General features: G+C 35.2%; 3 protein-coding genes and 2 long non-coding RNA genes across 5 annotated transcripts; 4 read left to right on the forward strand and 1 right to left on the reverse strand.

Annotated features, from left to right (window-relative positions):
* Positions 1-8,555: 8,555 nt before the first annotated feature.
* LOC144552516 (uncharacterized) lies at positions 8,556-9,410 on the forward strand. Its single transcript, XM_078300483.1, has one exon. The coding sequence runs from the start codon at positions 8,556-8,558 to the stop codon at positions 9,408-9,410; it is 855 nt and encodes a 284-aa protein (XP_078156609.1).
* A 623-nt stretch (positions 9,411-10,033) lies between these two features.
* On the forward strand, positions 10,034-40,523 carry LOC144552517 (uncharacterized). The gene is made up of 4 exons (XM_078300484.1): positions 10,034-10,636; positions 10,778-12,236; positions 40,240-40,329; positions 40,417-40,523. The coding sequence occupies exons 1-4, from the start codon at positions 10,034-10,036 to the stop codon at positions 40,521-40,523; spliced, it is 2,259 nt and encodes a 752-aa protein (XP_078156610.1).
* A 4,204-nt stretch (positions 40,524-44,727) lies between these two features.
* Positions 44,728-114,063, forward strand: LOC144552756 (uncharacterized). Its single transcript, XR_013511216.1, has 2 exons — positions 44,728-45,082; positions 113,822-114,063. It is a non-coding gene; the product is annotated as an uncharacterized LOC144552756 (long non-coding RNA).
* On the forward strand, positions 93,494-97,041 carry LOC144553086 (uncharacterized). The gene is made up of 3 exons (XM_078301163.1): positions 93,494-94,362; positions 95,773-96,632; positions 96,718-97,041. The coding sequence occupies exon 2, from the start codon at positions 95,777-95,779 to the stop codon at positions 96,506-96,508; it is 732 nt and encodes a 243-aa protein (XP_078157289.1). The 5' UTR covers positions 93,494-94,362; positions 95,773-95,776; the 3' UTR covers positions 96,509-96,632; positions 96,718-97,041.
* LOC144552394 (uncharacterized) lies at positions 110,894-113,203 on the reverse strand. The gene is made up of 3 exons (XR_013511116.1): positions 113,062-113,203; positions 112,016-112,091; positions 110,894-111,090 (listed from the first exon to the last, which is right to left on the reverse strand). It is a non-coding gene; the product is annotated as an uncharacterized LOC144552394 (long non-coding RNA).
* Positions 114,064-128,485: the final 14,422 nt, after the last annotated feature.

Genomic DNA, 128,485 nt, shown 5'->3' on the forward strand with positions numbered 1-128,485 from the left:
AATAGAGAAGCAAGTAATGGTCCCTGATCAGTATTTAGAGGAAATAGTTCAGTATTGGAGAAATTCATTTTGATCCCAGACAGGGCCTCAAAAGTCATCATGGTAATCTACTGGTACCATGAGGAAACCCTTCTAGAAGTTAGGGTAAGCTTCTTAGACTTGGGAGTGACCTTTCTAGGTTGTGGTGAAGAGGTATCCAGTGGGGAGTGCCATACACTCTTGATTTTCTTCCTGGCTGTCTATTTATGTTTAGTACCAGGGGGTTTAGGGCTCCTAAAGAACATGTTTGGTTCTGTAAGAGTGAGGGGGCACTAAAGTGGATTCAGTCTACTTAGTCTGATGGCTTTTTGGAATATAGTTTCATTATCGGTGGAGAATGCAGGGATATCTTCCATAATAGTATCAGATTGTGGGGTTGGGGGGGATCTTGAGTGGGAATTGTGGTGTCAGTGGAGACAAGAGCAACTCCTCTAGTAACTCCTCCACAATATTGATTGAAATGAGCTAATAACCCTACATCATCAGAGGTGTTAGAGTCTTCCTACTCAGGGTATGGCTCATCAGAATTGCAACCTTGTGCTCCTTTTCCTTTACCTTCTACTGGTGTTTTGTCCTTTGTATTGGGTGGAGTGTCTCCCTCTTTGATGTTAACCCTAGTCTGTTTGATATGTCCTTCTGTCATCATAGGTGTAGAATCTGATTGTGCAGGCTTATCTCCAATTGGGGGTTTGGGTCCAGGTTTAAGGCCATGAGAACCAGGTTTCAGATTAGGATGGTTGCCTTTACCAGTATTGCCTTTGCCAGGCTGAGGACCTTTTGGTTTACCAGTGGGAGGTGGTTTTTCGGTTTCAATTTCAAAATACACATCAAAACTTGAGACATATCCTGAGGCATCTCTATGCATCATCCAATGCATGGGGGTAAGAGTTCTCGATCACAGATCCCAATATGAGCTCTTAGAAACTTGTGATTACACCTTTTACTTGGACCAGGATCCATTTTGAGTAAGACCGCCCCCAAAGGATTGAGCATTTTTTCAACCTCCACCCATTGCCACAATAAGTATAATCCCGGATCTTAATCCACAAAGAAGTTAATTTCTTACCTTCACTAAACCGCAGTTCTCAAGGGATGATCAGAAACTTGACTCCATCCAAATGCAAAACTCCCCGACTGGCTAGTGACTGAGCCCAATCCAAGGTCGGGGCTTGGATGAGGTATTTGAGGTCATCAAATATCATCACCATCCAGGGGAGATTGTCGAAGGTGCGAATGAGAGTAGCCTCGACTCGATCCGAACCCCAGTTCGATGTGTCAGAGAGAATGAAACTCCTGTGAAACTCAGCCAAATGAGCTTCCGATACAGGGGTAGCATTGAACATCAGGATCGGGTTCCTGACGCTTGCCATTGGAAGCAAGGTCAATTTGATCGAGGTGGAAGTGAGCGATCGGGGAACAGTGGGAGTTACAGTGTTTGGGAAGGAAGAGGAAACGTTGCCTCAGTTCATATATTGGCGCGATGGCCATGCTTATTACACAGTAGGCATTTCTATGCATTGCAACAAATCGAGGAAAAATGGCCCGGAGATTCGCATTTGTAATAGATTGACTTGTTTACAGTGGATCTCCTGTGCATCTCTTCGAATCGCTGCCTGATCAACACTAATCGGGAGAGACGATTGGTGGATCGAGAAATCACATCTTCCGACTTCTTGAGAGGAGGCCACAATTGATCCAAATGAGGAAGCTGCACGATCTGTTTGAACGAAACGGCATGTCGAACTGGTGCCATTGATTAATCCAATATGATCTTTGGGCCATCAGAGTCTCGGAGCCCGCTGTCTAATTGGTAAAATCGCTTGCTAATAAGGCCCATGTTGCGCAAATAAGGTTGTGGCATGGATCAAATCTCTAAGGGGCTGTTCGGCAACACCCCTTAATCCTAGTTAGGATTAAGTCCTAAGGAAGCTTAAGGAACCGGTGTTCGGTAAGCTAAAGGAAGGGGCAACGGATTAAGGAAGCTAAAGGAGGGGGGAAGGTGCCTTAAGGAATGGGCAGCGGATTAAGATCCGGGCAAAATGAGGCTAAAGGAGGTAAGCTTAATCCGTGCTAAGGAACCGGTGTTCGGTAGGATTAAGCGGCTAAGGAAGCTAAAAGAGACTCCTTTAGCCTTAAGGAGGCTTAATCCTGTCCAGCCGAACAGCCCCTAAAAGTTTTTTTGTTTTTGTTTTTGATTTGTTTTTTTTTTTGATTTGTTTGTTATTCACCACTGATCGCTTGGGAATCACCTAGAGAGAGTGAAGCCTAGAGAGCGAGTCATTCATTCACTTATTCTTTTATAAAGAGCCACAAATAAAAGAGTGTGGTATCAATACTACTTCAAAGAACAGGCGGATCTACTGTAGCATAGGGGGGGCAGCTGCCCCCCTTAGATTCGAGTTTTAGTGGTGATTTATTGGTACCGATCGACTTTGGCCCTCTTTGAAAAAAATTTTGCCCCCCTCTGAATATTTGATTTGTAAGTCGGGTTAAATTTAGTGTTAAAATTAAAATAAATTTCTTGAATTATGATTGATAATATTAATTATAAGTTATAGGATCAGAAATTATAAGTCAGGGTATTGAAAAATATAAGTCAAAACATTATTTTTTTTATCGAGTATCCACTTAGTTAATGAGTTTAAATCTGATAAGCTATTTAAATTAAACCCGATAAGCTATTTAAATTAAACCCGATTCAATATTTTTTTGCCCCTGACAAAAATCCTGGGAGAAGAGGATTAGGGGAAAATAAAAGTGATAAACAAATTCAAGTTATCATTGAGCTCGGTTATAGTGAATACCTGAGAGGAAAAAATGCCAAAATTTCCAGGATAAACATTTACTGGCGGGGTTTGACTGCTTAATTCTCAGTTATCAAGTCTGTGTACTCAACCCTACAAGTTACATTTAAGTCCAATAGTTATATTGCAAAATTATTTATAATTTCACTAATCGTTGAGGAATATTTAAAGTTCCACTATCAAATCAAAGTTCATCTTCTTTTAGTGGGAAGTAAAAGTTTTTTGCTTTTGTGGAATTACCTTGATGCTACTGATCACTGAAGACCAGATTATAAACTTAATTACGGTATATGTTCATCTCATATTCTCATGCCCCACCACTGGATAGTGTCTACTACTGAAAATATCATCTCAAATTACTGTGGTCATATCATCGTTGATATAAAATTTTGTTTCTGAAAGAAAAGATGCATATATATATGCTTGGATATATTGATGAGTTTCATCAGAAACTGAAGCTGCAGATATAATTAAGCGTCAAATTAGCTTAGATATTTGGAAAATTGGCTAAGCCATAGTTCATCTTGTATCAGATTTGAGAAATTAAGATAAAGATACAATAATATATAGAACCATAAGCTTAATGCATGTAGTGGCATGAGCTTCTGTATCTTCTTGGAGAGAAACAGCTTAATTAAATTCTTAAAAATAACATCTAAGACGTTGAAATGCACCGGGTCCTTCAATAATAAAAAAGGAAAAAGATTAATGCTTCTTAGGACGAAATGAGGAATCCATAAAATAGAACAATATTCTGATATTGACAATCCGTTATTGCACATCCATTCGTTTTATCCAAGTGGATTAATTATTACTGGCCCAATTTTTAAAGGCCAGCACGCCAAAAGATAAAATCCGTATCTAAATGACTAGCTTCTCCACAAAATTATAAAATTACAAAAGTTAGAATTCCGTCTAATGTACGCATAATTGTCTTGATGGCCGTTTAATTTAAGTACAAAATTTTAGAAAATCGCTCTACTACATGAAGTTTTTAACTTAAGGGGATGGTTAATATTAATGTAATTGAGTGGTTATATTGCATAATTGAAGTTTTGCAAAATTAAATGATTAAAACAAAAATATTTGCGTTACTCTAGTTAATACTCTCTTAGTAAAAATTAACAACCAATCTTATTGAACCAGTTTGTATAAAAACCAGAGACATCTTTTAAAAACAATAATAAAAGTAAGAAAAAACATTACCTATTTATTTTTATTTGATTGAATAGCCAAAATTAATCACTAAAATTTTATTTTATAGGGTAAAAAACATTGCTCAAAATTTTACTATTTTATAAACTGCTAATTAAGTAATTGTCTGTGTTCTGTAACGCTAAATAATAACAAGACAGCACACTATAAGCTAGTGATAATTAAGACTCGTGACTTTCTCCTATAAATAGCAAGCATATCATTGTTTTTTCCCAATACAGTCCAACATATCTCAACTCTTTCAACCTCAGATAGCTTATAATACCAACTAGAGTTTACCATGGATGATCACCGAGGAAACAATATGATGACCAGAACGAACTTTATACTGCGCCATTAAATTAATGGAAGGCATTTTAAAACATGGATGGCCATTAAATAGTGCAGCAGGAACCATGAGCATGTCAAAAAACCAGGATTTGAGATGAATGATAGGTTGATTGGTTATGCTCAGAAATGATGGGGTTAAACATAGAAGGAAATATCGGTATCTGTATCGGGATCGGTGTATCGGCCGGTATTGGCCGATTCGGATCGGAAAATCGGACTTTTTGGCCAGAAGCTTGTTTTACACAAAAAATAGGAAAAAAGGGTTAAAAAATAATTTATGTTTAGATAAATGATTACAATCAAATAATCTACTAATACAATAAAATACAAGCATTAAAACTATAAACACACTCTTTCATTGCCATAAATTATGTCGTGCTGGCTGGATCACTTCATCGTCGTCTGATTAATCACGGGTTCTCCTCTATTTAATCACGGGTACACAATGGATGTGCATAGTTCATTATGTTTCGGCCGAATAATGACCAGTATTAGACCAAAATAGCAGAAATTGGACGAAAAACGCAGAATCCGCAGTATCAGACCAGTATCAGATCGGTCACGGCCGATACCGATATGGATCGGTATCGGCCGATATTTCCTACTATGGTTTTAAAGTCAGAAATTAATTACCAAGGTAGCTGGTACGGTGGGGTCATGATAGATGTTTTATATTATATATATGCAAGTAAACATATGTATGTTTAGTTTCCGTGGTGTTGTATGTTAGTGTCGCTTCTATGTGATCTGGTCTGTAAAAAGCTTTGTGTATGTTAGCAAGAAGATTGGCTTCTACACAGATGTGAAGTGATACGTAATTATGTTGTTGACATGCTTTTTGTAACGGTTACTCAACAAATTAATATATATAACAAGTAGCGTGCATTAATTAAGTAGTTATCAAAATACGCTTGCCTTATTGTATTCGGTTTTTGTACTTCAAAATTTACTATTTCTTTTCTGCAAATATGAGTTGGTAATCATATATATTTTGCAAGTAGTTATGATATGCTCATCAAGCTACTGGACTGAGGTTTCCAATAAAAGTTTCCGTCTCGATCTTCGAAAGCTAGAAAAGCCAGACAGATGAGCTGCTGAATTATATATGGAATCTAATACTATTTCAAAGTTCTGATCTACTAATAATCTCGCTGAAGTGAGGCTGAAGCAGGTGCTGATCAGTCAAAAATGTGATAGGGTACTTTCTGATAATTTTCAAAGTGAGACTTCATTTTATAATTATCTAAATAATAAATACTTTCTTATAATTTTTTAAATAATGAAATCAAGCAGTGTTTTAAAATTGTTAATGCTCTTCTTAGATAAAATAACAAGACGAAAAGTAACCGTAGAAGGAAACTTTGTTTAAATATGCTTTTGGAAAAAGTATATCAACTCATATATATTATTTTACTAAATATGAGAAATGCACTACCAACATGATCAATCCAAGGAATATTTTCCAGCTGGTAGAAGAAAGATATGATTTTTAGAGTAAGATTTGGCATGCAAGAATATAATACTAGGGTCCAGGTAATATTTGAGATCGACTAACTATCTTCCACTCAATAACTACTTGTGGAGACCGATCGATAACTAACTAAACTTCATTAATTACTTGGGGACTACCTAATATTTGATAGATTTTATAACTAATGCGTGCAAATATGGATACCTATGCGTGCAAGTATTAATATATAATATATTAAGTATTCATATCTAAGATACCAAGTATTTCGAAAAAAAAAAACTGGACACATCACACACACATCTTTTATACGTTTTTAAAGTTGGGTTTTTTTTTCTCCGTTCAATCTCTTCAATATTTTCTAACGATCTGTAAGGAAATTTGCAAATCTAATTAAAATCATAGACGTCTTCTACGTAATTTTTTTTTCAATGAGATCCATGATGACATACTTTCGAGTTGTCCATCGTGCAAGTATTCATATCTCGTACAAGTATTCATACATTGTCATGAATACCTTGTCGTATAAGTATTCATATCTTGTCGAGCAAGTATTCATACCTCTTCGCTCAAGTATTCATACCTCGTAATGCATATGTATATAATTCATGTTTGAAGTGTTTGTATCTAACATATTTTATGAATTTGTTTCCATATGATACATGATGATGTTTGAAAATATTAATATTAATTAGTGCAAATATTTATATATCGTTAAGCAAGTGTGAATAGTTCATATGTCAAGTATTAGTAACTAATATAATTTATGAAATTTTTATTTTTATTTCCATATGGCACGGGATGATGTATAAAAGTATTAATTTCAAATATTGCAAGTATTCATACCTTGTCATGCAAATGTTAATAGTTTATGTATCAAGCGTTTTATCTAAAATATTTTATCAACAGTTTTTTTTTTCTTTTAACATCATATGACATTTGAAAGTACTAATATAAAATATGCAAGTATTCATACTTCATCATGTAAGTGTAAATAGTTCATATATCAAGTATATGTATCTAACAAATTATATATATATATATATATATATATATATTTTCATATGGCACTGGATGGTATCTTAAAGTATTAATATAAAATATTGCAAGTATTCATACATCATCGTGTAAGTGTAAATAGTTAATGTATCAAGTGTTTGTATTTAACAAATTCTATTAATTTTTTTCACATGACACTGGATGATGTCTGAAAGTATTAATATCAAGTATTGCAAAGTTTGTATTGCACTAAAACATAAAAAAGTTGGTAAAATAATTTTCAAATAGTTATATTATTTGACATAATTTAATCCTTTTATCCTTGGCTATTAAAAAATTATTTGACGTAATTTAATACTTGTGCTTGAATCAATCCTGTTAAGTTGTTATTTTGTCCTCAACTAACCATTTAAAAGGAAAACTTAATAAATACGGAGGCCCAATAAATTCAGCCCACTAACTTTATTCTTCTTAATAGGGTCCCACCTGTCATAATATCCTTTTTCTCCGTTCTTTTTAGTTCTTACGCGAGCACAACTATTACTCAACTTCTCAAACCACAAATCACATATTGCACTAAACCCTCATTCGCTTTGAAGCAAGCAAACATTTCAACGAAAAGTTGACATCTTTCTTGGCTCGTTGGGTGATTTACCAATTAAAGCTACCTTTCAATGGAAGAGAAAGAGAGAGAAATGGTGGGGCCCACCAGCCTTAGCGCTCTGGCATTTTTTTTTCCCTTTTAGAGTGCAGATAGGGAGTCGCCAATTTCAATTCTTTTACTTTCGATCAGACTGAGAAAGAGAGTAGAGTTGTTAGCGACTCTCACTTCGATGGTTAGAGTTTGAAAGTAGACAGTTAATTGAGATGGGGTACGATTGGAGACTTGGACCGTTAGAGTAGACGTTGGCTAGAAAGATGGGGGAATATTTTCCCTTGAATAAATACAAACTCATACATAAATAGGAAATATTTATAGGAATATCTCTGTCATCTATCAGTCTTCTAAACTGATTAGCTTCACATAATTTCAGAACATAATAATAAAAGAAATGATTTTCATGGTTATTGAACTAGTAAATATGTGTATTAGAAATTTCGGTTTCTTTTTCAGAACATACATAAAAGAATTATGGTACTACAATTCAGATAAAAGTTTTCTCAACTTCCTAGAAGAAAGAAAAAGTGCAGAAAGAAGTGCAAGGCAGGGGAATGGTTTCTGTGATTGGTCAAAATGATGCAGAACTATTTGCAAATCAAATAACACTCTAGTAATATCAGTTGATGACACTGAATTAACCAAAACTACTAATTCAGATATATTCAATAGTACTTTATGGGTACCAGGTTGATTACTTTAAATTGGATGCCAACAAGTGGCTCATTATTGTTGCCAATTTGCCCCACTCCATAAAAGCTCCTACCGTAAATCCAAAAGGTTCCTTAAAGATTTTGATTTCCCTAATCACCACATTGTTCCTTCAAGAGGTCGGTCGGGGGGGTTGTGGCTCATTTGGGATGAGGGCACGGGATTGACTGTAAAAAATTCATCCCGTTATCTCATTCATGCAGAAGTTCGGTTACAAGGGGCTATGCCATGGTCTCTGGTTTGTGTTTATGGTGATCCGTCACATAGCACAAATAACAACATTTGACACGAAATAAAAGTAATTGTCGGCGGGGGTCAACCAGTGTGCGTTATGGGTGACTTCAATGCCATAGCTGATGGGTGTGAGAAGTGGGGTGGAAACCCGAACTTGAATGTGAATAGTAGGGGTTTCCGACAATTTATTTTTGAAGCCGGTTTGATGGACCTTGGCTACAATGGACCGGCTTATACATGGAGTAACAAGCAAAGCGCTTCAGATGCGATCTATGAAAGACTAGATCGGGTTTTGGCAACAGTTTCGTGGGTTCATAAGTTTTCTCAAGCATCTGTGCACAACTTGCCTCACATACATAGTGATCATTCATCTGTCTTATTGAGATTACGCAGACAAACTGAAAAGGTCAGAAGCTTCAAAGTGGAAAATTGGTGGTTATCAACACCAGGTTTTCATGAGATGTGTGGTGAGGCATGGTCAAGTACAGCGGGGCAAGAGTGGAGGGTACGAGTACAGGTGCTGAGTTCACAAATTAAGCATTGGGCAGATGAACAGCAGACACCTAAGAGGAGATTGAACACCATAAGGCAACAAATACTATCACACCAAATCCAGCATCCTTTGAATCAGGAGCCGGGGGTTGAGGAACGCTTGCTGGCTGATTATAGGAAAGCTGAGGAGGATTTGGCCATTTATTGGCGACAAAGGTCAAGAGTGCAGTGGCAATGCGAAGGGGACATGAATACGTCTTTTTTTCACATGATGGCAACACAAAGGAGGCGTGGTAATTCAATTACACAAATCCAACAAGAGAATGGTTTTCTGGTCACTGATGCTAAAGAAATTCGAAGGGTTTTTGTGAGATATTTTAAAAGGTTGTACTGTTCATCACAAAGTTTGGGGATTGAAAATGACCCTGCTGAGTTCTTTGAGAGGTTTGATGCTTCATAGTACCAAAAAATATCGGCCGAGGCACATCACTTCCTAGCCGCCGCCCCAAATCAAGATGAAATTAGAAGCGCTCTGTTTCAAATGGGCCCGGATAAGGCACCAGGCCCAGACGGAATAACGGCGCGACTGTTTCAAACCAATTGGGAAATGTTCAAGGAGGAGCTCACGGAGACCATGAATACAATCTTCCTAACTGGCCGGGTACCTTCTGAGTGGATGAAGAGTCATATTGTTCTCTTGCCGAAAACAGCTGAACCAAAGGAACCAAAGGATTTTAGACCTCTGACTATTGGTAATACGGTTTATAGGCTTCTGATGAAGGTGGTGGCTACAAGGTTGCAACCGTTTATGGAGAAGGTTATCTCGCCGAATCAAACTGCGTTCCTAAAAGGTAGGAATATTGCCGACAACACAATTTTAGTAAGAGAAATTATGCATTCTTTTGGTAGTTCGGACTACAAGGATCAATCTTTCTTGCTAAAAGCGGATGTGAATAAGGCTTTCGATACGGTGCAATGGTCGTTTGTGGTGGCTGCCATGAGAGCAGTGAATATCCCTCACAAGTTAATACATCTGATTCAAGGCTGTTGTCATCGAGTCAGGTAACTATTCTGATCAACGGCATGGGAGATGGTTTTCTGAGGCCATGTCGGGGGTTGAGGCAGGGATGTCCACTCTCACCTTATCTGTTCATTTTGGCCATGGAATTCTTGACCAAATCCATTGATCAGGCCTTACAGTCCCATGCAATCAAAGGTATCAAATTAGCCACTACAGCACCAATCCTGACTCACGTCATGTATGCGGATGATCTTTTGCTCATGGGTAAGGCTTCAGTGGGAGAGGTAAATCAATTCATGGAAATCATGCAAGTCTTTGAGAGGTACTCGGGTTTAGCAATAAATCCAAGTAAATCTGTTATTTGGTTCAGCAAGGCATGTGAAGAGGAGTGCACACAACTAATATTACTTAATTTGCAAGCCAAACCGGCTGAGCAGAATGAGAAGTATCTAGGAGTGTTCATTTCTACTCGGATGGCATCACAAACGGATTTGACTCATGAGTTGTTACTGGAGAGGATACACAAAAGGTTGGCTGGGTGGAAGATAAATTTACTGTCCTTAGCAGGAAGGGTTGTTTTGATCAAGGCAGTACTCATGTCTCTCCTTGTCTACTTTATGTCTATCGCGGTACTTCCAACAAAGACGGTGATTCAAATTGAGAAGGTAATGAGGCAATTTCTGTGAAAGATTGGTAAGAACAGGTACATGTCCATGATAGCTTGGAAAAAAATTTGTGCGTCACTGGATGAAGGGGGTTTGGGTTTGAGGGAAATACAAGACTTTAATCAAGCTCTTATTTTGAAGGTGGTGTGGCAACTGCTGAGTAACAAGGACAAATTGTGGGTTCACATAATGCGGGCAAAATACTACCCGCGTGCGGGTATCTGGGCAGTGCAAAGAAGAACGGGTGTCAGTCGGCTGTGGCGGGCGGTACAAGAGGCGAAGGAGTTTTTCAGAGAAAGCATTAAGTGGCATGTAGGGGATGGAACTGGTATCCTAGCCACAAATCAGCCATGGTACACTGGATGGCACATACAACGGATTAACAACAATTTGCAAAGGGATTACACAGTGGCACAGCTATATAATACCTTTCATGATGATTGGGACGAGAATCGGATCTCGATGTTGTTAGGGGATGAGGCGGTTCATCTGATAAGGGAGTCGGCCAGGAGGCCGAAACAGGAACACCTGATATCAGATAGGCTTATATGGTGTGCTAGTAAAAGGGGGTCGTATATGGTTAAGGAAGGATATGACCAATTGAGAAAGGCAAGGAATCCACCAGTGGCCTATACGGCACAAACACTGATGGCTTGGAAGAAACTATGGAAATGGAAAGGCATAATCCCTCGTGTTAAAACATTTATATGGAGGGCGTTGCATGATGGACTCACAGTGGCAGTGGCGATGCATAGAAGGATAAGTGCCATTAGTCCGATATGTCAGAGGTGTGGAGAGCATGAGGAGACTATTGTACATATGGCCTTCAAGTGCGCTCAATCACGGGCTGCATGGTTTGTTTCTCATCTTAATCTCAGAACTGATCACCTCCCTTCTGAATTTTCAGAAGCCTTGTTACATATTGTATCGGGGCTGCAGGAACAACAGATTGCTATGGTTGTGAATCTATTATGGAGTATATGGAAGGCAAGGAATGAACTTATTTTCTCAAGCCATTCAGCTACACCACTTGAGATTGTTAAGAAGGCAAAAGCAATGGAGTTCCAATCACATAGGGTCTCAATCACACCTTTGCAAAGAAGATGCGAGCGCATATCCTTACCGACTGATGCAAATGTTGTGATTCTCATAGATGCATCATGGGACCAATCAAAGAAGGGGGGGACAGGGCTGATGATGTACGATGGTCGAGGCCAGTTGGTGCACACGGAGTACAGGCAAATCATGGCATCAGATCCGCTACATGCGGAGGCTGTGGGGTTAAGTGATGCTATCCAGTATCTACAAAGCAACCAATGTGCTGGTAAGAGGTTTATTTTTTCGGACTGTCGGGTTCTCATTGATGCAGTGACTCAACAACAGTTGGGAAATTTGCCATCATGGGATGCAAATGAAATGGTGGCATTATGTATGAATAAACTTCAGTCAGTGGGGGGTGGAGTGGAACTGAGATATGCAAATAGGGAGAAGTTAGGAGATCCGTATAAAGTGGCAAATTGGGCAAGAATTACGGCACAGAGTTTCAAGGGGTGCATGTCAGATAGCTTCATGAATGAGATGGAGATTCAGATGAATTTGAGTACTGACCACTTCCAGCTTTGTTACGTTATGAAATTTTTACAATTTAATTAGAATGATTTAAAACAAAGAATCGATAAATCATGTTAATAAAATAGAAGTTTAAACCTTAATTAAGGTTCCCCTAAATAAGTAAGTTAAGTGTGAATCGAAACCGCGTCGAAATTTCGAGATTTCGGAACTTTATAGGCTCAGTGCGGGTGGGGTTCATCCGCACTAGGCTCGGATTTTCTTGATTTTGGTCTGAAAACTTTCTAAGTCCCGAGTGCGGGTCAAGCCACCCGCAGTGCGGATGGGGGCATCCGCACTCAGGGTGATTTTTGCCCTAAAACTCAAATCCAACCTTCTCTCTCTCTCTCACTTCACCATTTCCCCATTATTTCGTGATTTTCGGCCAAAGAGAAGGAAAAGAGTGCGAGAACTTTCCGTTTCTTTCAGACTCCCGATTGTTGCGAGAAATCGAGTTTGGAACCGAGAAAGCAGCCGAGGATCTCTCCGAACCCTCCTATTTGGTATTTCTTTCTCTCCTTCTTTCTTTCGAAAACTCGAATTTTCTCGATTTCTCAGATTCTCGTTTTAAACCCGAGATTTGTGTTCGAATTGCTCGAGGACTAGTTCCTCTACACTCCTTACTAGTTTGTTTGCCAATCTTTTTCCCGATTTCTTCCGATTTATGAAATCTGATTTCTAGGGTTTCGTGCCAAAATTGAAAGTTGGCATAATCATGATTTGATTTGCTTAACCCGACCAATTAGACTTGTAATCGGTAGGGTTGCCTCCTGATCGTGAATTTTTAGAACATTTAACGACTGATTTGAGATTTTGACCAAATTAGGGTTAACCAAACGGTGGATTGAATTGATCCGAGAATCAAAGTAGTAAAACGGTGATTGATTGTTACCAAAGTGAAATGGTATATGGCTAGAGGGTCTAGATGCATTTGTGCACCGTTATATGGGATTTTTAATAAGAAAGAATGAACCGAAAAGAATTGATTTGGGACTGTACCAACCCTAAGTAAACGTATAGACCACTGAACCCGAATTAAACCAAGTATACGTATAATATAGGTGTAGGCTCGGTCGAGCAAGAACTTGTGAGACAATACGAGACGTCCGATCCTTAAATTAAGCGGTACGCTCGTCATACTAAGGTGCGGGATTCTTGGACTTGTTTGATACTTTATTTTCAGGAATTAAACTGTTTATTCGTTTGTCATGTTGAATGATTAATGGTTGCATATTTTGGAATTCATGTTGTAGATTGATTCTTGCATAACTGAGAATGATTTGAATTGTTTGGTTAAGATTACTTGGCATGTTGGTATGGTTATTACTTGATTAGTTCTATTAATTGTTCTTGATGTGAATGAATCCGCCAGGCCGACCTGTTTAGGTGGCTGGATAAGGTAACGGTGACCTATCCGTTGACCTGTGTTTATGAATTTGCCAGGCCGACCTGTTTAGGTGGCTGGATAGGGTGACGCTGCTGACTTATGCGTTTGACCTGTTAGAATTTGCCAGACCGACCTGTTTAGGTGGCTGGATAGGGTGACGTTGCTGACTTATGCGTTTGACCTGTTAGAATTTGCCAGACCGACCTATTTAGGTGGCTGGATAGGGTGACGCTGCTGACTTATGCGTTTGACCTGTTATGATTTTGCGAGACTGACCTATATGTGTGGCTTTGATATATATTTGCTTGAGATTTAGCAAAGTTGACCTGTATAGGTAACTTTGATTCCGTGTGTTTGCATTTGTGTCAAGTTGACCTGTATTGGTGACTTGTAAACCGGACCTTAGGAAATGGTTAAGCCAAACAGCAATTGCAGATGGGTGTCTGATAAAGGGTCCAGCGGTTGGCCATCTGTAGGCGTCTGTAACCCTACAGATGTGGGTTTGATAACGGTTCAGCTCGAGAGAACATCTGTAATTGCTACAAGCCCAATTGAACTGAGTTAGGAATCGAGTTAAGCCAAAATATATGTTGTGTGTTGAAAACCATCTTGGAAATTCCGTAAACTGTGTTTCAGGTTGATTAACTGTTGTCGAGTAGTGGCATTTTGTTATTTATGTTTCTTATATAACTGTTTGCATTGTTATTGTTTGAGTTTCATTGTTGAATATAGAGTTTGATTGCAAGTCCAATAATTCATATGTGACAAATTCGCACTGAGGATTTATTCTCACCCCCACCCTCCCGATTATTTTCAGGTTATTTTATGCGGACGCAGCGAGTGAGGATATTGGTAATGCATATAAAAGATCCACTGCCTTGCGTGTATATGTGACGCCTGATTTATACACGCGGCAGGCTGTCAGACCCGGTGGATTTGGGGTGTGACAAGCTTCATGCTTTACAAGGGGTAGGTTGAGAACTAGAAGGACAAAACAAATCACGGCTTACATGAGTATTTGAGCAAGTAACCAAGCCTGATTGGAATTTGGATTGATTAGAATGTCTTAATGTTAGTTTTAATTTTACTGTTATGTTTTAGGATTGTAGTTTATTTCAGTTTATGCAGTTGGACTTACTAGTCTTGTTTTTAGTGAATGTAATATGCTCTTTTTAAGATTCAATAAAATACCTACGGGTTTTCAATCAAAAAAAAAAAATTTGCCCCACTCCAAAACTAAAAATCATTTTGTTATCACTAATTGATAATGTTAGTAACAATCATAGTCGTTGGTTTATTTTAAAATTCATTAAAATACTAGGTGTATATTGCAATGTAGTTAGTGGTGTTTGATATTTTTCTTGGAACAGAGACAGATCGGCTCCGGAATATTCTCGGTCAAATGATATTTTTCTTTCTTTTTTGTGAAAATACTATATGCTGGATAGGAACTCACTGTGGATAATTTGCTTCCACAACTTTAGTTGTATTGGATATTGGCACTCTTGTTGTTCTGTCGGGAACTGCTTCAACAAAATTGGATAAATCAGGATCAGAATGTAAAGCCAGTGACGTGCTATTTTCAGATAGATTAAAGCAACTGATTGAAATCATGTTAAGCAAGAAATTCTTATTTACCAGTTTAAAAATGAGGATGAAAACAAATAGGAAAAAGAGCTGCCTTATTTCAACTGTCTAGTTGGAGAGGAGCTTTAATTAAGCTATTTTTTCAAGGGATAAATAATATTATGTCATCGCTGATGTAGGTAGCTGTTGTGATCGCCAACTTTGTATGTGCTGAGCTGCTACAACTAAAAGTGCTCTATTTCCTGGAATTGAGCTGCACCAGCAGTGGCGGAGCTACATTGAACCCAGGCAGGCAACTACCTACCTCTGGATTTTGAAAATCGGGTGTAGGTCTATATGTATAATTGGACTGTTGCCGTCTCTTAGTTTTTTTTTTTTTTGCCTACCCCTGGACAACCCATAGTCTGAATTGCTTAATTCATAGTAGTCCGCAACCTGCTAATTGTATAGCATTACACGGGTGAGGCATGGGCGCTTTTAGGTGAGCCAACTGCAACACTTGTTGAAATAGGTACCCCTACTGGACCAAGTTGTGCTATCTTGTATTGCTAATCTTTCATGTTTCACTAGTTGTCTTTCATCTATTACATTGTATATTTCATCTTGTACTAGTTGTCTTTCATGTTTTATTGCTTATATTTCATGTTCTACTAATTGCCTATCATCTTCATCTAGTTAACTTTTATCTTGTATTGGTTATTTTTCATGTTATATTAGTTGTTTTTCATCTACAATTGGTTGTATTTCATCATCATCTTCTAGTTGTCTTTCATCATATATTGGTTGTCTTTCATGTTCTACTGGTTGTTTTTCATTTTGTCTTTCATTGTCTTTAATCTTGTATTGATTATCTTCCATGTTCTACTAGTTACTTTCCACCTACTACAGGTTGTATTTCATCTTCATCTAGTAGTCTTTTCTCTTGTACTAGTTGTTTTCCAAGTTATTTTTGTTGCATTTCATCTTCGACTAGGTTTTTTTCTTCTTCTTCTAATTGTTTTTCATGTTTTACTGGTTATCATCTTCTTATAGTTGTTTTTCATCTTGTATTGATTATCCTATGTTGTACTAATTGTATTTCATCTTTTAATAGTTGTCTTTTATCTTGTAATGGTCATTTCTTATGTTCTACTAATTGACTTTGATCTACTACAGTAAGTATTTCATATTCTACTAGTTTTCTTTCATCTTGTACTGGTTGTCATTCATGTTCTTATTGTTGTCTTCCATCTTCAACTAGTTATTTTTCATCTTCTTGTAGTTGTCTTTCTTTTTGTAGTACTCTAGTAGTGTCTTTATATGGCAAGAGAAGAGAGTAGTTGCAACACTAATACAACACTCTAATTGAAGGTCTTGTAGCACTCTAGTAGTGTCTCCAAATAGCAAGAGAAGAGGGTGGTTGCAACCCTAATACAACACTCCAATTGAAGGTCTTTCCAGTACACAAGTGGTGTCTGCAGATAGCATGAGAAGAGGGTGGTTGCAACCTTAATACAACGCTCCAATTGAATGTGTTTACAACACTCTAGTAGTGTCTCTAGATGACAAGAGAAGATAGTAGTTGTAGACTTAATAAAAGACTCCAATTGAAGGAGTTTGTAGCAAACTAGTAGTGTCACCAGATAGTAAGAGGAGATGTTAGTTGCAACCCAAATACAACACTCCAATTGAAGGACTTTGCAGCACACTAGTAATGTGTCTCCAGAGGGCAAGAGTGGTAGTTTCAACCTTATTACAACACTCCAATTGAAGGCCTTTGTAACACACTATTAGTGTCTCTAGGTGACAAGAGAAGATGATAGTTGTAAACCTAATACAATACTCCAATTGATACAAATACTGACACGGATAGGGTTATGGATATGGATCGGATGGTGGTAAAACTCTTTTAGTGTCTCTATATAGCAAGAGAAGAGAACAATTGCAACCTGAATACAATACTTCAATTGAAGGTGTTTGTAGCACTTTAGTAGTGTCTTCATATAACAATAGAAGATGGTAGTTCCAACCCAAATCTAGCACTCCAATTGAATGTCTTTAGAGCACTCTAGTAGTATTTCCAGATAGCAACAAAAAAGGGTAGTTGAAACCCTAATAAACACTATAATTGAAAGTCATTGTAGCACACTAGTACAGTGTTTCCAGATGGCAAACAAAATGGGTACTTTCAACCTTAATACAACATTCAAATTAAAGGTCATTGCAGCACACTAGTAATGTCTTCATATGGCAAGAGCAGAGGGCAATTGCAATCCTAATACAACAGTATTTACCACCCTAATACAATAGCTTCAATTGAAGGTGTTTGGAGCACCCTAGCAGTGTCCTTCTATGGCAAGATAATAAGACATTTAAAACCCTAATACAACACTCTAATTGAAGGTGTTTGGAGCACTCTAGTAGTGTCTCCAGATGGCAAGATAATATGACATTTACAACCCTAATACAACACTCCAATTGATGGTGTTTGGAGAACTCAAGTAGTGTCTCCATATGACAAGATAATAGGGCATTTGCAAACCTAATACAACACTTCAATTCAAGGTATTTGGAGCATTATAGTAGTGTTTCCATATGGCAAGATAGTAGTGCATTTACAACTCTAATACAACACTCCAATTAAAGGTGTTTGGAGCACTCTAGTAGCGTCTCTATATAGCAAGATAATAGGTTATTTACAACCCTAATACAACACGCCAATTCAAGATGTTTGGACCACTCTATTAGTGTCTCCAGATGGTAAGATAATAGGGCATTTACAATCGTAATACAACACTCCAATTGAAAGTGTTTTTAGCACTCTCATAGTGTCTCTATATGACAAGATAATAGGAAATTTACAACCCTAATAAATCACTCCAATATAAGGTGTTTGGAGCACCCTAGTAGTGTCCCTCTATGGCAAGACAATACGGTATTTACAGCCCTAAGAGAACACTCCATTTCAAGGTGTTTGGAGACCTCTAATAGTGTCTCTATATGGTAAGATAATAGGGAATTTGCAACTCTAATACAACACTCCAATTGAAGGTGTTTGGAGCACCCTAGGAGTGTCTCTAGATTGCAAGATAATATGTCATCTACAACCATAATACAACACTCCAATTGAAGGTGTTTGGTGCACTCTAGTAGTGTCTCTGTATCACAACATAATAGGATATTTACAACCCTAATAAAACACTCCAATTGAAGGTGTTTGGATCACCATTGTAGTGTCCATTTATGGTAAGATAATAGGGTATTTAGAACTCTAACACAACACTCCTATTAAAGGTGTTAGGAGAACTCTACTATTGTCTCCAGATTGCAATATAATAGGGCTTTTACAACCCTAATACAACACTCCATTTGAAGTGTTTGGAGTACTTTAGGTGTATCTAGAGGTGCTATCGGGTCAGATCGGGTCCGGATACTATTATATTTGGACCCGTACCCTAAAAGTATCTGGGTCCAAATTTCGATCCATACACTTATATGTTTCAATTCGGGTCGGGTCCGGATCCGGGTACCTATCTACCAGTAGATATTTCGGGTCCAGTCTTTCAGTTCCGGGTAGATATATACCCATAACTTGTTTGTAGATTATCGGGTCCGGTTCGGATACGTGGCAGTTTCGGATCCGGGTATATGTCACAAAAAATCAAGAGGATGGAGAGAAAATAACTTTTGAAAAAAAAAATTGAAGAAGAGATATAATTTTTAAAAAGTAAAATATTAGAGATGACGATTTCATTTTCTATGGTTCAAAAAATCTATGAATGGAATACTAATAATTTGTAGAAATGACATATCAATGAGAGCAATAAATTTTCATTATTATGCAGAGTATATCAAGGCAAATATTGAAGGATCTATCCATAGTAATAAATTTTATTTAAAAAATTAATGCGGCTATTATAGAAGAAATAAATTTGGCATCCATCTATGTATATAAACATAGCGAATATGTCACTGTAATACTGCATTATATTTTCTCATATTAAAAAAAGTACTGGGCTCACCATGGCTTATGCAAAAATTAATATGTAAAGTTGTATTTTTATATATTAATAGTTATTAATATATATTTTATCGGGTATTTATACGGGTATCGGGTCGGGTTCGGTTATGGGCTGGATAATTAAATGAAACCCATATCCTACCCATTACAGTATCGGTTCTGGTTCGGATCCGGGTCAGATATTAAATTATTAATTTTGTAACCATACCTATAATTTAACTGGTTATATTTTTTAAACCATACCCTATCCAAATTAATCGGATCCGGGTCGGTTCCGGATTGGGTCCGGTTTGGTTCCAGATCGGATCCAGGTAATCGGGTAAGAGTAGCACCTCTAGGTGTGTCTCTAGATTACAAGATAATGAGGCATTTGCAACCCTAATACAACACTCCAATTGAGGGCTGTGGAGCACTTTAGTAGTGTCTCTATATGGTAAGATAATAAGATATTTACAACCCTAATACAACAATCTAATTGAAGGTGTTTGGAGAACTTTAATAGTGTCTCCAGATGGCATGATATTATGGCATTTATAACCCAAATACAACACTCAATTTTAAGGTGTTTGGACCACTATAGGAAGATAATAGGGCATTTATCACCCTAATACAACACTCAAATTGAAGGTGTTTGGAGCACTCTAATAGTGTCTTTGTATGACAATATAATATGAGAATTACAATCCTAAGACAACACTCCAATTGAAAGTGTTTCGAGCAACCTAGTAGCTGCCCTCTATGAATTTACAATCCTAAAACAACACTCCAATTGAAGGTGTTAGGAGCACTCTAGTAATGTCTCTAGACGGCAAGATAGTAGGGTATTTACAACCCTAATACAACACTCCAATGGAAGGTGTTTGGAGCACCCTAGTAATGTCTCTCTATAGGGCAAGATAAAAGGGCATTAACAACCTTAATACAACACTCTAATTGAAGGTGTTTGGAATACTCTAGTAGTGTCTCCAGATGGAAAGATAATAGGGCATTTATAACCCAAATACAACACTCCAATTGAAGGTGTTTGTAGGACCCTAGTAGTGTCTCTCTATGGCAAGATAATAAGGCATTTTTCTAATACACCACTCTAATATAAGGTGTTTGGAGCACCCTAATAGTGCCCCTCTATGGCGAGATTAGTGTATTTACAACCCTAATACGACACTCCAGTTCAAGGTTTTTGGTAAACTCTCATAGTGACTCCATATGGGAAGATAATAGGGCATTTACAACCCTAATACAAGACTCCAATTCAAGGTGTTTGGAGCAATCTAGTAGTGTCTCTAGATTGCAAGATAATAAGACATTTACAATCGTAATACAACACTCTAATTGGAGGTGTTTGGAGAACCTTAGTAGTGTCCCTCTATGGCAACATAATAGGGTATCTACAACCCTAATAGTCCCAATTGAAGGTGTTAGGAGAACTCTAATAGTGTCTCTATATGGCAACATAATAGGGCATTCACAACTCTAATACAACACTCCAATTGAAGATGGTTGGAGAACTCTACTATTGTCTCCAGATTGCAATATAATAGGGCTTTCAGAACCCTTATACAACACTCCATTTGAAGGCGTTTGGAGTACTCTAGGTGTGTCTTTAGATAGCAAGATAATAGGGCATTTGCAATCCTAATACAAGACTCCAATTGAACAAGTGTTGAGCATTCTAGTAGTGTATATGGTAAGATAATAGGATATTTATAACCCCAATAGAACACTCCGATTACAGGTGTTTGGAGAACTCTAATAGTGTCTCCAGTTGGCAAGATATTAGGGCATTTACAACCCGAATACAACACTCAAATTTAAGGTGTTTGGAGCACCCTAATAATAGGGCATTTACAATTCTAATACAACACTCCAATTGAAGGTGTTTGGAGAACTCTAAAAGTGTCTTTATTTGGCAAGATAATATCGTATTTACAACCCTAATACAACACTGCAATTGAACGTGTTTGGAGCACCTTAAGAATGTCCCTATAGGATAAGATAAAAGCGCATTTACAGCCTTAATACAACACTCCAATTGAAGACGTTTGCAGTACTTTAGTAATGTCTCTATAGGGCAAGATAAAAGCGCATTGACAACCTTAATTCAACACTCCAATTGAAGGTGTTTGGAGCACCCTAGTAGTGTCTCTCTATCGCAAGTAAATAGGGCATATACAACCTTAATAAAACACTCTAAATGAAGGTGTTTGGAGCACTCTAGTTGTGTCTCCAGACGGCAAGATAATAGAGCATTTACAACCCAAATACAACACTCCAATTGAAGGTGCTTGGAGCACCCTAGTAGTGTCTCTCCATGCCAAGATAATAGGGCATTTACAAATACACCACTATAATATAAGGTGTTTGGAGCACCCTAATAGTGCACCTCTATGGCGAGATAATAGGGTATTTACAACCCTAATACAATACTCCAGTTCAAGGTGTTTAGTAAACTCTCATAGTTACTCTATATGACAACATAATAGGGAATTTACAACCCTAATACAACGCTCCAATTCAAGTTGTTTGGAGCAATCTAGTAGTGTCTCTAGATTGTAAGATAATAAGGCGTTTACAATCCTAGTACAACCCTCCAATTGGAGGTTTTTGGGGCACTCTAGGAATGTCTCTAGATAGCAAGATAATAGGGCATTTACATCCCTAATACAACACACCAATTGAAGGTGTTTCGAGCACCCTAGTAGTGTCCCTCTGTGACAAGATAATATGATATTTACAACCCTAATAGAACAATCCAATTGAAGGTGTTAGGAGAACTCTAATAGTGTCTCTATATAGCAACATAATAGGACATTTACAACTGTAATACAACACTCCAATGGAAGGTGCTTGGAGAAATTTACTATTGTCTCCATACTGCAATATAATAGGGCTTTTACAACCCTAATACAACACTCCATTTGAAGGTGTTTGCAGTACTCTAGGTGTGTCTGTAGATTGCAAGATTATAGGACATTTGTAACCCTAATACAACATTCCAATTGAAGATGTTTGGAGCACTCTAGTAGTGTCTCCAGATGGAAAGATAATAGGACATTTACAACCCAAATACAACACTCCAATTAAAGGTGTTTGGAGCACCCTAGTAATGTCTCTCCATGGCTAGATAATAGGGCATTTACAACCATAATACACCGCTCCAATATAAGGTGTTTGGAGCACCCTAATAGTGCCTCTATGGCGAAATAAATGGACATTTACAACCTTAATACAACACCCGAATGGAAGGTGTTTGGAGCAACCTAGTAATGTCTCTCTATGGCTAGATAATAGGGCATTTACAACCCTAATACACCACACCAATATAAGGTGTTTCCAGCAACCTAATAGTGCCCCTCTATGGCGAGATAAATAGACATTTACAACCTTAATACAACACTCCAATTGAAGTTGTTTGGAGCACCCTATTAGTGTCTCCATACTGGAAGATAATAGGGCATTTACGACCATAATACAGCACTCAAATTGAAGGTGTTTGGAGCTCCCTAGTAATGTCTCTATTGGGCAAGATAAAAGGGCATTTACAACCCTAATACAACACTCCAATTAAAGGTGTTTGGAGCACCCTATTAATGTATCTATAGGGTAAGATAAAAGGGCATTTACAGCCTGAATACAACACTCCAATTGAAGACGTTTGCAGTACTCTAGTAATGTCTCTATAGGGCAAGATAAAAGGGCATTGACAACCTTAATTCAACACTCCAATTGAAGGTGTTTGGTACACTCTAGTAGTGTCCCCATATGGCGAGATAATTGGGCACTTACAACCCAAATATAACACTCCAATGGAAGGTGTCTGGAGCACCCTAGTAGTGTCTCTCTATGGCAAGAAAATATCGCATTTACAACCCTAATACAACAGTCTAATTGAAGGTGTTTGGAGCACTCTAGTAGTGTCTCCAGATGGCAAGATAATATCGCATTTACAACCCAAATACAACACTCGAATTGAAGGTGTTTGGAGCACCCTAGTAATGTCTCTCCAAGGCTAGACAATAGGGCATTTACGACCCTAATACAGCACTCCAATATAAGGTGTTTCGGGCACCCTACTAGTGCCCCTCTATGGCGAGATAAATGGGCATTTACAACTTTAATAAAACATCCTAATTGAATGTGTTTTGAGCACTCCAGTAGTGTCTCCAAATGGAAAGATAATAGAGCATTTACAACCCAAATACAACACTCGAATTGACGGTGTTTGGAGCACCCTAGTAATGTCTCTCCATGGCTAGATAATAGGGCATTTACAAATACACCACTCTAATAGAAGGTGTTTGGAGCACCCTAATAGTCCCCCTCTATGGCGAGATAAATGGGCATTTACAACCTTAATACAACACTTCAATTGAATTTGTTTGGAGCACTCTAGTAGTGTCTCCAGATGACAAGATAATTGTGCATTTACAACCCAAATACAACACCCCAATGGAAGGTGTTTGGAGCAACCTAGTAATGTCTCTTGATGGCTAGATAATAGGGCATTTACAACCCTAATACACCACTCCAGTATAAGGTATTTCGAGCACCCTAATAGTGCCCCTCTATGGCGAGATAAAAGGGCATTGACAACCTTAATACCACACTCCAATTGAAGATGTTTGGAGCACCCTATTAGTGTCTCCAAACTGGAGGATAATAGGGCATTTACGACCTTAATACAACACTTCAATTAAAGGTGTTTGGAGCACCCTAGTAATGTCTCTATTGGGCAAGATAAAAGGGCATTTACAACCCTAATACAACACTCCAATTAAAGGTGTTTGGAGGACCCTATTAATGTCTCTATAGGGTAAGATAAAAGGACATTTACAACCTTAATACAACACTCCAATTGATGACGTTTGCAGTAATCTAGTAATATCTCTATAGGGCAAGATAAAAGGGCATTGACAACCTTAATTCAACACTCCAATTGAAGGTGTTTGGTGCAATCTAGTAGTGTCCCTACATGGCAAGATATTAGGGCATTTACAACCCAAATACAACACTCCAATGGAAGGTGTCTGGAGCACCCTAGTAGTGTCTCTCTATGGCAAGAAAATAAGGCATTTACAACACTAATACAACAGTCTAATTGAAGGTGTTTGGAGCACTCTAGTAGTGTCTCTAGATAGCAAGATAATAGGGCATTTACAACCCAAATACAACACTCGAATTGAAGATGTTTGGAGCACCCTAGTAATGTCTCTCCATGGCTAGACAATAGGGTATTTACAACCGTAATACACCACTCCAATATAAGGTGTTTCGAGCACCCTAATAGTGCCCCTCTATGGCAAGACAAATGGGTATTTACAACCTCAATACAACACTCCAATTGAAAGTGTTTGGAGCACTCCAGTAGTGTGTCCAGATGGCAAGATAATAGGGCATTTACAACCCAAATACAACACTCCAATTTAAGGTGTTTGGAGCACCCTAGTAATGTCTCTATTCGGCAAGATAAAAGGGAACTGACAACCCTAATACAAGACTCTAATTAAAGGTGTATGGAGCACTTTACTATTCTCTCCGGATTGCAATATAATAGGGCTTTTATACCCGAATACAACACTCCATTTGAAGGCGTTTGCAGTACTCTAAGTGTGTCTCTAGATTGCAAGATTATAGGGCAATTGAAGCCCTAATACAACACTCCAAAGGAAGGCGTATGGAGCACTCTGGTAGTGTCTCTATATGGTATGATAATGGTATATTTACAACCCTAATACAACACCACAATTGAAGGACTTTGGAGAACTGTAATAGTGTATCCAGTTGGCAAGATATTAGGGCATTTACAACCCTAATACAATACTCCAATTGAAGGTGTTTGGAGCACCCTCGTAATGTCTCTCCATGGCTAGATAATAGGGCATTTACAACCCTAATACAACACTCCAATTGAAGGAGTTTGGAGCACCCCACTAATGTCTCCCCATGGCGAGATAAATGGGCATTTACCACCAAAATACTACACTCCAATTGAAGGTGTTTTCAGCACCCTAGTAATGTCTCTCCATGGCTAAACAATAGGGCATTTACAACCCTAATACACCACTCCATTTGAACGTGTTTGGAGCACCCTAATAATGTCTCTATTGCGCAAGATAAAAGGGCATTTACAACCCTAATACAGCACTCCAATTGAAGGTGTTTGGAGCACCCTAATAGTGCCCCCCTCTATGGCGAGCTAATAGGGTATTTACAAGCCTAATACAACACTCCAATTGTAGGTGTTTGGAGTACTCTAGTAGTGCCTCTAGATTGGAAAATAATAGGACCTTTACAATTGTAATACAACACTCCAATTGAAGGTGTTTGGAGCACTCTAGTAGTGTCTCTATATGCAAAGATAATAGGGTATTACAACCCTAATACAAACACTCCAATTGAAGGTGTTTGGATCACCCTTGTAGCGTTGCTTTATAGCAAGATAATAGGATATTTATAACTCTAATACAACACTCCAATTGAAGGTGTTTCGAGAACTTTACTATTGTTTACCGATTGCAATATAATAGGGCTTTTACTGCCCGAATACAACACTGCATTTGAAGGCGTTTGCAGTACTCTAAGTGTGTCTCTAGATTGCAAGATTATAGGGAATTTGTAGCCCTAATACAACACTCCAATGCAAGGCGTATGAAGTACTCTAGTAGTGTCTCTATGTGGTATGATAATAGGATATTTACAACCCTAATACAACAATCCAATAGTGTATCTAGTTGGCAAGATATTAGGACATTTACAACTCTAATACATACTCCAATTGAAGGTGTTTGGAGCACCCTCGTAATGTCTCTCCATGGCTAGATAATAGGGCATTTACAACCCAAATACAACACTCCATTTGAAGGTGTTTGGAGCACCCTAGTAATGTCTCCCCATGGCGAGATAAATGGGCATTTACAACCTTAATACAATACTCCAATTGAATGTGTTTGGAGCACCCACGTAGTGTCTCCAGATGGCAAGATAACAGGGCATTTACAATCCAAATACAAACATTCCAATTGATGGTGTTTTGCGCACCCTTGTAATGTCTCCCCATGGCTAGACAATAGGGCATTTACAACCCTAATACACCACTCCAATATAAGGTGTTTCGAGCACCCTAATACTATGGCGAGATAAATGGGCATTTACAACCTTAATACAACACTCCAATTGAATGTGTATGGAGCACTCTAGTAGTGTCTCCAGATGGCTAGATAAAAAGGCATTTACAACCCTAATACACCACTCCAATATAAGGCGTTTCGAGCACCCTAATAGTGCCCCTCTATGGCGAGATAATAGGGCATTTACAACCCTAATACAACACTACAATTGTAGGTGTTTGGAGCACTCTAGTAGTGTCTCTAGATTGGACAATAATAAGGCATTTACAACGGTAATACAGCACTCCAATTGAAGGTGTTTGGAGCACCCTTGTAATAACTCTTCATGGCTAGATAATAGGGCATTTATAACCCTAATACAACACTCCAATTGAAGGTGTTTCGAGCACCCTAATAGTGACCTTCTATGGCGTGATAAATGGGCATTTACAATCATAACACAACACTCCAATTGAAAGTGTTTGGAGCACTCTAGTAGTGTCTCTAGATGTCAAGATAACAGGGCATTTACAATCCAATTACAACACTCCAATTGAAGGTGTTTGGAGCACTCCAGTAATATCTCTCTTTGGCTAGATAATAAGGCAATTACAACCCAAATACACCACTCTAATATAAGGTGTTTCGAGCACCCTAAGAGTGCCCCTCTATGGCGAGATAAATGAGCATTTACAACCTTAATACAACACTCCAATTGAAGTTGTTTGGAGCACCCTATTAGTATCTCCAAACTGGAAGATAATAGGGCATTTACGACCCTAATACAACACTCCAATTGAAGGTGTTTGGAGCACCCTAGTAATGTCTCTATTAGGCACGATAAAAGGGCATTTACAACCCTAATACAACACTCAAATTAAAGGTGTTTGGAGCACCCTAATATTGTCAATATAGGGTAAGATAAAAGGGCATTTACAACATTAATACAACACTCCAATTGAAGATGTTTGCATTACTCTAGTAATGTCTCTATAGGACAAGATAAAAGGACATTGACAACCTTAATTCAACACTCCAATTGAAGGTGTTTAGTGCACTCTAGTAGTGTCCCTATATGGCAAGATATTAGGGCATTTACAACTCAAATACAACACTCCAATGGAAGGTGTCCGGAGCAACCTAGTAGTGTCTCTCTATGGCAAGAAAATAAGGCATTTCCAACCCCTAATACAACAGTCTAATTGAAGGTATTTGGAGCACTCTAGTAGTGTCTCTAGATAGCAAGATAAAAGGGTATTTACAACCCAAATACCACACTCCAATTGAATGTGTTTGGAGCACCCTAGTAATGTCTCTTTATGGCTGGACAATAGGGAATTTACAACCGTAATACACCACTCCAATATAAGGTGTTTCGAGCACCCTAATAGTGCCCCTCTATGGCGAGATAAGTGGGTATTTACAACGTTAATACAACACTCCAAATGAAAGTGATTGGAGCACTCGAGTAGTGTGTGCATATGGCAAGATAGTAGGGCATTTGCAACCCAAATATAACACTCCAATTGAAGGTGTTTGGAGCACCATATTATTGTCTCTATTGGGCAAGATAAAAGGGCACTTACAACCCTAATACAACACTCCAATTAAAGGTGTTTGGAGCACCCTATTAATGTCTCTATTGGGCAAGATAAAGGGGTATTTACAACCTCAATACAACACTCCAATTGAAAGTGTTTGGAGCACTCCAGTAGTGTGTCCAGATGGCAAGATAATAGGGCATTTACAACCCAAATACAGCACTCAAATTGAAGGTGTTTGGAGCTCCGTAGTAATGTCTCTATTGGGCAAGATAAAAGGGCATTTACAACCCTAATACAACACTCCAATTAAAGGTGTTTGGAGCACCCTATTAATGTATCTATAGGGTAAGATCAAAGGGCATTTACAGCCTGAATACAACACTCCAATTGAAGACGTTTGCAGCACTCTAGTAATGTCTCTATAGGGCAAGATAAAAGGGCATTGACAACCTTAATTCAACACTCCAATTGAAGGTGTTTGGTACACTCTAGTAGTGTCCCCATATGGCGAGATAATTGGGCACTTACAACCCAAATATAACACTCCAATGGAAGGTGTCTGGAGCACCCTAGTAGTGTCTCTCTATGGCAAGAAAATATGGCATTTACAACCCTAATACAACAGTCTAATTGAAGGTGTTTGGAGCACTCTAGTAGTGTCTCCAGATGGCAAGATAATATCGGATTTACAACCCAAATACAACACTCGAATTGAAGGTGTTTGGAACACCCTAGTAATGTCTCTCCAAGGCTAGACAATAGGGCATTTACGACCCTAATATAGCACTCCAATATAAGGTGTTTCGGGCACCCTAATAGTGCCCCTCTATGGCGAGATAAATGGGCATTTACAACTTTAATAAAACATCCTAATTGAATGTGTTTTGAGCACTCCAGTAGTGTCTCCAAATGGAAAGATAATAGAGCATTTACAACCCAAATACAACACTCGAATTGACGGTGTTTGGAGCACCCTAGTAATGTCTCTCCATGGCTAGATAATAGGGCATTTACAAATACACCACTCTAATAGAAGGTGTTTGGAGCACCCTAATAGTCCCCCTCTATGGCGAGATAAATGGGCATTTACAACCTTAATACAACACTTCAATTGAATTTGTTTGGAGCACTCTAGTAGTGTCTCCAGATGACAAGATAATTGTGCATTTACAACCCAAATACAACACCCCAATGGAAGTTGTTTGGAGCAACCTAGTAATGTCTCTTGATGGCTAGATAATAGGGCATTTACAACCCTAATACACCACTCCATTATAAGGTGTTTCGAGCACCCTAATAGTGCCCCTCTATGGCGAGATAAATGGACATTTACAACCTTAATACCACACTCCAATTAAAGATGTTTGGAGCACCCTATTAGTGTCTCCAAACTGGAGGATAATAGGGCATTTACGACCCTAATACAACACTTCAATTAAAGGTGTTTGGAGCACCCTAGTAATGTCTCTATTGGGTAAGATAAAAGGGCATTTACAACCTTAATACAACACTCCAATTGATGACGTTTGCAGTAATCTAGTAATATCTCTATAGGGCAAGATAAAAGGGCATTGACAACCTTAATTCAACACTCCAATTGAAGGTGTTTGGTGCAATCTAGTAGTGTCCCTACATGGCAAGATATTAGGGCATTTACAACCCAAATACAACACTCCAATGGAAGGTGTCTGGAGCACCCTAGTAGTGTCTCTCTATGGCAAGAAAATAAGGCATTTACAACACTAATACAACAGTCTAATTGAAGGTGTTTGGAGCACTCTAGTAGTGTCTCTAGATAGCAAGATAATAGGGCATTTACAACCCAAATACAACACTCGAATTGAAGATGTTTTGAGCACCCTAGTAATGTCTCTCCATGGCTAGACAATAGGGCATTTATAAGCCTAATAAAACACTCCAATTGAAGGTGTTTTGAGCACCCTAATAGTGACCTTCTATGGCGAGATAAATGGGCATTTACAACCACAATACAACACCCCAATTGAATGTGTTTGGAGGACTCCAGTAGTGTGTCCAGATGGAAAGGTAAAGGGCATTTACAATCCAAATACAATACTCCAATTGAAGGTGTTTGGAGCACCCCCAGTAATGTCTCTCTACGGCTAGATAATAGGGCATTTACAACCCTAATACAACACTGCAATTGAAGGAGTTTCGAGCACCCCACTAATGTCTCCCCATGGCGAGATAAATGGGCATTTACAACCAAAATACAACACTCCAATTGAAGGTGTTTTCAGCACCCAAGTAATGTCTCTCCATGGCTAGATAATAGGGCATTTACAACCCTAATACACCACTCCAATTGAAGGTCTTTGGAGCACCCCCAGCAATGTCTCTCCATGGCTAGATAATAAGGCAGTTACAACCCTAATACAACACTCCAATATAAGGTGTTTCGAGCACCCTATGAGTGCCCCTCTATGGCGAGATAAATGGGCATTTACAAACTTAATACAACACTCCAATTGAAGTTGTTTGGAGCACCCTATTAGTGTCTCCAGACTGGAAGATAATATGGCATTTACGACCCTAATACAATACTCCAATTGAAGGTGTTTCGAGCACCCTAGTAATGTCTCTATTGGGCAAGAAAAAAAGGGCATTTACAGCCCTAATACAACACTCAAAATAAAGGTGTTTGGAGCAACCTATTATTGTCTCTATAGGGTAAGATAAAAGGATATTTACAACCTTAATACAACACTCCAATTGAAGACGTTTGCAGTACTCTAGTGATGTCTCTGTAGGGCAGGATAAAAGGGCATTGACAACCTTAATTCAACACTCCGATTGAAGGTGTTTGGTGCACTCTAGTAGTGTCCCCATATGGCAAGATATTAGGGCATATACAACCCAAATACAACACTCCAATGGAAGGTGTCTGGAGCACCCTAATACAACAATCTAATTGAAGGTGTTTGGAGCAATCTAATATTGTCTCCAGATAGCAAGATAATAGGGCATTTACAACCCAAAAAGAACATTCCAATTGAATGTGTTTGGAGCACCCTAGTAATGTCTCTCTCTGGCGAGACAATAGGGCATTTACAACCGTAATACACCATTCCAATATAAGGTGTTTCGAGCACCCTAATAGTGCCCGTCTATGGTGAGATAAATGGGTATTTACAACCTTAATACAACACTCCAATTGAATGTGTCTGGAGCACCCTAGTAATGTCTCTCCATGGCTAGAGAATAAGGCATTTACAACCCTAATAGACCACTCCAATATAAGGTGTTTTGAGCACCCTAATAGTGCCGGTCTATGGCGAGATAATAGGGCGTTTACAACCCTAATAAAAGACTCGAAATGTAGGTTTTTGGAGCACTCTAGTAGTGTCTCTATACGGCAAGATAATAGGGTATTACAACCCTAATAAAAACACTCCAATTTAGGGTGTTTGGAGCACTCTAGTAGTGTCTCTAGATTGGAAGATAATAGGGCATTTACAACTGTAATACAACACTCTAATTGAAGTTATTTGGATCACCCTTGTAGCGTCCCTCTATAGCAAGATAATAGGGTATTTATAACTCTAATACAACACTCCAATTGAAGGTGTTTCGAGAACTCTACTATTGTCTCCCGATTGCAATATAATAGGACTTTTACAACCCTAATACAACACTCCATTTGAAGGCGTTTGCAGTAATCTAAGTGTGTCTCTAGATTGCAAGATTGGGGCATTTGTAGCCCTAATACAACACTCCAATGGAAGGCGTGTGGAGCACAATTGTAGTGTCTCTATATGGTATGATAATAGGATATTTACAACCATAATACAACACTCCAATTGAAGGTCTTTGGAGAACTCTAATAGTGTCTCCAGTTCGCAAGATATTAGGAGATTTACAACCCTGATACAACGCTCCAATTGTACGTGTTTCGAGCACTCTAGTAGTGTCTTTAGATTGGAAGATAATAGGGCATTTACAACTGTAATACAACACTCCAATTGAAGTTGTTTGGATCACCCTTGTAGCGTCCCTCTATAGCAAGATAATAGGTTATTTATAACTCTAATACAACACTCCAATTGAAGGTGTTTTGAGAACTCTACTATTGTCTCCCGATTGCAATATAATAGGGCTTTTACAACCCTAATACAACACTCCATTTGAAGGCGTTTGCAGTAATCTAAGTGTGTCTCTAGATTGTAAGATTATAGGGCATTTATAGCCCTAATACAACAGTCCAATGGATGGTGTGTGGAGCACTCTAGTAGTGTCTCGAGATTGGAAGATAATAGGGCTTTTACAACTGTAGACACACTACTAGAGTGCTCCAAACACCTACATTTCGTGTCTTGTATTAGCGTTGTAAACGCCCTATTATCTTGCCATAGACGGGTACTATTAGAGTGCTCGAAACACCTCGTATTGGAGTGGTGTATTAGGGTTGTAAATGACTTATTCTCTAGCCATGGAGAGACATTACTAGGGTGCTCCAAACACCTTCAATTGGAGTGTTGTATTTGGATTGTAAATGCCCTATTATCTTTCCATCTGGAGACACTACTAGAGTGCTCCAAACACATTAAATTGGAGTGTTGTATTAAGTTTGTAAATACCCATTTATCTCGCCATACAGGGGCACTATTAGGGTGCTCGACACACCTTATATTCGAATGGTGTATTACGGTTGTAAATGCCCTATTGTCTAGCCAGAGAGAGACATTACTAGGGTGCTCCAAACACATTCAATTGGATTGTTGTATTTGGGTTGTAAATGCCCCATTATCTTGCTATCTGGAGACAATACTATAGTACCCCAACCACCTTCAATTAGACAGTTGTATTAGGGTTGTAAATGCCTTATTTTCTTGCTATAGAGAGACACTACTAGAGTACACCAAATACCTTCATTTGGAGTGTTGAATTAAGGTTGTCAATGCCATTTTATCTTGCCCTACAGAGACATTACTAGAGTACTGCAAACGTCTTCAATTGGAGTGTTTGTATTAGGGTCGTAAATGCCCTATTATCATCCAGTCTGGAGACACTAATAGGGTGCTCCAAACAACTTCAATTGGAGTGTTTTATTAAGGTCGTAAATGCCCATTTATCTCGCCATAGAGGGGCACTCATAGGGTGCTCGAAACACCTTATATTGGAGTGGTGTATTAGGGTTGTAACTGCCTTATTATCTAGCCATGGAGAGACATTGCTGGGGGTTCTCCAAAGACCTTCAATTGGAGTGTTGTATTTGGATTGTAAATGCCCTATTACCTTGCCATCTGGAGACACTACTAGAGTGCTCCAAACACATTCAATTGGAGTGTTGTATTATGGTTGTAAATGCCCATTTGTCTCGCCATAGAAGGTCACTATTAGGGTGCTCAAAACACCTTCAATTGGAGTGTTGTATTAGGGTTATAAATGCCCTATTATCTAGCCAGGGAGAGACATTTCGAGGGTGCTCCAAACACCTTATATTGGTGTGGTATATTAGGGTTGTAAATGCCCTATTATCTAGCCATGGTGAGACATTACTAGGGTGCTCCAAACACCTTTAATTGGAGTGTTGTATTAGGGTTGTAAATGCCCTTTGATATTGCCCAATAGAGACATTAATAGGGTGCTCCAAACACCTTTAATTGGAGTGTTGTATTAGGGTTGTAAATGCCCTTTTATCATGCCCAATAAAGACATTACAAGGGTGCTCGAAACACCTTCAATTGAAGTGTTATATTTGGGTTGCAAATGCCCTATTATCTTTCCACCTGGACACACTACTAGAGTGCTCCAAACACTTTCAATTGGAGTGTTGTATTAAGGTTGAAAATACCCATTTATCTCGCCATAGAGGCACTATTATGGTGCTCGAAACACCTTATATTAGAGCGGTGTATTACGGTTGTAAATGCCCTATTGTCCAGCCATAGAGAGACATTACAAGGGTGCTCCAAACACATTCAATTGGATTGTTGTATTTGGGTTGCTATTATCTTGCTATCTGGAGACAATACTATAGTGCTCCAACCACCTTCAATTAGACTGTTGTATTGGGGTTGTAAATGCCTTATTTTCTTGCCATAGAGACACTACTAGGGTGCTCTAGACATATGGGGACACTACTAGAGTGTACCAAACACCTTCAATTGGAGTGTTGAATTAAGGTGGTCAATGCCATTTTATCTTGCCCTACAGAGACATTACTAGAGTACTGCAAACGTCTTCAATTGGAGTGTTGTATTCAGGTTGTAAATGCCCTTTTATCATACGCTATAGAGACATTACTAGGGTGCTCCAAACACCTTCAATTGGAGTGTTGCTTTAGGGTCGTAAATGCCCTATTATCTTCCAGTCAGGAGACACTAATTGGGTGTTCCAAACAACTTCAATTGGAGTGTTGTATTAAGGTTGTAAATGCCCATTTATCTCGCCATAGAGGGGCACTCTTAGGGTGCTCGAAACACCTTATATTAGAGTGGTGTATTAGGGTTGTAATTGCCTTATTATCTAGCCAAGGAGAGATATTACTGGGGTGCTCCAAACACCTTCAATTGAAGTGTTGTATTTGGATTGTAAATGCCCTATTATCTAGCCATCTGGAGACACTACTAGAGTGCTCCAAACACATTCAATTGGAGTGTTGTATTATGGTTGTAAATGCCCATTTATCTCGCCATAGAAGGTCACTGTTAGGGTGCTCGAAACACCTTCAATTGGAGTGTTGTATTAGGGTTATAAATGCCCTATTATCTAGCCATGAAGAGACATTACGAGGGTGCTCGAAACACCTTCAATTGGAGTGCTGTATTACAGTTGTAAATGCCTTATTATCTTCCAATCTAGAGACACTACTAGAGTGCTCCAAACACCTACAATTGTAGTGTTGTATTAGGGTTGTAAATGCCTTATTTTCTTGCCATCTGGGGACACTACTAGAGTGATCCAAACAAATTCAATTGGAGTATTGTATTAGGGTTGTAAATGCCCTATTATCTCGCCATAGAGGGGCACTCCTGGGGTGCTCATAACACCTTCAATTGGAGTGTTGTATTTGGGTTGTAAATGCCATATTATCTTGCAATCTGGAGACACTACTAGAGTGCTCCAAACACATTCAATTGGAGTGTTGTATTAAGGTTGTAAATGCCCATTTATCTCGCCATGGAGAGACATTACTAAGATGCTCCAAACACCTTCAATTGGAGTGCTATATTACAGTTATAAATGCCCTATTATCTTCCATTCTCGAGACACTACTAGAGTGCTCCGAACACCTACAATTGGAGTGTTGTATTAGGGTTGTAAATGCCCTAATATTTTGCCAACTGGAGACACTATTAGAGTTCTCCCAAGATCTTCAATTGGAGTGTTGTATTAGGGTTGTAAATATCCTATCATCATACCATATAGAGACACTACTAGAGTGCTCCACACGCCTTCCATTGGAGTGTTGTATTAGGGCTACAAATGCCCTATTATCTTGCAATCTAGAGAAACACTTAGATTACTGCAAACGCCTTCAAATGGAGTGTTGTATTAGGAATGTAAAAGCCCTATTATATTGCAATCGGGAGACAATAGTAGAGTTCTCGAAACACCTTCAATTGGAGTGTTGTATTAGAGTTATAAATAGCCTATTATCTTGCTATAGAGGGACGCTACAAGGGTGATCCAAACAACTTCAATTGGAGTGTTGTATTACAGTTGTAAATGCCTTGTTATCTTCAAATATAGATACACTACTAGAGTGCTCCAAACACGAACAATTGGAGTGTTGTATTAGGGTTGTAAATGCCCTTTTATCTCGCAATCTAGAGACACTACTAGAGTGCTTGAAACACCAACAATTGGAGTGTTGTATTAGGGTTGCAAATAACCTATTAGCTCGCCATAGAGGGGCACTATTAGGGTGCTCCAATCACCTTATATTGGAATGGTGTATTAGTGTTGTAAATGCCCTATTATCTAGCCCTGGAGAGACATTACTGGGGCGTTCCAAACACCTTTAATTAGAGTGCTGTATTAGGGTTGTAATTGCGCTTTTATCTTGCCCAATAGGGACATTAATAGGGTGCTCCGAACACCTTTAATTGGAGTGTTGTATTTGGGTTGTAAATGCCCTTTTATCTTGCCCAATAGAGACATTGCTAGGGTGCTCTAAGCACCTTCAATTGGAGTGGTGTATTTGGGTTGTAAATGTCCTATTATCTTGCCATCTGGAGACACTATTGGAGTGCTCCAAACACATTCAATTGGAGTGTTGTATTAAGGTTGTAAATGCCCATTTATCTTGCTACGGCGAGACATTACTAGGGTGATCCAAACACCTTCAATTGGAGTGTTGTATTAGAGTGGTAAATGCCCTAATATCTTGCCAACTGGATACACTATTAGAGTTCTCCAGAGACCTTCAATTGGTGTGTTGTATTAGGGTTGTAAATATCCTATTATCATACCACTTAGAGACACTACTAGAGTGCTCCATACGCCTTCCATTGGAGTGTTGCATTAGGGCTACAAATGCCCTATAATCTTGCAATCTAGAGACACACTAAGAGTACTGCAAATGCCTTCAAATGCAGTGTTGTACTCGGGTAGTAAAAGCCCTATTATATAGCAATCGGTAAACAATAGTAAAGTTCTAGAAACACCTTCAATTGGAGTGTTGTATTAGAGTTATAAATACCCTATTATCTTGCTATAGAGGGACGCTACAAGGGTGATCCAAACACCTTCAATTGGTGTGTTGTATTAGGGTTGTAAATGCCCTAATATCTTGCAATCTAGAGACACTACTAGAGTGCTCCAAACACCTTAAATTGGAGTGTTGTATTACGGTTGTAATACCCTATTATCTTTCCATATAGAGACACTAATAGAGTGCTCCAAACACCTTCAATTGGAGTGTTGTATTACAGTTGTAAAGGCCCTATTATCTTTCAATCTAGAGACACTACTAGAGTGCTCCAAAGACCTAGAATTGGAGTGTTGTAAATGCCCTTTTATCTCGCAATCTAGAGACACTACTAGAGTGCTCGAAACACCAACAATTGGAGTGTTGTATTAGGGTTGTAAATACCCTATTAGCTCGCTTAGGGTTCTCCAAACACCTTCAATTGGAGTGCTGTATTTGGGTTGTAAATGCCCTATTATCTAGCCCAATAGAGACATTAATAGGGTGATCCAAACACCTTTAATTGGAGTGTTGTATTAGGGTTGAAAATGCCCTTTTATCTTGCGCAATAGAGACATTACTAGGGTGCTCCAAACACCTTCAATTGGAGTGGTGTATTTGGGTTGTAAATGCCCATTTATCAAGCCATAGAGGGGCACTATTAGGGTGCTCGAAACACCTTATATTGGAGTGGTGTATTAGGGTTGTAAATGCCCTATTGTCTAGCCATGGAGAGACATTACTAGAGTGCTCCAAACATATTCAATTGGAGTGTTCTATTAAGGTTGTAAATGCTCATTTATCTCGCCATGGGGAGACATTAGTGGGGTGCTCCAAACACCTTCAATTCGAGTGTTGTATTAAGGTTGTAAATGCCCTATTATCTAGCCATGGAGAGATATTACGAGGGTGCTCCAAATACCTTCAATTTGAGTGTTGTATTAGGGTTGTAAATGCCGTAATATCTTGCCAACTTGATACACTATTAGAGTTCTCTAAAGACCTTCAATTGTGGTGTTGTATTAGAGTTGTAAATATCCTATTATCATACCATATAGAAACACTACCAGAGTGCTCCATTCGCCTTCCATTGGAGTGTTGTATTTGGGATGTAAATGCCATATTATCTTGCCATCTGGAGACACTACTAGAGTGCTCCAATTACATTCAATTGGAGTGTTGTATTAAGGTTGTAAATGCCCATTTATCTCACCATAGAGGGGCACTATTAGGGTGCTCAAAACACCTTATATTGGAGTGGTGTATTAGGGTTGTAAATGCCCTATTATCTAGCCATGGAGAGACATTACTAGGTTGCTCCAAACACCTTCCATTGGGGTGTTGTATTTGGGATATAAATGCCCTATTATCTTGCCATCTGGAGACACTACTAGAGTGCTCCAAACAAATTCAATTGGAGTGTTGTATTAAGGTTGTAAATAACCATTTATCTCGCCATAGAGGGGGGACTATTAGGGTTGTAAATGTCCTATTATCTAGCCATGGAGAGACATTACTAGGGTGCTCCAAACATCTTCAATTGGACTGTTGTATTAGGGTTGTAAATACTCTAATATATTGCAATCTAGAGATACTACTAGAGTGCTCCAAAGTCCTTCAATTGGAGTGTTGAATTAAGGTTGTCAATGCCCTTTTATCTTGCACTATAGAGACATTACTAGAGTATTGCAAACGTCTTCAATTGGAGTGTTGTATTAAAGTTGTAAATGCCCATTTATCTCACCATAGAGGGGCACTATTAGGGTGCTCGAAACACCTTATATTGGAGTGGTGTATTAGGGTTGTAAATGCCCTATTATCTAGCCATGGAGAGACATTACTAGGTTGCTCCAAACACCTTCCATTGGGGTGTTGTATTTGGGATATAAATGCCCTATTATCTTGCCATCTAGAGACACTACTAGAGTGCTCCAAACAAATTCAATTGGAGTGTTGTATTAAGGTTGTAAATCCCCATTTATCTCGCCATAGAGGGGGACTATTAGGGTGCTCCAAACACCTTATATTGGAGTGGTCTATTAGGCTTGTAAATGTCCTATTATCTAGCCATGGAGAGACATTACTAGGGTGCTCCAAACACCTTCAATTGGACTGTTGTATTAGGGTTGTAAATGCTCTAATATCTTACAATCTAGAGATACTACTAGAGTGCTCCAAAGTCCTTCAATTGGAGTGTTGAATTAAGGTTGTCAATGCCCTTTTATCTTGCACTATAGAGACATTACTAGGGTATTGCAAACGTCTTCAATTGGAGTGTTGTATTAAGGTTTTAAATGCCCTTTTATCTTACCCTATAGAGACATTAATAGGGTGCTCCAATCACCTTTAATTGGAGTGTTGTATTAGGGTTGTAAATGCCCTTTTATCTTGCCCAATAGAGACATTACTAGGGTGCTCCAAATGCCTTCAATTGGAGTGTTGTATTAGGGTCGTAAATAACCTATTATCTTCCAGTTTGGAGACTAATAGGGTGCTCCAAACAACTTCAATTGGAGTGTTGTATTAAGGTTGTAAATGTCCATTTATCTCGCCATAGAGGGGCGCTATTAGGGTGCTCGAAACACCTTATATTGGAGTGGTGTATTAGGGTTGTATATGCCCTATTATCTAGCCATGGAGAGACATTATTAGGTTGCTCCAAACACTTTCCATTGGGGTGTTGTATTTGGGTTGTAAATGTCCTATTATCTTGCCATCTGGAGACACTACTAGAGTGCTCAAAACAAATTGAATTGGAGTGTTGTATTAAGGTTGTAAATGCCCATTTATCTCGCCATAGAGGGGCACTATTAGAGACATTACTAGGGTGCTCCAAACACCTTCAATTGGAGTGTTGTATTTGGGTTGTAAATGCCCTATTATCTTGCTATCTGGAGACACTACTGGAGTGCTCCAATTACATTCAATTGGAGTGTTGTATTAAGGTTGTAAATGCGCATTTATCTCGCCATAGAGGGGCACTATTAGGGTGCTCGAAACACCTTATATTTGAGTGGTGTATTTGGGTTGTAAATGCCCTATTATCTAGCCATGGAGATACATTACAAGGGTGCTCCAAACACCTTCAATTAGAGTGTTTGTATTAGGGTTGTAAATACCCATTTATTTCACCATAGAGGGGCACTATTAGGGTGCTCGAAACGCCTTATATTGGAATGGTTTATTACGGTTGTAAATGCCCTATTGTCTCGCTAGAGAGAGACATTACTAGGGTGCTCGAAACACCTTATATTGGAATAGTGTATTACGGTTGTAAATGCCCTATTATCTTGCTATCTAGAGATATTCCTAGAGTGCTCCAAACACCTCCAATTAGAGGGTTGTACTAGGATTGTAAATGCTTTATTATCTTACAATCTAGAGACACTACTAGAGTGCTCCAAACAACTTGAATTGGAGCGTTGGCTTCATGTGATACCAAAATAAGTATCATCATGGAGTAATGTGAGTCACCAACCTAGTTAGTAGATGTCTGGTAAGTATAATGTACTTGGTACAGATCCAATTTTGTCATGACTGATATGAAATTGAGGTTCTGGTATTACATGAAAGGTAGGAAATTTTTTACATGTATAATGAAATTATATTTTCCAAAAAAAAATGTTTATTGTGAATTATAGGATATCATCCCGTGGTAGAAATTATGACCCTATTAATTTTGAAGATTTTAATGATAATGACAATTGGGTTTTAGAGGATGATCCACTATTTTTGACGGTCGATGAAATTGAGAAATTTCGTAAACAAATGACTGGACTTAAGATACAAACTAATGAAGACAATGGTGAGTTTTTTATAACCATTTTGAATTATTAACTTAAATATAAGATATTTTAGAATTCTAATTACACTATTACTTATCATTTTGTAGATGAAGTTTTGAATTTGGATAAATTTGATTCTGATGATGAGATTGAAGATCCATGCACAGATAACACAGGAGTCCAAATGCAAGGAAATCAAAGTGTTGAGGCTTGAGAAACCATATATAGAAGAGGAACCAGGATATGCAACTCCTAACAATGATATGTATCATGATATTTCAGTTACTGCGTGGCATTTTAGCTAGTCAGCTTTAAAATTATAATTCTTATTCATTTATCGTTAATTTTCTTAAGCTTTCATATTAAACAATTATTTTGTTGTATTAGATTATTTAAAATGTATGACGGTGAGGTTACTTTATAACATGCATGGAATGTGTCAACAATTCAAGTCAGTGCTATCAAAATATTAAACTTCTATTATGTTATATATATATATATATATTTTTTTTTTTTTCTGATTTTATGATTTTTATCTATTTTTTAGAGATGTTATTCTTTTTTAGAGTTATATATATGTTTTATTTAATCAAATATGTACATAGAGATAAAAATAAATAGCTATTTTAGCTCTCGGATAATAAGTTATATATGTTTAAAAAAACCAGCGGTTGAACCGATTGACCCACTGGTCTGACCAGTGAACCATTGATCCGAAGCTTTACTGGTTCGATGTTCGGTCCGGTTCTGATAACATTGAGTAAAAGTGCTTTATTAAAGGTTTGTTATTCCAGCAATTAGTACGTAGTTAGATTAGATATGACATCTTGTTCTCTCTCAAAACACTCCTTTTATTAAAACCCTTAACTGCCTTTGCATGCATGAGTTCAATATTTAGTTATCACAGTAAGTTGATATGATTATTGATTTAATTATTTCAGTAGTAGCTAGTGGTGGGGCATGAAAATTTGAGACGATCATACAAGATGTGTTACATAAACTGAAGCTACATATAAACTAATTAACCCATTTTTAGAAATATAGATGTGTTACATAAAAAATTATCTTTCATGCTAGGTTTGGAGGGCTCTAGCTAGGTGTCATTTGTCCAATAAAAGACCTTGATTATCATTATAAATAGTTATTAAGAGCAAAAAGAGTTAAAATAAAGCTGTGGGGCTTCTTTGGCAAAAAGAAGGTACCTGAAAAGAAAATTGCTTTAAGTGTAGTATTTAGTTGAAAGAATGTTGGATCCCATATTCGTTTGCTAAAGATAACAAATCCACTCAATATGGCGTTTTATCATTTTTTTAAGGTTTAGTATTTGATGCAATTTTTGAAAGTTCCAAACAAACGTGAACTCAATTTTGCCTGCATCAAACAATAACTAGATAGTTGGAAACTTGGATAAGCCATATTTCATCCTGTATCAAATTTGAGAAGTTAAGATAAGATGGAACAATCTGCTCAGAAGGAATAATCCATGTATAGAGCACTAGTACTGACACGTGGAATTATATCTTGGGTTGGATATCTGTTGCCTCACATGCACATCCATTCCTTCTCTCCAAGTGGATTACTGCCCCAATTTTTAAAGTCCAGCACGCCAAAGGATAAAATCCGTATCTACATGATTAGTGAGAAAAAGTTAGAGGAAATGAAATTGGTGAAAAAATTTTAATGTATTGCATTACAATCTTTTCTGTACATATACTGGTACAACTTAGTCAAACATAGACATAAATCTTATCATATATTCTATACACAGAAATAAGGAAAGTACAGCAAACAGTTGCTCTCACAATCTAATAATATCTAGCTGAGATATTTTTGCCTGATTACACAAATAGCAGAATCTTCTTCACAACAAAAAATATTCAAAATGTCAGAATTCCGTCTTTGAAATGTTTAATTTAAGTATAAAATTTTAGAACATCGCTCTACTGCAATAAGCATTTATCCTTTGGATGAGAAAATGTTCCATCCACGGACATTTGTCCACGATTTGTCCATAACGTTATCCACTCCCCGTTCAACTGTCTTTAACTACCTCCGGTCCCCACCTATTTAAACATGTCATCGTGCGACAGACGAAACCTTTCTTTTTTGAATTTCATTTCCATTAATTTCCGATCAGATTTGCTCCGCATCTAAGGCGATTTCCTTCCTTCTTTCGTCGCGACGGAATCCTAGAGGTGTGGATTTCATTCAAACGTAGTCGCGATTTCTTTCTTCTTTTGGATTTCTCTTCCCTAGTTCGTCGCGAGTTCATTCAAATTGTTTAAACATGATCGCGACCGAACCTTCAGGAGTGGATTTCGATCGGATAGAAGTTGTTAGGTTGAAGAACATGGCGAAATTTAAATCGAGTGATTTATTTCTTTATTTCTATTGAATTTGTTGTTTGATTTGATGCAGTAACGGATCTAGCATTGTTTTGAACTTTTATTTGAATTTGTTTGTTTGATTTGATGCAGTAAGGGATCTCGTAATTATTTCTTTATTTCTGTTGAATTTTGATATGGAGGAGATATGAGGAGATGATCTGAGAGAGGCGACATGGATGAGAGATGATAGAGATGCGATATGAAGTATTGATCTATTAATTTTACAATATTTTTCCTGTTAATTTTACAATATTTATCTTGTGGAAATCTGGAGGAAAAAGATGATAGAGAAACAAAATGAAGTATTGATCTGTTAATTTTACAATATTTCCCCCATTAATTTTACAGTATTCATCTTGTAATTTTATAGTATTTATCTTGTGAAAATCTAGAGGAAAGAGATGATAGAGAGGCGATATGGAGTATTGATCTTGTCATTTTACAATATTCACCCTGTTAATTTTACAGTATTTATCTTGTAATTTTACAGTATTCATCTTGTGAAAATCTAGAGGAAAGAGATGATAGAGAGGCGATATGGAGTATTGATCTTGTCATTTTACAATATTCACCCTGTTAATTTTACAGTATTTATCTTGTAATTTTACAGTATTCATCTTGTGAAAATCTAGAGGAAAGAGATGATAGAGAGACAATATGGAATATTGATCTTGTCATTTTACAATATTCACCCATTAATAGTTACTAATGTTTAACAATGTGGTTGTGAATATTTGATGTATTGATGATTTATAGTTTGCATCTGTTAGTTTTAATGTTTAGATGTTTTATATTTATAGTATTGAATTTTGTAGTGTATTTATCTCAGTTTTATAGTGTTTTAGGTTTCAGATTTACAGTTTTATAGTTTGCATCTGTTAGTTTTATATTTTGCATTTGGAAATTTATACTATTGAAGTTCTATAGTTTGAATTTTTTTGTTTTACAGTATGTGTAATTTTAATTTGTAGGATATAGATGCATATATAAATATTAATAATTGAAGAAAAAATTAAAATTAATTTTAATTTTGAAAAGAAAATTTGATTCAAAAAAATTAATTTTATTGCCAAAAAAATAATTTTTTATAGTATTTGGGATTATTTTGAAAAAACTGTAAGTTTGATAAGTGGTTCAATTTTAAAATGTTATAGAAGGTTTTAAAACTGTCATTAACTGTAAGTTAGAGAAGTACATCAAGTGGTCCCGCATGAAGTACAGTTAGTTTGGCAAGTTGTGCAAGTTGCAAGTACACAAAGTGGTCCCACTGAATGTTAGAAACTTAAAATGTGTTTTTTGTAAGATTTATTATATATACAAGTTACAGCATTGAATTAGTAATTTTACAGGATTGACACAATTCAAATGACAGTTTTTCTGTAGACAAACTATGGACAAAAAACTGTGGACAATTAGACTCTTCCAGTATTTAAGGGGATGGTTCATGTAAATATATATTTAATTGAGTGGTTATATTACATAAATAAAGTTCTGCAAAATTAAATGACTAAATATAAAAATATTTCTGTCACTAGTTAATATTTTTGTACTAAAAATTCACTAATAAGTGTTTCGATGAATCAATGAAATAGCGACTAAACCCAATTTTGGAACAACCGCTAACTCAATAGCTCGACCCAAGCTAACCCAATAGTTCGGAACAACTACTTTTTCACCCAAAAACGGAGTAGCAATCTACCTTTTGCTATTCCGGAGCTGCCATCCAAACCCTTTGCTCAAAATTTTACTATTTAAGTTAATTGTTTTTTTGAAATTATGAGTTGGGTCAAGCACCCAACACACTTTCATATTTAAGTTAATTGTTGTCTGTGTTTGCCACCTCAATTAATAAATAACAAGACAGTGATAAGACTTAAAGTAACTAAGCAGCTGTACATTATACATTGCTCAAAATTTTACTACCACAAATATACATTATCCAACTACCTCCACCTAGCTGGTCACTCTCCTATAAATAGCAAACATATCGTAACTCTTTTAAGCTCAGCTATCTGATAATACTGACTAAGTTTACCATGGTATTATTGCCAACTGACCCAGGACACTACCCTCATACATCAGCTGGAAATATCAATTCCACCAGGAACCAAGGAAACAATATTTTCAAGAAGATGACGAGAGAGCAATTCGAGAAGTGGCTCGACTCTGTCGATTCAGACAATGATGGCTACATAAGCTGAAATGAGCTCTATGCCGCACTGGATACACTAGGATTGCATTTCAAAACATGGAAAATATGGAGAGCCATGAAAAGGTGCGACATGAATCATAACCATGTCATAGAAACAGGATTGGAGAGGAAGAAGCTGATTGATTATGCTCAGAAACGCTGGGGTATTATAGTCACAAATTAATAATTAGCAAGGCAGCTGGTGGTGTTGTCATATATGTGTACAAGTAATTAAATCTATGCATCTTAGTTTAGGTGGTTTTATGTTAGCGTCGCTTCTATGAGAGCTGGTCTGTAATAGGTTTATATATGGTCAAGTAGCAAGAAGCAAATATTAAGCTTCTTGTTCTCATATGTGGTGTAATATATTATTATGTTGCATGACATGCTTTTTGTAACGGTCACTCAACAAATTAATATATATAACAAGTAGCAAGCATTAATAAATAGTTAATAAAATATTCTTATGTTATTGTACTCGTTTTTTTTAGTTTTTACTTGAAAATTTATTATTTATTTTCTACAAATATGAGTTACTAATATATCATGTAAATTTTTTAGTTCTGCTATGCTTATCCAGCTACTGGACTGAGGTTTCTAATAAAAGTTTCCTTCTCAATCTTCTAAAGCTAGAAAATCCAGACAGATGCTGCTCAATTATATATGGAATCTGGTACTATTTCAAAGTTACTATTTCCTTTTTTTTACTTGACGCAGGAGGTGAGTCCAAAATGTGACAGGGTCAGTAATATTTTCAAAACGATATTTAATTTTATAATTATTTAAATATCAAGTAATTTCTTATATTTTTTTCAAATAATTCTAAAATGAAGCAGTGTTTTATAAATGTGGATGCTCTTCTTAGCTAAAAGGAACAAGAAGAAATGTATTCTAAAAGCTAAAATTGTTTAAAATGATCAGTCCAAGGAATATTTTCCTGGCATGGAATGGTTTCTGAGATTGCTCAAAATGTTGCAAAATTATTTACAAATCAAATGATTACTTCACGGGTACCAGGTTGATTGCTTCAAATACGATAGATTCAATAGTACTTTATGGGTACTAGGTTGATTACTTCTATTCATTGCTAACAAGTTGGTCATTACTTTTGCCAATTTGTCCGACACAAGAATAAGAAAATATTTTGTTATTGTTAATTAGTAAATGTGAGTAACAGCCATTGTCAGTGGTTTATTTGAAAATATATTAAAATTCTATGTGTATATTGCAAAGTAGTTATAGTTTAGTGAGATCTTTCTTGAAACGGAGACAAATCGGCTCAGGTTTAATAATGTGTCCTCACTTATATTTCTATATCTGAATATGTTTTACAGCTCCCCAGGGATATTCTTGGCAACATGAACTTTTTCTTTCTTTTTTGTGAAAATACTACATGGTGGATAGAAACTGTGGATGATTTGCTTCCACAAATATCGGCACTCTTGTTATTCTGTCAGCACCTGCTTGATCTAAATTGGATAATTCAGGATCAGAATGTGTTATTTTCCGATGACTTAGATCAGAACAACTGATTGGAATCTTGTTGAGAAAGAGATTCTTGTTTACCAGTTTGAAAATGGGGATGAAAACAGATAGCAAAAGTGCTGCCTGAGCTCAACTGTGTAGTTGAAGAGGATCTTTGAGCTATTTGATCAAGGGACAAATAATATTATGTCATACGATGACACTAAGTAGGAGAAAAATTCTGACCACGGCTTAAGTGAGTTCTACCTATTGAATACTCATCATGATTCCAACTTTCCAAGCCATAGTTGGGTATGAATTTTTAAAAACTAATTCATAGATCTGATACCAATTTAGAGTTTGACAAAGAGGAAGCATTAGTTTTGTTTTAAGAGTTTTCTGAGTAGAATAGATGAGATATTTTGATATTTTGTATATTGGAGGCTAGTCAATGTATTTGGTCGTAGTTAAAGGTGAATAGACAAAATCATATTTTACAAACATACAACATAGCATTACATTTTTTGGTAACGGTCACAAATTCATTAAGGTGGTACACTGGTACTAGTGTTACAATACATGGTAGAAAACATACTCCCCAGATAATCAGATTTTACTATCCACACTGAATTTACAATTTCAATTCTTTCTTCAAGACCACTTTTGACAGCTTGATATTTCTCAGTTAAGCAATCATATTACTTATCTCCGGGTCAGCAGTGATCTCAAAACTTCTCTTAATCCAGCTCAAAACCTGTTTGGTGACATCATTCCTGAGGTAATGGTATTTGTCTCCATAAAGTTTCATTGGCGGTCATCTAAAAAAAAAAAAAAGTTTCATTAGTACAGGAACAGATTGCTCTGTTTTGGCACAGAGTAAAACAGAGTAGAGAAAATGAATCAACTCCAACAGGTTGGCCAGTATTAAACAAATTAGTGTTGAACAGACTTGTATTATATTGCAATTATTATTCTAAGAAATCCTACTGATTAATTGGAAAAAAAATCACAAAAGCTGACAAAAATTATGTGAATGTTTTTCGACTCTCAACATTTGGATGCGAAAGATGCGATCCTATTATTTTCATGGCACGGTATCAACAGTTGCTAGTAAATGTTCAGAGCCCTCCTAATTTGCAACTGTTTTTATATATCCCCATTTTGGAGCCTCTACGGTCATTCATGAAGTGTGTGATGTCAAAAATCATTGAAGCATAGCTGAATTAAGCACTTGCATTTTTTACACCATGTGTAGTTACCTCCCATATATCAGTGATTCGATAGAGGAAAATGCCTCAGGGATGCTGAAATCGTTCCAGGAAACTATATAGGAACAACCGATCCATTGGGGAGAAGCAACCAATGGCGATAAGCAAAACAAAAAAAGAAAAGAAAAAGAAAGAAGAGAAACAGTAAAAAAAAAGGCTGAGTGCGATGACACTTGATAAAGCCCGCCAGACGGACCTTGCTTGAGCTCAATTTCAGTCTCTCATGGCGCTGGGCTCCAATTTACAAGGCCCATCTTACAAAGCCTCCTTGCTCACAAAAACAATTTGGCAGCTTGTGACAACGCAAGTGCGACCGAGAGAGACGAGATCAATGCTGATTCGAACGCGTGTAGAGGCAATCTTGTGTAGATCAACTCCACATCATCCAATTAGTTTGAAGTGCGGAGATAAGGGACACAAAGCATTTGAATGTCATAATGCTCTTATTTGTTTTATCTGTAACAAAACGGGGCACAAAAGCTTCAGGTGTCCTTCCATCACGCCGATCAAATCCCCCCCTTCATCTTCTTCCCTTCCCAGTGTATATCTCAATTCTGAAATAACCATGGCGCCGTACCCTAATCGGTGAGGTTTTACCAGATCACGACCTTATCATAACTTAGGGAATCACAACCCGAGACCATATCCACCACCAGCTTTCTCAGTTCAAGCACCACCAGACAGGCCTTTCCCCCTGCAACAACCTCCGATGGTTCCCCCTGAGATTACTGTGCAAACTACAATGAGACAAACCCCACCTGATCAGCCGGTACAACAACGATCCAGAGATACTCAACCTCCACGGCCTGCTCCGACCGTAACTATTGAACAACCGGTGATTTCGGTGCCTCCAAGAGAGGTTCAACCACCGGTGCTGATGTTCAATTCTACGCCTGACTCAGAATCGATCAATCGCGAGCTGCAACTCAGTTTCCTGCTGGATGACATTGCTGCATGGGGGCCTGAAAAAGTTGAATGGGTGCTTCGGTACTCATACCCCCCGTTTCTATGGCGTGTCGCAGTTTATGATGAATATGTGTATATCATTGAAGCGCCGTCTGAGGACTGGCTACTCTCAGCTTCCCGTAAACACTGGCTAAGAATGGAGGAAGTTCAATTTCCTATACTCTACTAGGATCCTGCTTTCAATGTAGGTAACCGATTACACTCAGTCTGGGTCAGATTACATGGGTTTCCGATGGATTTATTCTATTGGGAAGAATTTAACCGAATACTTAGCCCTTTTGGCACAATTGTGCTAGAATTGGACCCCGGGTCTCGCAATAGATACGATTATCGTTTTGCCCGGATTAGAATTGGGATTGGGGATATTTCTACCTTGCCTAAACAACACTCTATGACCCATCGTAATCCCACTGGATTTGTCTCTTCTCATGACCTGGATTTCGAAATTGAGATTGAGCTTACTGGACCAGTAAATGCCTGGCGAGGCTGATTGAATGGCCATCCTTTCCCCAATGGTACTCCTTTTAGAGTGCCGCCTCAACCATCTACTACAACAATACCAGTAGTGCACCCTGCAGAAAATCCAGTACCAAGACCTGTCAATCCATATCATGTTATATCAGTAGTCCCTCAGCCTATGGATGAAGATACACAGCTAGGGATGCCACCTCCTTATAATAATATTAGAACCAATCTCAGAACAAACTCGTTTCCTCGTACCACTCCTCTCAGGCCCCCCTCCACCTCCTATACCCTATCTCTCAACTCCCCTATACCACCCCAAAGAGTAGTAGTGATCACAGAATCCCCTTCACAACATAGACCTACCCTTGGGGCATCACCACCTAAAGGCAAAGGAAAATTACCTCTTCCTACCTGTGCTCAAGAAAACCAACCTGACTATGGTTATGATACTGAGGATGAGTCAGATGAAGACTCGTTTCAACAAGCACTCAATGCCATTCATAACATAGAAAAGGGCACTAGATCCACATCAGGCACTACACCTCCTCCCCTCGGATACACCCAGTCAGATGCTCCTAATTGTTGGAAATTTAGAAAGGATACAATGAAACAAAGAGAAGAAATTTGCTGCTGAAATTAACTTTTATTGCTTAATTAAATTCGATTACAACATGCTGAATTTATAGCACAACAAAAAAACTAAATCTGGAACATCTAAATTTAGTACCCCACTACCTATCCTCCTATTACAAGTAGTCACCATAAATATAATTATACTACACCTATCCTGCTATTGCAAACTGAATCTACTTGACTAATTATAGAACCCACTAACCATCTATACGCTCCATGACTAATTATAACACTCCAAATATAAAGAGCTAAATTTAGACCAACTCTCAACAGAATTCTAAATGTGGAAAGCTAATTTTGGATCAACTTTCAACACTCCCCCTTGATTCAATTTTGGTTTACTCCAAGCTTCAACATCATCTTCTTCCTCAGCAGTCTTGATATTTACATCCTTATTGGTTTTCAAATTTGAATCAGACGAACTGGGCATCATTTTTGGCCCTACATAGGTGACTGTGCTAACAGGCACGGTTGTCACTTTCTCCTGTTGTGAGGGATGGCATCCTTCACTCCTGTCAATAACAGCTTGCTCTTGGTTTCTTTCACCAACCTCGAAAGTTACCTTCTCTTGCTTGATAACAGTATCTTCTGTGATCACCTTTTTCAAAATATCTCCCGTAATACTTTTCATCTCCAGGAAACCTCTTCCATTTCCAAAGGAACCAGACACTTGACTTGGCATATCACCTCCTCTTTCCATGATTACCTCTGCTTGGGTTAACAAGTCTGGAGTCAATCCACTGCCATCCGGTGTTGGAATTCTTACTTCTCTCTTCTTATCAATATTCCTTCCTTTTGCAAATTCTTCTTTTTCTTCGACTACATGATCTTCCTCCTCTGTGATTGTAGGCTCTTGCTCAGGATTGACTTCTACAATATGTAGTCTCATCATGGAAAGTCTTTTTTCTTCTTTCTCTGCCTCCATCTGTATAGGCTGGTCGAAACATGATTCTGCCATCCTCAGCACTTGTGTATCAGTAATGGTAACTAGATCCCCATCATAATCCTTGTAGTTGATCAGCACAGATTTTAATGAAGGAAACATCTTTGTCACAATATCTCTCAACACCTTGAAACTACATTTTTCTAGCATCTGAGCCAGCCGTATATCTTGGTTGTACACCAGCTTCAACGGCCTCTGACGAATGAGCCCTACATTCTCCACCTTGGGGGCTTTTTCATCAAACAAAATATTTCTACTCACCATGATTTTGCTACTTTCTGGACTGTTGCCACCATTATCTCTTGTGTGCACTGCTACTGTGCCCTTGTTGCTTGCATCAATCTTGCTCTTGGTGTATGCCATGAAGAGTGCCAGTTGCTCATTTTCTTTTATAAGTATAGCTTGCTTGATTCTCTTCCCTTTGCTTCTTGTAGCACTCGGATTGGTAGTGCCCAAACTTATTGCAGTAGTAGCATTAGATGTTCTTCTTGGCTTCATGGACTCAGATTGATAGTGCCCAAATTTGTTGCAATAATAGCACTGGATGTCCTTCTTGGATTCATCATATGATTGACTATTTTCGACAGTGTTGCTTCTACCTCTTCCTCTTCCTCTGCTGAAATTGCCTCTGCCTTTGTTTCTTGACATCTCCCCCTGCATGTAGAACGCCTTGTCATCGTCTTTATCTTCTGCCTTTGACATCCTTGCTTCATGAGTCTGCAGTGATCCCATGAATTTATCGAAGGTGTAGGTTGCTAGATCTTTGGACTCTTCGATTGCTGCAACTACATGATCAAAATTGGGTGTTAGGCTCCTTAACACTTTCGCCACCACCGTCTTCTCCTCCATGGTGTCTCTAAATACTCTGATTTGATTGACCACCTGTTGTACTCTTGAAAGGAAAATCTGCACAGATTCTTCCTTGTTCATCTGTAATGTTTCAAAGTCCCTGCGTAGGCCTTGAAGTTTGATTGCCATGACTCGAGTACTCCCTTGAAATGCTGTTTTCAAGGTTGTCCACGCCTCCTTTGCGTTGGTGGCTGCTGCAATTTTTGAGAAGATGGTGTCATGCACTGCTTGTTGGATGAAGAATAACGCCTTCGCATCTCGCTTCGCTGTTTCTGTTGGTGTGGGATCTGTGCCCGGTGCTCCCGTTTCCACCAATTCCTATAGACCTTGTGACTTGAGAAAAGTTCGTATCTTGATGCTCCAGAACTCGTAGTTGTCTCCCTTGAACAGTGGAATCGACAGATTTGAAACGCTCATGTTCTCTGCCATGGTCGGATCTGCCCTGATCTCTAACCTTCGGCTCTGATACCAATTTGTTGCAAATTTCGGAAGGATACAATGAAACAAAGAGAAGAAATTTGCTGCTGAAATTAACTTCTATTGCTTAATTAAATTTGATTACAACATGCTGAATTTATAGCACAACAAAAAAACTAAATCTGGAACATCTAAATTTAGTACCTCACTACCTATCCTCCTATTACAAGCAGTCCCCATAAATAGAATTATACTACACCTATCCTGCTATTGCAAACTGAACCTACTTGACTAATTATAGAACCCACTAACCACCTACACGCTCCATGACTAATTATAGCACTCCAAATATAAAGAGCTAAATTTAGACCAACTCTCAACAGAATTCTAAATGTGGAAAGCTAATTTTGGATCAACTTTCAACACTAATCATCCACTGGATGCTGATACTGTTCAACAATATGAAATTATTCTGCCAGCTACTCCTTTCCCTCCCACTGAAACAGAACAGGATTGCCTAGATAGTGATGATAGTGTGCCTATTGGAGATCTCAGTGACAACTTGATCGATGAGGAACCCTTGCTACAGAGAGCTCGAAAAATACATTCCAAGAAAAAGAAAAACAGAAAAACCCAAGGCTCTCAAGCAACCAGTCACCCAAGCAAATATAAAACTGTGAAATTTCACAAAAACCCACCTAAACCTGCACATAGAAACCCAAGTCCAATTTCTCGTAGAAAACACATCCAACACCCCCTGCCTCCTCTACACATCTATCTAGAGATACAACAAAGAAAAAATGTGCATCTTCCCAACCTTCCACAACACCTCAAAAAACAGAAATCATAGAGTCGAGCACTTCCACTGAGTATTGCCCTGAGGTAACCCCTCTAGATTGGCAGTACAACAAAGCAGTTCCTTGGAGGAGTGTACGAATCACTACCCAACATACTCAGACTCCCATTTTACAAAGAGCTCAGAAGAGAAAGGAAACTGGTACAGTTAAATCAACAGGTACTAATTTATTGAAAAGCTTTCCATATAGTAGGTTAACTGTAGATCAAATTGACCAATTGTTTTGGGTGTATCAAATTACTCTAGGACATAATGAGAATGAAAAGTTAGTCATCATTTCAGTTATACAGCAACTAGAAAGAGCTCAATTTGAGCAGGTCCTCAATACCTTGACAAATCAACCTAAGGATAAATGCAACAACACTTGCTTACAGATTGATCATATTAGGCATGTAGAGATAAAACAAGCAGAAACTAATCATGTTAGAGATTGAATAGTTGACTTATGAATATACTCAACTGGAATATCCAAGGAATGAACTCATTTAGGAAACGACAAGCATTGAGTCATTATATTACTAAACATCAAATAGATATGATAGCGATCCAAGAAACCAAAAAAGAACAATTTTCTAATAGAACCCTTAGAGGATTATCAACTAAGTTTGATGTTTGGATTTACCTCCCATCAATAGGACGATCAGGAGGCATATTATTTGGAGGAGATAGTAATAAAGTAGAAATTATTTCGCATAGTTCTCATAAATTATGTTTAGATATCCATTTACTTAACAAAATTGATAAAACACAGTGGCAATTTACTATTGTATATGGTCCTACATTAAGACATTTAAAGACAGACCTTTGGCAGGAACTAGACATGCTTCAAACTGACCCTTCCATTGCTTGGATCATTAGTGGTGATTTCAATGTTATAAGAACCCCACTTGAAAAATCAGGTCCACGTTTTGATATAAAAATCAGTTCTATATTCAATTGGTGTAGAACATAAACTCCAAACTAGAAAATTTACATGGTGTAACGGAACAAATTTTGCTCTTCTAGATCAAATTTTTACTACTCTTGCATGGGACCAACAATACCCAGGTAGCTCTATAGTAGACCTCAATAAAAATGGTTCCGATCTGTTGTACCCTAAAAAAATTACCAATTAAATAAATGGAAATTGGTAACTATTTTTTTTTTCTAAAAAATGCTTGAACAATGCTAAATGTGCATAAAATCTTCCCAAGATGAAAGGGAATGTCATATTAGAATTCATGACAATATTCTATATGCAAAACCATGAATTTTGATATTTTATACAGATTCTAACTCAAAATGGTTAGAGAGTTATGAATTTTTAAAGAAATTGCTGACATGGCATGCCCTGATTGGTGCCACATGGCACAGGGTACCCCTAGCAATAGACATGGCTTCTATGGGTGCAAATTGGGAGTGATCAAACCTTAACCCGACTCCTCGGCCCATTGTCAGCCTCACATGACTGTTTTCGCTGAAATTTGGATATGGATGAACTCAGTGCATGAAGAATGAACTCTATGCGCCGGGTTGACAGTGCAATGGTGTATGATACACCCAGACCAGCCAAGTCAGGTAGGGAAGCGCTGAGTTTAAACTCAGCGCCTTTGATCCCTTCAGCTTGCATGCGCCCGGAGCGCCATACACCATGTCACTGCCCGCTACATGGTCCATAACACGCCAAGCGCAAGCAGAATAAAGAACAGAGTAAAGAGAGAGGAGAGAGCGCGTCAGGGCCACTGACGAGTGGGCCCCTTGCCCTGACAACTCCTTCTTCTTCCTCCGTTGCCTCCGGAGCTTCAATTGAAGCTTAAAATTCATGGAAAACTGAAAAGGAATTGAGCAGATGCTCACCTAAACTTGAAAGAGAAGCACTTCCTCTACTCCTTGCTGTATTCTCTCAAGCCTAAGCGGTTATTACCCTCTCTAAACGAGGCCGAGAAGGAAGGAAGGTGAGAAAATAGGATAGTCGATTGGAGTCATCTCAAGCTTTGAGATTTGGCAGGGTAATGCCGAGTGCCAACACGATGAACAGGTGTCAATTTGGTCTAACCAAGTCCAATTTTATAAGAATTATGAATCGGTACTGTAAGGAATCCGAGTAATGGCTAAGGCACCAACCCAACTGTCTAAACGATAAATTGGGCTTTAACACATGATAAACAAGTGAAGGCGATGCCATGTGTCCATGCTTTGCATCCTGAAGCACAATAATCAAGGCAAGCACAAGTTAAGCTTAAAATTAGCTCGGTACAGCACACCATATGCACTAACGGCTAATGGACAGCTCATAGGTCCCCTGGACACGTGTCAAATGGGCCTGAGGTCATGCCAAAATAGGAGAATATTCTCCTGGAGGCTAGGAGCATGCATTTCCTCATGCCTCTTCTATATGTCAGGAACCGTATGCACTAACGGCTACTGATGCCCAGAACCATTTTCAATGCAATCCAGAGGCCGAGATACATCCAACACACGATTGATGATGTGTTTAAATACAATTGGGTGATCCCCTGCACAAATACACATGGAATGAAGCCAAACAACCACAGACATTCGATCAAACACCTATGGTCAAGATGAGACCACCCAGCCCTACCAAACCCTAAGCTGAGCTCTTTGCCTATAAAAGGGCACCTCAAATGAAAGAAGACAGAGACAACAAGCTGAAAACACACAGCCACACAGAGAAGGAGATACATACACACATACACAAGTCACACACACATCTACACACATACATCGGTGAATACACACACCGTAAGCTTCCTCTGTGATAAACAGGTCTAATTGATAGGTAATTAGAACTTGGATTCGATGTAAGGCCCCTAAGGGGCCTTGTCATGTATTTATTCTCATTAATAAAGTTTCTTTTCTTGTCATTTGATCTTCTTTTGTTCATTTTTTGTCTCTTTACTGTTTTGATCTGATGCTTTCTTCTAAAAACATTTAAAGAATGTATATAAACATTAAAAATACAAAAATCCACTGTTTTGATACAAATCTTTCATAAAAATTACATTTTTAGTGTATTTTCTCTATTTTTCTTTCACTCTTTTATTTTCTGTCTCCTTTGATCATTTTTGCAAATTGATTAAGGGCTAGGATGAGTGTAGTGAGCCAGCCGGCATCCTTGCTCATCTAACCCCTTAATTTCTTTGATTAAAAGTGATTAAAAAAAGGAATAAAGTGACTTAAACAAAAGATAAACACACAAGGGCTGTTTAAAGTGAGCCAGTTAAGCATCATTTGCAGTTCTCAACCCTAATTCCACTTGAGAAAGCCTAGTTGCAGCTAGATCCAAAGAAATGATGAGATTATGCCCTTTAATGGTTAATTTCACTATTTTGGAGGACCTAATTGCAAATAGTGAGAAACTGAGGACTAAGATGTAAATATGTAGCAGTTATGCTGCCATATGCCATTTACATTCTTTGTCTAATGAAGTTTTGATGATATTGCTCTCTAAAATCAAGTGGATGTGCTCAAAACATGATTTTCAGAAAGATCAGGGACCTCCCTGCATATTTCCAAGTTCTGATATGTTAAAAATGTGTCAAAATAATGATTTGATAAACTTTGAAAGCTTTGATCTCTTTCTTCTAGTTTATGGTATATGAGACAGTGGCTAAATGCCCTTTGAAAACTTGTTCTGAACCAAACCAGACCTTTGCTCTTGTACAAAGTGACCTGTACTAGTCCCTGGTACTGTACCAAGCATGGACTCAGCACTTAATTGCATAAAAAGCTCAACTGGTACAATGGAATTCATTGAAATGAGTATAAATGACCTTTTCTGGTAAATATGACAATCCAGATCAGTAGAAGGACCAAATTGAAAAATGGACTTCACAGTCAGATAGAGCACATCAAAACACATAAAATTGATATAAAGTTTGCATCATTTGGACTTTCCTACAAAAAGTTATGGATCTTCAAAGTTCAACTTTTAAAAAATGAAAATTCTGTAATTTAAATTGGCAAAATTACCTTCAATACCCCTGAACATTATGTTAGATATGTGTTCTAAAAGTTATCTTATGTTGATCACTTTTATATGTTATGTTTATGAATTGGATGCTACATGCATTTTGTTCCATGAAATTTATGTTTATCTTTAGAAGTGTTCAAGAAGATGCTCTTGGTCTTGAACCATAGAACTCTATATGATGACAAACATAAATCTCTAAAATGTTTACAAACTTGGTTATTAGCATGGAACACTAATATACCATGATAAGTTTGTCATGTTGATTAAAGTACATTGTAGTTCTATAAATGTTGATAAAGGCTTATCGTTTAATAACATGAGTATATGAAAGGTTTCATATATTGAACAGACCTAACGAATGAAAATATTATATGGATTATGTTAGTATCATTAATATTTTCATTGTGTCTCAGAATTCTAAGATATGAGATGTATTTCTTTTTCACATGAGAAATATATAATGTAATTAGTATTAAAAGTTGCTTATCATAAGTGGTGATAAAAATATTAGTTCCTTGTATATAACTTGTGCGGGAGAAAGTTATATGTCAATAGTATCATTGCCCCTCATTTATAATGAGTGATGATATTTTATGGGCCCCTTGGTAAAGTAGAATTATAATGCATGCAATATAACTGAAGTGCAGTTATATATTTATAATTTACTTAAGAGACCAAGAAACGAATATAATACAAAGATGACACGGTCCGACTTTGTATATTATTCATAATATCATGTGGCAAGGAATGGACACAAGTAATGTTATTTGTAACGTTACTTTAAAGGATCATGTATTGTAAAAAGGATACTTTACATCTATGTTATTTGGGTAACTATAATGTATAGCTAGAATACCGCTTATAGTTTATGGTAATAAAATGTTTTATGCCATTGCCAACATAACACAGATCCTCCATATAGGTCACACCAACTGAACGAGAAACAAGAAGGATATTTTATTTATATGATGTATATTGTTTCATATGACATGAAATAATATATATGTGATAAATAAATATCATGACTGCTTAGAACGAAAATAAATTTATGAGAAGTGTGCATGTATATTATTTGGTATAATATGGTACGTATTATATAGTATAATATACATGACACATAATAAATAATGTGCAAAACATTATTATAACATAAGTTTATTAAAACCCAAAATGAATATGAGTTGAGGCAGTTACTGTAGCGCACACTGTAGCGCGCACTGTAGCAGCGGCTAGGGTTGTCTCTTTTAATAAAGAGAATTATACTAGGAAGGTTACACAATGGAAACCCTAGTATATTTGTATATAAGGAGAGGTAGAGAAGGTATTCAAGTAAGCAAGCAAGAAATTTTCTGAAAATTTATTTCCTTCTCTTCCTCTCCCTCCTAGCCGCCATCCCTCTTTCTCTCATATTATTGATTTCTCTAATGAAGAATTAGTAGAAGAACAAGAAGGGTTATTAACTAGGTTCTAAGCTTAGATTAGATTAAGACCTCTAGCAAGGTCTTTCTAATCCTTGTTTAGTTCAAGGTGAACACTAGGAGGCTGTTTTGACAAACGAAGGTATCCAAGAGATCTAGAAGAGAATTCGACTTCTCTCTATTTGCCAAATTGACATTTGGTAGAGGTATATCCAAATCACCTTTAGTAGATAGATTTGTGATGAATGAATGAGTAAATATCCATTTGCATACATTTGAATTGCTTTAATAGAATTAGCATAATAAAGTAGATCCGTAGATGCTTGTAAGAGGGTTAAAATTTTGAATTTATCGCCTTGCCGCATCATGAAATCCTTCACATTAATCAAGCCATTTGACTGAGCAAATGAGCTCGAAAAAAATCCCAAATTTGGAACAAAAATCCTTGATATACATATCTTTGAATCTGTAAAATAAAAATCATACATCTTGTACAAAATTCAAGAGAAAAGGATAAAAAAATATTGAAAAATACATGTTCTTCATGCCAACTTGACCCAAAATCCGATCCAATGTCAATTAAAGTTGCCAGGCTCCTTTAAAACCTTTCAAATGGCACAAATAACTTTTTTTGAATGCCCAATTTAGCTTGGAACCCTCTGAATTGAGCTCTGGTACCAATTTGGTATTGAAACCGAAACCATAAAACTCAAATCATGCTTAAAACTCCTTTAAATGTAAAATCGTTGCTTCCAATGTCTTCTATAGCCTTACGTGATCTCAAATGACCAATTAATTGAAAGAAATCACAAAGGAATCAATCAGAATCGATCTGAGACTCAATCGGTACCGATAGGTACTGTAGATGCCTATTCCGCCACCTCCGATGGTCGCCGGCGACCGACAACTGCACCAATTGACTCCTGACATCGAGGCAATCACAACCATGCCCTTGGCCGGCGCCGCCGTGACCGGAACTAACTAGACCCTTTTCGTCAGAGATGAACCCTAGCTCGACAACCCTCAGCACAGTTATTAAAGCAGGGAGCACATACCTTAAAGCAATCCTTTTGATCAGATGATCCAAATTCAAACTTAAATCCAACGGTTCACTGATTGGCTCGGACCCACTTGTTAGTGATTCAAAAAGATTAAAAAGAATGTCACCAAATCTCAAAGCCCAAATGAATGATAATTGATGACCCAGCACGTTCATTAAGGCCCAAAAGCCCAAATCTCAAAGCCCTTTGATCAAATCATCTCTGCACCAATCTCAAAGCCTAATGATCTCAATCCAATGGCTTGTGCACATCTCAAAGGCCCAAAAACTCAAATCTCAAAGCCCCTGCACTAATCCTAAAGTCCACATGTGACCAGAAGATCCTTTTTTGCACATAAACCCCTCTGTTTATTTAAAATATGCAGAGAAATCCCTATAAATTTACAAAAAGACCCCTGTCAGCATAAAACCTTCTCAAATAAACCCTTGAAAGCCCATTTTACAATCCATACCCTATCAAAAGCCCAAATCACAGCCCCATGTCCTCTAGAAATTACAAAAAAGTCCCTGGAAACATAAAATCTTTACAAATAAGTCCTTTCAAGTCCTCTTTGACCATAACTTTTTCATACTAAGTCAAAATTAACTCAAATCAGTCCCAAATGAACCCAAATTCAATCATTTATAATTCTAAACAATATTTGAACATGTCCATGCCTCAACCATAATCTGAAATGACCAAAATGCCCCTCTCTGACATATTTTCATAAATAAAAATATAAAAAAATGATATTTAAATGCCCTTTCCAAATTAAAAACATATAAATGACATTTCTCACGAATATTCTCATATTTTAAATATGAAATCCATATTTTCATGCACACATCATGGTAACTGACCAAAGAGAAATTCAAAGTCAAATGAGAACCAACCACATGACCAAAATAAATCATACATGAGCCCCCTTTAGCCCCATTATTCAGTTCAACCCAAATAGGCACACATCCCGAAATGCATGAGGTCTTCAGATAGACTCGAAAGGTCTTTCTGATGTAATTAATAGCGGGGGCTTGCGCCCGTCGGGAGTAAAACTTCCTCACAATAGAAAATAATAAAACCTCCGACAACTGATCATGAACGTAGGTTGTCACAAGGAGTGAACCAGAAGGAATGCAGAAAGAAATCCCCGGTGGATGTCTTCCCCTGAGCTCGGTGACCTGCTCACGTTCACCTCAAAGAACCAGAGCACTGAACCCACGCGGGAGCATCTTCACTCACACCCATAGTGAGAAATCCACACCGTTAGCTAACCTGACGCTGTGCAACTTTCTGCGCCCTACACGATCATTGTCCATTGCTATTCCAAGTAGATACAACACAAACAACTCATGCACCTCAATTTAGGTTTGATCCCATATGGCTCGAACAAGAGGAATTTGTAAGGCTCATACATAAATGGTGGCTAGAACATCCTATGACAGGGGATGATATAGCACAAGCATGGGTAAATAAATTAGGCATTTTTAGACGAAAAATCAAAGGTTGGGCCAAAAACTACTATGGTTCCAAGAAAAAGGAAAAATATATCCTCCTTAATAGACTTAATAGTTTAGATATTATTCAGGAACATAGACCCCTTACTACTTCAGAACTCGAAGAATGGCACAACATCAAAAACAGATTAGAAATTATCTACCTAGAAGAAGAGATATATTGGAAAAATAGATCTAAACAACAATGGTTAGAAGAGGGAGACCAAAACACTCAATACTTTCATGCTATTGCGAATCATAGGAAAAAGAAAAATAAAATAATTTCCTTGAATATTAACGATCAGCCTACTCAATCTATACCTGAAATTAAGGCACATATCTTAGATTACTATAGGAATTTTCTAGGACAGGCAGGAATACAATATGCCTCTTTAGCTAAGGACTTTTGGAAGGAATCAGAAAAACTTCTCCCGAACGAAAATGCCCTTCTAACTCTTCCTTTTTCTCTAGAGGAAGTCAAGAAAGCTCTCTTTGACAGTGAACCAAATGGGGCTCCTGGCCCCGACGGTTTTCCTTTTAAATTTTATCAATTCTTTTGGGATTTAGTGCAAGATGATATCATGCTCCTTTGTTCTCACTTTTATGATCATTCTCTTAATCTTGATAGAATAAATAAATCTATTATTTGCTTGATACCTAAAGAGAAAGATGCTAATACAATTGCTAAATTTTGACCTATTAGTTTAGTAAATTGTAGTTTCAAATTGATTTCCAAGATACTTACTCATCGCCTTAGTGTTGTAATGAATAGATTAATTGATGAAAGCCAATCAGCCTTCTTGAAAAATAGATATATTTTGGATAATGTGGTATTAAGCCATGAGATTATCCACTATAGTACACAACACCAACAAAAAGTAGTTATTAAAATCGATTTTGCCAAGGCATATGATACCATACATTGGTCCTATCTCTTAGAAGTGATGATTAGTAGAGGATTTGATCGAAAATGGATAAATTGGATACATAGTTGGTTAATTAGTTCCCAATCTTGTATAAACATCAATGGTGACCTAACTCCGTACTTTTATTGTAAACGAGGAGTTAGGCAAGGAGATCCCCTTTCACCATTTTTGTTTATATTATCGGCTGATGTTCTTAGTCGAATCTTTTATAAGGGCAAACAAGCACATGTCCTTACAGGATTAGGACCAAATTGTTTTAACAATAGGAATACCACAAATTGTCACTACACAGACGACATTATTTTATTCTTGGAAGCTACACATGAAATTGTCGAATCTGCATGGTGGGCCATGCAAGCCTTTGAGGCTACATCATGGATCAAACTGAATTTAGATAAAACTGAAATGTTTTTCATCGGTGCTGATCCGGATAAGACTTTAGCACATACTTTTAGATGTAAAAAAGCTAAGTTCCCCATTAAATATCTAGGAATCCCATTACATGATAGGAAACTAACAGTTAAGGACTGGAGATTTTTAGTGGAAAAAATAGATAAAAAACTTCAAAACTGGAAAGGTCAAATTTTATCGATTGGAGGAAGGCACACTCTTATCAATTTTGTACTATCAGCAGTCCCCCTCTATGCAATGTCATTATATCGAGTTCCTGATACAATTATCCAAGATATCGATAAAAGTAGAAGAAGGTTTTTATGGCAAAGTTCTAGTACAAAAAGAAATATTCCTTATTAAAATGGCTTGCCGTTTGTATGGCAAAAGAATTTGGCGGTTTAGGTATATTAGATCTCAGAGATATGAATATCTCATTATTAGTTAAATGGTGGATAAAATAAAAGAATCCAGCATATAGCAGCCCTTGGAAAACTCTAATCAAATTCCTTTATAGCAATCATATATACCCTGCTCACATTTCTCCTTTTTGGACAGCTATCATAGAAACTTGAAAATTTGGGCAACAGTAGTATTCAATATATACTTGAAAATTTTGGGAAGATATATGGTTAGATAATTGCCCTTTATCTTCACGATACTCTCAACTATATGACACATTTGTATATCCAAAAATATCTTAATTTCTGATGTTATCAACTCTCAGGGGAGACATGTATATTTTAGCAGGATACTGACTGGTATCTGTCGGCAAGAATGGAATCACTTGTTACAAACACTTAGTCAGATTTCCTTTACCCATGCTACTGATAGACTCGCTTGGAGATGGGAATCGACAGGAATATTCACTGTTCAATCAATGTATAAAATGTTGAATTTTGGAGGGGTAGTAGCTGACAATCCTCTTTTATTCTGGTCCCTTCTTGTACCACCCAAAATCAGAGTCTTTATTTGGCTTTTGTGTAAAAATAGGATTCTAACTAAGAAAAATCTTAGTAAAAGAGGATCGATGGAGAGGATCTCAAACTTGTGTTTTTTGTTCCCATACTGAAACAGTAAATCATTTGTTCTTAAAATGCCAATTTGTCACACAAATATGGTTTTGGATGGGGCACTGCCAATCACATTTCTTAGACTGGCATAATATGAATGATATTAGAAAATTTGCCTTGTCCTTACCAACATATCAAAGGATAGCTTTTCTGATGGTCTTTTGTACTATATGTTGGACCATATGGAAACATAGAAATGAAATTAGTTTTCAAAACATGCAACCTAAATCTGCTAGGAATGTAATATTACTAATTGTGTCTCTTGTTTTGTACTGGACAGATCATCAGAAGAAAATGCCCAAGAAATCCAAGAAGAAATTGCAAGAGGGTGTGGAAGCCTAGAGATGACCATATAGCAACATACCCACATGATGAACAGTGTCAGTGACTGAAGTTTGATAGAAGAGTCATGGATTCACCCCTTCACAATAAGGAGATAAATGAATTTTCGTGCAGCAATTTATCTCTCTTGAAATTTTTTGAGTAGTGTCTTGTGCCCTCTATGGGACTTTTTGAGATAGTCTTGAGTGTCTCATGTTATTTTGTTCTTTAGGCAAAATGTTATTTTTAGTACTATAGAGGAAGAGAAGGAGAATGTTCCTTCTAAGCAAATATTATGCTGTTGCGGGTTTGTAAGACTATTTATTGGTTTTAGTAATATGAAACTGGGCCTAGGCCTTTTCAACCAAAAAAAAAAAAAAAACTATATAGGAACCTTATATCACTGTCTTATAAATAGTACATTTCACTAGTCACTCGCTTATAAATAGAGGGATGATTCTTTCAATAATCCACAAACCAAGTACCTTAATATATCCATTTATACTAGGTAGTTAGTAATACTACTGCTCTTAATATTACCACATGACCATAGATACTAGTGATCCAGGCCACAATCGTTTTAAGAGGATGACGCCTGAAGAGTTTGATAAATGGCTTGATGATGTAGATTTAAACAAAGATGGCATGATAAGCCGAAAGGAGCTCTACGCTGCTTTAAAAGTGTTGGGTCTGCACATGAAAACATGGAAATCATGGATATCCATTAAAGCAGTTGATCGTAACCATAATAAAGTAATCGATGGAAGTGTTGAGAGGAAATTGCTTGTTGATTACGCTGCAAAGCACTGGGGTATCATAAGTCCGTGATAATTTCTAAGAATATCTGCAAACTTACATGTATGTTTCTTGTCGTTGTGTTTTCCTTTGGTTTACCTCTATGTTGTGTGATGGTATGTGTTTCTCTATTGTCTAGTTAGTATTGTTAGCTTTGATGCATGGAGAAGGCTTAAGAGTAGTTGAGTCCAAGTTGACCTTCTTTTATTTTAGTGAACTAAGTTCAAGAAAGATGTATCATTGTAAAATAATATGTATAATTAGTTATAATAAGGCATATATCTTTGTTTTTATTTTATTTATTTATTTTTTATTATGCTTAGCCCTAGCCCTAGCCCAAATTGCAGCTCTGCTACACATAGATACCAACTATCAAATTTGGGCACCGCTATTTACAGCAATCCTTTGAACCATAGTAGGAATTATCGGTATCGGGATCAGTCCCGGCTGATACCGATCAGGGATCAGGGTATCGGCCGGTATTGGCCGATTCAGATCGGAAAATCGGACTTTTTGGCCAGAAACTTGTTTTACACTAAAAAATAGGAAAAAATTGATAAAAAATTAATTTGTCAATAATTTATGTTTAGATAAATAATTATAATCAAATAGTCCACTAATACAATATAATACAAGCATTAAAACTATAAACACACTATTTCACTGCCAAAAACTATGTCGTGCTGGCTGGATCAGTTCATCGTCATTTGTATTATGATAAAAATGAGGATATTGTTGTCTAGAACAAAAAAAGAAGAAGAATCCATTGTAGAACCAAATGAAAGATTATTAACATCTTTAATCACGGGTTCATATTTTTCTATTTCAGCATAGTTGACTTGATACTCTATTTAATTAATGAATGTGACGAGTTTTCAGCATATGCATAGTTTATACTCTATTTAATCAATCACGGGCTCAAGTTTTCAGACGAATAATGACCAAAATCGGACCAAAATAGCAGAAATTTGACGAAAAACAGAAAATCTGTGAGTATTAGCGTATCGGCTCAGTATCGGATCGGTGTCGGCCGATACCGATACGTATCGGCCGATCTGGATCGGTATTGGCCGATAATTCCTACTATGCTTTGAACTCCCATAGTGAATAGGTGAGAGAAGCTCTTTATAATTACTATCTCCCCAACTTAATTTCAAGGAATCGCAAAAATTACAAAAAGCCCTTACTAACCATTCTACTTGAAGCCTTGAATCAACTGCTGTGCTTAACCGAAGTCCTTTACTCCCTCCCTGTGCGGATATGATTCTACCGGCATATGAGATGCTTATTACCAAGGCTTTTGACAGAACATGTCATGTCACAAAATGAATAGATGCTTTGGAAATAATCAAGTAGCAATCATTTCACTGAACATGATCATCATGCACATACTTTTTACTGTCCTATTTGCCCCAACTCTGACAGAAAAAACAAAGTCATTAGATATTATATATCTTCCAAGCATGATTGTAGCTATCTTCCACTACATATTTTAAAAAAGTAGGATTTTATTATTTCAATTTAAACACCTAAATTGCCTCTCTCTTAATTTCTCGGAAATAAATCTGCTCTTATGGTACGTGTACAGAGATTACATCAAACACAGAGCTAGTGGTGGTCGAAGTCCCTTCTATCATTATTTCAAATCAGTGAATTTATTCTAAAACTTATTAGATGTACTAATTATCTCAATCAATTATTTGTTAATCTCTCAAAATTATGTTTTGAAGTTACAAATTCTCATACAGGATGATTAAAATTAAATTGTCATATATTATTTTTTTAAACATCACAACATGTGCTTGTGCCTTCTATTTTACTGCTTGAAACATGCATAATTGAATAATCAATGAAAAATAAAAGAGAGAGAAGAGCGTAGGGTGCTGAACTGCCATAAGACAATAATTGAACAACTGGTTAAGCTGCTGCTTTTGTATATATATACCATATCTATTGTCTTTCAAATTAAAAGTGTGACCATTGCTTCAACAAGATTCATCCAAATACAAAATTAATATCCTTATTAATAGACAACACTGTTCCATCTAAATTATTTGATATACTTCCTAATAGACTAATAATTGCAATGCAAAAAAAAAAAAAAAATGTATATATAAATTTAGCAAGGTCCAAAATCCCAATTTATTTATGTATCAGCAACAATGTGCTATTACTAATCTACTGTAAGATAATCTATTAGCAATTAGCAAAGATGGCCATTATTGTCATACTCTGATTGAGATTGTATCAGTACCAACATGTTGGTTTGTGGTAGGCTGGTTCGCATGAATATAATTCTCGACACATAGAAGGAGCTGGGTGAATCTGAAAGGATCATGTTGGATAAAATCAATCCATATTTATCAACCGAAAGCAATAAAGAGGCAAACACTCATCAACCGAAAGCAACTGGTGTTTTCTGTACTTCATGCCTGGATAAAATCAATCCATATTTATCACCATTCTATCTCATATTCATGTCTTAATAAATCGACCATACAATAATAGACAAACCAAGGAGGAATCATGGTTCCAGAAATCGGAATCGGAATCGGAATTGGATTTTTGACCACCGAGTCAGAATCGGATGAATCGGCCGGAATCGGAAGAATCAGATCGGTAACTCGGATATTTTTGGCAAAAGTTTTGTTTTGTAACAAAAATATAGAAAAAAATTGATAAAAATAATTTATAAAAAAACTATGTGAATTAAGACAATATTACACTCACATAATCCACTAATTATATAATGTATTACAAACATTACAAATAGAACACACTTTTATTGTCATAAGCTATGCCAAATAGAACACACTTCTAAAAATAATAATAAATAAATAGATCCATTGATTCTTAGCTAGCTAAATTTGAAGTGCTACATGACAATTTAGAATTTAGGAAGTATATTAACCAATCAAATACCAGCCGTACAAATCTCAAAGTCTTGGAGAAGAAATGAAATTAACCAAATTTAATTGAAGGTATCGGGTCCACACTTAAATATATTGATTTCTTTCAAAATCCTTTCTTATTCCGTCGGATCACAGGTAGCACGGATCTCAAAGCATAATAGCGACGCAAATAAAACTTAGGCTGAGGTACTGAACGAACGGACTGAATTTGCACAGAATTAGATCTCAACTCCATTTTTCATAGAAAAAAGGTGTTTCAAGAGAGAATAATTGTCATGTTTAATTATACAAAGCTGCAGCGTCAAATTACCTTTGATAAATATCATTTACATAATTATTTTATTTGTATATATTCTGTAAAATTAATTATAAAAATTCATTTTACTAGTTTAACAGATAAAATTATAATAAAATAATACCAATTATTTTTTAGGAAAAGGATAATAATAATTTTATACATATGTAAAAATACGATCCATACAAATCCATTGACACCCATTAAAACCCATATACATAGTTCTTCAAAACAGGAATCCCTCTTTTCTCCTTTTTATTGATTTGGACAAATCTGGTAGGTCCCATTTTTTCTTCTTGTTTCATACGCCCAACCGCAGTATGTCCAAACTCTGCGTAATAGATCCTTCAAAAACTTTTTAATTTCAGTCGAATGAGTTTGGCTTATCTTCGATTTCTGCTGTAACTTTTATATTCTGGGAAACCATCTTCTACTTATATATAAAAAGCAATTAACGTTGATCACTCTCGTTTTATACATAGGCTGTACTGTTATTTATAGGTTTTATCACAAACTAATTAATAATATTATTTTACAGAAGTAATATGATAAAGGAAGCTGATAATTGTACCCCAAACAAAGTACCCGTGCGCGTCCCCCAACCTTTTAGAATATCGGTGACAAAAAGATCAGGTTATACTTCATACAGCGCAATAACGGTACCAATATTTCTATATTGTATAGAATTTCACTGCATGAAGAGAAAAACGCTCTGTTAAACAAATTTAACAAAAATACCGCCAAATGCAGCGAAACAATCGTATAATTTAAACATATAAAGGAAAGCGTTTAATCTATTGCGTTCAAGTGTTTAACTTTCATTGTAAATGAGTTAAATTTTTATTTTTAAAAACAAAAACGAATCCCCGAATTCGTCCCCGAGCAAAAATTTACAGATCTAAACTGGAACCAATCCCCAAGCGCGTCCCCAAGCATGAAATTTACACCTCTAAATTTGTACTAATCCCCAGGGCGTCCCCCAGCACAAATTTTCTTCATTTGTGCATAATGTGCCAGGAACAGTACATGTGAAGAAGTAAAGCATATAAACCAATATATACTGGCAAGCAAACAACATAAACAAAGCATTGAAAATTTGTGCAGACAAACCTGTGTTTACAAACACATTTTAAAGCATATAAACATGTGTTTACAAACATTAAAAAATCTGTATTTACAAACATATAAACCTGTGTTTACAAGCACATTTTAAAGCTTATTCTTCAAACACATTTTAAAGCATATAAACCTGTGTGTAAAGCAAGTAAATCAATATATACTCGCAAGAAAACAACATAAACAAATCAATGAAAATTTGTGCATATAAACCTGTGTTTACAAACACATTTTAAAGCATATAAACCTGTGTTTACAAACATTGAAAATTTTGTTACAAACATATAAACCTGTGTCTACAAACATATTTTAAAGGATATAAACCTGTGTTTACAAAAATTAAAAAATCTGTGTTACAAACATATAAACCTGTGTTTACAAACACATTTTAAAGCTTATTCTTCAAACACATTTTAAAGCATATAAACCTGTGTTTACAAACATTGAAAAAGATTTGTTACACACATATAAACCTGTGTTTACAAACACATTTTAAAGCATATAAACCTGTGTTTGCAAAAATAAAAAAAATCTGTGTTATAAACATATAAACCTGTGTTTACAAACACATTTTAAAACTTATTCTTCAAACACACATTTTAAAGCATATAAATCTGTGTTTACAAAAATTTAAAAAAAAATCTGTGTTACAAACATATAAACCTGTGTTTACAAACACATTTTAAATCATATAAACCTATGTTTACAAACATTGAAAAAGATTTGTTACAAACATATAAACCTGTGTTTACAAACACATTTTAAAGCATATAAACCTGTGTTTACAAAAATTAAAAAATCTGTGTTACAAACATATAAACCTGTATTTACAAACACATTTTAAAGCTTATTCTTCAAACACATTTTAAAGCATATAAGCCTGTCCTTACAAACATTGAAAAATCTTCATTTAATGGATTACTTGTTCAAAATGGAGATTGTATTTTTAGTTATTAAATATCAAAAGCTGTTAATTTGCATAATTAAAATTAGAACCAATCCCCCATCGCGTCCCCGAGCTAACTAGGTTTAAATTGTACTTTAAAGTACGTTCAAGTAACTAGTTAATTAATGATTACATGATTTTTAATAAGCTGGGTGACTAGCTCGGGGATTAGTGATTACAACTCCTCCTAACAGACTGTCCACGAAATTAAAGCGCAAGACAAAACCATTCAAAGCTAACATTTAAAGCAATCAATGTAAAATAGTAATGCGTTAAAACATCGATGCGTTAATTAATGACAAATTGATAAATTACCGTTATTAGCGGACAGTTAAACCTAATTAAACTAGTTCGGGGACGGGCTCGGGGTACATGAACATTTCTCTATGATAAAATATAATGTTTATTATTAGTAAAAAAGTACATAAATATAAAAAAAATATCATTTTCAATTTTTTTTAATAAATGTCTTGTCGCCATGCATATGAATTGTGTCACATCAAATACTCAAATATTTGCATTCATGCACAATATAGTATAACTCTAATCAACCAAAGATTATTTTATTGTTCTATGATTTATTCAGTCATTATTTAAAAATTAGCCAAAAAAGAGTGGTACGAAAATATTTCAAAGAAATCCTTGGTAGTCTCTACCAAGCATTTCAAAAAAAGAAAATATTTCAAAGAAAAAGAAGAGGGGATTAGGGGCAGATAAAAGTGGAAAAGAACCAAAATTTCCAGAATAAACATTTACTGGAGGTCTTTTCTGCTCAATTCAGTTATTACTTATTAGTCAATGTGCATCCTTATCCCTGTAAGTTATATTTCAGTCTATAAAAGTTATATTGCAAAAATATTCCACTATTATTGGAGGAATATAAAAAGTTCCACAATCGAATTAAAGTTCTTGCTTTTGTAGGTTACCTTTATGCTACTGACCAAAGACCAGAGAAACTTAATTATCACTTATCAGTATGTTCATCTCAAATTCTCATGCTCCACCACTGGTTACTACTGAAATTATCATATTGAACCACTGTGTTGATATAAAGTTTTGCTTCTGAAACAAGAGGTGCATGCTTGGTCTTGGTCTTATATATTGATTATATTCAGAAAACTGAAGCTACAGATAAACCTAACACTTCTTTAGAAATTGATATAGAGGTTTATATTTCATGCGTAGTTTGATGTGTGTTTGCTGGTTTGGAGGCTCTAGTTACGTGTCATATGTCTAGTAAAGGACCTGGTTCTTCTTCTACAAATAGTTATTAAAAACAACAAATTGTTAAAAAAGCTGTGCAGCTGCTTAAGCAAAATTAAATAGGACAAAAAAAGTACCCGAAAGAAAAATGCTTAAGTGTAGTACTTAGTTGGAACAATGTTGGATCCTGGATTTGTTTGCTAAAGATAAAAAAATTCACTTTAAAAGGACCACACTTTAGGATTATTCTTGATAGTATACAGACCTAAAATAATAAAGTTATTAATAGTAGATCTTTTTTCTGTATTTATAGTAGATTTCAGTAAAACAAATTAAATGAAGCATATATTTTTGTAATTCACTACAGACATTGTTTCTTATTTAATTCTCTTTCTCACATTTTCATTAAATCTAGCTCGCTTCTGATAAAAGGGAGGTCACAGATGTTCCTATCCATTTAGGAAAATAATGACATTTTGTCATCTTACTTGAAACAATTTGATCAAATAAATTTATTGGTGCACTACCAATGTGTTTCTCAAATGCCGAGAGTCCACTCAAATCTCTATTGTTTGTTACCAAATTCAAGGACTTGTAAGCAAATTGATCCAGATCATGTACAAGCTAGAATAACTAATTTACCAGAACTAAAACAGAGTTGAGAACAGAGGAAGAAGTGCTGCCTGATCAGAATTTTCTACTTGAAGGGGAGCTGATTTGTGTAACTAGTGGCATGGTGGAACAGATGTTCAGCCAAGGCAAACACAGTACGACATAATTTATACTTCTTATAATAAATTCATTGCGTGAGTACTGATACATCCATATAATTAGCAGTTTTAGACTTTAAAAGGTTCAGTTGTAACTTGTCACATCAGTATTTGCTGCAATTTTTGTAAGTTCCAAACAAGCATGTAGCCAATTTTGTCTGCATCAAACTTGCTACTTAGTTGAAAACTTGGATAAGCCATATTTCATCTTGTAACAGATTTGAGAGACTAAGATAAGATGGAATCATTCTTCTCAGGAGGAATCCAGGAATAGAGCAATCTGGTAATAACCAAGGCATTGATAAGACTTTAAGTAACTTGGCTTGGGTAAATTATACAACTAGCTCCACCTAGCTGGTGACCTCTCCTATAAATAGCAAACTTATCATCCTTCCTTTCAATACAACCGAAAAAACCTGAACTACTCCTAGCTCTAACAAGTGCCACTCAACCATGGTGCTATTGCCAACTAACCCAGGACACCACCCTCCTACATCTAGGAATATCAATACTAAAAGTAACCAAGGAAGCAATCATTTCCAGGACACCACTTAACGATGTTTTGTCACCTTAGCGCTTTAGGTTTTGTATAATTTTTCAATAACTTTCTTGTATATCTTGATGCGCTTATAGTTCTTACAATCCTCTTTATCTTCTGGTAAAACGACTATTTTTGTAATAAAATTTCTAGTAGGAAAAATATCTACACTTGAAAATGAAAAAAGAAGAAGATGAAAACACAAATGGATCGATAACGGTCACAAATCCATTAAGGTGGTACACTGGTACTAGTGTTACAACTTACAATACATGGTAGATAACATACACCCCAACTAATCAGATTTTACTTTCCACACTGAATTTACAATTTCAATTCTTTCTTCGAGACCCCTTTTGACAGTTTGATATTTCTCAGTTAAGCAATCATATTACTCCATAAAATTTCATTGGTGGTTATCTCAAAAAAAAAAAAGTTTCATTGGCGGTATAGGAACAGATTGCTCTGTTTTGGCACAGAGTAAAACAGAGTAGAGAAAATGAATCAACTCCAACAGGTTGGCCAGTATTAAGCAAATTAGTGCTGAACAGACTTGTATTATATTGCAAATATTATTCCAAGAAATCCTACTGATTAATTGGAATAAACTCACAAAAGATGACAAAAATTATGAGAATGTTTTTCAACTCTCAACATTTGGATGCGAAAGATGCGATCCTATTATTTTCATGACACGGTATCAGCAGTTGCCAGTAAATGTTCAGAGCTCTCCTAATTTGGAACTGTTTTTATATATCCCCATTTTGGAGCCTCCACGGTCATTCATGAAGTGTGTGATGTCAAAAGTCATTGAAGCATAGCTGAATTAACCACTGCTTTAATGAAGGACTTGTACTTTTTACAGCATGTGGAGTTACTTCCCAAGTATCAGTGATTCTACAGAGGAAAGTGCCTCAGGAATGCTGAAATCATTCCATTGGAAACTACATAGGAACCTCATATCACTGTCTTATAAATAGTACATTCCACTATAGTACTTTCTTATAAATAGAGTGATGATTCTTTCAGCAATCCACAAACCAAGTACCTTAATATATCCATTTACACTACTGCTCTTATGGCCATTTATTTCCACATGATCATGGCATATAGTGATCCGGGTGACCATCCACAATCGTCTTTTAAGAGAAGCTCTTTATAATTACCATCTCCCCAACTTAATTACAGGGAATCGCAAAAATTACAAAAAGCCCTTACTAACCATTCTACTTGAAGCCTTCAATCAACCACTGTGCTTAACCGAAGTCCTTTACTCCCTCCTTGTGCGGATATGACTCTACCAGCATATGAGATGCTTATTACCGAGGCTTTTGACAGAACATGTCATGTCACAAAATGAATAGATGCTTTGGAAATAATCAAGTAGCAATCATTTCACTGAACATGATCATCATGCACATACTTTTTACGGTCCTATTTGCCCCAACTCTGACAAAAAAAAAAACAAAATAATTAGATATTATCTTCCAAGCATGATTGTAGCTATCTTCCACTACATATTTTAAAAAGGTAGGATTTTATTATTTCAATTTAAACACCTAAAGTGCCTCTCTCTTAATTTCTTGGAAATAAATCTGCTGTTATGGTACGTGTACAGAGATTACATTAAACACAGAGCTAGTGGTGGTCGGAGCCCCTTCTATATATCACTATTTCAAATCAGTGAATTTATTCTAAAACTTATTAGATGTACTAATAATCTCTATCAATTATTTGTTGATCTCTCAAAATTATGTTTTGAAAGTTGCAAATTCTCATACAGGATGATTAAAATTAAATTGTCATATATTATTTTTTTAAACATCACAACATGTGGTTGTGCCTTTTATTTTACTGCTTGAAACATGCATAATTGAATAATCAATGAAAAATAAAAGAGAGAGAAGAGCGTAGGGTGCTGAACTGCCATAAGCCCATAAGCCAATAATTGAATAACTGACCTGTGACATTACATATATCACCTAATCCAACCACTGAATCCAAACCTGACCCAACCACTGAATCCGAACCTGACCCCACCATCAAATCTGAACTTGGCCCTATCACCGAATCTATACAATCCCCTACACAATCCCCTAACCCTCCATCATCTAGTCCACCAATTCCTACCTTTAGCCCTCCATCTCATATCTCAGATCACGATCTTCCTATTGTCCTTCGCAAAGAATCACGCACCTGTACCAGATATCCCCTCAATCGCTTTTGTAATTATGCAGCCTTATCCACTAATCACCGTGCCCGTGCCTTTACTACCAGTCTTGACAGTTACTCTGTTCCTAAGAATGTGGCAGAGGCTCTACAACATCCAGTATGGTTTAGTGCTATGCAAGAGGAAATGTCAGCTCTGTGGAAAACTGAAACTTGGGATCTCTGTCCTCTCCCTCCTGGTAAACAAGCAGTTGGTTGCAAGTGGGTCTTCACGGTTAAAGTTCATCCCGATGGGTCCTTTCATCGACTTAAAGCTCGGTTGGTTGCCAAAGGTTACTCTCAGTCCTATGGCATTGACTATGATGAGACATTCTCTCCTGTTGCCAAGATGGCATCTGTTTGTATCTGCATGGCTCTGGCTGCCACTCGTCACTGGCCATTATACCAACTCAATGTCAAGAATGCCTTTCTCAATGGCATCCTTGAGGAGGAGGTATATATGACTCAACCACCTGGGTTTATTGTTCAAGAGGAGGTATCCAAAGTTTGCCGCTTGCGAAAATCCTTGTATGGTCTCAAGCAATCTCCTCGAGCTTGGTTTGGGCGTCTATCTCAAGCTCTTAGTCATTTCGGCATGACCAGGAATGCCAATGATCACTTAGTGTTCTATAGGCACTTGAAGGGAAAGACCATAGTGTTAGTTGCATATGTGGATGATCTCATCATTACTGGTGATGACGACGATGGGATCTCTGCTTTGAAGAAGTTCTTGAGCGAGCAATTTTAGATTACCGACCTTGGCAAACTCAAGTACTTTCTCGGCATTCAGGTATTGCGATCTCGTGGCAAGCATCTCATCTGTTAAAGAAAATATGTACTAGATATGCTCTCAGAAAGCGGGTTGCTTGGATGCAAACCTGTTGATTCACCAATGGTTCCTAAGACCAAGCTTATGCCAGAGGATGGAGAGCTATTACCTGATCCTGAGAGATATCGAAGACTGGTTGGTAAGTTGAATTATTTGACAGTTACTCGACCTGACATTTCTTATCTAGTTAGTGTTGTGAGTCAGTTCATGTCGGACCCTCGCACTACACATTGGGATGCTGCTATTCGGATCCTCAGGTATCTCAAGGGTTCTCTAGGGAAAATGCTAGTATATTCTGACCAGGGTCATGACAGTATAGCAGGCTTCACTAATGCTGATTGGGCAGGCTGTCCTACCAGTCAGAGGTCCACTACCGGAGTCTGTGTCTTATTTGGTGGAAACCTGATTTCCTGGAAGAGTAAGAAACAGACTGTTGTGGCTCGATCAAGTGCGGAGTCAGAATACCGTGCAATGGCAAACACTTCCTGTGATCTAGTGTGGACGAAGCGTTTGCTCAACGAACTAGGTGTTCACCACGATGGTTTGATGACATTACACTGTGACAACCAAGCAGCAATGCACATTGCAAACACATCGAGGTAGATTGTCACCTTGTTCGGGATTTTGTCAGAGGCACAACTTCGCACCCTCCATACATCCGACTAAGTCATGTTCGAACAGATCTTCAACTCGCAGATATTCTAACCAAGCCACTTCGAAAAGCACACATTGATAGTATATGTAATAAGTTGGGTATGTTAGATGTATATGCTCCAACTTGAGGAGGAGTGTTAAAGGAAAGAAATAATAGTAATAATAGCTGTAATTAGGCAATAGCTGAAATTAGGTAATAGTTGTTATTTCCTATTCTAGATTTCCTTTTGTCTATATATTTGAACATAATGATTTATTGGAATATGCAAAAATTTCCACTTTTAATAACTTTCATAAAATAACATGTATAATTAGTTATAATAATTAATAAGGTATCTTTGGTTTTTTTATTATGCTTAGCTCTAGCCCAAATAGCAGCTCTGCTACACATAGATACCAACTATCAAATTTGGGCACCGCTATTTACAGCAATCCTTTGAACTCCTATAGTGAATAGGGGAAATAAATCTGCTGCGATCCTATAGGATCGCAGGGTCCCTACGATTCTAATCTCTACCGTTCATATATTTTGAGATATGTGTACGAAAACTCTCTCTTTTTAAGATTCGTACAATATAATAAATGAAGGGTTGAAATTAGAATTGCAGGACCCTGCGATCCTGTAGGATCGCAGCAGATTTGCTTCCAGTGAAGAGGTGAGATAAGCTCTTTATAATTACTATCTCCCCAACTTAATTACATGGAATCGAAAAAATTACAAAAAGCCCTTACTAACCATTCTACTTAAGCCTTGAATCAACCACTGTGCTTAACTGAAGTCCTTTCCTCCCTTCTTGTGCGGATATGACTCTACCAGCATATGAGATGCTTATTACCGAGGCTTTTGACAGAACATGTCATGTCACAAAATGAATAGATGCTTTGGAAATAATCAAGTAGCAATCATTTCACTGAACATACTTTTTACGGTCCTATTTGCCCCAACTCTGACAGAAAAAAACAAAGTAATTAGATATTATCTTCCAAGCATGATTGTAGCTATCTTCCACTACATATTTTAAAAAAAGTAGGATTTTATTATTTCAATTTAAACACCTAAAGTGCCTCTCTCTTAATTTCTCGGAAATAAATCTGCTGTTATAGTACGTGTACAGAGATTACATCAAACACAGAGCTAGTGGTGGTCGAAGCCCCTTCTATCACTATTTCAAATCAGTGAATTTATTCTAAAACTTATTAGATGTACTAATATTCTCTATTAATTATTTGTTGATCTCTCAAAATTATGTTTTGAAGTTGCAAATTTTCATACAGGATGATTAAAATTAAATTGTCATATATTATTTTTTTAAACATCACAACATGTGCTTGTGCCATTTATTTTATTGCTTGAAACATGCATAATTGAATAATCAATGAAAAATAAAAGAGAGAGGAGCGTAGGGTGTTGAACTGCCATAACCCAATAATTGAACAACTGGTTAAGCTGCTGCTTTTGTATATATATACCATATCTATTGTCTTTCAAATTAAAAGTATAACCATTGCTTCAACAAGATTCATCCAAATACAAAATTAATATCCTTATTAATAGACAACACTGTTCTCATCTAAATTATTTGATATACTTCGTAATAGACTAATAATTGCAATGCAAAAAAAAAAAAAAAAACTGTATATATAAATTTAGCAAGGTCCAAAATCCCAATTTATTTATGTATCAGCAACAATGTTCTATTACTAATCTACTGTAAGATAATCAATTAGCAATTAGCAAAGATGGCCATTATTGTCATACTCTGATTGAGATTGTATCAGTACCAACATGTTGGTTTGTTGTAGGCTGGTTCGCATGAATATAATTCTTGACACATGGAAGGAGCTGGGTGAATCTGAAAGGATCATGTTGGCATAGCTTACTGAAGGAATAAAGAGGCAAACACTCATCAACCGAAAGCAACTGGTGTTTTCTGTACTTCATGCCTGGATAAAATCAATCCATATTTATCACCATTCTATCTCATATTCATATCTTAATAAATCGACCATACAATAATAGACAAACGAAGGAGGAATCCAAAAACAAAGAATTTAATCATTCAACTAGCTAGAACACCTAACTTACAGGAGCACAAGTTCTTATTCTTATATAGGCACTTATGGCCCTAAAACCTATTTGTTTTCCCTAATATGGACGTCAACAGTTCCCAATTTACAGCCTATAAATATGAACAAGCTGTCATTTTCCTCTGTACTAATCCAGACATTTCTATAATCTCTATAATCAGTAAATACACAAGAGTTTACTGCAATGGGGCTAAAAGCGTCTCGCCCGGAAACTATTGATGGTTCTCGTACCAGAGGCACCCAGGTACAAAACCCTCCTTTTAATAAATCTAAGCGTCCACAGAAATTAACAAGAGAGCAGTTCAAGCAATGGCTCGATGAAGTTGATATAAACAATGATGGTTACATTAGCTGGAACGAGCTCTATGGTGCACTACAGGTGCTTGGTCTGAAATGCAAAACATGGAAAGTATGGAGAGCCATGAAAAAGATTGACTTGAACCACAACAAAGTCATTGATATTGGTAAAGAGAGAGATATGCTAGTTGACTATGCAGAGAAGTACTGGGGTATTATACAGACTGATTAATAATCTGGTACTCTATTGGTGTTCAGTCTTATACCATGCATTGATGTATGCAAGCATGCATGGTTGATTATTTAGATACTGTACTTTTTATCTTTTGTGAAATGGTTAGTGTCTAATTAATTTAGTGATTCCAGTTTAGGTTTGAAGTTCATGTACTAATGTATTATTGTATGGTGAATGAGCATTAATGTATCTGTTTGGAACAAAATAAAATGTTGAGTGCCTTAAGAATATATCAATGCTCTGTCACAACTATATAGCAAATATTTGATTTTGTCAGCTTTTACCTTTCTGATAGATAGCATAATAGCGACGCAAATAAAACTTAGGCTTAGGTACTGAATGAACGGACTGAATTTGCACAAAATTAGATCTCAACTCCATTTTTCATAGTAAAAATGGTGTTTCAAGAGAGAATAGGAAGCGTCTAATTGTCCACACCTTTTGTTTACCATTTGTCCATAGCTTTGACTTGCACAAATACTGTAAAATTACTTCTACATGCTGTATAATTATACAATATATCAGTTAATCACAAAACATCCAACAACTATTTGAAGTGGTCCCATCATAGTTAGAAAAAGATTGTAACTTGCACAACAGGACAAAATAAATGTACTTTCAAACTGTACTTTCGGAAATTACAGTTATAGAAAGTTATTGGCAGTTAGAGTTAGTTATTAGTAGTTATTAGCGGCGCAGTTAGAGTTAATTATTAGCGTCTGCACTGGATTGAATCTTGTATACTGTAAAATTGAATCTTGTATACTGTAAAATTGAATCTTCTACACAGTAAAATTTACAATTGAATCTTGTATACTGTAAAATTGAATCAGCAGAACTGTAAAATTGAATCTTGCATACAGTAGAATTTTCAATTGAATCTTGTATACTGTAAAAATTAAATCTTGTATAGAGTAGAATTTTCAATTATATCTTGTATAGTGTAAAATATATATTGTAAAATTGAATCTTGTATACTGTAAAATTTTCAAATAATACTGTAAATTTTCAATTGAATAAAAACTTGTGCTTGGCTTTTGACAGAACATGTCATGTCACAAAATGAATAGATGCTTTGGAAATAATCAAGTGAACATACTTTTTACGGTCCTATTTGCCCCAACTCTGACAGAAAAAAACAAAGTAATTCGATATTATCTTCCAAGCATGATTGTAGCTATCTTCCACTACATATTTTAAAAAAGTAGGATTTTATTATTTCAATTTAAACACCTAAAGTGCCTCTCTCTTAATTTCTCGGAAATAAATCTGCTGTTATAGTACGTGTACAGAGATTACATCAAACACAGAGCTAGTGGTGGTCGAAGCCCCTTCTATCACTATTTCAAATCAGTGAATTTATTCTAAAACTTATTAGATGTACTAATAATCTCTATTAATTATTTGTTGATCTCTCAAAATTATGTTTTGAAGTTGCAAATTCTCATACAGGATGATTGAAATTAAATTGTCATATATTATTTTTTTAAAGATCAAAACATGTGCTTGTGCCTTTTATTTTACTGCTTGAAACATGCATAATGGAATGATCAATGCAAAATAAAAGAGAGAGAAGAGCGTAGGGTGCTGAACTGCCAAAAGCCAATAATTGAACAACTGGTTAAGCTGCTGCTTTTGTATATATATACCATATCTATTGTCTTTCAAATTAAAAGCATGACCATTGCTTCAACAAGATTCATCCAAATACAAAATTAATATCCTTATTAATAGACAACACTGTTCTCATCTAAATTATTTGATATACTTCCTAATAGATTAATAATTGCAATGCAAAAAAAAAAAAAAACTGTATATATAAATTTAGCAAGGTCCAAAATCCCAATTTATTTATGTATCAGCAACAATGTGCTATTACTAATCTACTGTAAGATAATCAATTAGCAATTAGCAAAGATGGCCATTATTGTCATACTCTGATTGAGATTGTATCAGTACCAACATGTTGGTTTGTTGTAGGCTGGTTCGCATGAATATAATTCTTGACACATGGAAGGAGCTGGGTGTATCTGAAAGGATCATGTTGGCATAGCTTACTGAAGGAATAAAGAGGCAAACACTCATCAACCGAAAGCAACTGGTGTTTTCTGTACTTCATGCCTGGATAAAATCAATCCATATTTATCACCATTCTATCTCATATTCATATCTTAATAAATTGACCATACAATAATAGACAAACCAAGGAGGAATCCAAAAAGCAAAGAATTTAATCATTCAACTAGCTAGCTAGAACACCTAACTTATAGGAGCACAAGTTCTTATTCTTATATAGGCACTTATGGCCCTAAAACCTATTTGTTTTCCCTAATATGGACGTCAACAGTTCCCAATTTACAGCCTATAAATATGAACAAGCTGTCATTTTCCTCCGTACAAATCCAAACATTTCTATAATCTCTATAATCAGTAAATACACAAGAGTTTACGGCAATGGTGCTAAAAGCGTCTCACCCGGAAACTATTGAAAGTTCTCGTACCAGAGGCACCCAGGTACAAAACTCTCCTTTTAATAAATCTAAGCATCCACAGAAATTAACAAGAGAGCAGTTCAACCAATGGCTCGAAGAAGTCGATATAAACAATGATGGTTACATTAGCTGGAACGAGCTCTATGGTGCACTACAGGTGCTTGGTCTGAAATGGAAAACATGGAAAGTATGGAGAGCCATGAAAAAGATTGACTTGAACCACAACAAAGTCATTGATATTGGTAAAGAGAGAGATATGCTAGTTGACTATGCAGAGAAGTACTGGGGTATTATACAGACTGATTAATAATCTTGTACTCTATTAGTGTTCGGTCTTATACCATGCATTGATGTATGCAAGCATGCATGGTTGATAATTTAGATACTGTACTTTTTATCTTTTGTGAAATGGTTAGTGTCTAATTAATTTAGTGATTCCAGTTTAGGTTTGAAGTTCATGTACTAATGTATTATTGTATGGTGAATGAGCATTAATGTATCTATTTGGAACAAAATAAAATGTTGAGTGCCGTAAGAATATATTAATGTCTGTCACAACTATATAGCAAATATTTGATTTTGTGAGCTTTTACCTTTCTGATAGATAGAATAATAGCGACGCAAATAAAACTCAGGCTGAGGTACTGAACAGACTAAATTTGCATAGAATTAGATCTCAACTTCATTTTTCATAGAAAAAAAAGTGTTTCAAGAGAGAATAATTTTCATGTTTAATTATACAAAGCTGCAGTGTCAAATTACTGTTGATAAATATCATTTACATAATTATTTTATTTGTATATATTCAATAAAATGTTATAAAAATTCATTTTACTAGTTTAACAGATAAAATTATAATAAAATAATACCAATTATTTTTTAGGAAAAGGATAATAATAATTTTAGACAGATGCAAATATAAAAATAAGATCCATACAAATCCATTGACACCCATTAAAACCCATATACATAGCTCTTCAAAAGAAGAATCCCTCTTTTCTCCTTTTTATTGATTTGGACAAACTCTGCAAAATGGATGTCCAAACTCTGCATAATGGATCCCATTTTTTCTTCTTGTTTCATAGTATGTCCAAACTCTGCATAATGGATCCTTCAAAAACTTTTTAATTTCAGTCGAATGAGTTTGGCTTATCTTCGATTTCTGCTGTAACTTTTATATTCTGGGAAACCATCTTCTACTTATATATAAAAAGCAATTAACGTTGATCACTCTCGTTTTATACATAGGTTGTACTGTTGTTTATAGGTTTTATCACAAACTAATTAATAATATTATTTTACAGAACTAATATGATAAAATATAATGTTTATTATTAGTAAAAAAAGTACATAAACATAAAAAAAATATCATTTTCATTTTTTTTTAATAAATATTTTGTCGCCATGCATATGAATTGTGTCACATGAAATACTCAAATATTTGCATTCATGCAGAATATAGTATAACTCTAATCAACCTGAGATTATTTTATTGTTCTATGATTTATTCAGTCATTCTTTAAAAATTAGCCAAAAAAGAGTGGTACGAAAATATTTCAAAGAAATCCTTGGTAGTCTCTACCAAGCATTTCAAAAAAAGAAAATATTTCAAAGAAAAAGAAGAGGGGATTAGGGGCATATAAAAGTGGAAAAGAACCAAAATTTCCAGACTAAACATTTACTAGAGGTCTTTAATTTCTGCTCAATTCAGTTATTACTTATGAGTCAATGTGCTTGTCCCTGTAAGTTATATTTCAGTCTATAAAAGTTATATTGCAAAAATATTCCACTATTATTGGAGGAATATAAAAAGTTCCACTATCGAATTAAAGTTCATCTACTTTTGTGAAGTAAAAGTTCTTGCTTTTGTAGATTACCTTTATGCTACTGACCAAAGACCAGAGAAACTTAATTATCAATTATCAGTATGTTAATCTCAAATTCTCATGCTCCACCACTGGTTACTGCTGAAATTATCATCTTGAACCACTGTGTTGATATAAATTTTTGCTTCTGAAACAAGAGGTGCATGCTTTGTCTTGGTCTTATATATTGATTATATTCAGAAAACTGAAGCTACAGATAAACTTAACACATCTTTAGAAATTGATATAGAGGTTTATATTTCATGCGTAGTTTGATGTGTGTTTGCTGGTTTGGAGGCTCTAGTTACTTGTCATATGTCTAGTAAAGGACCTGGTTCTTCTTCTACAAATAGTTATTAAAAACAACAAATTGTTAAAAAAAGCAGTTCAGCTGCTTAAGCAAAATTAAATAGGACAAAAAAAGTACCCGAAAGAAAAATGCTTAAGTGTAGTACTTAGTTGGAACAATGTTGGATTCCGGATTTGTTTGCTAAAGATAAAACAATTCACTTCAAAAGGACCACACTTTAGGATTATTCTTGATACAGACCTAAAATAATGAAGTTATTTATAGTAGATTCTTTTTCTGTATTTATAGTAGATTTAAGTAGAACAAAATGAAGCATATATTTTTGTAATTCACTACAGGCATTGTTTCTTATTTAATTCTCTTTCTCACATTTTCATTAAATCTCGCTTCTGATAAAAGTGAGGTCACAGATGTTCCTATCCATTTAGGAAAATAATGACATTTTGTCATCTTACTTGAAACAATTTGATCAAATAAATTTATTAGTGCACTACCAATGTGGGTTTCATATGCTGAGAGTTCACTCAAATCTTTATTGTTTGTTCCCAAATTCAAGGACTTGTAAGCAAATTGATCCAGATCATGTACAAGCTAGAATAACTAATTTACCAGAACTAAAACAGTGTTGAGAACAGAGGAAGAAGTGCTGCCTGATCAGAATTTTCTACTTGAAGGGGAGCTGATTTGTGTAACTAGTCGCTTGGTGGAACAGATGTTCAGACAAGGCAAACACAGTACGACATAATTTATACTTCTTATAATAAATTCATTGCGTGAGTACTGATACATCCATATAATTAGCAGTTTTAGACTTTAAAAGGTTCAGTTGTAACTTGTCACATCAGTATTTGCTGTAATTTTTTGTAAGTTCCAAACAAGCATGTAGCCAATTTTGTCTGCATCAAACTAGCTACTTGGTTGAAAACTTGGATAAGCCATATTTCATCTTGTAACAGATTTGAGAAACTAAGATAAGATGGAATCATTCTTCTCAGGATGAATCCATGAATAGAGCAATCTGGTAATGACACGAGTCACAAGGAATTATATCTGGGACAGGATATTTCCTGCCCCATGTGCACATCCATTCGTTTTATCCAAGTGGATTACTGGCCCAATTTTTAAAGATAAAATCCGTATCTAAATGATTAGCTTCCCCACAAAATTAAAATCTAAATGTTTGAATTCCCATGTAAATAACTTTTTTTAATCAATATTTTTGCTAGTGGTATTAATTAGCTTCCAACCTTCAGAAAAAATGTTAGAATTCCGTCTAATGTGCGCAATAATTGTCTAACAAATGTTAAATTTAATTAAGAATAAAATTTTAGAAAATTGCTCTACTGCATTAAGTATTTGACTTAAGGGGATGGTTCAAATTAATTAAATTGTGTGGTTATATTAAAAAATTAAAATGAATAAATATAAAAATATAAAAATGAATAAATATAAAAATATTAATTTCTATGTTTTTTTTAAAGCTTGGTAGTGACTACCAATATATAAAAATATAGCTGTCACTGGTTAATACTTTATTACAAAAAATTAACTAGTCTTATTGAACCACTCTTGTATAAAAAAAGAGAGGCAATGATTAGACTTCAAGTAACTTGGCTTGTGTAAATTATAAATTCCACAAACTTTAGCTGCCACTAATATACATTATAGAACTAGCTCCACCTAGCTGGTGACCTCTCCTATAAATAGCAAACTTATCACCTTTCTTTCAATACAACCGAACAAACCTGAACTCCTCCTAGCTCTAACAAGTTCCACTTAACCATGGTGCTATTGCCAACTAACCCAGGACACCACCCTACTACATCTAGGAATATCAATACTAACAGTAACCAAGGAAGCAATCATTTCCAGAAGATGACAAGAGAGCAATTTGAGAAGTGGCTAGACACTGTTGATTCAGACCGTGACGGTTACATAAGCCAAAACGACCTTTATGCAGCGCTGGCCTAACTAGGGCTGCATTTCAAAACATGGAAGGCATGGCGAGCCATGAGAACTTGCGACAAGAACCATAACTCTGTCATAGACCCAGGATTCGAGAGGAAAAAGCTGATTGATTATGCTCAGAAACGCTGGGGTATTATAGTCACAAATTAATCAATTAGCAAGGCAGCTTGTGCCGAAGTTGTGTTAAATGTTAAATATGTGTGTATAAACCTATGCATGTTTAGCTTGTGTGGTATTATGTTAGCTAGTGTTGCTTTCATGTGATCTGGTATGTTATATAGTACCTAGAAGCAAATTTTACGCTTCTTGTTCGCATGTGGTGTGATATGTAAATTATGTTGTGGACATGGTTTTTGCTACTGTAACTCAACAACTTAATATTATAAGAATAGTGCTTTAATTAAGTAGTTCTTAAAATCTTGACTTACTGTCTTAGTTTTTCCTACTTGAAAATTTAGTATATATTTTCTGATTTTATGGGTTGGTAATCATATATTTTTAACTAGTTATGCTATGCTTCCAGTTACTGGACTGAGTTCTCCAATAAAAGTTTATGTCTCGCTCTTCTAAAGCAAGGAAAGCAAGATAGGTGAGCTACCTGGGTGCTCATATTAACAACACTAATTCTTTTATTAACACCACACATTCAAATATTTTAATAGTTTAGACAAGTTTGCCCTTCATTAATTATTTCCTTTTCAAAAATATATCTGGTATATTAATATGCCCACGTATATTTCCTTGTTTGTTTATTTTTTTGTGAAAATTAAAGTAGTAGATATATTAATTATGAGGGTCTTATAGCAAAATTAAAATAATTAAACAATAAATTCATTAGACAAAGTTTCACATCTCGTATCCTTGATTAATAAACTTGTAGGTGAGTTCCAACTCAAGGTAAAGACGATGTTTTGTCACCTTAGTGCTTTAGGTTTTGTATAATTTTTCAACAACTTTCTTGTATATCTTGATGCGCTTGTAGTTCTTACAATCCTCTTTATCTTCTGGTAAAACGACTATTTTTGTAATAAAATTTCTAGTAGGAAAAATATCTACACTTGAAAATGAAAAAAGAAGAAGATGAAAACAGACATGGATCGATAACGGTCACAAATCCATTAAGGTGGTACACTGGTACTAGTGTTACAATACATGGTAGATAACATACTCCCCAACTAATCAGATTTTACTTTCCACACTGAATTTACAATTTCAATTCTTTCTTCCAGATCCCTTTTGACAGTTTGATATTTCTCAGTTAAGAAATCATATTACTCCATAAAATTTCATTGGTGGTTATCTCAAAAAAAAAAAAAGTTTCATTGGCGGTATAGGAACAGATTGCTCTGTTTTGGCACAGAGTAAAACAGAGTAGAGAAAATGAATCAACTCCAACAGGTTGGCCAGTATTAAACAAATTAGTGCTGAACAGACTTGTATTATATTGCAAATATTATTCCAAGAAATCCTACTGATTAATTGGAATAAACTCACAAAAGATGACAAAAATTATGAGAATGATTTTCAACTCTCAACATTTGGATGTGAAAGATGCGATCCTATTATTTTCATGACACGGTATCAGCAGTTGCCAGTAAATAAAGTGTGTGATGTCAAAAGTCATTGAAGCATAGCTGAATTAACCACTGCTTTAATGAAGGACTTGTACTTTTTACAGCATATGGAGTTACTTCCCATATATCAGTGATTCGACAGAGGAAAGTGCCTCAGGAATGCTGAAATCATTCCATTGGAAACTATATAGGAACCTCATATCACTGTCTTATAAATAGTACATTTCACTATAGTCACTTTCTTATAAATAGAGTGATGATTCTTTCAGCAATCCACAAACCAAGTACCTTAATATATCCATTCGTTTACCTCTATGTTGTGTGATGGTATGTGTTTGTCTCTATTGTCTAGATAGTATTGTTAGCTTTGATGCATGGAGAAGGTTTAAGAATAGTTGAGTCCAAGTTGACCTTCGTTTAATTTAGACAACTAAGTTCAAGAAAAATGTATCATTGTAAAATAACATGTATAATTAGTTATAATAATTAATAAGGTATCTTTGGTTTTTTTTATTATGCTTAGCTCTAGCCCAAATAGCAGCTCTGCTACACATAGATACCAACTATCAAATTTGGCACCGCTATTTACAGTAATCCTTTGAACTCCTATAGTGAATAGGTGAGAGAAGCTCTTTATAATTACCATCTCCCGAACTTAATTACAGGGAATCGCAAAAATTACAAAAAGCCCTTACTAACCATTCTACTTGAAGCCTTGAATCAACCACTGTGCTTAACCGAAGTCCTTTACTCCCTCCTTGTGCGGATATGACTCTACCAGCATATGAGATGCTTATTACCGAGGCTTTTGACAGAACATGTCATGTCACAAAATGAATAGATGCTTTGGAAATAATCAAGTAGCAATCATTTCACTGAACATGATCATCATGCACATACTTTTTACTGTCCTATTTGCCCCAACTCTGACCAAAAAAAAGAAAAAAGTAATTAGATATTGTCTTCCAAGCATGATTGTAGCTATCTTCCACTACATATTTTAAAAAAGTAGGATTTTATTATTTCAATTTAAACACCTAAAGTGCCTCTCTCTTAATTTCTCGGAAATAAATCTGCTGTTATAGTACGTGTACAGAGATTACATCAAACACAGAGCTAGTGGTGGTCGAAGCCCCTTCTATCACTATTTCAAATCAGTGAATTTATTCTAAAACTTATTAGATGTACTAATAATCTCTATTAATTATTTGTTGATCTCTCAAAATTATGTTTTGAAGTTGCAAATTCTCATACAGGATGATTGAAATTAAATTGTCATATATTATTTTTTTTAAACATCACAACATGTGCTTGTGCCATTTATTTTACTGCTTGAAACATGCATAATTGAATAATCAATGAAAACTAAAAGAGAGAGAAGAGCGTAGGGTGTTGAACTGCCATAAGACAATAATTGAACAACTGGTTAAGCTGCTGCTTTTGTATATATATACCATATCTATTGTCTTTCAAATTAAAAGTATGACCATTGCTTCAACAAGATTCATCGAAATACAAAATTAATATCCTTATTAATAGACAACACTGTTCTCATCTAAATTATTTGATATACTTCCTAATATCCTAATAATTGCAATGCAAAAAAAAAAAAAACTGTATATATAAATTTAGCAAAGTCCAAAATCCCAATTTATTTATGTATCAGCAACAATGTGCTATTACTAATCTACTGTAAGATAATCAATTAGCAATTAGCAAAGATGGCCATTATTGTCATACTCTGATTGAGATTGTATCAGTACCAACATGTTGGTTTGTTGTAGGCTGGTTCGCATGAATATAATTCTTGACACATGGAAGGAGCTGGGTGTATCTGAAAGGATCATGTTGGCATAGCTTACTGAAGGAATAAAGAGGCAAACACTCATCAACCGAAAGCAACTGGTGTTTTCTGTACTTCATGCCTGGATAAAATCAATCCATATTTATCACCATTCTATCTCATATTCATATCTTAATAAATTGACCATACAATAATAGACAAACCAAGGAGGAATCCAAAAAGCAAAGAATATAATCATTCAACTAGCTAGCTAGAACACCTAACTTATAGGAGCACAAGTTCTTATTCTTATATAGGCACTTATGGCCCTAAAACCTATTTGTTTTCCCTAATATGGACGTCAACAGTTCCCAATTTACAGCCTATAAATATGAACAAGCTGTCATTTTCCTCCGTACAAATCCAAACATTTCTATAATCTCTATAATCAGTAAATACACAAGAGTTTACGGCAATGGTGCTAAAAGCGTCTCCCCGGAAACTATTGAAAGTTCTCGTACCAGAGGCACCCAGGTACAAAACTCTCCTTTTAATAAATCTAAGCATCCACAGAAATTAACAAGAGAGCAGTTCAACCAATGGCTCGAAGAAGTCGATATAAACAATGATGGTTACATTAGCTGGAACGAGCTCTATGGTGCACTACAGGTGCTTGGTCTGAAATGGAAAACATGGAAAGTATGGAGAGCCATGAAAAAGATTGACTTGAACCACAACAAAGTCATTGATATTGGTAAAGAGAGAGATATGCTAGTTGACTATGCAGAGAAGTACTGGGGTATTATACAGACTGATTAATAATCTTGTACTCTATTAGTGTTCGGTCTTATACCATGCATTGATGTATGCAAGCATGCATGGTTGTACTGTTGTTTATGGATGAATCTGAAAGGATCATGTTGGCATAGCTTACTGAAGGAATAAAGAGGCAAACACTCATCAACCTAAAGCAACTGTTGTTTTCTTTACTTCGTGCCTGGATGAAATCAATCCATATTTATCACCATTCTATCTCATATTCATATCTTAATAAATCGACCATACAATAATAGACAAACCAAGGAGGCATCCAAAAAACAAAGAATTTAATAATTCAACTAGCTAGCTAGAACACCTAACTTCTAGGAGCACAAGTTCTTATTCTTATATAGGCACTTATGGCCCTAAAACCTATTTGTTTTCCCTAATATGGACGTCAACAGTTCCCAATTTTTACAGCCTATAAATATGAACAAGCTATCATTTTCCTCCGTACTAATCCAAACATTTCTATAATCTCTATAATCAGTAAATACACAAGAGTTTACGGCAATGGTGCTAAAATCGTCTCACCCGGAAACTATTGAAAGTTCTCGTACCAGAGGCACCCAGGTACAAAACTCTCCTTTTAATAAATCTAAGCATCCACAGAAATTAACAAGAGAGCAGTTCAAGCAATGGCTCGAAGAAGTCGATATAAACAATGATGGTTACATTAGCTGGAACGAGCTCTATGGTGCACTACAGGTGCTTGGTCTTTAATGGAAAACATGGAAAGTATGGAGAGCCATGAAAAAGATTGACTTGAACCACAACAAAGTCATTGATATTGGTAAAGAGAGAGATATGCTAGTTGACTATGCAGAGAAGTACTGGGGTATTATACAGACTGATTAATAATCTGGTACTCTATTGGTGTTCAGTCTTATACCATGCATTGATGTATGCAAGCATGCATGGTTGATTATTTAGATACTGTACTTTTTACCTTTTGTGAAATGGTTAGTGTCTAATTAATTTAGTAATCCCAGTTTTTTTTTATCTTTTGTGAAATGGTTAGTGTCTAATTGATGTATGCAAGCATGCATTGATGTATTATTGTATGGTGAATGAGCATTAATGTATCTATTTGGAACAAAATAAAATGTTGAGTCCCTTAAGAATATATTAATGCTCTGTCACAACTATATAGCAAATATTTGATTTTGTGAGCTTTTACCTTTCTGATAGATAGCATAATAGCGACGCAAATAAAACTCAGGCTGATGTACTGAACGAACAGACTAAATTTGCACAGAATTAGATCTCAACTCCATTTTTCATAGAAAAAAAGGTGTTTCAAAAGAGAATAATTTTCATGTTTAATTATACAAAGCTGCAGCGTCAAATTACTGTTGATAAATATCATTTACATAATTATTTTATTTGTATATATTCAATAAAATGATATAAAAATTCATTTTACTAGTTTAACAGATAAAATTATAACAAAATAATACCAATTATTTTCTAGGAAAAGGATAATAATAATTTGAGACATATGCAAATATAAAAATACGATCCATACAAATCCATTGACACCCATTAAAACCCATATACATAGCTCTTCAAAAAAAGAATCCCTCTTTTCTCCTTTTTATTGATTTGGACAAATCTGGTAGGTCCCATTTTTTCTTCTTGTTTCATAGTATGTCCAAACTCTGCGTAATGGATCCTTCAAAAACTTTTTAATTTCAGTCGAATGAGTTTGGCTTATCTTCGATTTCTGCTGTAACTTTTATATTCTGGGAAACCATCTTCTACTTATATATAAAAAGCAATTAACGTTGATCACTCCCGTTTTATACATAGGTTGTACTGTTGTTTATAGGTTTTATCACAAACTAATTAATAATATTATTTTACAGAAGTAATATGATAAAATATAATGTTTATTATTAGTAAAAAAAGTATATAAATATAAAAAAAATATCATTTTCATTTTTTTTAATAAATATCTTGTCGCCATGCATATGAATTGTGTCACATGAAATACTCAAATATTTGCATTCATGCAGAATATAGTATAACTCTAATCAACCTGAGATTATTTTATTGTTCTATGATTTATTCAGTCATTCTTTAAAAATTAGCCAAAAAAGAGTGGTACGAAAATATTTCAAAGTAATCCTTGGTAGTCTCTACCAGCATTTCAAAAAAAGAAAATATTTCATAGAAAAAGAACCAAAATTTCCAGAATAAACATTTACTGGAGGTCTTTTCTGCTCAATTCAGTTATTACTTATTAGTCAATGTGCTTATCCCTGTAAGTTATATTTCAGTCTATAAAAGTTATATTGCAAAAATATTCCACTATTATAGGAGGAATATAAAAAGTTCCACTATCGAATTAAAGTTCATCTTTTTTTTGTGAAGTAAAAGTTCTTGCTTTTGTAGATTACCTTTATGCTACTGACCAAAGACCAGAGAAACTTAATTATCACTTATCAGTATGTTAATCTCAAATTCTCATGCTCCACCACTGGTTACTACTGAAATTATCATCTTGAACCACTGTGTTGATATAAATTTTTGCTTCTGAAACAAGAGGGGCATGCTTGGTCTTGGTCTTATATAAACAAGAGGTGCATGCTTGCTTCTGAACCACTAGTTACGTGTCATATGTCTAGTAAAGGACCTGGTTCTTCTTCTACAAATAGTTATTAAAAACAACAAATTGTTAAAAAAGCTGTGCAGCTGCTTAAGCAAAATTAAATAGGACAAAAAAAGTACCCGAAAGAAAAATGCTTAAGTGTAGTACTTAGTTGGAACAGTGTAGACCTAAAATAATCAAGTTATTTATAGTAGATTTTTTTTCTGTATTTATAGTAGATTTAAGTAGAACAAAATGAAGCATATATTTTTGTAATTCACTACAGACATTGTTGCTTATTTAATTCTCTTTCTCACATTTTCATTAAATCTCGCTTCTGATAAAAGTGAGGTCACAGATGTTCCTATCCATTTAGGAAAATAATGACATTTTGTCATCTTACTTGAAACAATTTGATCAAATAAATTTATTAGTGCACTACCAATGTGGTTTTCATATGCTGAGAGTTCACTCAAATCTGTATTGTTTATTCCCAAATTCAAGGACTTGTAAGCAAATTGATCCAGATCATGTACAAGCTAGAATAACTAATTTACCAGAACTAAAACAGAGTTGAGAACAGAGGAAGAAGTGCTGCCTGATCAGAATTTTCTACTTGAAGGGGAGCTGATTTGTGTAACTAGTCGCTTGGTGGAACAGATGTTCAGACAAGGCAAACACAGTACGACATAATTTATACTTCTTAAATAAATTCATTGCGTGAGTACTGATACATCCATATAATTAGCAGTTTTAGACTTTAAAAGGTTCAGTTGTAACTTGTCACATCAGTATTTGCTGCAATTTTTGTAAGTTCCAAACAAGCATGTAGCCAATTTTGTCTGCATCAAACTAGCTACTTAGTTGAAAACTTGGATAAGCCATATTTCATCTTGTAACAGATTTGAGAAACTAAGATAAGATGGAATCATTCTTCTCAGGAGGAATCCAGGAATAGAGCAATCTGGTAATGACACGAGTCACAAGGAATTATATCTGGGACAGGATATTTCCTGCCCCATGTGCACATCCATTCGTTTTATCCAAGTGGATTACTGGCCCAATTTTTAAAGATAAAATCCGTATCTAAATGATTAGCTTCCCCACAAAATTAAAATCTAAATGCTTGAATTCCCATGTAAATAACTTTTTTTAATCAATATATTTGTTAGTGGCATTAATTAGCTTCCAACCTTCAGAAAAATGTTAGAATTCCGTCTAATGTGCGCAATAATTGTCTAACAAATGTTAAATTTAATTAAGAATAAAATTTTAGAAAATTGCTCTACTGCATGAAGTATTTGACTTAAGGGTATGGTTCAAATTAATTAAATTGTGTGGTTATATTAAAAAATTAAAGTTTTGCATAATAAAATGAATAAATATAAAAATATTAATTTCTATGTTTTTTTTAAAGCTTGGTAGTGACTACCAATATATAAAAATATAGCTGTCACTAGTTAATACTTTCTTACAAAAAATTAACAACTAGTCTTATTGAACCACTCTTGTATAAAATACAAACATCTTTCAAAAACAATAATAAAATTAAAAAAAATCATGTACTATTTATTTTTGTTATATTTAATAACCCAAATTTTTCTCTTATAGGAACCCATATATTGCTCAAAATTTTACTCTTTAAGATAAGTTATTGTCCGTGTGTTTGTCACCTTAAAAAAAAAAATAACCAAGGCATTGATAAGACTTCAAGTAACTTGGCTTGGGTAAATTATACAACTAGCTCCACCTAGCTGGTGACCTCTCCTATAAATAGCAAACTTATCATCCTTCCTTTCAATACAACCGAAAAAACCTGAACTACTCCTAGCTCTAACAAGTGCCACTCAACCATGGAGCTATTGCCAACTAACCCAGGACACCACCCTCCTACATCTAGGAATATCAATACTAAAAGTAACCAAGGAAGCAATCATTTCCAGGACACCACTTAACGATGTTTTGTCACCTTAGCGCTTTAGGTTTTGTATAATTTTTCAATAACTTTCTTGTATATCTTGATGCGCTTATAGTTCTTACAATCCTCTTTATCTTCTGGTAAAACGACTATTTTTGTAATAAAATTTCTAGTAGGAAAAATATCTACACTTGAAAATGAAAAAAGAAGAAGATGAAAACACAAATGGATCGATAACGGTCACAAATCCATTAAGGTGGTACACTGGTACTAGTGTTACAACTTACAATACATGGTAGATAACATACACCCCAACTAATCAGATTTTACTTTCCACACTGAATTTACAATTTCAATTCTTTCTTCGAGACCCCTTTTGACAGTTTGATATTTCTCAGTTAAGCAATCATATTACTCCATAAAATTTCATTGGTGGTGTTGGATTTAATTAATGGTACGCCCGTTATGGAAAACCCAAATTCAATATCCGACCCGTTATGAATAGATGCCAACCCTTTATGAATAGGTGCATTGGTTTTATATAAACCATTCATATCTCTCTCTCTGAAAGAATCAGAAAAACGTGTGAATAGTAACAGCCAAAATTAGAGAGAAAAGATAGAGAGCACCAAGAAGCACTCTGTTAAGGATTGAAGGTTTTAGGTCGTGGAAAACGCAGGGCTTCCGGCTTCGGCTTGTGATTCCTTGCAGAACCAGTAATACTGCTACGCTCGCAAGATCCGCTTCCGCACGAAGATTAACGGAGTAATTTGTAAGTTCTATCCGTTAATTAACATTGGTATCAGAGCCCTAGTAATGGCATGTATTCTGGTTTTAATACACACGTAAAATCTGTTATAATTAAATTTTTTCTCTCCGAAAATTTTCTGATTTTATTTTCTTTAAATAATTTCAGTTTTCTGAAAATTTTCCGAAAATTAATTGTAAAGAAATTTTCAGATTTTTTTTTGGAGAATTTCTGAAAAATTAATTTCATGTTTCAGAAAAAACGAATAATTTGAAATTATAATTTTTTTTAAATTATAACAGTGGTTAATTTTCAGAATTAATTTACAAATTTTTTTTTTGTAAATTTGATCAATTTAAATACGAATTTTATTTTTAAAAACGTATTTAATTGTATTCACTGTTTTTGGAGATTTTTTAAATGTATCTTTTGGAGATGCATTGCAAAACAGTGATGTTGTATAGTGGAAATGGGAGATGCAAAGCAAAACAATGCATTTTTAGTTTATTATGGATCTAATACAACTGGTTGGACAATTTTTTGGTCCAAATAAATCACAACCGTCCAAAGAACCAATTTTTCTTAAGAATTTTCGGATATGTCCATTACTGATTGGTGTGTACAATTTTTTTGGATTTGATGGTTCCTGATTGGTGTGTACAATTTTTATACTTCTGAATTGTACAGAATCCAATTTTAATTCTAACAGCGCTAATGGATATGTCCATTACTGTTAGAAATGGAGAGGTTGTATGCACCGGTTCCAATTAAATAGACTTGGTCCATTCCTTGCTTGTGAACCGCGAAAAATAAAAATTTCCCTACCACCGGCCGGGGCTTGAACCCGCGTCTTTCGGATGAGAACCAAACACCCTATCCACTATACTACCTTGACCTTCTTGTTTTGGTTCTTGATTTTATAAATTAATACTACAAAACAGTATAATTTACACTACCGTTTCATTTCCAATGATTATAATCTGAATTTTTTTTTATTATGCATTATTCATTACAAATGATGTATAATCCATATGTTTTTTTTAATCCAGTACTGATTTTTGATAACTGACCCACTACGGTTTCATTTCCACATGTTTTATTCATTATGCATATTTTTTTTATGAATTTATGCATCGAAATTATGCATTATTCTGTTTATAAAATATTTTAGGTTTGTTTGTTAAAATTATATATTAAATGTATAATTTCAGTGGGAGTTTTGCACAGTGAATAATTAATAGTAATAAAATTTATAGAATTAAATGATGATTGTGAAACTTAGTGATCTTTCGATTTTAATCTATAAGTATTATTATTATTAAATTATTTCACAGTTGTCGTAAAACTAGAAGTGTTATGCTAGGTATTAAATAATTTGTATTAAGCCATCAAAACTGTGATATGCCCTAACTTAGTTTAATTGTAATTTCTTAGTGAAATGGCATCTGCATCTAGGAATATTGTGGCAGAACTCAATAAGGGTGAAAAACTGAATGGCGATAATTATGAAATTTGGGCCATGAAAATTCAGTATGTCCTGGAAGAACAAGAGGTTCTTTCTGTCCTGGATCATATTCTAACCGAACCAGAAAAAGGTACAACTGCAAAGCACATTGCTGATAGTGCTGCATATGAGTCCTGGAAAAAGAAGAACTCCATTGCTCGTATTACGTTGCTGAGCAGTATGGATAATGATGTGATGCGTGAGTTTAGGCAACATGAGATTGCAAAAGAGATGTGGCTTGCTTTGAAGCAGAAGTTTGGTGGAACTTCTGTTACAAAACTGAGACAACTCACCATCAAGTTTGACACTTACAAGAAGCGTCCTAATCATAGCATGCGGCAACATCTCAGGGAGATGTCAAATATGATTAGTGAGTTGAAGGACGCTGGCCATGTTTTGACTGAAGAACAACAACTTCAAGCAGTGATTCGTTCACTTCCTCATACTTGGGAACACATGAAGGTGAATCTGACCCACAATGAGAGTATTAAAACTCTCAATGATGCAGCAAGGCATCTGGAACTTGAGGAAGATCGTATTGAGGCATCCAAGCCTCAAGAAACTGAATCTGCTATGCATTTGGCTGGTTCAAGCTCTCATGGAGGGCAAGGCCAGAAGCATAAGTCAAAATTTTGGTCACAAGGGCAAACAAGAGAAAAAGCATAAGGGGCAGGATCGTGGCAAGGGAAAGGCTTCTCAGAATTTTAAGAAGCATAATAAGGCCAAGATCAAGTGTTTCAATTGTGGCAAGAAGGGTCACTATGCTCGTGAATGCAAAGAGCCCCGCAAGGTACAAATTATAGAAAAACTTTCATATTTTTCATATGTTTCAAGTTCTGTTTTTATTGCTGATTCTCATCCTTTGTGGACTGTAGACTCAGGGGCAACAAACCATGTAGCCAAAGACCGTGATTTGTTTGTGGATTTTCGTCGAATTCCGCAAGGTTCAAAATGGCTTTATGTAGGAAACAACTCTCGTGTACCAGTCAAGGGTATAGGCACATGCAAGTTGGATATGCGTGATGGTCGAACCCTCCTCTTACATGATGTTCTCTTTGCACCTGACATTCGACGAAATCTTGTATCTGTAGTAGTTCTTCTTAGATTTGGATTTACTTTGAACATGTGTGGTACTAGTATTAAGTTGTATCTGGATGATGTGTGTTATGGTTATGGATATGTATCGAATGGTTTTATTATTCTGGATGTTATTAATGTGATGACTTCTTCTAATAACCATTTTTCTTTATTTACATCATATGCTGATGAAAATGTTGATGTCAATGTATGGCATATGAGATTAGGCCATATTGGACAGCAACGGATGGATAGATTAGCCAAGGAAGGCATGTTAGGCCAAATTGAAAGGGTTAGTCTACCAACATGTGAAAATTGTTTAAAAGGAAAAATGGCAAGAAAACCATTTGGAACAGGAACCAGGTCTGAATTTCCATTGCAATTAATTCATTCTGACATTTGTGGACCAATGAATGTGAGGGCACGACATGGAGGTAGATACTTTATCACCTTCATTGATGATTATACGCGATATGGTCACGTCTATTTGATATCTCATAAATCTGACGCTCTTGCTTGTTTCACGAAATTTATAACTTTATGTGAAAATCAATTAGACAGAAAGGTTAAGGCCTTAAGAACGGATCGCGGTCGCGAATATTTGTCTGATGAGTTCAAACAAATGTGCGAAGAAAAAGGAATACTAAGGCAACTAACCATGCCATATACTCCACAGCAAAACGGAGTGGCTGAAAGGAGAAATCAGACTCTTTTGGAAATGGTTAGGTCAATGATGGCTCAAGCAAATCTGCCAATTAATTTTTGGGGTGATGCATTATTGACTGCTACCTATATTCTAAATCGTGTACCTTCTAAATCTGTTTCTTCAACTCCTTCCGAACTTTGGACTAATAGAAAACCAGATCTTAGTAATCTGAGACCTTGGGGATGCGCTGCCTTTGTTCATGATTTGTCTCATCAACATGGTAAATTGGGTCCAAGAGGTAAAAAGAGTATATTTATACGATACTCTGAACATTCCAAAGGTTATGTGTTCATTGGTGAACAATCGAGTGGGAGTGTAACAGAATTTGAGTCCCGAGATGTCATTTTCTTAGAAAATGAATTTCCAAGAAAGGGTGAGATAAGTCAGGAATTTTCTCTATATGAAGTAGAGGAGCACGATGATTTAATTGTTGCAAATCGTTTGGTGCATATTCCTGAACCTCCAACAGTATCTCATCCAAGTGGGAGCAAGTCTGTAGATGATGCTGAGCCAAGTTCAGCACAATCACAAATTAGGCATAGCAATCGTGCTAGAGTCCCTAAACGTCATTTTCCAATCGAAAATGAATCTTACATGATTGTCATGCAAGATGAAGAAGAGCCAAGAAATATTCGAGAGGCTCTCACTTGTCCTGCTAAAGAGAAATGGATGAAAGCAATGGAAGAAGAAATGGAGTCAATGAGATCAAATAGTGTTTGGGAATTAGTTGATCTCCCTGAAGGACGCAAGGCAATTGGGAACAAATGGGTTCTCAAGATTAAACGTCTAGCTGACGGCTCAATTGAGAGGTATAAGGCACGACTTGTTGCTAAGGGGTATACACAGCAAGAAGGGATAGACTACGAAGAGACTTTCTCTCCTGTTGTAAGATTTACTTCCATACGATTGATACTAGCTATTGTTGCCAGTTTAGATTTGGAATTGCATCAAATGGATGTTAAAACTGCGTTTCTAAATGGCAATCTGGAAGAAGAGATATATATGGAACAACCTGTCGGTTTTGTTGCCGAAGGACAAGAGCACAAAGTGTGCAAATTGTTGAGATCCATTTATGGTCTCAAGCAATCTTCCAGACAATGGTACATTCGATTTCATCAAGCAATCATATCATTTGATTTCGAAATGATTGATGAAGACCATTGTGTGTATGTCAAAAGGTCCAAAGAAAAATTTGTGATTCTATCGCTTTATGTGGATGACATACTGTTGGCTAGTAACAATAAAGAGTATGTACAAATCATTAAAGAATTATTATCCTCCAATTTTGATATGAAGGATATGGGTGAAGCAGCATACATTCTTGGAGTGAAGATTGAAAGAGATCGTTCCAAGAAGATGTTAGCTCTATCACAAGAGCATTACATCAAGAAAGTACTTGAAAAGTTTCATATGCAAGACTGTAAACCCATTGATACTCCTATAGCAAAAGGCGAAGGTCTTAGTTTAAGAATGTGTCCAAAGACTCCAGATGAAAAAGCACAAATGGAAAAAGTTCCTTACTCAAGTGCTGTTGGCAGCCTCATGTATGCTATGATGTGTACTAGGCCAGATATCAGTTTCGCCGTTGGGATGGTGAGTAGATATCAAGCCAATCCAGGACAGTCCCATTGGAAAGCAGTAAAAAGAATACTTAGATATCTGAAAGGTACTGCAGATTATTCATTGTGTTTTCAAGGAGAAAATCTGCAACTCATGGGTTACACAGATGCTGATTGGGGAGGAGATTTAGATGAAAGAAAATCTACCTCAGGCTATGTTTTCTTACTTAGTAATGGAGCTATCTCTTGGAGTAGTAAGAAACAGAGTTGCATATCCTTATCCACAATGGAAGCTGAATTTGTAGCATTTTCAGCAGCAGTACAAGAAGCAGTTTGGCTTAAAAGATTTTTGAATCACTTGGGTTTTGGTGAGAATGAAACTAACTCAGTGTTGGTATACAGCGATAGCCAAGCAGCAATCGCTTATACAAAAGATCCCAAGTATCACTCAAAGACCAAACACATTGATACTAAGTATAACTTCGTTAGAGACATGGTGGCGAGAAAACAAGTTTGCATGCAGTACATATCTACACACAAAATGGTGGCAGATCCTTTTACAAAGGCAATACCTAGAGATGTGTTTATTGGCCATGTGAAATCTCTAGGGTTACGTAGATTGTAGTTATATATATATTTTGATTGAACAGTATATATTATGTATATTTGTATTTGTGGGATAAATGCAATGAATGCTTTTTACTTATACATTTATGTTATAATTGTTACAAATTATTTAATATCATTATATTTAGCATATCACATGAGATATAAAATGAAAGGTATGTCAGACAGTTGATTGGCCTTCTTACACAGGCAATCGCTTCTATATCTTGGTAGGACATAGAAATAAGATTGATTTTAAGCTAGACATGATACAAAATGTGAGAGCAAGTGCTTAAAATATACATCGCCTTGATAGAGAATCAAGATGAGGTCATATGAATATATTATTATGACCGAAGGTGAAATACCCACTATTCACCTTAACTGTCTTATGCCAAGTGGGAGTCCTGTTATTGAATTTATATGATAAGTAGAGTTGTGGACTCAAGTTAGATATTATGTATATCTGAACTATCACTTGTACGGTATTGGATTTTAAATTAGACATACGCTCCATAAGAAATGGAGAATAATACTGTAACATATGTTTCATACCATATGTGCAATTGACCAACAGGGTAACAGAAGATATGATCTCTTCTTCTTTGTTGTGTGAGACCCGCGAGATCAAAAGGATCTCATAGTACTCTTCGATTTTTTACTAAATACTTGAAGTTTCTTTTCAATTAGTTATTTTGGAATGTTACCAATGATCATGTATGATGCGATCTAATGGAACATATCTGTATAGCAAATTGATTTGGAATGAAGAGATTCTAGATAAAAGAAAAAGATCATTTGAGTGTTACATTAGGTTATATTCACTGGTGCACCAATTATGTTTATGTAACATAATTGTGAATATATAAGTATGGTTGTATCAATAAATAAAAGAGATCCTGTAATACTTAAAAATGTAACTTGATGATCTGGGGTACTGCATATTTACTCTACTTAGATGTTGTTATACATACCTAACAGTTGGATAACAACATAGACTCTCAAATTAAGATATGCTGGTCACGGCCTATTTCCTTGTATGAATTTTAACAGAGATTAGAGATTACGTTCTCTTAGTTTATAGCGGGTATCCCATTTTGTGCGAGTGGGAGATGTTGGATTTAATTAATGGTACGCCCGTTATGGAAAACCCAAATTCAATATCCGACCTGTTATGAATAGATGTCAACCCTTTATGAATAGGTGCATTAGTTTTATATAAACCATTCATATCTCTCTCTCTGAAAGAATCAGAAAAACGTGTGAATAGTAACAGCCAAAATTAGAGAGAAAAGATAGAGAGCACCAAGAAGCACTCTGTTAAGGATTGAAGGTTTTAGGTCGTGGAAAACGCAGGGCTTCCGGCTTCGGCTTGTGATTCCTTGCAGAACCAGTAATACTGCTACGCTCGCAAGATCCGCTTCCGCACGAAGATTAACGGAGTAATTTGTAAGTTCTATCCGTTAATTAACAGGTGGTTATCTCAAAAAAAAAAAGTTTCATTGGCGGTATAGGAACAGATTGCTCTGTTTTGGCACAGAGTAAAACAGAGTAGAGAAAATGAATCAACTCCAACAGGTTGGCCAGTATTAAGCAAATTAGTGCTGAACAGACTTGTATTATATTGCAAATATTATTCCAAGAAATCCTAGTGATTAATTGGAATAAACTCACAAAAGATGACAAAAATTATGAGAATGTTTTTCAACTCTCAACATTTGGATGCGAAAGATGCGATCCTATTATTTTCATGACCCGGTATCAGCAGTTGCCAGTAAATGTTCAGAGCTCTCCTAATTTGGAACTGTTTTTATATATCCCCATTTTGGAGCCTCCACGGTCATTCATGAAGTGTGTGATGTCAAAAGTCATTGAAGCATAGCTGAATTAACCACTGCTTTAATGAAGGACTTGTACTTTTTACAGCATGTGGAGTTACTTCCCAAGTATCAGTGATTCTACAGAGGAAAGTGCCTCAGGAATGCTGAAATCATTCCATTGGAAACTACATAGGAACCTCATATCACTGTCTTATAAATAGTGCATTCCACTATAGTACTTTCTTATAAATAGAGTGATGATTCTTTCAGCAATCCACAAACCAAGTACCTTAATATATCCATTTACACTACTGCTCTTATGGCCATTTATTTCCACATGATCATGCCATATAGTGATCCGGGTGACCATCCACAATCGTCTTTTAAGAGAAGCTCTTTATAATTACCATCTCCCCAACTTAATTACAGGGAATCGCAAAAATTACAAAAAGCCCTTACTAACCATTCTACTTGAAGCCTTCAATCAACCACTGTGCTTAACCGAAGTCCTTTACTCCCTCCTTGTGCGGATATGACTCTACCAGCATATGAGATGCTTATTATCGAGGCTTTTGACAGAACATGTCATGTCACAAAATGAATAGATGCTTTGGAAATAATCAAGTAGCAATCATTTCACTGAACAAACTTTTTACGGTCCTATTTGCCCCAACTCTGACAGAAAAAAACAAAGTAATTCGATATTATCTTCCAAGCATGATTGTAGCTATCTTCCACTACATATTTTAAAAAAGTAGGATTTTATTATTTCAATTTAAACACCTAAAGTGCCTCTCTCTTAATTTCTCGGAAATAAATCTGCTATTATAGTACGTGTACAGAGATTACATCAAACACAGAGCTAGTGGTGGTCGAAGCCCCTTCTATCACTATTTCAAATCAGTGAATTTATTCTAAAACTTATTAGATGTACTAATATTCTCTATTAATTATTTGTTGATCTCTCAAAATTATGTTTTGAAGTTGCAAATTTTCATACAGGATGATTAAAATTAAATTGTCATATATTATTTTTTTAAACATCAAAACATGTGCTTGTGCCATTTATTTTATTGCTTGAAACATGCATAATTGAATAATCAATGAAAAATAAAAGAGAGAGGAGCGTAGGGTGTTGAACTTCCATAAGCCAATAATTGAACAACTGGTTAAGCTGCTGCTTTTGTATATATATACCATATCTATTGTCTTTCAAATTAAAAGTATAACCATTGCTTCAACAAGATTCATCCAAATACAAAATTAACATCCTTATTAATAGACAACACTGTTCTCATCTAAATTATTTGATATACTTCGTAATAGACTAATAATTGCAATGCAAAAAAAAAAAAAAAAAAAAGAAACTGTATATATAAATTTAGCAAGGTCCAAAATCCCAATTTATTTATGTATCAGCAACAATGTTCTATTACTAATCTACTGTAAGATAATCAATTAGCAATTAGCAAAGATGGCCATTATTGTCATACTCTGATTGAGATTGTATCAGTACCAACATGTTGGTTTGTTGTAGGCTGGTTCGCATGAATATAATTCTTGACACATGGAAGGAGCTGGGTGAATCTGAAAGGATCATGTTGGCATAGCTTACTGAAGGAATAAAGAGGCAAACACTCATCAACCGAAAGCAACTGGTGTTTTCTGTACTTCATGCCTGGATAAAATCAATCCATATTTATCACCATTCTATCTCATATTCATATCTTAATAAATCGACCATACAATAATAGACAAACGAAGGAGGAATCCAAAAACAAAGAATTTAATCATTCAACTAGCTAGAACACCTAACTTACAGGAGCACAAGTTCTTATTCTTATATAGGCACTTATGGCCCTAAAACCTATTTGTTTTCCCTAATATGGACGTCAACAGTTCCCAATTTACAGCCTATAAATATGAACAAGCTGTCATTTTCCTCTGTACTAATCCAGACATTTCTATGATCTCTATAATCAGTAAATACACAAGAGTTTACTGCAATGGGGCTAAAAGCGTCTCGCCCGGAAACTATTGAAAGTTCTCGTACCAGAGGCACCCAGGTACAAAACCCTCATTTTAATAAATCTAAGCGTCCACAGAAATTAACAAGAGAGCAGTTCAAGCAATGGCTCGATGAAGTCGATATAAACAATGATGGTTACATTAGCTGGAACGAGCTCTATGGTGCACTACAGGTGCTTGGTCTGAAATGGAAAACATGGAAAGTATGGAGAGCCATGAAAAAGATTGACTTGAACCACAACAAAGTCATTGATATTGGTAAAGAGAGAGATATGCTAGTTGACTATGCAGAGAAGTACTGGGGTATTATACAGACTGATTAATAATCTGGTACTCTATTGGTGTTCAGTCTTATACCATGCATTGATGTATGCAAGCATGCATGGTTGATTATTTAGATACTGTACTTTTTATCTTTTGTGAAATGGTTAGTGTCTAATTAATTTAGTGATTCCAGTTTAGGTTTGAAGTTCATGTACTAATGTATTATTGTATGGTGAATGAGCATTAATGTATCTGTTTGGAACAAAATAAAATGTTGAGTGCCTTAAGAATATATCAATGCTCTGTCACAACTATATAGCAAATATTTGATTTTGTGAGCTTTTACCTTTCTGATAGATAGCATAATAGCGACGCAAATAAAACTTAGGCTTAGGTACTGAACGAACGGACTGAATTTGCACAAAATTGGATCTCAACTCCATTTTTCATAGTAAAAATGGTGTTTCAAGAGAGAATAGGAAGCGTCTAATTGTCCACACCTTTTGTTTACCATTTGTCCATAGCTTTGACTTGCACAAATACTGTAAAATTACTTCTACATGCTGTATAATTATACAATATATCAGTTAATCACAAAACATCCAACAACTATTTGAAGTGGTCCCATAATTGTTAGAAAAAGATTGTAACTTGCACAATAGGACAAAATAAATGTACTTTCAAACTGTACTTTCGGAAATTACAGTTATAGAAAGTTATTGGCAGTTAGAGTTAGTTATTAGTAGTTATTAGCGGCGCAGTTAGAGTTAATTATTAGCGTCTGCACGGGATTGAATCTTGTATACTGTAAAATTGAATCTTGTATACTGTAAAATTGAATCTTCTACACAGTAAAATTTACAATTGAATCTTGTATACTGTAAAATTGAATCAGCAGAACTGTAAAATTGAATCTTGCATACAGTAGAATTTTCAATTGAATCTTGTATACTGTAAAAATTAAATCTTGTATAGAGTAGAATTTTCAATTATATCTTGTATACTGTAAAATATATATTGTAAAATTGAATCTTGTATACTGTAAAATTTTCAAATAATACTGTAAATTTTCAATTGAATAAAAACTTGTGCTTGGCTTTTGACAGAACATGTCATGTCACAAAATGAATAGATGCTTTGGAAATAATCAAGTGAACATACTTTTTACGGTCCTATTTGCCCCAACTCTGACAGAAAAAAACAAAGTAATTCGATATTATCTTCCAAGCATGATTGTAGCTATCTTCCACTACATATTTTAAAAAAGTAGGATTTTATTATTTCAATTTAAACACCTAAAGTGCCTCTCTCTTAATTTCTCGGAAATAAATCTGCTGTTATAGTACGTGTACAGAGATTACATCAAACACAGAGCTAGTGGTGGTCGAAGCCCCTTCTATCACTATTTCAAATCAGTGAATTTATTCTAAAACTTATTAGATGTACTAATAATCTCTATTAATTATTTGTTGATCTCTCAAAATTATGTTTTGAAGTTGCAAATTCTCATACAGGATGATTGAAATTAAATTGTCATATATTATTTTTTTTAAACATCACAACATGTGCTTGTGCCATTTATTTTACTGCTTGAAACATGCATAATTGAATAATCAATGAAAAATAAAAGAGAGAGAAGAGCGTAGGGTGTTGAACTGCCATAAGACAATAATTGAACAACTGGTTAAGCTGCTGCTTTTGTATATATATACCATATCTATTGTCTTTCAAATTAAAAGTATGACCATTGCTTCAACAAGATTCATCGAAATACAAAATTAATATCCTTATTAATAGACAACACTGTTCTCATCTAAATTATTTGATATACTTCCTAATATCCTAATAATTGCAATGCAAAAAAAAAAAAACTGTATATATAAATTTAGCAAGGTCCAAAATCCCAATTTATTTATGTATCAGCAACAATGTGCTATTACTAATCTACTGTAAGATAATCAATTAGCAATTAGCAAAGATGGCCATTATTGTCATACTCTGATTGAGATTGTATCAGTACCAACATGTTGGTTTGTTGTAGGCTGGTTCGCATGAATATAATTCTTGACACATGGAAGGAGCTGGGTGTATCTGAAAGGATCATGTTGGCATAGCTTACTGAAGGAATAAAGAGGCAAACACTCATCAACCGAAAGCAACTGGTGTTTTCTGTACTTCATGCCTGGATAAAATCAATCCATATTTATCACCATTCTATCTCATATTCATATCTTAATAAATTGACCATACAATAATAGACAAACCAAGGAGGAATCCAAAAAGCAAAGAATTTAATCATTCAACTAGCTAGCTAGAACACCTAACTTATAGGAGCACAAGTTATTATTCTTATATAGGCACTTATGGACCTAAAACCTATTTGTTTTCCCTAATATGGACGTCAACAGTTCCCAATTTACAGCCTATAAATATGAACAAGCTGTCATTTTCCTCCGTACAAATCCAAACATTTCTATAATCTCTATAATCAGTAAATACACAAGAGTTTACGGCAATGGTGCTAAAAGCGTCTCACCCGGAAACTATTGAAAGTTCTCGTACCAGAGGCACCCAGGTACAAAACTCTCCTTTTAATAAATCTAAGCATCCACAGAAATTAACAAGAGAGCAGTTCAACCAATGGCTCGAAGAAGTCGATATAAACAATGATGGTTACATTAGCTGGAACGAGCTCTATGGTGCACTACAGGTGCTTGGTCTGAAATGGAAAACATGGAAAGTATGGAGAGCCATGAAAAAGATTGACTTGAACCACAACAAAGTCATTGATATTGGTAAAGAGAGAGATATGCTAGTTGACTATGCAGAGAAGTACTGGGGTATTATACAGACTGATTAATAATCTTGTACTCTATTAGTGTTCGGTCTTATACCATGCATTGATGTATGCAAGCATGCATGGTTGATAATTTAGATACTGTACTTTTTATCTTTTGTGAAATGGTTAGTGTCTAATTAATTTAGTGATTCCAGTTTAGGTTTGAAGTTCATGTACTAATGTATTATTGTATGGTGAATGAGCATTAATGTATCTATTTGGAACAAAATAAAATGTTGAGTGCCGTAAGAATATATTAATGTCTGTCACAACTATATAGCAAATATTTGATTTTGTGAGCTTTTACCTTTCTGATAGATAGAATAATAGCGACGCAAATAAAACTCAGGCTGAGGTACTGAACGGACTAAATTTGCACAGAATTAGATCTCAACTTCATTTTTCATAGAAAAAAAAGTGTTTCAAGAGAGAATAATTTTCATGTTTAATTATACAAAGCTGCAGTGTCAAATTACTGTTGATAAATATCATTTACATAATTATTTTATTTGTATATATTCAATAAAATGTTATAAAAATTCATTTTACTAGTTTAACAGATAAAATTATAATAAAATAATACCAATTATTTTTTAGGAAAAGGATAATAATAATTTTAGACAGATGCAAATATAAAAATAAGATCCATACAAATCCATTGACACCCATTAAAACCCATATACATAGCTCTTCAAAAGAAGAATCCCTCTTTTCTCCTTTTTATTGATTTGGACAAACTCTGCAAAATGGATGTCCAAACTCTGCATAATGGATCCTTCAAAAACTTTTTAATTTCAGTCGAATGAGTTTGGCTTATCTTCGATTTCTGCTGTAACTTTTATATTCTGGGAAACCATCTTCTACTTATATATAAAAAGCAATTAACGTTGATCACTCTCGTTTTATACATAGGTTGTACTGTTGTTTATAGGTTTTATCACAAACTAATTAATAATATTATTTTACAGAACTAATATGATAAAATATAATGTTTATTATTAGTAAAAAAAGTACATAAACATAAAAAAAATATCATTTTCATTTTTTTTTAATAAATATCTTGTCGCCATGCATATGAATTGTGTCACATGAAATACTCAAATATTTGCATTCATGCAGAATATAGTATAACTCTAATCAACCTGAGATTATTTTATTGTTCTATGATTTATTCAGTCATTCTTTAAAAATTAGCCAAAAAAGAGTGGTACGAAAATATTTCAAAGAAATCCTTGGTAGTCTCTACCAAGCATTTCAAAAAAAGAAAATATTTCAAAGAAAAAGAAGAGGGGATTAGGGGCATATAAAAGTGGAAAAGAACCAAAATTTCCAGACTAAACATTTACTAGAGGTCTTTAATTTCTGCTCAATTCAGTTATTACTTATGAGTCAATGTGCTTGTCCCTGTAAGTTATATTTCAGTCTATAAAAGTTATATTGCAAAAATATTCCACTATTATTGGAGGAATATAAAAAGTTCCACTATCGAATTAAAGTTCATCTACTTTTGTGAAGTAAAAGTTCTTGCTTTTGTAGATTACCTTTATGCTACTGACCAAAGACCAGAGAAACTTAATTATCAATTATCAGTATGTTAATCTTAAATTCTCATGCTCCACCACTGGTTACTGCTGAAATTATCATCTTGAACCACTGTGTTGATATAAATTTTTGCTTCTGAAACAAGAGGTGCATGCTTGGTCTTGGTCTTATATATTGATTATATTCAGAAAACTGAAGCTACAGATAAACTTAACACATCTTTAGAAATTGATATAGAGGTTTATATTTCATGCGTAGTTTGATGTGTGTTTGCTGGTTTGGAGGCTCTAGTTACGTGTCATATGTCTAGTAAAGGACCTGGTTCTTCTTCTAGTAATAGTTATTAAAATTAAATAGGACAAAAAAAGTACCCGAAAGAAAAATGCTTAAGTGTAGTACTTAGTTGGAACAACGTTGGATCCCGGATTTGTTTGCTAAAGATAAAAAAATTCACTTCAAAAGGACCACACTTTAGGATTATTCTTGATAGTATACAGACCTAAAATAATCAAGTTATTTAATTTATAGTAGATTTTTTTTCTGTATTTATAGTAGATTTAAGTAGAACAAAATGAAGCATATATTTTTGTAATTCCATACAGACATTGGTTCTTTTTTAATTCACTTTCTCACATTTTCATTAAATCTCGCTTCTGATAAAAGTGAGGTCACAGATATTCCTATCCATTTAGGAAAATAATGACATTTTGTCATCTTACTTGAAACAATTTGATTAAATAAATTTATTAGTGCACTACCAATGTGGTGTTCATATGCTGAGATCAGTTCACTCAAATCTTTATTGTTTGTTCCCAAATTCAAGGACTTGTAAGCAAATTGATCCAGATCATGTACAAGCTAGAATAACTAATTTACCAGAACTAAAACAGAGTTGAGAACAGAGGTAGAAGTGCTGCCTGATCAGAATTTTCTACTTGAAGGGGTGTTGAAATATTAAACTTAATTATGTAATAAAGTAAAGTTAATAGAATAAGTAGTGGAACTCCTTTCAGCAGTTGCCGAATTTTTGGGCTGATTGATGAGGGGATTTGAAAGACCAAACGACGTCCGTTTTGGCTGTATGACCATGGATGGAAAGCTCTTAGAGTCTAGTTTCTGATGGTTCAAATTTCAAAGTGTTTGGAGTTCCCTACAGAGAGTTATGACCGTTTTAGTGGACAGGGGTCAGCTGAAACAGCTGCTGTTTAGTATTCTATTTTTAATACGAATTTTAAGAGTCATGTCTAAGGCTATAAATAGAGTTGTATCTCAGTTGCAAAGTAAGAGAAGAACATTTGTTTAAGAGTTAATAGAAAGAAATTGTGTTCTTGTTTTCTCTTCCCTCCACCGAAATATATATCAAATACTAACAAAGGGGAGCTGATTTGTGTAACTAGTGGCTTGGTGGAACAGATGTTCAGACAAGGCAAACACAGTACGACATAATTTATACTTCTTCTAATAAATTCATTGCGTGAGTACTGAAACATCCATATAATTAGCAGTTTTAGACTTTAAGAGGTTCAGTTGTAACTTGTCACATCAGTATTTGCTGCAATTTTTGTAAGTTCCAAACAAGCATGTAGCCAATTTTGTCTGTATCAAACTAGCTACTTAGTTGAAAACTTGGATAAGCCATATTTCATCTTGTAACAGATTTGAGAAACTAAGATAAGATGGAATCATTCTTCTCAGGAGGAATCCATGAATAGAGCAATCTGGTAATGACACGAGTCACAAGGAATCATTCGTTTTATCCAAGTGGATTACTGGCCCAATTTTTAAAGCCCAGCACGCCGAAAGATAAAATCCGTATCTAAATGACTTTTTTTAATCAATATTTTTGCTAGTGGTATTAATTAGCTTCCAAACTTCAGAAAAAATGTTAGAATTCCGTCTAATGTGCGCAATAATTGTCTAACAAATGTTAAATTTAATTAAGAATAAAATTTTAGAAAATTGCTCTACTGCATTAAGTATTTGACTTAAGGGGATGGTTCAAATTAATTAAATTGTGTGGTTATATTAAAAAATTAAAGTTTTGCATAATAAAATGAATAAATATAAAAATATTAATTTCTATGTTTTTTTAAAAACTTGGTAGTGACTACCAATATATAAAAATATAGCTGTCACTAGTTAATACTTTCTTACAAAAAATTAACTAGTCTTATTGAACCACTCTTGTATAAAATACAAACATCTTTCAAAAACAATAATAAAATAAAAAAAAATCATATACTATTTATTTTTGTTATATTTAATACCCCAAAATTTTCTCTTATAGGGAACCCATTTGCTCAAAATTTTACTCTTTAAGCTAAGTTATTGTCTGTGTGTTTGCCACCTTAAAAAAAAAAAAAAAGGCAATGATAAGACTTCAAGTAACTTGGGTTGTGTAAATTATAAATTCCACAAACCTTTGCTGCCATTAATATACATTATACAACTAGCTCCACCTAGCTGGTGATGTCACACCCCGCAGCCTCAGGATGTGACAGGGCCCTACCGTAAACATACAGTTTCCTGTATGCCTACAAGGCAAGTACGATATATTTGATAACCAATCCCAAACAAACAAAAATGACACAAATTCACATAACGGTTCAGATCAAAATATCAGATAGGTCATAGTATACAAAACAGTATCTCATATGGATACAGTCAGAGGACATGACATAGAGAATATATCACAACCAAAAATATATGTACATCTCTAGTCAAATACCAAACAAAATTCAGGTAGAGGTGGCATATACCAACGGCCTAGATCCGACGTGCCTCTCCACTATCAGCTGCACCAGAACCTGAAAAAGTAACCCAAAAGTGGAGTGAGAATAAATTCTCAGTGCGAAATTTGCCACAACGAGTCGCTGGACTTGCAATCTAGTTCCATTTCCAAAAAGAAACCACAACTAAAGCATATCACAATTTTATACCAGTATATAAGAAAAATGCATATACCTGACAACAGATGATCAAATGAAATCAATAATACGGAATTGCCAAATTGAAATTCAAACCAACGCAATATTAGGGCTTAACTCATCTTATTAAAGCTGGTAGCACTTACAGATGTTCAACCGAGCTGGACCCTTTATCAAACCCCCATCTGTAGGGTTACTGACACCTACAGATGTTCCACCGAGCTGGACCCTTTATCTGACACCCATCTGTAATGCTTTGGCTTAACCATTTCCTAAATTCTGGTTTCAAGTCATATTAAGAAAATTCATTCCACCTTATTCAGAATATCGTAATATCAACCGACCGTCCAAACGCATTATCACTCCGGATAACGCCCTAGAGTCACAGAGACGTTACACAATAGTCATCCATAATCACAACCATAATAAAGTCACTCGCCCCTCAACCCAACCGGTACTGGGGACTGCAGAGGGCCAGGTAGGCTAAAGCTTTAGGATCCTGCGATCAAAGTCGGCTAGCAGACTTTGCAAATTCCACATTCACCAACCAGTGGTGACACATTCATAATCACATTCCAATTTATGATGACTTTCAATCTAAGATTAGATCATAATAGATCGACACAATCTGAAAACCATACCAGCATGGAAGTTCATTAGATCACAGCAATTCGAGTTTAAATAAATTGGGCTATGCAAATGCAATGCACAATTCAATTAATGCAACAATAAGTATTCAACATGACCACCGAATAACAGTTTAATTCTGAAAATGAAATATCAGATAAGTCCAGAAACCCCGCACCTGTTTAGGACGATCAAGATCCGCCCTTATGTCTCAGACGTCTCGAGAGATTCCGTAACTTGTTGCTCTACCGGTTCTATTTAAGATATACACATAAATATAATTTAAATATATATACGGTAGCTATACGATTAAAGCTAATACAATTAGGGTTCAATTTCCATTTGATTTGCCCTGATTATACAGTAAGAATCATTTCTGGGTATCCTATTGCGGCCCGCAATGAAACCTGTTACGGCCCGCAATGAAACTTGTTACGGCCCGCAACCAACCAGTCTGAAATTCTGGTCTATCTGTTCTCTGTCTTATATCTTGCGGCTCGTAATAATTTTTCTTGCGGCCCGCAATACCATATTCAGGTTCAGATATTCTCTGTCTCCTATCTTGCGGCCCGTAATAATTCCTCTTGCGGTCCGCAATACCATACTCTGATTCAAATGTTTTCTGCCTTATCTCTTGCGGCCCGTAATACTTTCTCTTGCGGCCCGCAATACCATACTCAGGTTCATATGTTTTCTGCCTTATCTCTTGCGGCCCGTAATACTTTCTCTTGCGGCCCGCAATACCATACTCAGGTTCATATTTTGCTCAGGTTTGTATAATACTAACCTTTTGATTCGAAACCATTCGTTTCCCGCATAACCGAACATGTATTCTTATTTCCTATACCGTTATAATAACATTTACTACCCCTTTTTTTTATTATAGAAATCTAAATTAGGTCAACTAACCCTAATTCGATCGATATTCAATTGGTATTCGGTTTAATCAACAGATCTCGTTTTTCCTATATGTGTCAAGTTTATACGGTTAACTAATCAACAGATCGACAAAATTCACAATTTCTCGAATTCATTACAAAACCCTAATTCCAGAATTTCAAGGTTTTAAATCCATTAAACAAGAATCGATAAATTCCACGAGTTATGATTTACTCTATTCAACCCTAATTTCAATTATCAAACCCTAATTCGAGTTTCAAACGAAAATTCGACAAATCGAGAAAATTAGGGTTTCAAGAAGAATTAAGAGAGCTAGAGATATACCAAATTGAGAGTTTGAAAGGATCGATATATAACTTGGTTCTGATCTCGAATCTCCGGACAGTTCGATCGATCTCGCGGCAATTAAGCTTCCTTTTCTCTCTTTCTTTTCTTTCCTTTCATTGCGCACTCACACTCATGCCCTCCCCGAAATAAAATGATTTCGGGAGAGAAGGAAAGGTTTTGTTTTTGTTAAGTTTGGTTCTTTTGCAATTAAGCCCCTCCAATTTGTTAATATTGCATAGTTGATGAATTTTGCATATAAACCCTCTTATATTTTTATTAGTTAAATTTTTATTATAACGTAACAGGTGACCTCTCCTATAAATAGCAAACTTATCATCCTTTCTTTCAAAGTTTCAATACAACCGAAAAAACCTAAACTCCTCCTAGCTCTAACAAGTGCCACTTAACCATGGTGCTATTGCCAACTAACCCAGGACACCACCCTACTACATCTAGGAATATCAATACTGAAAGTAACCAAGGAAGCAATCATTTCCAGAAGATGACAAGAGAGCAATTTGAAAAGTGGCTAGACACAGTTGATTCAGACCGTGACGGTTACATAACCCGAAACGACCTTTATGCAGCGCTGGCCTCACTAGGGTTGCATTTCAAAACATGGAAGGCGTGGCGAGCCATGAGAAGGTGCGACAGGAACCATAACTCTGTCATAGACCCAGGATTCGAGAGGAAAAAGCTGATTGATTATGCTCAGAAACGCTGGGGTATTATAGTCACAAATTAATCAATTAGCAAGGCAGCTTGTGCCGGAGTTATGTTAAATGTTAAATATGTGTGTACAAACCTATGCATGTTTAGCTTGTGTGGTATTATGTTAGCTAGTGTTGCTTTCATGTGATCTGGTATGTTATATAGTACCTAGAAGCAAATTTTACGCTTCTTGTTCGCATGTGGTGTGATATGTTAACTATGTTGTGGACATGGTTTTTGTTACTGTAACTCAACAACTTAATATTATAAGAAGAGTGCTTTAATTAAGTAGTTCTTAAAATCTTGACTTACTGTCTTAGTTTTTCCTACTTGAAAATTTAGTATATATTTTCTGATTTTATGGGTTGGTAATCATATATTTTTAACTAGCTAGTTATGCTATGCTTCCAGTTACTGGACTGAGTTCTCCAATAAAAGTTTGTCTCGCTCTTCTAAAGCAAGAAAAGCAAGATAGGTGAGCTACCTGGGTGCTGATATTAACAACACTAATTCTTTTATTAACACAACACATTCAAATATTTTAATAGTCTAGACAAATTTGCCCATCATTAATTATTTCCTTTTCAAAAAAATATCTGGTATATTAATATGCCCACGTATATTTCCTTGTTTGTTTATTTTTTTGTGAAAATTAAAGTAGTAGATATATTAATTATGAGGGTCTTATAACAAAATTAAAATAATTAAATAATAAATTCATTAGACAAAGTTTCACATCTCGTATCCTTGAGCTTCTATCTCTTTTTCTTCACAAAAATAATTGCTCTAATTCTTCAATCAACACCATTTATTGAATTACTGAACTTCAATCCCCTACAAGCATGTTCTCTACTTCTCACAGACGGAGTAACACATTCAAACTATAAGAGTCAGATATGAACAACAATCAATTATATAAAATTTTCATGCTGTGAATAGGAGTCAATTTTACAGTATATATAACATTTCAAATTATATAAAAAAAGAGGAAGCTAGGCTCAAATACCCCTTTATTTCATGCCCCCAATCGTACTCCAACATCTTTATTTTCGATTTCAAAGTTCAAATTAAAGATTTGAACTGCTCAACATAATATCCACGTTCAAAGAAATTGTGGGCCATCTAAAAACAATGATTTGTACCTATCTTAAAAAAATGTAAAAAAAATATAAATTTTGATCTTTAAGCACATCTTAACGTGGATATCATGTTGAACGGTTCAGATATTTTGTTTTAACTTTGAAATCGAAGATTAAGATGTTGGGCTATGATTGGGGCATGAAACAATGGAGCATTTGAGCCCTCCTCATAAAAAAATCGTATATAAACATAAAAAATTAAAAATAAATGGGTTCAATTGATCTGCATTTGATTGCACTCAATCACGTCCTGCTTCTTCTTTATCTCTTTGATTTAAATAATAACAAAACAAAATTATAATTTATTCCTTTCAATTTTATTTAGATAGGTATATAGATTTAAAAGTATACAACAAGAAGAATAATTAAAAGAATGCAAGTAATATAGATGTATTGTTATGAATGAATAAAATACATATAACAAACTATTTGTTGAATTTATAGAAAAGAATAATGAGCAATTTATCATGTCAGTCAATGCATGACATTTAAAAAAAAGAGTCTTCTTTTAAAAGGTTTATAAAATAAGAATTATATATGGAATCTGATACTATATATTGTAATTAAAGTTCTGGTGTTAAATAAGATGAAGTGTGGTTCAAGCAGGAGCTGAGTCACAAAATATGATATGGTGGGGATCGATAAAGACATATATATTTTATAATTATTTAAATTATTAAGAGGAGGGGTTAGAGGTGAGTCCACTTTATGTGAATGGGGTCAATAGACTCCATTTATTTTCAATTTTTTTTTGTCAATTGATCCTCATTTGTAATAGAAAATTTTTATATACTTGACTTCCATGCATTTACATTTGACCCCATAGTCTGAAAATCTAGCTCTGCCCCTAAGAGGGGTCCACTTACAATATTTGTAACTTGCAACATCTTAATATTATATGAGGAGAGATCCAATTACACATTTTTTTGTGATACCGAATTACACTCTCCATTTACAAAGTTTTCAAAGTTCAAATAGTCGATCCGAACCGTTCAACATAATGGATATATTAAAATGTGCTTGCAGATCAAATTTTACATTTTTTTTTATTAAGTATTTAATAAAATCGCTATATTCAGACCATTGAATTTTTGTACCCATCTTAATAAATAGTAAAAAAATTCAAAAAATTTACAATTTGATATGCAAACACATTTTAATATATCCATCATGTTGAACGGTTTGAATCGACTGTTTAGACTCTAAAAATGTAGGGTATAATTCGATATCACCAGAAACATGGTGTAATTTGACAGTTCAGATCAACTGTTTAGACTTTAAAAATTACAAAACTGAATTGTTGTAAGATGTTATAACTTATTACAAATGTTATAAGTAGATCCCTCCTCAATTATAAATGTATTATTATTAACATATTTTTAAACAATTTTAGTTGTCACATCCGAGTCAAATGGTTCCGTCACCTGTGGATTAATTGGAAGATAGCACCGAAAGTTTTTATTGTGAGAAATATTTAATTAATCTATATTATTTTTATTTAAAATTGTAAATATAAGTTTGTACTTGGTGGAAAACTATTGAGCACGTGGATACCAAATCCGCACTCCGAGTCTTGATCCTTCTTGATTTGGTCAATTGTGCGGTCGTGAGATAGTGTAACTTGAAAGTAACTCACTCACTCTTACTTCAAAAAGAAAAAATATCCTGCAAAGTAAAATTATAGCCTTGTATTTTATATATATGATAATATGGAGGATCGCACCTACCATCATATCTCTCCCTCACATTTCTATCGATAATTTTATTTGCCTTGCATTATATATTATTTTAGCCTCTGTCAGGGACGAATTTTTTTCAGGAGGACAAAAAATAACAAATTAGATTTAAACTCATTAACTAATTGAATACTCGATAAAAAATAATGCATTCTAACAAAAAAAACAAATCGGATTTAAATAGCTAATCTTAAGTGCGTTGAAGATACAAATAATAATACTGCCACTGCCAGTAAATAATATTTCATGAAATCAAAGACTTTATATTATAATCAGCTACATATATATTTTCCATATAAATTGTATGGATCAACAAATGATGAGCTGGAAAGTTATTCTTTGCTGCCTGCAATGAAAAATCTTCTCTATGCAATATTATATTATAGTAGTGAGGCGTATACCTTGGCCTTCCTCAACACATTTGGGCTTCGTCGACTGCACAATGTAAACATGATTTTGAGGAATTAACTAACACAAGTTGGTACACGACCAACAGGTAGAGCACACTACCTAGTACCTACCCGATGGGATGAGTAAGCTTGTGGAACCCTAGCTACTGTGTAGAATAACTTTCAGCCGAACTAAAATCATTTCGGTGATGAGGAGAAGAAGGTGGATTATCTTAAACATGTGCATGTCGGCTTTGTACGAAAAGTGAAGAATAAGCCATGCATTTGTTTGGGGAATTGTTTTGGTTTCAAATAAAAGGAAAATATATAACTGTCGATGTTCAGATATTTCAACATATTATTTAGGCTTTAAACGATCTTTTTTGTATCCAAACCAATGGTTGCGGGTTTAACTATCAACAAATTATTTTTTTGTTAAATTTAATTTTCAGTTAAAAAAAAATTGAGACTGAGAAAAACGCCAAATTATTAAACGTTTCTAGGCTGAGCTTGTAGCCAATCTTGTGATCTAGAATGGTAAAATTGTGTCAAAAATAATATAATTAATTTAGAACACAAAACTCCCAAGAAAACTCCCTTCCCACCCTATTTTTATTTATTTCTTTCTTTCTTTATCAATTTTTACATGGCTGCTCCCCTTCCTAGCTATAAAAGCTCAGCTAGAAATTCTAGTAAATCAATTGCATTTGTCAAACATAGAATACTCAATCTAACATTAGAAGGACTGAAGAAAGTCAACTACTATCTCTATATGAAAGAATATATATGTGCTGCACATATTCATCTTAATTTCTTTCTTCATATCTTCTTTCCCTCTTTGAATAGATATGGATCCTATCATATCTTCTTTACTTTTCAAATCTTCAACTGCCAGTGTATTCTCAACAAATTGATTATGCGGTATATATTACTTCATAATTACGACCGATAAATAATTGGTATCTTGATTAAAAACTTGTAGGTGAGTTCCAACTCAAGGTAAAGACGATGTTTTAATTGTCACCTTAGCGCTTTAGGTTTTGTATAATTTTTCAATAACTTTCTTGTATGTCTTGATGCGCTTGTAGTTCTTACAATCCTCTTTATCTTCTTGTAAAACGAATATTTTTTTAATAAAATTTCTAGTAGGAAAAATATCTACACTTGAAAATGAAAAAAGAAGAAGATGAAAACAGACATGGATCGATAAGGTATGCTCATATTTATTATGTTTAAGTATAATCACAAACAATAGGGCTAAAATTATCAATTTAATATAAATATTATAGTGGTAACAAATTTCATTTTTGCTTTAATTTTAGAAGGGGTCATTCGGAAAATCACCATCCTTCAATCTCACTTTAGTAAGAATGTTAATTAACTAGCAACTTTGAATTAGTATCCGATTCCATATATATATGGTTGAACTTTCATGCTTTGACGAGATCAAGATGGTAACTTTTACGGGGGACCTCTGATTTTCCCATATATAGGATTTAACATATAGGAACTTCTTTTAGTTACTGTAAGAACAATGGAGATATAGTTCATTAACAAGATCTCAACAAGGATAAATTAGCTTACTGTGCGTAGTTAAATTTTGGGTTTTTTTAATTTATTTTCTTTTCATTTGCTTTATGCTCAAATGTTTTGAGCAGAATTGCTTTTCTTATTTAGTTACACACATCTTTTGTAACTTCAAAATGATTAATGAAACAAGGGCTAGACCCTTTTTTCTTTGTCAAAACATATAGGAACTTCTCCCAAAATGTTTATCAACACTTTATTTTTATCCTTGACTCACCGTTATTAAACCTTGCAGGAATATTAAAAGTTCCACTATGATGAGAAAGTTCCTATACTTTTAATGGGAATAAAAGTAAAATTTTTTGCTCTTGTGGAATTACCTTTATGCTAATGACCCGAGACCAGAGAAAATTTTATAGAGTATGTTCATCTCAAATTGTCATGCCCCACCACTGATTACTACTGAGTTATTGTATTGATATAAAGTTTTGCTTCTGAATCAAAAGTTGCATGCTTATTCGCCTTGGTCCTATATATTGATCATTTTTCAGAAACTGAAGCTACAGATAAACTTGACCCATCTTTAGAAATAGATATAAAGGTTGATCTTTCATGCTATGTTTGATGTGCCTTTGCTGGTTTGGAGGGCTCTAGTAAAGGCACTGGATCTTCTTCTTCAAATTTATAATTATTTGAAGCAACAAATTATTCAAAAAGTTGTGGGGCTGCTTAAGCAAAATTACATATGAAAAAGAATGTACGTACCAAAAAGAAAAGCTGATTTAACTGTAGTACTTAGTTGGAATAATGTTGGATCCAAAATTCGTTTGCTAAAGAATAACAACTTCACTTTAAAAGGACCAAGCTTTAGGATTATTCTTGATAAAGAAACAGAAAGTTATCATTGAACTTGCTTAATGCTTATATATTGTAAATATGAGGGGGGCAACATAAATTTCTAGGATAAACATTTACTGGGGGGCTTGACTGCTTAATATGCACAGTTATTAAGTTTACATTCTCATCCTAAGCTATAAGTTACATTACATTCTCATCCTTAGCTATAAGTTACATTTGAGTCCATATACTTATATTCTAAAAATAATTCAAATTCCACTAACTTTGGAGGAATATTAGAAGTTTCACTATCAAATCACAGTTCATCTACTTTAAATGGGAAGTAAATGTTCTTGGTTTTGTGGGTAATTGTAACTTTATAGACGGCAGGGGTATGGATATTGTGGAAGGAGAGGAATCAGAGGATATTCTCACAGGAAACCCAGCAAGTGCACAAGTGAATAGATGATATGCTGAGAAAATAACTGCTAGGGGAAGACTAGTGAGGAAAAGAATGGGCAATGATGATGAGGCCTTCTCCTTTGCAGTTTTTATTAGTGTTCTATTTACTAGTTGAGTGTTGAGTTAGAATTGTAAAATTTCATTTGAAACTTGTAAATAACTCTTTTTTGTAAATATATTGTCAGCTGGCTTCTTGCCAGTTGACCTTCAAAAAAAATATATATATGGTACTGACCCAAAAGAACTTAATTATAGTACGTTCATCTCAAATTATCATGTCCCACCACTGGTTACTACTGAAAATATCATCCCAATTTACTGTGGTCATCAATTTTGACATAAATTATTGCATGTGAAATAAAAGATGCATGCTTGGTCTGATATATTGATAATTTTCAGAATTACTGAAACTACAGATTGTACTTTGTTGGAAGAATGTTGGATCCCTATTTAATTACCTAAAGATAAGAAATCTACTTGAAAAAGACCATGCATTAGAATGATTCTTGATTGTATGCAGATATACAGTGATTAAGTTATTTATAACATATTTCAGTAGAAAAAAGAATTAAGTGTATATATAACTCACAACAAATTGTTTGTGATTTAATTCCCTTTCTCACAGTTTTATGAAATCGCTTCTGGTAAAAAGGAAATCATAAATAGTGGCTTCCTGGGCTCCTATCCTTTAAGAAAATAACGATGTTTTGTCATTTTATTTTAAGCAACTTGAATAAATTGATTGACCTTTTTTAACAAATTCGATGACCTGTACGACAATTGTTCCGGATCATGTGCAAGAAGGAAATTTTCGAATTTACTATCACGAAAACAGAGTCCATAACAGAGGAAGAAGAGGAGCTGATTTGTGCAACATAATTGACTTTTTTGTTAACAAATTCATTGCTCGAGTACTTATATAAATTAGTAGTATTAATATACTTTTTAGGGTTCAGTATTCTTGTTTCTGAAAAAAGAGGGAAGAACAACAAGCATGCTATGCAGAAGAAAAGAAAGAGCGACCCACGCTTTTCATGGTGTATAGAGAAGGTGAAAAGAAAAGATCTACAACCTTTAAAGCAGCAGCAGAAAATGAAAAATGGCATCAAGCATTGCTAAAAGTACTATTGGTACCAAGAAGAATGGAGATCAAGTGTGCAAGTTCGGAAGAACATAAGGCTGAAATTCTGATCCAGGCGTTTGCAAGAGAAAAGTTTGAAGAATTCTGAATCAAACTTAATTTGGTATAATCAATTTTGAATTAAGGGGGAGTGTTGATAATTAATTCAAATTGATTAGAGCTTGTATGAATTAATTCAATTAAGGCGTTTGTTATTTTAAGTATAGTTATTTAAAGAATAGTTGGCATAATGGTTAGTTTTTTTTTAAGCATGTTGTGTAGTGGGTGTTTATTTTAGAAACTTTGTAGTGCTTTAAATATTGTAGAACTATGTACTTGAGCAAGAGAGAAAGGAAATGAAGTTATTGTTTCTAATCAGGAATTATTTTTCTCTTTTCAATCTTTTGAATATTGGCACAAAACAGTGCTGTGTTGCAACCATAGAAGGAAAAATTAGAATCGGAATCGGTCTTTTGACCATAGAATCGGAATCGGTCTTTTGACCATAGAATCGGAATCGGGTGAATTGGTCGGAATCAGCTGAATCGGATCGAAAACTCGAACTTTTTGGCCAAAAGCTTGTTTTATACTAAAAAATAGGAAAAAAAATAATAAAAATATAATTTACCAACAATTTCTGTTTAGACAAACGATTACAATCAAATAATTCATTAATAAAATATAATACAAATATTTCAACACTTATATTTAAACATAGTTATGTGTTCTAAACACAATAGACAACTTAGTGTAGTGATAGGTTGCTTGGTTGACAACCATGATGTCTTCGGTTTGAACCATGCTGGAGGCGAAAACTTTTGAAGAATTTTATTTGCGCATTTTGGCCGAAATTGGACTGGAATGGGATAGTTCCGGCCGAAATTGTATTGGAATGAAACCATTTCGGTCAAAATTGGACTAAAAATTCACATACCTTGTAACTCGGACTGAAATTGAATCGGTATAGTCTGATCTCTGTCCGAAACGGCTGATTTTTCCTTCTATGGTTGCAACTGAGTTTATCCCAACAGAAACTTGGATAAGCAATATAAATTTCATCTTGTATCAGAATTGAGAAATTACGATAAGCTGGAATAATGCTGCCAACGAGGAATCCATGTATGGAACTCCCTGGTATTGACACGTGGATTTATTTGCTGGATATCTAGGTATCTACCGCCCCATGTGCACATCCATTCGTTCTTTCCAAGTAGACTACTGGCCCAATTTTTAAAGTCCAGCACGCCAAAGGATAAATCCGTATCTACATTATTAGCTTCTCCACAACAGAAAAGTAATCCATATATTAGAATTCCGTCTGATGTACGCATCATTGTCTTTCAAGGTTCATTTCAAGTATAAAATGTTATCAGAAAATATCTGTGGTGCATTAAGTTTTAAATTTATGAATGGGATGGTTCTTAGTAATTTAATTAAATAGTTATATTACATAAATAAAGTTTGAATTTTCAAAGCACGCATTAATTTGAACTATGAATCAATATCTTTGTTTCCAATGTCCAAAACAGTCTATCTGAACTGTTCAACATGATATTCATATGAAAATATACTAGGAAATCAAATTATTATTTTTTTTACTTCTTTCTAAAACAAGTAGAAAATCATCTAATTTAAAAATTCTCGACAATTCAAAAGTATTGATATTCAACATATCTATAAGAGTAGTACAAAAATTATAAAAATAAAATAAAATCCAATCTCCAACAAAAATATAGAAATATATTATGTTAAGTGTTTGAGGTCGACTGTTTAAACATGGAAACAAAGATATAAATTCATATTAAGGGCCGATCCGTGCGTTGCAAAGTACCGCTCTTACAAAACTAATTGAAAAATATATAAATATTTTTTTTTTATTAGTTAATACTTTTATAAGACAATATTAACAACCAGTCTTAAAATTACAACGTGTTCTTTCACAAAAAAAAAATTAATTAAGGTAAAGTAACCATTGTGCGCCTACTTCTTTTGCTTTAACAAATATTTTAAATTAATATTAATTACTAAATATTTCTGTTATATAAATATAGTCTAGATTTCTCAAAAATTTATTAAGCTAATTAAGTTTTTGCCTGTGTTTCTCACGTTAACAAATAACAAGACAGTAGGGGGCTTCAAGAAATATAGCTGGTGTACATTAATTATACATTGCTCAAAATCTTACCACCACATAAAATGTACATTATATAATTATATATACAACAAACTCCACCTAGCTGATGACCGCTCCTATAAATAGCAAACTTATCATAGTTTCTTCCCATACAATCCGAAACATATCTTAACTCTTTCAAGCTCTGATAAATACCAACCAGATTTTAATTACCATGGTGATATCCACATATGACCCAGGACACCACCCTCCTACATCTGATAGTAATATCGATAGTAAAATTAACAAAGGAAACAATCGTTTCAAGAAGATGACAAGAGAGCAATTTGAGAAATGGCTCGACTCTGTTGATTCAAACCATGATGGCAAGATAAGCCAAAACGAGATCTATGCTGCGCTGAACTCACTAGGAGTACATTTCAAAACATGGAAGACATGGAGAGCCATGAAAAGGTGCGACACGAACCATAACCATGTCATAGACCCAGGATTCGAGAGGAAGAAGCTGATAGATTATGCTCAGAAACGCTGGGGTATCATAATCACAAATTAATTAGCAAGGTAGCTGGCGTGGAGTTATGTTAGATATTCAATATATTATATATATATAGAAGTAAACCTATGCATGCATGTTTAGTTTGTGTGGTTGTATGTTTATCTGGTCTATAAAAAGGTTTGTGTCTAGTATCAGATGTGGAGTAATAGACGTAGTTATGTTGTTGACATGCTTTTTTACTGGTCACTCAGCAAATATATAACAAGTAGTGTTCATTAGTTAAATAACTTGTAAGATCTTGCCTTATTGTCTTCGGTTTTTCTAGTTGAAAATTTACTGTTTCTGCTAATATGAGTGAGTAATCATGTAAATTTATTAGTTCTCCTGTACTTATCCAGCTACTGGACTGAGGTTTCCAATAAATGTTCCTGTCTCGATCTTGTAAAGCTAGAAAAGCCAGATACTATTTCAAATTTCTGATATATGTAACTAATTAGATTCTCAGTCAAGTGAGGTCCGAGCCCAGAGTCTGGAGAAACAGAGTAGGAGTGATTACCCTCTGTTGTACCACGTAGAATATATCGTGCAAAAATAAGATCACTTCAGAGAAACAGAGCCAGATTTTTGTCAGATTAAAACAGATAACTCAGGTCGCATTCTACGAATCAGTATTCTCCCAGGTACCTGACTGAAGCAAATTACAAACGGACAGTCCAGATTAATCTCAGCCGTTCATCTTGGTGTGCAGTCTTAGTCTCTCATTCTACACGGTCAGTTATTCGGAATTCTCGTAAGTGTTTTAACTTTAGATGTCACTTTTACATTAAAACCGAAAAACTATCTTGAAAAGTAAAACAAACATTTCTACCCATAACCTCGTAATCTGTGTTCTCTCAAGAGAAAAAAGTGAAGGAAAGATTCTACCTTTACTTAGTTAAGTATATAAATTGGTGGAATAATTTCACCTAAAAGATAAAAATCGATTACTAATTAAATATAAGACGTTTATAATTTACAATTCATAGAGGATATAATAAGAGTTCGCAATGGATCGATGATTAAAAAAAGTAGAAAACAAGGAAAGATTTCAATTGTGAGCAAGGTTTTAAATAGCGATTATCGCGTTACAGCAGAAAGAGTAAGAAAACATATTGCGAATAGCGTAGATAGAGCAAAATCTCATACATAGCGTTTTTTGTTTAAAAAAATATATTTTATATTTATACTAATAATCAACATTATCTGAAGCCTCATAAAGTAATAAATAACACAAAATTGATTAAGAAATTAGAATATTCATATTGAATCAATACAAAGTCCAAATTATTATTCATAATATATCTAATAATATCATAAACTATCTATATTTTTCCATTTAAAATAACCTAAACATAATGGCATAAACTATATATTTTTTTCTATTAAAAAAACTATAGGCATCATGGAATAAATTATCTATCTTTTTCTATTTAAAAGCAAAATAAATCTGGACCTTGAAAAAATTCATCTTGAAAATTAATTTCTAATTTGGCCCTTTATATAAAAGCCTATGTAATATACCGCGCACTATAGCGTTTAGCGTATAGCGCAGATAGCAGACCGTAATTATCACTATAGCAGTCGTAGCTAAAATAACGCACTTTTATCCTCTATCATAGCATTCAAGGTCCGAAAACGCTATAGCACCACTATTGCATCGCTATAGCATACTATTTAGAACACTGATTGTGAATTTTAAACATCAATTGAATTTAGCTGAGCTTCATCAGCATGCATGACATCGCATCACAATATCATCATTCATCCATATGAATTATATACGCATCCATATGCTGAGCTGGAAAGTTAGTCTTTGCTGCCCAACTATTATGCAGAATCTTTTCTATATATATACCTTGAAAGTTGGTCTTGTCTTGCAATAATATATGGAGGCGAATACCTTGACCTTCCTCAACGGATTCGGCCTAGGTTATCTCTCTTGTATTTTTTGATGGTAGGTTGCCAATTGCCAACCTACTGTTTTGCATTGATAAAAAAATGAGTGATGCTTCTATGGACATAAGGACCTATTTGTAAAATGAACACTCTTTTTATTTTCAAAGTTCAAACAGTCGATCCGAACCGTTCATCTTGTTCTCCATATTAATATGTGCTTGGAGACCAAATTTTACATTTTTCTGAATTTGTTTACTATTTATTAAGATGGGTACAAAAAATATCAAATTCAGACCATTGAATTTTGTACCCATCTTAATAAATAGTAAAAAAATTCAGAAAAATGTAAAATTTGGTCTCCAAGCACATATTAATATGGAGAACAAGATGAACAGTTCGGATCGACTGTTTGAACTTTAAAAATAAAAATATGTTCATTTTACAAATAGGTCCTTATATCCATAGAAGCCTTTGCCTAAAAAAATTAATTACAAAGGTTATCTCTCTTGTCATTAATGTAGCGTCCAATTTGGGCTACCTGAATCCTGATGCTGTAGCCAGCACAACTCCACATAAAAATTCCCGAGTCAAAAAGTTTTTAGTTGTTTTTTTTTTTTTTTTTTTTGAAAATAAGATAGGGATCAAGTCACCGTTGGCTTAACAAAACAGTAAAATCAGAAGCTACCGTTAGATCAGCAATTTTCAAAATGGCTTAATAAATAATAAAAAAAATCAGAAAAATGTAAAATTTGGTCTCCAAGCACATTTTAATATAGAATCACCTTGAACGTTCGGATTGATGTTTTGAACTTTAAAAATTGAAAAACGAATTGGTAACACCAAAGCTCAGGAACTACCACTTTAATCTTAGTCAACCTCTCTCTCTCTCGAAATTGTTTTATATATTCAATTTTTATTATTTCTTTGACCGCTTGACCTTGTAACAAATAAACTCGAAATTTTGAAAATTTTGTATGTATATGCATCACTCATGAAATTAATGGATTTCAACAGTTTGGATGCGGCATTTAATATCATTCCGATATACTTTTGGAGTTGTGCTCACCAAACTTTCTTGGTGAGGACATCACACCCTAGCTTTGTTCTATATATAAATAGAACTATATTTTGAGAAATTTTTAAAATAAAGTACAATTTTATATTTTCTTTTAAATCTACCCCGACACAGTGTGAATTCGCTCTTGATTTTCACAACTTCATATATATATTCTCATTCTTCTCGTTCACTTCCTCTTCTCTATTTCACTAATTTCCACAAGTTCCATTTTTCCCCAATTTCCAGAAAAAAAAAAAAAGCTTTTTGTGCTCCGTTTTTGAATAATATTGGCTGACATGAGATTTTAGTCACCGATTCCTGTTGGGTTCCAACTTTTTTTAGATCTCATTTAGGATTTATTCACAAATTATGTTGTTTTGTCATTAAGATCTTTTTGTTTGAACTTTTTTTTGTAATTTTTATATGCAGTCTATTTAAGAATTCTGTAAACTAATTTTGTTAAGAAAGACTTATAGAAAATTAATTTTGACCTCCACCTCCTTATATCTTGTGCTCTTTGAGAAATTCTAGTTCTAACAATTATATTGAAGAGTCGCATATCCTTGTATCATGTACTGAAATTTTTATTCTTATCATAATCGAAAAAAAAAAACCAAAACATCTCCGTTTTGGGAGATTTCTATATTTATCCGGACCGCACAACTAATTTGCAACTCATTTATGGGAGGCACAGATTGGCTTAGAGGTCTCCAAAACTTAAATATATTCAATACTACAATGCATTGTTTTGTACTTTTTGAGACCTCTAAGCAAATCTGCGGCTCCCCCATAAATGAGCTGCAGATTGACTGTGCGGCCTGAGTTAATATCGAATTTCTTCAAACGGGGATGTTTTGGTTTATTTTTTTTTATTATGGTATTAAAAAAAGATTCGGTATCCTGTATGTGCTCTGAGAAAGTGTAATTAACGCCGACCGCACGATGAAGAGTAACAGATCATGTACAGCGCGACAAGACCAGGCCGGTGCTCTCCTCTCCAGCTTTGTAGACCGCGTCCGTAGACCGGGAGGGACTCTGTTGTGCGAGTAGACCGCGACAGCACCAAAGCACTAAAGCCTTCTGTGCACCGCGCGTGTTGCTCTCTCTTCTGAAGGACAGCACTTTCCTCAAAAAAAAAAAAGTTTTGTATAGATTTTTTTAACGATGAGAGATCCAATTATACCATTTTATGATGACACATCTTGATTTTGTATTTTTATAAGTTATTTTTGTGATTTTAATATTCAAATAGACGATCCGAACAGTTCAACCGATCTTCATATTAAAATGTGCTTGGAGACCAAATTTTACATTTTTTGAAATTTGTTTAGTATTTATTAAGATGTGTACAAATTTATTGTTTTAAGACAATTTTGGACTATTGAAAAATAGTTATTTAAAAAAATTCTAAATAAATAGTAATAAAATTTCAAAAATTGTAAAATTTGGTCTCCAAGCACATTTTACTATAGACATTACATTGAACAGTTTGAATCAACTATTTCAATTTTGAAATCGCAAAAATAACTTACAAAATTATAGTGTCAAGATGCGTCACCATAAAATATAAGATGGTGTAATTGGATCCCTCTCTTTTTAAATTTGTATTGGTCTCAAGCATAATAAATGTTTTTGGGTTGTGTGTGATATCAAAGCAAGTTACCGTTGAAAATTCTGCGTATGTTTGCTCTATGAATTTAACTTTAAAATATATTTTACAAGTTACCGTTGAAAATTGATATCAAAGCAAGATTTTGTACGGGGAAACAGATATTTAAACAATATTTTTGCAGGATTGATGGTAAAAAATACGCAGGAAGGAGACAAATTTGTAACACACTGTATGCTGTAATTTTATTTTAATGATGTAGTACATAA

Source organism: Carex rostrata, chromosome 4 (genome assembly GCF_964058835.1).
Source record: "Carex rostrata chromosome 4, lpCarRost1.2, whole genome shotgun sequence".
Lineage (NCBI taxonomy): Eukaryota > Viridiplantae > Streptophyta > Magnoliopsida > Poales > Cyperaceae > Carex > Carex rostrata.

Excerpts from the sequence above, each read along its gene's own strand:
- LOC144552516 (XM_078300483.1), top strand. The coding sequence starts at position 8,556 with ATGGGTGACTTCAATGCCATAGCTGATGGGTGTGAGAAGTGGGGTGGA.
- LOC144552517 (XM_078300484.1), top strand. The coding sequence starts at position 10,034 with ATGGGAGATGGTTTTCTGAGGCCATGTCGGGGGTTGAGGCAGGGATGT. Across the intron at positions 12,237-40,239 it reads GGAGATTCAGATGAATTTGA|AGGATGATCCACTATTTTTG; the intron begins GTACTGACCACT and ends ATTGGGTTTTAG. Across the intron at positions 40,330-40,416 it reads ACAAACTAATGAAGACAATG|ATGAAGTTTTGAATTTGGAT; the intron begins GTGAGTTTTTTA and ends ATCATTTTGTAG.
- LOC144553086 (XM_078301163.1), top strand. The coding sequence starts at position 95,777 with ATGGCATCTGCATCTAGGAATATTGTGGCAGAACTCAATAAGGGTGAA.